Source organism: Sceloporus undulatus, chromosome 1 (assembly GCF_019175285.1).
Source record: "Sceloporus undulatus isolate JIND9_A2432 ecotype Alabama chromosome 1, SceUnd_v1.1, whole genome shotgun sequence".
Taxonomy (NCBI): Eukaryota; Metazoa; Chordata; class Lepidosauria; order Squamata; family Phrynosomatidae; genus Sceloporus; species Sceloporus undulatus.
This window is the reverse complement of record NC_056522.1, coordinates 57,992,072-58,136,250: the sequence shown is the minus strand read 5'-3', so window position 1 is coordinate 58,136,250 and position 144,179 is coordinate 57,992,072. Positions and strand designations below refer to the sequence as shown.

Below are 144,179 nucleotides of genomic sequence, written 5' to 3'. Positions count from 1 at the left end.
TAAAATATCTCTGCTGTTGTCTATTACAAACATACTACCAGTGCTATTTCCCACTACTGCTGCTGACCAGTAGCTTGCCTCTAAGTGTCTTGGCATTGAAACTGCTTTTTTCTGCTGATGTGGCTGTTACTCTCTGAAGAGGATGGATGCGTTTGTGTCTGATGTTTGTTTCATTTTGACCATTTGGCCTTACAGCTAAATAAGCTTAGGTGGCCTCTAGACACTGACAGTGTTGCTCTCAGCTTTGCTGACCTCCCCTCACCATCTTAAGGTGGGCATCCAAATGCAGTGGGAATTTTCTGGGTGTATTTCTTTACAGTACAGACCATTGTGCCTATAATTTAAACTGATTTTGCACACACACACACACACACACACACACACACACACAAAATTCAAAACTGATTTGTCAGGTGTGTAAAGCAACTGTTTGAGAAACACAGGCCAAATACATGTTTAGGTTGGAAAGAGCATGGAGTTAAAAAAAACAGCAACATATATCTATGGCTGGTACAACCTCCTCATTTAAGCTGTAGAAGTTGTTTTCACTTCAAAACATCCTTTACATATTTCATGCTAAAGTAGGTTGTTTTTTGAATGAATTAAAACAAGTAGAAGGAACAGTAAAAAGTTAGGTCATATTTAAGAGGCCAGACACATTCAAGCACCTTTCAGTAAAGTCATTAATCACCATAAACTCATTTAGTCTAAAAGCAGTTGTAATAGATTGCTCCATGTAAATCACTTTATTGTCCTGTCTGATGTCTGATCACCTAAATAGACATGCTAATAAATACTTGCTACAGGAACACTGTTTGCCATGAAGGTTAGTTAGAATAAATATGTTTTGTGCCCAATTGCTGGCAAGTGATGCATGCTAAGTTTAACTTCTGCAAAATTATACTTCCAAGTTTTATCAAGATGGGTGGCACACATCAGAGTCTGAGCAGCCAAAGTCACAACATCTGTCCTGGAACATGATGGTCTCAGAATAGGTCTTTATATTGGATCAAAATACTTTAAAATAAAATTAAAGGAAGCAATCCACTCAAAATGGCTCTTGTTCAAGTCCACTAAAAGAGTAGCTACAGCATCAAAGCTGTGCTTGTTTAATAAATTGCTGCTGCTTTTATCCATTTCAGATTTGCAACATGTTTGAATCACCTTGGGTGCAATTATATTTAGACAACACTTAAGATCTCAGAGAGATGTTATCCTGAGCCAAAACCAAGGACCATCCAAGTGCAGTCCAGAGATTACCTTTTGCTGCCTGAGACTATGAACAAGATGGTACCATTCTCATTCCATGCACCAAATGTAGTTGAACTTTGGCACTGTACAGGCCAGTTTAAGTGGTAAAGGACAGCATTTGCAGCACATACAGTATAATACTCTAAGAAAAGGAAAAACCCTAGGAGTAAATGGGGCCATATACATCTGTGTTTCATCAAAATGATGAAAGGTCTTGAAGCCATGCCGTATTAAAAGCAGCTTAGAGAGCTGGATATATTTAGCCTAGCGAAGAGAAGGTTAAGAGATGACATGATAGCCATGCTTAAATATTTGAAGGGAAGTCATACTAAAGATGGAGCAAACTTGTTTTCTGGGACATAGAGCCATGGATTCAAACTACAAAAAAAAAGATCCCACCTAAACATTAGGAAGAACTTCCTGATAGAGCTGTTTGAAAATGGAACATGCTGCCTCAGAATGTGTTGGAGTCTCCTTCTCTGGAGGTTTTTAAACAGAGGCAGGATAGTCATCTATGGGGAGTGATTTGATTGTGTATTCCTGTATGGCAAGATTGTCTATATGCATACAGTGTGTCCTTGTCTTACACGAGGGATCCGTTTCAGACCCCCCCTACGTAAGGCAAGTTTCACGTACGCCCTGACCCCATTGAAAATAATGGGGCTCATGCACACAGTGGCACATGCACCATTTCGTGTATTTTAGCATAAGCTGAAAGCTGCATATAGCATGCACACATGCATGTATGACGTGGGCACACTGTATATACAAAAGCATTAGACAAACGTGCCTGTATACAGGTATACATATCCCAAAGGAGGGCAAACCGCAGCTCCTAAGCCTGTTTTGTCATCTTTAAACAAAAAATAGTTTTCAGGATTAGTAAAGGAAGCATAGACCACTTTTCCTAGGAACCTCTAAGAATGGCACTTCCACTGCTACTGTTTAACATTTTAAAAAATAAAAATAAAAAATCCAAAGCTAGAAGTGGATTCCCAGTTGCTTTCAAGGTTTCTGGGGGGCATTTTTTACAATTGACATGCCCTCAGGGGGATCCCAGGGGTGGAAAATCACTGCAGTTGCCCACCTGATGTATATAGATGCATCTACTGTTTAGTTAGAATATTATACAGGGGAATCTGCCCCTGCCCACCCAACCCAAAATAATCTGCCACCTGATACAGGCTATTTCCAATTTATGGTGACCCTAAGGCGAACCTATCAAGGGCTTTCTTGGGAAGATTTGTTAAGGGGGGGGGGGTTGCCTTTGCCTTCCTTGGAGGCTGAGAAGACTTGTTGCCAGTAGGTTTCAGTGGCCAACCAGGGATTTGAACCCTGGTCTCCAGAGTCCAACACACAAATCACTAAACGACACACAACAGAAAAAGCTGGCAAGGTATTTCAGAACAAATAATCACAAGAACTGTATGAGATTTTCTTCTCATTTCTTCTTCATATTACAAACTGGAATTGAGAAATTCTCCATCCCATACCATTACCTAGTTACATGTAAGATATACTGTGTTAAAAGCACTGACGTTCAGCCAGGGAAAAACACACACACCTATTCTGGGACAAAACTGTATATCAGCACAGCATTTGCAATGAAATGCTGTTGAGAAGCTGGAGATAATTTAGGTAAGTATCTTTGCAAGAGAAAAAAATCAGTCTCCCCATGCAAGTTGTGTCCAGAAAGCTAAAAACACCAAGTCTATTTGCTTGATCAAAAGAAAAGATGAAAGGTGAACATGCTGAGAGATTTCAAACATCTGAAAATATCTCGGAAAGATGAGAGAAAAAAAGAGTACAAGTACTGGTGGGAGTCACTAAATATGGGACAAAAACAAACTATAGGCATATAGGCTGGCTCCACACTAACAAAAAAAATCTGTCTCTACCTTGATTCCAATGCTGTTGGAACACATGGCATAGAACCATTTTCGCAGTGAACGTGCTTTTTCCAGATTTTAATGCAATTTAGAAAAGCCCACTTTTTATTTTGCCATTTCCAGGGAAAAGGGGTTTTCCTGTTTTTGTTTTGTTTTTGCAGTATGTGTCCTGCTGGATAGGTGTGTGACATCAGGGATGGAGTAGTTGGGGCAGAGACAGGATAGATTGATGGGTGGCATCCTCTATCCGGCAAGTGTTTCACCACTTTTCGCTCTGTCATAGATGATGCATGTGCATGTGTACATGCATGTTAATAAAGCTGGCAGAAAGCAAAAGAAAGGAACTTTATTCAAGATTTATTTCAGTAGAAACATGACTACCATGGGTCCCTCCTATATAAAGTTTGGGGTTGGATCTGGGTTTGTTTTTTAAGGGTGTTTTGTTGTTATTGTTGTTTGTGTTTCTGACTTATGACAACCCTAAGGCGATCCTATCATGGGGTTTTCCTGGCAAGATTTGTTCAGAGGAAGTTTGCCATTGCCTTCCCCTGAGAGCATGTGACTTGCTCAAGGTCACCAGTGGCTTTCATGGCCAAGCAGGGAATTTGGTCTCCAGAGTCTTAGTCCAACACTCAAACCATTATGCCATACCGGCTTTCTTTTTAAGGGGGGCTGGAGGTCATTTACGAGATCTGAAAATGTTCAACATTTTCTCCTACAGGTATGGATTCAAACTGGAAAAAGAAGTGAGGGGAGAAACCTCCCCCCTCCTCCCTCTCCTTGGGGCTGCCTGTGTTGGGAAATATTTAAAGTTCCCTCAATTACTCATTGGGATGCTAAGAGGGGAAGGGGATTGGATGGAGGAGCCACTCAATGGTAGAATGGTTGATAGGTTTATGTGTGCTGAGAAGAGGGGGGAAAGGACATGGGAAGAAACTCCTTTTTGTACTAATTTGAATTCAGTGCCATGCTATTCAGTGTGTGCCCATCAATACAATTTGAGTCCAGATTTTTACAAGTCAGTGTAGTGAAAACAGGTAGGCAAAATATTGCACACTGGGTCTGGATTGTTTTGCTGGTGTGGATTCAGCCTAGGTTAAACATTGGAAGAAAGACGTTGTTGTATGAGACATTGTAAAGGAGTCAACTATCTGGGGAGAGAGGTTTTTTTTTTTTAAATCTTAGGTAGGCAATAATGATGGAAATAATTTGATAGAAGATAGGCCATCCTTCTATATGTTCACTTGGTAGTTTTCTGCATGACTTGCTACCAGAAGTCATTCATGTAGAATCATTTATATGTTCCACATTTTGAAATTTGCAAGTGTAAGAATTCTGCAATCCTATACCACTGCTTCTTAGTGTGGACCAGTTTGTCCTGCTTTTCAGTCTCCCTCAGTGTCATCCTGCTTTGGTCATTCCTTATGAAAACTTTGTTGTTAACTGCTATCACGCTGGCTTTGACTAAAGGCGACTCCATGAATGAGTGACCTCCAAGTGGCCCTGCCATCAACAGCACTGCTCAGGTCTTGCAGACTCAAGGCTGTGGTTTCCTTGGTTGAGTCTATCTATGGAATGCGGTCTTCCTCTTTTCCTACTGTCTTCTGTTTTACCAGACATTATTGTCTCTTCTAGTGAGTCATGACTTTTCATGACATGGCCAAAGTATGACAGTCTCAGCTCTAGGGAGAGTTCAGGCTTGATTTATTGGCCTTTTTAGCAGTCTGTGGTATCCATAGAACTCTTCTACAGCACCACATCTCAAATGGGTTTATTTTCTTCCTAACAGCTTTCTTTACCATCTTTATTACACAACCATGCATAGAAATGGGAAATACACTCATCCCTCCATATTTGCAGATTTGATATTTGAGGATTTGATTATTCACGGATTTGATTAATATATTCTCTCAAGGATGACCACTCGAAGAAATACTGTTACATTTAAGCAACCTGTCCATATATTCTCTCAAGGAATATCTAGGTCCTCCAGTACAACTCTATGGTTGCACTGAAAGACCTAGAGATTTCTGGAGAGAATACTCTACTAGGCCTTTGTAGCTCCTCCAGTGCACTTCTACAGTCAGTGTCTGACAGATGTTGCTCCCAGAGTTGCACTGGAGGACCTAGAGATTCCTAGAGAGGTGTCCTCTCAGGTAAAGACATGATGTTTTTGTTATCTGCATTTTTTCCATATTCATGGGGGCTGTGTGCCCCTAACCCTAGCAAATATAGAGGAACATAGCCTTGTACAGCACTATGGGCAATCCTGATTTTAGTATTCAGTTATATATCTTAACACTTCGGGGATCGTGTCTAGTTCCTTCATTACTGTCTTTCCATGTCCTAGTCTTCTTCTGATTTCTGGACTGCAGTCTCCATTCTGAGCCAAGCTATGAAAAATCTTGGCTATTTCACAGTCTTCATCATGTACTTTAAAGTCATGTAAATAATCTGTTGTCATAATTTTTATTTTCTTAACATTCAACTGTAAATCTGCCTTTGCATTTTCTTCTTTGACTTTCTTCAGTAATCATTCCAAGACTTTGCTATTTTCTGCTGGTATTATGATATCAGTTGCATATCTTAAATTGTTTATGTTTCTTCCTCCAATTTTCATGCCTCCTTCCTCCAAGTCTAATCCTGTGTTCCCCTGCTGCTCATAAAGTAACCCCACGACTGGTTTAAAATTCCTTTTGATTTCTCAGATCTTGTGGAAGAGGACTTGTTCTTCTTTTTCTGTTGCCACCTTCTATTTCTCTGCATTTGATTGTTACAGTAGTTCTTCTTTCCCCCGCGCACAAGTTGTTGGCACAGTTGCATTCATGTTCTGTCTCCTTTTATTTTTATTTCTTGACTGCCCTTAACTGCTTGAAGAGTTTTATGTATGACCCATTTGGGCTTCTCTTTCTTTTTGCATGCAGACAGTGTCTTTTTGCATTCCTCCCTGACAATGCCCCTGGCTTCTGTCCAGAGTTCTTCTGGCTCCCAGTCAATTAGGCTTATTAGTGCAAATCTATTTTTCACATTATCTTTAAATTCTTCAGGCTGTATTTTGGCATGATGGTTGGTTTAGTGTTCTTCTTTAGCTTTATTCTAATATTTTATTTTATGATAATAGTAGTTCATGGCCTGTGCCACAATGTCCTTTTATTCCTGGTCTTATATGAAAACTACATATAAGGAAATAAAGACCAGTTAGGAACACAGGCTGGAATCCAGTGTAGGCTTATCCTATCTAAACAGAAATAGAATTTAGCAGTTTTGCAGCATCCATATTCAACAAAGGGCTGCATTGACGTTACTATGTAGGGCAGCCAGCAAAGCTAATGTTATACATGAAGACCTATGCATTACAGGCTGGATACTCATCAGGCACTCCTCATGCACATCGGGACACTCTTGCCAATGCCCTGCTACACACCCTCACAAGTCACTATAAGGATGCTGTAGCTCTTTGCTACATAGTTTACTATGTAAAAATTTAAACAACACAGACCACAATATAGAATCGTAACCACAATTTTTATTCCAGGAAAGTGGGTGATTCCTCTGCCTGGGAATATGGGTACCAAGGGTGTGTTGTTGGCAACCTTTTTGCAAATTTGAGCAGAGAAAATGACTCTTTGACTTTTTGGAACGTACAAGGAAGCAGCCTTGGAGATCTGCAAGGATATATTGCTGCCTTTGGGAGATGTCTGTTGCTGGCTGGTTTCTTAATTCCTCTACCAATATGTTCATACATAAACTTACATTACAACTTTTAAAGTCTCCAGTATTATTTCTTCTCAAAAAAAATCTAGATGTAAGCACTTTCCCTGGAGATTTCAGTGGCAGTCAGAAGAGAGGAGAGTAAAAGACATCTGAAGATCCTCCTGAGTTTTGTTTCTAGTAGTTTTCTGGGAAACATTTTTTTTAGAAGAACTTCTGAGTTTTTTAGACAATGCCATTCTAATATAGGTTTCTTTCAAGGACGTTACTAATCTTTCTTCTCCAAGCATGTGATAAAACACTGCAATGTTAGCTAAGAAGGAAAGAGCACTAGCTTTATTTAAAGATCAATCTAATTTTACTCCCTCTTGTTCTGAAACCCATGCACAGATGTTTGGAATTTACTTACGCCTACAGAAATTATACAAGCTATTTGTGGAGGTATCTAAGGATTAATATTTGTAGGCACTGATCCTTTCTGCGTGTGTCAAGCTATTCTCCTCATACATTGCAGACAAGGAACCAATCTCTCTTTATTTGCAGCTGAAATGTAAGTATAATTAAAGTGGGAACATTCCAGAAGGTGGACATCTTATTCAAACAACTTTCAAACACTCTACCACTACTTAAAGTTCTGATAGTACTCAGCACGTTTGTTCTGACTTTGTCTTAATTGCCAAGGAAGATCCAGGATGTATGACAGAAAAAGCCTGTGCCTAGTTTCCTTTCCATTACAGTATTCATATTCTGATGGCAAGTGTGAGTTGCTTCAGGTACTGGAGCCAAATCCAGTTTTCCTGGTGTCCAAATCTAGTCTTCCTCCTGCCTTATCACACAATGACACTGTAGCGTCATAGTGATGCATTGGTACCGCTAAGGCCTCTGCCTTTTTGCATGACACCATTGGTGTCCTATTATTTTCCTATCCAAGACTGTCTTGAAAACCTTTCTTTTTATCCTCCCCCCCCCCCCAAAGTTGTTAATGACTTCCTTTCCTGCAGCTATCCTGTTTTGTTTTGCAGTGTGAAAGTTAAATTCTGCTTTTATGGAGATTTTTGAGCAGTGTTAGTGGGTGGGAAAACACAATCAGGGGAGAAGAAGGAGAAAGGGGTGGACATTACAGTTTGATTTCCTTTATAACAGCTAGAAATGTTTAAACTTTTTTTCTTTATAAAAAAAATCTTTACCAAATGACCATCCCACCCCCAGACTTGTCAAAAGCTGAAACATTGCTCATTACCCCACATACTTACTTTTCTAGCCCCGTTCTGTAGCTATAACACCATAATGCTATGGTGCACTAATGGTGCCCTCATTCTCTCTCTCTCTCTCTCTCTCTCACACACACACACACACACACACACACACAGCAAGAAAAAGCCAAAACAATTTAATAAAAGAATTTATCCTCATAGTGGTTTGAGTGTTGGAGTGTGACTCTGGAGACCAGGATTCAGTTCCCAACTGGGCCCTGTAAACCCTCTGGATGACCTTGGGCAAGTCACATTCTCTCAGCCTCAGGAAAAAGTAATGGCAAATTTCTTTCTTGCCAAGAAAACCCCATGATAGATTTGCCTTAGGGTCGCCATAAATCAGAATAACTTGAAGGTACACAACACACAAATGAACTATTCTGCTGACTTTCATCTCCCATTGATAAGTGAGGTATGATCTATCCCAATCTTAGGCGCGCGGGGGGGGGGGGGGGGACAGACAGACAGACAGACAGTGTCAAATCCAGCAGTTAACCAAATTCTGAAATTTAGTCTTTAGTAATTAAAACTCAGTAAACCTTTATTCAGTAACTATAGTTCCAAACTATAGATGTTCACTGTCATAATAAAACAGCAAGCGTTAGCAATGCCTAATTAAACAACACATAATTTCAAACTCTTGGCAGGCTGGTATTTCATTCATTACATGCTCAAAACAACTCTGGTTCTGTCCTTTTCCATACCGCACCCCCTTCCCTTTTGTTCTTTCCGCCAGCTTCTTGCAAGCCAAATGACCTTGGACGTCAAAGTCCATGCCTGCCTCCTCTGTTTTAATATCATATCACCTGTGTGATAACCATTCACTTACATTAATTGATACACTGCATATTCCATCACCGTACCTCACTCTGTCCTTAAATTCATGGCAGGTAAGATGCAAACACAGCACCCAATAAGCACAAATGGGAATATAAGGGGGAAAGGCCTTTTTAAAGGTAAGATTGCTTGTGATTTATATTTTTGGTGGGGGGGGGCAATCTGTGCATGTGTGCCAAATTAGAAAATGGGCAGTACTTGGTGGGCAGTTCCAAATACTGTATTGGACAGGTTTTTAGCATGAAAAAAGGCTGCAAAGCCATGGAGATTCCAAATGTGTCCCACTTCCATTATGCCATTGAAAACTGCTATTTAGTGAGAGGAGAGCCTAGTGCAATAAGGCTCCTGATGTCATCTGAGATTCCTCAGAAGCTAAATCCAGATCCTCATACAACCACTATAAGGTGGTTCGATACACTTTCCTGCTTTATTTCCTAGGCCAAATTTTCCCAAAATATTTGATTGAGTTCTTTTTCCTACTGGTGGCAGAGTGGTTAAATGCAGGTACTGCAGACATAAAGTTATGAGTTTGATCCCAGGGGCTCCTAGGTTCACTCAGCCTTCCATCCTTTTGTAGATAGGTAAAACGAGTACTCAGCTTGTTGGGGGCAATTAGCTTACAAATTGTAAACTTCTTAGACAGTGCCCAGTTCACTGATAAGAGGTATAGAAATGTACATGCTATTGCTACTGCTACTTTCATGCTCCATTCGCCTATAATTATCACTATGTCTTTTTTTGATGTGTGATCAATTTCCTCCTTTTCATTTCTTCCACTTTTCCCTCTGTTGTTGGAACATAAAATTTTCCAAGGAAAATTGGATTGTGGTTACATTGATGACCTTTCCTGAAGTCTTACTGATATTATTTTGTCAGACTTTACATTATATTCCCTGACTGCTTTTGCTACACCTCTCCTCACTATTAATGCCACCCCATTTCTTCTTAGATTTTTCATTTCCTAAGCAAAACACAGTGTAATTATCTGATTCAAAATGTCCCATTCCTGTCCCCCTTAGCTCACGCTCTCCAAGTAGTGCAATGTATATACATTCCTATTTCTTGTTTTACAATGTTTAGCTTCCTCTAGAGAGCCTGTGTAGTATAGCAGTTTCAGTGTTGGACACTGGGAGGCCAGGGTCTGAATCCCTCTCAGCCATGGGAAACCCACTGGATAACCTTGGGCAGGTAACACATTTCTGCCTCAGAAGAAATCAAGGGCAAGCCCCCTCTGAAAAAACTATCCCAAGAAAACACTGTGATATGTTCACCATAGGGTCTCCATAAATTAGAAATGGCTTGAAAGCACAAAACAGCATCAGAGCTTCTCCTGATTTATGATTCTCACGTTCCATGTTCCTATGATATGCATTGTGCAGTTCTGGACTTTCCTTTCACCTCTGAGCAAGTCAGCACCTGAATGTCCTTTTGACTTCAGTCCAGTTGCATCATTAGGCACAGTGCTACTTGTAGTTCTCATTTGCTCCTCCCCAGTACCTTGTTGGGTGCCTTCCAACCTGGATGTCTCATCTCCTGGGACTATCTCTTATTTCATTTTGGAATGTCTCCTCATAGAGTTTTCATGGTAAAAGATCTTGAAAAGGAGGTTTGCTGTGCCTCCTTCTGAACAGTACTAACATGTGTTGCTACTGCCATTGCCTCTGACAGATCTTCTGCCAATGTCACCTTGGCATGTTTAGTCTGGCTCCTCAGCAAAGGCAGGTCTAACATGGGAATCCCTACTAACAGGCTATCATTGGAGCATGTAATCCGACCACCACAGAAAAGTAGTGCCGTGGTAGGAATGGAGAGACATACAGAGACAGAGAGAGCACAGTGACACACTATTGCTACACAATTTAGATATCAAAGGTCTGTCTGAATAAAAAGATCTTCACATGACTGTAGAAAGAGAGGAGTGAGAGGACCAACTGGACCTCCCATGGAAGAGGGAGGCCATGGAAAAGGCTCTCTCCTGTGTCCTTCCCAAATGTTGCTATGAAGGTGAAGAGCCTGAGAAAAGGTTCTCTCATGCAGATCTTAAAGCTCAAACTGGCTTGTCGAGGGAGATAAGGTCTTTCAGATAGTCTGGACCCATGTCATGTAGGGCTTTAACGGTCAAAACCAGCACTCTGAAATTGTGCCAGGAAATGGACTGGCAGCCAGTGAAATTATTTCAACTGGGCGGGTGGGGTCTCACATGATCCTTATAACAAGCCCTGATAGGTACGCCTATCTACATGCTTTCGTTGCCCTCAGCAATCCAAGGATACCTTGCTTCCCAAATAAATATGCTGGTATGGAACTCCTTTCTGAAATGTCTGCTTTATTTCTTTCAAGAACCTTACCAAAAACCCTTCTTTTCCAGGACACTACTCATTCCCATTACCAGCTGTAATTTACCATATAATCCTTAACTAAACAGAAGAAAGTTGCACTCAGTTGAATGGGTCTCCAGGGTTCGTGTATAGAGGAAGGGAGCATTGTGCTGCCACTAAGAAGAAATTGTGATAGATTGTGGTGAACCAAGGATCCACATAAGGATTTCCTGTTCCTCCCTGCCTTTACTGTTTTCCCCTTTCTTGTTGTTTCCCAGACTGAGCAAAAATGAATGGGATGTAAATAAACGTTGTTATGGTTGTTTCCCCTATGCTGAATCTTCCATTACAACCTCATTGGGGAGGCATTGGACCTCTCAGAAAGAACCATACACATAGTGATGATGTAGTCATGGCAACTGCTGCTGCTGCTTTTGAATAAGTGAATGAATCAAATGTTTTTTTAAAGTTTATTTTTAATTGTTTTTGAAAAGAGGTTGTGCAAGAACCGTCAATACACTTCAGGTAGCTCCAATTTTCTTTATTTTGTATATTCCTGTCCTCCCCTTCTTCCATCAGAGATTCTCACCTACAGATGAGAAACACAAAGAAACTAAGAAACAAAGGCCCGAGACAGACAGGCCAAAAGTGGTGTGCCGCCACCGATACTATTGTTTCGGAGCGTGCAGCAACCGCATGCTCTGGAACCCTAGCATGTCACGGTGGCGGCCTAATGGTGGCCTCTCATCCATACAGGAGCCACCATCTTGACATAAGCAACGCACAGTGTATAGAAGTTGCTGCGCATCGCTTACATCACCAGCGCCCCAATGGCACTCTCCAGGAATGCTGCCAGCACACACTCACATGGCTGATAAGAGTCTGCTCGGCAAAAGGTAAGCATGCCAAGCTGCCAAGAAGCAGTTCCTCTAGCAACAATGCCAAACGACGTCCAATAGAATAAGCCACTAGCCAGTCCAAAGTTCAGGATTACAGAGAACAATACTCCCAGTCCAGTCCGAGGTCAGGAGTGCAAGAGGGTTGGTCAAAGTGTCCGGTCCGAGGTCAAGGATTCAAAGGCAGTCAAGGGTCTAGGAAGCCAGGAGTCAGATCAAGCAGCATTCATTAATGAGAACTAACAGTCTCTGGCAAGAGAGCTCAGAGTCTGCCAGGTGCCTTATATCTAGCTTCCTTATCACAGCTGCTGATTGCCTAATGAGCGTTTCTCAGCAAACCTCTTGGAACGCCGAAGGCACGCCCTTTCTGATCTCCTCTGGCTGAAGGTAGGAACCTCAATGCTTTGCTGCTCTATGTCTCCCAAGTCTGGCACTTCTACTGGGGCAAGAGTCTGGCTGAGCCAAATCCACTGGGGATGGGAGAGCAGAGCTGGGATCCAGCAGGGCAGAACTGGGGCCTGGCACAGCCTCAGGTTCCTCCCGCACCTGAGGAGCTGAGTCCTCCTTGTCGTCCTTCGAGTCCTCCTCATGGCTGGCCATGACAGGCGTTATTTGTGATGTGCGATGGGCACCTTAAAAAGAACCTGCTTTTTGCAGGTTCTTTTTACTCCAGAGGGATGCCGTGCAGTTTGGCTGCTGTGGGGTCCCTCTGGAGTTAAAACGGAAGCCTCCAGCCCACCATTTTCAGGTGGTCTGTTGAGCCCCAAAGAAACAAAGAGGTCTGACTCTTTGGCTACCGTCCACCAGCTTCATCCCAGACACATCCACCAGCTTCTGTCAGCAACTTCACTCCCTGTCCAAATAACCTCCATGGTCCAAATAACCTGCTTCCACCTGCCAACATTCACTGGCTTCAACCCATGAATATCCACCGGTTCATCACATACAGAGGTGTGTTTTGGAATGTAATGCTAATCCAGTGTTATATATTTATGTTAGCCAAATAGATTGTGGAGTCTATTTAGAAAGAAAGCCTTCACCCTCTGTCAGGAATCCAAGCCCTTGACAGCATTGTTTCCTGGAAATGAAATGGCTCCTTTCCAGATTTTACCTTGGCAGAGACTTGGGTGGTGCTTAGCCCTGTGAGAATGCTCCCTACACTGTGCTCTTTGATCAGTAAGTGCAATGATAATATAATTATTGTATTTAATGTCTGATATTTTAATGTGAAGTCGAAGACTTTCATGGCTGACATCCATGGTTTTTTGTGGGTTTTTCGGGCTATGTGGCCATGTTCAAAGACATTTTTCTTCCTGATGTTTCGTCAGCATCTGTGGCTGGCATCTTGATGTCAGCCACAGATGCTGGCGAAACGTCAGGGAAAAAAATTCTAGAACATGGCCACATAGCTCGAAAAACCCACAAAAAACCTCTGATATATTATAGTGCAATTTTCACAGATAGCTGATTACAGGTTTTATAGAGCTTTTGTAGTTCTATAGTACACAAAACATGCCTCTGGAATGACAAAGAACTGGATATTCAGCCAAAGACTTTAGTAGACATTAGTCCCAGTCTTGGGATTCTCACGTTTAGTGATATGGGATTTTAATTTCAAGCATGTTCAGGGAAACCTGAGGGAATGATCACATGGGTCACTTTTGGATCAAGCCAGTCACACCTTTCCCTGCCACTATGGGGTCACTGCTCATATATATAATCCTGGACAGAAGCACTACTGGACTATTATGCCCTGTCCCTGCCCATGTTTGAGGTGGAAAATACTGCCCTCACAAAGCCCAAATATTATTGTCCTTGTTATGTACATTGAAGTCATTTCCAACTTATGGCAACCCTAAGAAGAACCTATCACAGGCCCGTTCCGCATGGGTGGAAAGTACGTGCCGCGCGCGTACTAGGGTTAGAAAGGGGTGTCCTTTCCGGATGCCCCTAACCCTAGTACGCGCTTGGCGCATACAAAATGGTGGCGCCCATTCTACATGGGTGCCGCCATTTTGACGTCGCGGACGCCTAGCGTCCGCACATCACTTAGCAGAAATGACGCTGCGAATGCACCATTGGCGCTTTGCGATGCCATTTCCACACCGCAAAAAGAAGCTGATTTTTGCGGCTTCTTTTTGCTGTGCGCAGGAGCCGCATGGTTTGGCCGCTGGGGCTCCTCTATGCATCAAATGATGGCGTCAGCAGACCACCCTTTTTGGGCGGTCTGTAAAGCGCCACAGTTTTCTTGACAAAGATTGTTCAAGGGTGAAGGTGCCTTTCCTTCCTTCTGAGGCTAAGATAGTGTGACATGCCCAGTGGGTGAGCAGATAATTTGAATCCTGGTCTCCCAATTGGAGTCCAAGGCTCAAACCACTTCACCATGCTCCATTTTCCAAATATCATACTGGCCTAAGATCCCATTGTACATCCAATCCAAATGCCATTGTATATAATGAGACTTGAGCATCCACAGATTTTGATATCGAGGTGGGGGTTCTGGAACCAAACCCAAGTGGATACTAAGGGTGCATTGTAAGATAGTAATGTATTGTAGTGAGTGCATTGTAATATAGTACTGAGTGCATAGTTATTTCTACCTCAGGCCATGTCTGCATGGTCCAAATAAGCTGTCATCCCCACGTCCTCATGGTAGTCAGTCCAGACAATTCTAGTGTGAACTATCCTGATGACATACAGCCAGTTCAATGCCCAGCTCACATTATGCCACCCTCAAAAGTGATTTTAATAGCTCATCTTTTGCTCTGGATCTTCCCAGAAAATCCAGAGTCCTCCAGAGTGATGCTGGGTGGCTGTTCCCTGTGCCACCCACTGCCACTGTTGTGGGTTGCTCCCTCTAAAGACAGCATGAGGTGTCTAGCCATATGATTAATGCAGGGTGTCTGGCTCTAGCCTCAGAGGGAGTGAGCAGCACAGCAAGATGTATGTGTGAAGAGCTGCCCAGTGTCACTCTGGAGTGCCCAGGTAATGGGGAATTTGGGGCAGCTTTGGGGCCAGAGTAGTCCAGGTCGCTCCCAGAGTATTCTGGCTCATGTGGATGTGGCCTAGGTCTCTCTCTCTTTCTTCATTATACCATTCCAACACATTTGCTCATATGTACATATTACAATATTTACCCATGAAAAAGAGCTATAAAACTAGGGTTGCCATTCATCAGGACCTCCAAACTGGGACAAATGTAGGACAAAATGTTCAAATGTAGGACACATTTTTGTGTCCTACATTTGAATAGGAGCCTCCAAGGCTTTCCCTCTGGGCCTGGGCCCCGCCCTTGGTGGGGGCGGAGCCCAGGCAGAGAGGGACTCCTCCCCTTCAGGGAGGCTTTCCCTGCAGGCCTGGGCCCAAGCGGCAAGGGAAAGCCTCCCTCAGCTTGCTATATCTCGCCGGGGAGCAGGGGCAATCCCAGGGGCGGGGCCAAACCGGGCCGTGACCGTGCGGCCCCGCCCCAAACCAGGAAAGTCCCGCCCCCCCGGTGGGATATGGCAAGCCTATATAAAACCCAAAATGCATTCAGCCATTTTCTACAAATAAAACTAATTTCAGAGAACCACTTGGTATTTCCTTCTTTTTTTACCTGAATATGCTCTACCTGACTATAGCCATAAGTATTTGCCATAGGTTCAGAATATACCAACTGCCACTCATATAGCAGCTTTGGATACTCTGATGTTCTTTTTCAAAAGAACAGTATCAGTAATGCCATTACTCACAAAATAATATGTTACAATTAACATTCTTAGCTGTGAGATGTTAATTCCAAGCTCTGACACAGCTGTTCTTAAACAGAGATGCAAAACATTCCAAGCGATGTTATTCATATTTGCATTTGCTTTTAACTTGCATACAAACTTAAGGACATGATTTTACATAGTAAATATGCTCATATTGTTTTCATTTTTCCAGTCCCATTTTTAAAGTAATTATAAAACATTGTATTTATTTAAATTAAAAATTAAATATTTACATTAAAATATATACAATTATACAGTAGCATTGTATAATACTGTTAAATATAGAAAAATGGAGCTCACATATAGCAAAACCTGCTAAAGATTCTTTTTTATGGCAACTTTTGAAGGTAAGGAAATTGTGTAGTCTTTATGGCATTTAGGATAAGAATCTGCTAAGTGTTAGGGTCTAAATACCTTAAAGGCACCAGATCTTGTCTGACCTTGGAAGCTAAGCAGGGTCAACCCTGGTTAGTACTTGGATGAGAGACTGCCAATGAATACCAGGCGCTATAGGCTATTTTTCAGAAGAAGGAACTGAGAAAACCTCCTCTGAGTATTCCCTGCCTAAGAAAATCCTATGGAATTAAAAGGGTTCACCATATGCTGACAGGTGGGACTTGAAGGCACCTATACAAACATACAAGTGCCACTACTCTTGCGCAATTCTAATTTGCACAGAATCGGGAACCAGGAATCTGGCAAGCAGATGATAAAGTTGGACACTATAAAGGCACTGGACTTTATTAGGAATTTTGGTATTAGGAATTTTGAATAATCTTTGTACATTTGAATTAGTGCTTTATTTACAGCTGATTCAGAAGATTGTGAATGCAGGTTCTGAGGTAAGGAAAGCTACAGAAGTGATGTCTTGATTTATGGCAATTGTTTTAACAATTTCTGATAGCAATAAAACACAAATACGGTGTGCACACGATGAATAAATACACAGTATTTGTTGATAGCAGATAGCTTAGGTTTCAATGCAGCAAGGGGAATACACACACTTTGGAAGACTGGAACACTATGTTGTTAAAGTAAACAAGGGACACATTTAAAACTAAGTTCATTTGTCAAGTTGACAGGGCTTAGAAACTCCCTGCATGCAGAATGAAGGAGCATCTGGCTATCAAGAATATTTAAGTCCTTGCCTGGTTATCTCTTTCATCTCTTGAAATGAGTGAAAGATGCTAAGAAACTTCAAAATGCAGAAAACGTAACATTACAAAAGCCAGCCTCCAGAACAGACCTGACAAACACTGTTACTGGGTCCAACGATTTTGATGCAACATAATAAAAAACAAATACACTAATGGAGAAGATCTGGCCCGGTACCAAAGGATGAGCCATGCAAAGGAAAACAGGCATTTTTATGAGCTAGAACTTGCTATTCAGTTTTTATTACTTTCAGATAGGAGAAAAAAATACACAGATGATTTCCAAAGAGCTGAGTAAAGTAGGATGGGCACTTATTAATCAGCAAAGAAAAGGACAAAAGAGGGCATAGGTTGTCAAAAATGCATACACTAATATATATTTGTAGTTGTAAATATGGAAATACACTTGTCTCTCCACATTTGCGGCTTTGATTATTCATGGATTTTATTAATATGTTCTCTCTAAGAATATCTAGGTCCTCCAGTGCAACTCTATGGTTGACTTTAGCCAAAAGTCACACTGAAGGACCTGGAGAATCCTAGAGAGAACACTTCACTAGCCATTTGTAGCTCCTCCAGCACAATTCTATGGTCAGTGTCTGGCAGATGTTGACCGCACAGTTGCACTGGAGGACCTAGAGATTCTTAGGGAGGTGTTCTCTGAGGTAAAAACATAGTGTTTTTGTTATTTGTAGTTTTCCCACATTCATGGAGGTCTTGTGCCCCTAACCCCAGTGAATGTGGAGGGATGAGTGTAATTTGTATAATACAAATACAATGGCCAGAATCCTCTGTCACAGTGTTCATTATGTAACTTTACGTATGCTTAGCTATATGGGAGAGGTGCTAAGAAACACAGTGAATTGTGAAGATGCATAATGGGATACCGGCAAGAGTGTCCTAATGTGTATCAGTGCTTCCTAGTCAGTGTTTCAATTCACAACAGGACCAATACACAACAGGGCCAATGTAGTAGTAGTAGTAGTAAAAATTTATTTCTTTCCTGCCTCTTCCCAAGGCTCAAGGCAGGGAACACCATGTTACAATACAAATCACAATTAAGTAAGAAAAAGTGATTGATATGTTTAAATTGGCAGTTGAATCTTATGTTGAGCTAACAATGAAATTCATATGTTTACATTACATTAATATATTTTTAAGAGAAAAAAAAAATCCAGTATATATTTGCTATATGATCACTAGTACTGCCTCCTTTTGTAAACCTTGCTCTGATGTCTGGCTTTCTCACTCCAAATATGATAAAAGTCTTTGTTGGAAAATTCTGACTATCACTTTGCTTGAATGGGAGATTAAACAAATAGTTCAATGGTGATTGCAGTCCCTGGTGCCCTGTTTCTTGGGGACTCGAATGTATAATGAATGTTTTCTGTCTGTAGGCCATTGTTTTGTTTCCATATTTGTTGGTGCATTTTAGTCACAATTGAAGTGGATTCTATCTCTGCAGCTTGAAACAGCTCTATTGCTATGCCATCTACTCCTGGTGATTTATACCTGTATCCACAAAAGCTCATGCTAAAATATAAACCAATTAGTCGTAAAGGGGCTGCTAGAGTCCCCGCCCCCCCCTTTTCCCTGCTGGGGCACAGGGCTACCTCTCTGAGGACAAATGGTTTCATTTTCAAAGGGAAGAGCCATCTACTACCCCCCCCCCCACAATATCCCCCCATCTTTCTTCTTTACTCAAGGAAATGCCAAGAGAAGAGGGGAGAAAGGGAAGGAGATTGGCTTCATTTCAGGCAGATTGCTAGTGTTTCCTGGCCAGCTTGCATTCCTTCCAGCTGGTTCCTTTTTCCCTTTTCTGGTGCCTCTGTGAGGGAAGAGGAAGTGAGGAGCCACATTTGCACCCCCTTGTTTTTCTGCACCCATGGCAGAATGCCCCTCACACTCCACCTTTGGGCACCACTGGTACTAGCCCTTTCCACTTCACCACCTTCCAAACCTGCACAGAATTAGAAATTATGAAGGGAAATTCCCATTCGGTTACTGTCCGCAGTGTGATTAAGAGCCACAGTTTGGTGTCCTGTCACAGAGAAGATGTAGTAGCTTGAGTGGGGCATTAGTCTGACTTACAGCAGTCTCAGACAAGGATTTAGCACACCACTGCCCTGCCTCAGTCACAGAATTCTATGGAGGATTCACACAACTTTGTTCTCCATTCATAGTCTTCTTTTGCTTTATCACAGCTTCTAGCGTTTCATTTCTTAACATGGCAAATCTGTTAAGGAGAAAAACATAATATAGCTAAACAATGCATTTTGATTGCTAGTATGAGGAGCCATTCTTCTGGAAACGCTTTTGGTACAGAGACAGATAACTCTCTCTCAGTGGCAGCCCTAGGTTGGTGTCACCCGGTGTGGTAACTCCTGGTGTCACCCCCCATTGACCTCCTCCCATTTCACATCATACAGAACCCTTAGCAATGCCTTTTTGCACTGACGTTACTCATGAATTGTAATTCCCATATACTACTGAATGTAATGCTAACAGTTGTGACATAAACAACTAGTAAAATTAAAATTATACCTTCAAATTGCAATATTAAATGTATTTACAGTGGGCCCTTGTTATCCACTGGGGTTTGGTTCCAGGATCCCCCGTGGATAACAAAATCCGTGGATGCTCAAGTCCCATTAACTATAATGGCAGAGAAAAATGGTGTTCCTTATATAAAATGGAAAATCAAGCCTTGCTATTTGGAATTTGTACTTTTTTGGAATATTTTCAAGCTGAGACCTCTTGAATCGTGGGTAAAAAATCTGTGTATAAGGAGGGCCAACTGTACATATACGTAGTGAAGATTTGGTTAAAATGTGATGTTTTTAAAGAATTTAAAAATATTTGTTTAATTTCAAAAATATTTAACAATTACAATTTTGAAATTTGAAATTTTAATTTAGAAAAATTCTGGGGCCTCTCCTTTCCCCTCCAGTGAGCTTCACCCCACTCTCACCATCTCATAAAGCATTTTAAAGGAAAAGAGATGAATGCCACAGCCCATTTCTGCCCAAAGGAGGGTGTTTGAGGAGGAGTGGTGTCACCCCTCCCTTAGGATGTCACCTGGTGCAGTCTGTACCCCCTACTGATGCCAATGCTCTGAGTAGCTCCACAGGAGTTAAACATAAGTGACAGTGGGACATTTGGGTGGAAGCTTTGTTTCACTCATCAGGGAAGTTTGGCCTTAGACGAGGCTCTTGGTGATCCACCTGCCTGAACGTTCACCCTCAGACAAACTGAAACCTAACCTAGACAAGACAGAGGTGCTCCTAGTCAGTCATAGGGCAGATCAGGGAATAGGGACACTGCCTGTGCTGGACAGACTTATACTCCCACTGAAATCTCAGGCTTGCAGCTTGGGTGTGCTCCTGGACTCAACTCTGAGCCTTGATATCCAGGTCTCAGCAGTGGCCAGGAGTGCATTTGCACAGCTAGAACTAGTGTACCAGCTGCTCCCATTCCTTGAGATGTCTAAGCAGGCTTTGATGACATATGCTTTGAATGCATCTCATTTTGACTACTGTAATGCATTCTACGTGAGGCTGCCTTTGGAAATTGTTTGGAAACTTCAGTGGGTTCAAAATGTGGCAGCCAGAATGCTGACTGGGGCCAGTTATAGAGAGCATATAACTCCCTTTTTTGAAACAACTTTACTGGCTATCGGTTCATTTCTGGGCACAATTCAAAGTGCTGGTCATGACCTAAGGACTGGAGCGTGGCTTTGGTGCGGCTTCCACACTCTTAGGACACATGCATCATTTAAACAGCATACCTCCAAAGCGACCTGAAGCAGCTTTATTTTGGCCTGTCTGTACAGGCCTATAGTATTTTAATGTAGTGTTTTTTAAAAGTTGTCTTGAGCTTTTTGTAAATGTTTTTAATGTGCTATGGAAGTTGCCTTGGGTCCTGGCCTGGGAGAAAGGAGTATATAAATAAAGTAAATAATAGAAGTGACTAAAAGATCATTTACAAATTCAGGAGCTAAAGTTGGGAGATAAAACAAATTGCAAAGAGGTTGAGAGAGAGAGGGAGGGGGCTTGTTTGTTTGTTTTAAAGCTGCAACTCATGCTTTCTAGAATATTTTCTATTTTTAAGTTATGTGTCATGCAAGAGATTCTGGAGAGGTCCATGGGTCACAATTATATCTGGGTGGGGGCACACAAAATTTCCACATCTAGATACTACTGCCATGCCTTTAAACAGAGACAGTGATTTCATGGCCAGCCCAAAACATTTTGTTGTCTAAGGCAAAGTCAAAAATAGTAACCATCCCTATTTCCTATATACCGTATGTACTTGTCTATATGTCTAAAATTTATGCCTAAAAATTGACCCCCAAATCCCAGGTCGACTTATTTACAGATCAGTATGATAATGCGATAACAGCTCTTTCAGATTTCCCCCATATGGTGGAAGATAGGCCCAGTACACAACAGCACTTTGCACTGGCCTGGGGCCAAATTTAGGGTTTAGTAGGGCTGGGCGCCCACACGCATACAGCCCTACTATCAGCACGCGGGCACTATGATTGCATGCGCTCGTCCATCTGGGGCATGCAACAATCATGTCCACGCGGCACAGTGCCCAAACAACACCACACAATGCAGACATCATCGTTGCACACGAGGGTGCCAATGGCGCCCCACGCGTGACCTAAAAAGAACCTGGTTATTTTTAGGCCTCGTGGAAGCCACAGTGTTCGCTGTGTTCTCCAGCCGGGGAAGAAAAGGGTGGCGTCTCGCTGTACCTTTCTGCCGATCTGAATCCCCCCAGTTTCTTATTCTCTTGAGCTAAGCAGAAAGAGTCCTGAGTGATTAATTACTTTTAAATAAACAGAGACCCTCTCCCGCAGGCTTGAAACAAACGGCCTCAACTAGAGTCTCTCTTGCTGTACGCACACATATACACACTGAAGAAGCTGCCAAGTTTTACCCTCGACTTAATAATAATAATAATAATATTTATTTTTATTCCGCTTAATCTCTAGGAATCCAAGTGGATTACAACAGTAAAGCAAAATACAGAGAATACAGTACATTAAAATTTCAAGATTCCCATCCCTCCCCCCAATCATAAAAACATAATTAGCTAAAAGGAGATTAAACAAAGAAAAGAAATTAAAAACATTAATATACAATAACGATTAAAATGAAATAAGAGTTTCAAGTGGGGTCTGGGTAGAATAAAGATAAAGATGGGGGATAATGGGAGAAAAAGGAGGAGGAGGGAGGCAGGTCAGCAAGGATGTTCTAGTCTGGAAAGGCCTGCTGGAAGAGATCTGTCTTAATAGCCTTCTTAAAGGTTTCCAAGGTGGTAATCTGATGGATCTCGTCCGGCAGGTCGTTCCAGAATCTAGGAGTAGCTGCTGAAAAGGAACGCTGGGTCACTGCAGAGAGCTTAGTCTTCTTCAGTTGATGCAGATCCTTCCCAATGGAGAGGAGAATGCAGGGAGGATGATATGGGAAAAGGCGCTCCTACAAGACGTCAGGACCCAGGCCATGTAGGGTTTTAAGGGTTAAAACCAACACTTTGTATCTTGCCTGGAAGCTAATAGGCAGCCAGTGAAGGGATTTTAAAACTTGTGTGATGTGGGCAGATCTAGGTGTGCCAGTAACTTATCCACGGGTCATGGCAAAATCCATAATTTTGGCCCCAAAACCTGCCCTTGACTTATACATGAGGTTGATTTATAGTCGAGTATATATATGGTAGAAGCTGTATAGATTGGCAGTTGGATCTTGCTTAATGCTAGTGATGGAACAACAACTTCCATTATATGAGAGGACAAATGGCTTGCTTAGTGACTATCTTAAGGGACTCATGGAAAAGAGAAGAGTACTGGTGCTTCCCTCTAACATTTTCTGTTTGAGGCATCTGATTAATTCTACCCAATGGTAGGGCTGACCCTATTCATTTTGTCTTTGGAATACAGTGGTACCTCGGGATACGAATTACCCAGCTTACGAATTTTTCGGGATACGAATAAATCCCATAGGGATTTATTGTTTCGGGTTACGAACGTTTTTTCGGGTTATGAAAAAACGCCGGCGCTGTTTTAAATGGAGCCGCGGCAGAGCCGCGGCTTTTTTTCCCATTAGCGCCTATGGCAATTCGGGTTACGAAGGTTTTCGGGTTACGAAATTAGCCGCGGAACGAATTAATTTCGTAACCCGAGGGAGCACTGTACACCTAAGGTTGCCATAATTGAGGACCTCCAAACCGGGACAAATGTAGGACAAGGTTTGAAAATGTAGGACTTTTTTTTAAAATTTCCTAGCTAGGAAATTAAAAAAAAAGGTCCTACATTTTTAAACCTTGTCCTCCTCCTCCTCCTCCCGGTCTGGGAGGAAGCCTAGGCGTGCTCCCAGGCCGGGAAGGGGCGCGGGGCCGCTTGGAATCGCGGCGATTGCCGCGGTGCCATGCAGCCTCGTCCTCCTCTCGGTCTGGGAGGAAGCCTAGGCCTGCTCCCAGGTCGGGAAGGAAGCGAAGGCTGCTCCTCATCGTGGCGATCATCGCGGTGGGAAGCGTCCTCCTCCTCCTCCCAGTCTGGGAGGAAGCCTCGGCCGGCTTCCAGGCCGGGAAAGAGGCAGGGGCCAGTCCTCATAGCGGCGATCGCCGCGGTGGGAAGCGGCCTTCTCCTCCTCCCTGGCCTCGCAGAGGCCTGGGAGGACCCTGCGGCCGGAGCTCCGACCGCGGAGCCGCCTCCAAGGCCTCGCTGGGGCCCGGGAGGGAGCGTCTCCACGGCTGGAGCTCCAACCGCGGAGAGCCCTCCCAGGCCTCAGCAAGGCCTTGGAGCCGCCGCTGGGGCTGAGGTGGCCGCGGTGGGCGGGGCCGTCCCAGTTTGGGCGCCAAACCGGACTGGGACCGGATGGCACTGCCCAAACCGGGATTGTCCTGCCCCCCGGCGGGATATGGCAACCCTAAATACACCATCATTGCTCATTCCCATTGTCTATTTTTCACATTAACAAGTGTATTACATACTTCACTGGGAACAGGACTGAAATAGAAACAACCATTATTCTAACCATTAACAGCGAAGAGATGACATTATAGTAGAATCCATATTACTTGGGCTAGCACAAAAAATAAGTCAAGGACATCTCCAACACTGTGAGTTTCTGTTTTAATCTGGGGTCATTCATGTCAGGAAAATCATTGTGTTCTAAACTTGGCTACTGTACTTTTAAAGAAAATTATAATGCATAATTTGTCCAAATATGCAATCCACTAGTGTCTTGTGGACAAAACACCAATAATAATTAAGACTGAAATAACAAAGCATTACAGAGCTCTTTTTAAAAAAGAAAAGAAAAATAGATTCCAGCCAAGTCTCATCCCGACAAGGACATTCAGCTCTCTTCGTTTACCAAAGACCCTGGCAACCTTCATGAAGGGCTGTCTTGGAAAAGAGACAGAAACTCCTTTGTGTTCAAGATTCTTTCCTTCCCTCACCCCCCTATGAATATATGGCTCATTAGTCAATGTTATAAGACAGCCAACCTTGAGATGCAGTCATTTAATATGGAGTCATCCTCCCATCAACAGGAGGAGGCCCTTGACATCCTCCTGCCCTCCTTTGATCCATCAAAAAGGGCAAATAAAGATTTGGATTGATTGATGGGGATGGCTGAATGTCAACAGAGCTGGCTTTCTGCCAGTACTTGTAATTTGTAACCTTCACTCCTTAGACAACTGGTATTTCAGAGGAGAAGTTGGCAAAAAATACAGATCCTGATTCACACCAAACTATACAAACTACAAATGCACACTAAAAATCCATGTCTACTTATAAGTAACCTTCCCAAAGGGAACTTAGCTTTGGATCACTTTGGAGGTATGCTGTTTAAAGGATGCATGTGTCCTAAGAGGCCGGAAGCCGTGTCAAAGCCACGCTCCAGTTCTAAGGACTGGAGCTCAGCTGTGGCACAGCTTCTGGCCTCTTAAGATGTGTGTTTCATTTAAACAGCGTACCTCCAAAGTGATCCGAAGCAGCTTTATTTTGCCTGTCTGTTCAGGCCCTTAGTCTGAAGTTTGTGAGCACAGGAGTGCAACCTAATACTGGTGTTCTTGTTAGAAATTAAAGGCTGGATTGTTGTAAAGCAGGAGTAGGTGACTTCATAAGGTCTGCTGCTGCATTAATCTCTGGATCGCCAAATGATAATTGAGTCAGGACTTGTTCTTAAGTCAGAAATATTAAGAGTCCCTGCTAGGGATTATAAACTGTTAGAATCACAGAATCATAGAGTTGGAAGAGACCACTAGGGCCATCCAGTCCAACCCCCTGCCATGCAGGAGATCCAAATCAAAGCATCCCCAGCAGATGGCCATCTAGCCTCTGTTTAAAGACTTTTAAGGAAGGAGACTCCACTACACTCCGGGGGAGTCTGTTCCACTGTCGAACAGCCCTACTGTCAGGAAGTTCTTCCTAATGTTGAGGTGGAATCTCTTTTCCTGTAGCTTGCATCCATTGTTCTGGGTTATTTTCTCTGGAGCAGCAGAAAATAAGCTTGCTCCCTCCTCAATATGACATCCCTTCAAATATTTAAACAGGCCTATCATATCACCTCTTAACTTCTCTTCTCCAGGCTAAACATCCCTAGCTCCCGAAGTCGTTCCTCATAGGACATGGTTTCCAGACCCTTCCCCATTTTAGTCGTCCTCCTCTGGACACACTCCAGTTTCTCAATGTCCTTTCTGAATTGTGGCGCCCAGAACTGGACACAATATTCCAGGTGGGGTCTGACCAGAGCAGAATAGAGTGGCACTATTACTTCCCTTGATCTAGACACTATACTGTTGATGCAGAGTAGACACTGAAGGTACACAATAAGTGGTAATGCCTCAAAACAACAACAACAACATTGTGTTTTTAATAGATATTTTAATTGTAACATGTTTAATCCTGTTTTAAGGGAGGGAATTTGGGACATAATTTTGTAAATGTGGATTTTAATGTGTTGTGAGCTGCTTTGTCACAGAAAAGTGGGATACAAATAAAGTTTTATTATTATTATTATTATTTTAACAACCCATGTTCTTCAAGGATGTGAGAGCAGCTGCCGCAGCCACCTTGAAACAACTGGGAAAGGCACCAACCAAGAATTATAAAATTGCAGTAGAAAGCTATTCAGGAAAAAAAAGGCCATGTGTAGGGATCTAATGCTATCCAACCCAAGCCAGGTCTTTGACTAAATGCACAAAGACTTGAGAGATGAGTTAGAGAATGTAAGGCTACTTCCAGCTTTCTCAAGGAGCAATCTCATTTTGCAAGGCAGTACTTTTACCCTTGCCTTTTGGGGCAACAAATCCAATCCCCCCCCCCCCCCCCAAAAAAAACATGTTATTTTATTCTTTATTTTCTTGTGAAGATATCTTACAGTAACAGAATTATACTTGCCTACCTATGGCAGATCTGGCTTAAGACAGTTACAATTGTTCTTATGTTTAACACACACAAAATATACACAGTTTCAAATAAAACTGGCAGCTCATAAGCTTACATTCATTAACTTTTAGACTCTCAGCTTCTGAACATCCCTCTTTGATTCTTACTGTCAAGGCAACTCCTAGTCATTGAGAGACAGTGTGTTGCGTTGGAGGGGCCTGGCAGACGGACCCTGCAGCTGCCTCCATCTTTGCCAGATTGGGCCGCCCTGAGCTGGCCTTTCCAAAACGCGACTCCTTTTTGCCCCCTGGAAAGGGCTTCACTGCGTCATCTGAACACAGCCCCAGAGGGGCACCGTGATGCCATGCGCTGTGTGGCGTGGTGCGCAGTGTCATGGCGCCACGGGGGCAGAGTCGGGGCAGGAGTCGTGTGGACGCAGAGAGGACGCATTTTAAGTCCTGAACTAGCCCCAAGACCTGTCTCTTACTTAGGAAGCTGCTGCACCAATATAAGACTCAGCAAGCAAGCAAGATGATTCCAGCAGGAAGAGATCCTATGGGAACTAAGAGTATGTCCCAGGCCCTGGACTTGGTGCAACGTGGAGGAAGTGGAGGTGCCTTCCAGGTCACAGAGTTGCCCTTTGGGGGCTTTAAACAGAGGCTGGATAACCATCTGCCAAGGATGCTTTGACTGAGAGTTCCTGCATGGCAGAAGGGGGCTGGACTGGATCAGGGCCCTTGGGGTCTCTATTTCCCTCTTGTTAGCAGTACGGAGCACTAGCCTCATGCATCAGCTGGGCCTAGCCATGGAGGCTGACAGGGCCAAGGGGAGCAAGGGCTCCTGTGCCACACACTCTGCTCTCCGCTTCCCAAGCAGCTCTCTTGGATGTTCAGTGCCATGGACTAAGCTTGGACTGAATGTGGGAGCCAGCAGCCGCCTAACGGCACAAACGTCTGTGAATTGCAGTCTACTCTAATGCTTAAAATGAGAGCGCGCTGCCAAACCGTGTTGTTATTTCTGCGCTGAGGAGGCACTTCTTCCGCCAGCACAGCGACCACGGCGTCGACGGCGCGGATGCGCATGCGCGGGCCTTTCCTCCCGGCGTGCTCCGCGCGGCTGGTATGGCGGCGGCGGCTCCCAACACGTGTCTCTGGCGTTCCTTCCGCGTTTGACGCCGAGGGGGCGTGGCCTGCGCGGGTCCCTGAGTGATGGAGACGATGAGGGCCCTGGAGCGAGTGCTGCTGAGGGGCTTTCCTAGCGCAGCAGAGTCGCCGCGGTGGAAGCAGAACGGGGCGGAGGCGGCGGCAGGTAAGGCTCTCTGTCTCTGTCTCTCCTTTCCCCCATTAAGCACCCTGCAGAACCCCTTTAACTGCCCTGGCTCAAGGCGAGGGAACTCTGGGAATTGTAGTTCTGTGAGACATTGAGCCTTCTCTGTCAGAGAGAGCGCTCTGGTGCCACAAGAGACTACAGTTCGAGACTGCTTTAACTGCCCTGCTGCTGGCTCGGTGCTAGGGAACCCTGGGAGCTGTAGTTCTGCCTTCTCTGTCAGTGGTGCCACAATAAACTGCAGTTCCCAGGGTTCCCTAGCACTGAGCCAGGGAAGTTAAAGGCGGCCTCAGACTGGATTATTATTGCTGTAGTGTGTTCAGGACCTAATAAGGGTGCCTCCACACCTAAGGAATAATCTGGTCTGAGAACACTTTATACCATAGAATAACTGCCCTGGCTCCATGCTGTGGAATTCTGGGAGCTGTAGTTTTGTGAGACATTGAGCCTTCTCTGTCAAAGAGCTCTGGTGCCACAATAAACTACAATTTGAGACTGCTTGAACTGCCTTGGTTCAGTGCTAGGGAATCCTGGGAGCTGTAGTTGTGGCGCTAGAGCTCTTTCTGAACAGGGAATGTTGAAATGTAGGACATGTCCTGGAAAAGGAGGACATCTGGTTACCTTGATAATCATTTATTTATAGCCCCCTGATCACAAGGAATCCGGGTGAGTTACAGCAATAAAATACAGAGAATACAATAAAATAAAACACAATAAAACAAGATAAAAGATTATTGCCACTGCTTTCCCCTGAGGCTGAGAGAGTGTGACTTGCCCAGTGGGTTTCGTGGTCAAGCTGAGGATCGAACAATACCAGAATTCCCTAGCATTGACCCAGGGCAGTTAAGCCGTCTCAAACTGGATCTTAGTTGTGTAATGTTTTGTACTTACCTTCTCAGAAAGAGTGGTGTATTCTGTGATGGTGTATTTTGTACTTTCACTGAGAACTGCAGGCAAAGCATAGATACAAATGTTGTTTCCACATTTTTCTAATACGAAATAGATATTAGTTGGTGAAGCAGTTGCTGTGCTTGATGGTGTAAGTGACCTGTCAGTTTTATAGAAAGCTACAGCTTAAAATTGTGTATTGTGAAAGGTCTTCAGAGCAAATCAGACATAATGGGCCCAAACAGACAGGCCAAAATAAAGCTGCTTCGGTTCACTTTGGAGGTATGTTGTTTCAATGATGCATGCATCCTGAGAGGCCAGAAGCCATGCCAAAGCCATGCTTCAGTCCTAAGTAGTGGAGTGCAGCTTTGGCGCAGCTTCCAGCCTCTTAAGATACGTGTGTCATTTAAACAGCATATCTCCAAAGTGACCCGATTCAGCTTTATTTTGGTCTGTCTGTTCTGGCCCAATGTTTACTAGATTTCCGGTCGAATCCTTGAGAACATACAACGTTCCTTTTCTTTGGAATAAGAGGCTTTGCTGTTAAATTGCTATATAAAATGTAGGCTGTTTTTAAAGAATTTCGCTAAATATATTTTATTTCAGAAAGTGGATCTTTGTTGCAGTTGCTGCTTGAAGGGAACTATGAGGCTATTTTACTAAGCAAAGCAGCCCAGAATATCTTCACATCACCCGCAGGAGCAGAAGAAACTATTGACAGCTATTTAGAAAAGCAGATCCAAGCTTATCTAGACTGTACTTCTGAAGATGCTGATTCTATAGAAAGGTAAGAATAGCTTTATTGGGAAAAGAAAATATTATTTTATCTTGTACAGAAACTAGCAATGACATATTATTATTATTATTACTATATTACTATTTATTTCATTTTTTATATCCTGCCTTTCCCCTGGTATAGACATGATTTTTAGATAAAAGCATTTTTTTTCATTGGGGCACAGTTTATGGCTTGGATGTGCCTATTTCTACAGTAATTGATAACTTACGATGTGATTCGCATTAGCCTCAGTTTGCTGTATTGTCAACAGGCAATTCCTTTTTTAAATTATTATTTTTTTTTAAAAAAAGATTTTACTGAAACAAACGCAACCAACAAAACAGTGCATTTCAGATCCAGTACAATGAGGTGTATTGAATTGATGTTTCCTGATTAGCCATATATGAAATCTTCAGTTGACATGAGAACAATTATAATAGAGTATTTCCCCAAAAATCAACATGTGGTGAGCAAGGAGACTGGCGCATACATTGGCATGCCTGATAAAAGTTTACCAAGAAATTAGAGTGGTCATAACTGGCAATTCCTTTTAAAATAGCCCTTTCCACAACTAACCCTAAATGGAGCACAAACTCTGATCTGATCTAAACTCACAGATAGACATAACCAGTCGGTGTCTAGTATAATCAAAGGCATACATCAATGTGGTGATTATCTTTTGGAAGTAGATGGGAGAGTATATATATATATTATTATTATTAATTTGGAAATGAAGAGGGGCAAATAAAATAAAACAACAAATATACATAAACCATCCAATAATCAAGTTATGAATTCATCTGATTGCTATGACAATCCAGTCAAAATCTGACGTAAAATTTATATTTTATCTCAAATTGCAAGTAAAAGCAAAACTAACTGATTTCGCTTACAGCTGGCACACAAAACAGTATTACATTTCTTTTCCTGAATAAGTGAAGCCTGTTGTCTTTAAATGTTTACAGCTGTTCTAATTAAAGTAATTTCTATATATGGGAATATGGAATGTTTGGATATAAAACTGAAACCACATTGATTTGGTATGTTTTATTTCCTAATTAAATAATTTAGTTCAAATAAGAATCATGATTAGGATTAAAGGCCTGCATTATCTATTGTTGGCTTGAATACAGTTGCTGGTCTCAAATAAAGCAGACACACTGAATCAATAGAGTTTATTTAAGTGTTGACTTAACATTCAGTAGTTGATTCACTGAATCGATCAGGTTGGACTTGCAGTTGGATTTAAACCATTGTGTTCCCATAGTGGCCAACCAGATGCATTCATGCATTTTTATTCATTTTTCAATTTAGCAGAGGAAAGTTCCTTTCTTTTCTGCTAGATAAAGGTAAGGGCAGGGAACATCTTCTCTCACACTGAACTGAGAAAGTCAAGATATGCAGTTGCTTTCCCCAGGCTTTTTGAAAGTCTGTGCAATCACTGCAGACAATGTGCAATTTAACCTTAAACTGAAGTACCGCAGAAGTTTTCCTTGGAAAAAAGGTTGAACAAATTTTGGTCAGAAATGTATTTCCACGCCCAAACTTAATACAGTGGTACCTCGGGATACGAAATACCCAGGTTACGAAATTTTCGGGATACGAAAAAATCCCATAGGGAATTATTGTTTCGGGTTACGAATGTTTTTTCGGGTTACGAAAAAACTTTTGGTGCTTTTTTCGGCTTTTTTCGCACGGAATCGCGGCTTTTCCCCATTAGCGCCTATGGCAATTCGGCTTACGAAGGCTTTTCGGGTTACGAAAGCGGCCGCGTTACGAATTAATTTCGTAACCCGAGGCACCACTGTACTCAATCATTTGATGGGTTTTACATTTCTTGAATAAAATGTGTGTAAAAGGAGAACCTGTGGATTTCTCTCCAGTGTTCATTTGTTCCTGTTCTAACTGCATATTGTGTCTGACAGACAAAGTGTGGTGTTTCTGATTGGTGTGGGGAGCTTGCAGTTGTTCGTTCAGAGCAATTGGACTGGACCTCCTGTTGACTTACAACCTGAAGATTTCCTACCATCTGAATTGCTACAGCAGTGCAATGAGGTATACAACCAACCTTCCCCACTCTGGTCCCTCATAGTACAACTGGTGTGTTAAACATGCTCTCTGTCATATTAGAAATCTAGCAAGTCCCTTTATACATCATACAATGATTGCTCAGTGTCCCTCCTAGATGACCATTCAGTTGTACTGAGTACTGTAAAGCCATTTTTTATTTTTTATTGATTAAAAGTAACAAGACAAAAAAGACATTAAAAGACATTAAACATCAATACCACAACAAAAAGAAAACAATATTAAACATTTTAACACATCCAACAAATTCCTAACTACTAATACATATAACATTTGACAAACTTCCAACTAAATCATTGAACTTTGTTTTATTAATCTATATGTTTTTACCCCATTAAGGCAACATAAAGAGTTTAATATATGATACAGGGCTCCCCCGGGTTACGAAATTAATTCGTTCCGCGGCGCCATTCGTAACCCGAAAAGCATTCACAAGCCGAAGCCCCATAGGCGCTAATAGCGAAAGCCGCAATTTGGTGCGAAAAAGCGCCGAAAAGCACCAAAAAATTTTTCGTAACCCGAAATAACCTTCGTAACCCGGAACAGTTTTTTTTAATGGATTTTTTTCGTAACCCGGAAATTTCGTAACGCGGCGCATTCGTATCCCGGGGTACCAGTGTATGCAGTAATTTCTTCTGTTTAAGTGACTTTTGGTATTTAGATCAACCTTGTTATTGTTCTCTTTTGTAGTTGGATTCAGGCCCATTACCCAATTAGGCCCCCAATTTTATTTTAAGTATTTAATCAAAGGATGCCAATTTTTCCAGAATTTCTCTAATGGTCTTTTTTGTAAACTCATATGCCTTCCATAGCCAATCGTTTATTTCAGAGGTCATTTTACTCTTCCACTTAGCTGCATATACTATTCTGGACGCTGATGTTAAATAAAAGATTAATCTACCATATTTTGTTTCCAGTGTTTCTTCTGTGTTAATATGTAACATAACAAATATATTTTTGGGTCTAAAGATATATCCATTTCTAAAAAAAATTCAAATACTTCATGAACTTTTTTCTAATAATTATTTGCCAATTTACATTTCCACCACAGGTGAATAAAGGTACCTGATTCTGCTTCACATTTCCAACATCTATCATTATTATTTTTATAAATCTTTGCCAAGGCAGAAGAGAGTTCCAGTGTAGAGATCTATTTATTTATTTAATCTATATCCCACTTTTTCCCCATAAGGGACCCAAAGTGGCCTATACCCTACATTAGTTTAAACATTAGTTTAAAGCAATTACAGTGGACCCTTGATATCCACTAGTGTTTGGTTCTAGGACCCCCCTCCCCCGTCCATAGATACCAGAATATGTGAATGGTCAAGTCCTATTATATACAATGGCATTGTAAAATTGTGGTCCTTACATAAAATGGCAAAATCAAGATTTATTTTTTGGATTTAATTTTTGTTGGGGTGAATATATTGAATCCATGAATGCCAATTGTAAAAGTACATTAAAACCTACCCATTGCCTACCCCAAACAGTTAAAAATTGAAGTCCTGTTTAAATAGGAAGGTCTTTGTCATGTGACATCTCAAGGAATAGGTGCAGCTGTCACACTAGTTTTAACTGTGCAAATGCACTCCTAACCACTGGTGATATCTGGGCTTTCAGCCTTAGGGTTGAATCTTAGAGCACTCTCAAGCTATAAACCTGAGATTTCAAGGGGAATGAAACCTCCATCCAGCAGGGATGACTTCCTAATCTGCCTTCCAGTGATCTAGAGCACCTCTGTCATCTTCATCCAGTGCATTTGTTCACCCTCATAGAGTCCATTACTAACAACAGACACTAGTTTAGTACTGAAACACCTTTCTTGAAGTCAAATAGATAGAGTTGGGCATCATCAGCGTACTGGTGACATCGAACTCCAAATCTACAGACGATCTCTCCTAGCAGTTTCACATAGATATTAAACAGCATGAAGAGTAGAAATGAACCCTGGGGGAATACCACAGACCAATGGCCAGAGAGTCCTCTGGCACTACCTTGTGAGTGCGCCCTTCCATGAAGGAATGAAGCCACCATAAAACAGTTCCTCCTATTCCCATCCAAGGAAGGTGGCCCAGAAGGATACTATTGTTGATGGTATCAAACGTTGCTGAGATGTCCAGCAGAACCAACAGAGACACACTCCACCTGTCCAGTTCTTGTAGGTCATCCTCCAAGCCAACCAAAGCTGTCACTGTCCTATAATCAGGCTTGAAGCCAAATTGATTAGGCTGGAAGACAGATTGAGAGAGAGGGAGCACACATTAATATTTCTTCAAGATCAAGCTGCAGAAAGGACTGTGAAGTTAATTTCTTCAGAGGACCTGTAGACAGCTCCAAGTACTGTACTACTCTTTGCAGGGTCCTAAGCTCTTCAGATAATTAAGAGGGAAACACACATAGACAGAAAGTGATTCTACCTACTGTACTGTGATCCTGGAACAATGACAAGTGGGGAAACTGAGGTGGATAGAGGGAAAAACTAGCAAGAAATAAAGAGGGAGGGGGAAAAGAGTATTATGAAGAAAAAAAACAAAGTTTCTAACTCATACAAACATGGATACTTCTTGTAGTGTTCAATAAAAATATGTTTGCTGTAAGCCTTGGTTATAAATCTAATGCCGCTTAATATTGAAGATAGAAGTCATTGATGCAAATTCCACAAATTCAACTTTCTTCCTCACCTAAATTTCCTGCTCCTTTTTCCTGTTTGGATATTTTTCTGTGTTCTATGTAATATTAACAGTGGAATTTGTATTTCCTCTGATTTATTTATCGTGATTTTTCTGAAAGCATACAGTTGTACAGTATTCACTTATTAGCAGCGTAGAGTACAGAGGTATATGCAGTGCCATTAGTGTTTTATAAGGAGTTTTATCCAGCTAGTAGTATTTTGAAAGGAGGCAAATGGAAATTGCATTAATGGAAAGCAATGCAGGTTTTAGGTTTCCTTTTTAAATAATTTGAAATTGCCTAAGATGAGCTTCTTGCTTGGTCTTTCCAGCCTGGTGGACTGTCTGCAGCTGTCCTGAGCATGTTGGTTCTAGATGGTGAATCAGTCTACAGCCTGACTTCCCATTCAATTTTGTTGATGCTAGCCAGAGAAGTGCTTGTGAATTCAAGACATAAACTAGGAGCTATTCAGGTAATGAAACAAGTGATGAAATAATTGTGCTTGTTGCTTTCTTTCATTTGGCTTTTGTTATGCATATTATCACTTGCACCATGTTTCTTGATTCACCCTTTCTTGTTTTTTATCAATGCTTTATTTTCACATGATTGCAATATTGCTAGAATTTCTTGACAGTCTCAAGGAAGTGAGTGGAAACAGGACTCTTAACACAAAGGTCTGCAGGAGAACAGGGCCATAGCAGTAAAGGTGGAAGCCATGCTGTAACTAAAGAGAGGGAAGTCTAGGATCAGAGGGGTGAAAAGATGCTGAGCTGTAGGGGAGAAGTCAGGAGAGCACAGGGGCTCAGCAAGGCAAGGCAATGTCATTATGTCAAATTATGTCAAACAGGTTTATAGTGTGTGTGTATGTTTTGTTAATGAATCCCTTTTATACATAGGTACCATAACAGAAGATTCTCATCCTCTAGAAATATGGTCTGTATTGTTTACAAAGTGAATATTGTGAACAGGATTTAAACAGTTTGTAGAAAGTATATTGGCACCAAAATTTAATTCAGAAGTGCTTGAACCAAAACATAATGCTGATAGGAAGAGAATTACTAGTACTTAACACTTTCTTTAGAAAATTGCCCTTCCTTCATCTGCTTCTTCTTCCTTCTAATGGCACTCCTGCTTAGGCCTAATTCAGATGTTGTGTAATTCAGAGTTGGGAAGAGTAGACTAAAGTCTTGAATGTGTGCTCTCCTTTGCTTTGTTTTCCTTTCCTTCAGAATGGTAATGAAAGGTTTAAGCTTTTTGCAGTTTTTTAGTATGTCCAAATATGGAAAATGATGGTTTGTACAAACTGTACAGTTTTATTCCTGGATTCTTTATCCACAGATTCAAAATATATATATATAAAATGGAAAATCAAGGTTTGCTGTTTGGAAATATATATATATATATATATCCACAGATTATATATATATATATATATATATATATATATATATAGTGGTACCTCGGGATACGAAATACCCAGGTTACGAAATTTTCGGGATACGAAAAAATCCCATAGGAAAACATTGTTCCGGGTTACGAATGTTTTTTCGGGTTACGAAAAAACTTTTGGTGCTTTTTTCGGCTTTTTCGCACGGAATCGCGGCTTTTCCCCATTAGCGCCTATGGCAATTCGGCTTACGAAGGCTTTTCGGGTTACGAACGGTGCCACGGAACGAATTAATTTCGTAACCCGAGGCACCACTGTATATATATATATATTTCCAAACAGCAAACCTTGATTTTCCATTTTATATAAGGGACATCATTTAACTACAGTATCTCATTGTATATAATGGGACCTGAGCATCCATAGATTTTGGTATCCACAGGGGGTCCTGGAACCAATTCCTAGCAGATACCAAGTGCTCACTGTAGTTAGCTTTTTGAGATTGGCCTCATGGTTTGAGTGAACAATAGTATTAGCTTTTTGAGAATGGCTTCATGGTTTGAGCGAACAATAGTATTTAAATATACGGTTTTACTCTTAATCCCAAACAGAATCTTTTACCATCCCACATGCATAAAGAAGAGAGACCACATTACTTATCCAAGGCATATATCTGCTCAGCATTTAAACACTAAACTATAAGTTACTGTTATATCGGAATGATGGTTATGCTCACTTGTTCTCCTGTTAGCGTAATAGCATTTTAAACCTGGATAAATATCTGGCAAATAATAAATAAAACAATAAAAATAAATATCTGACAGTTTTCGAAATAAATACTAGTAACCCTAGCAATCCCTCAGTTGTGTTTATCACATTTGGTCTCGGCTGTGTTGGTTTATATGTTTTGTTGTTGTTTTTAATTATTGCATGCTTTGGATGACAAAATCCATAAAGACTATGTACAATGTCAGCTGCAGGGTGGCAAACCGTTTTGTCTTCTCAAATCTACTGAAGCTTTGTGAGTTCCTGAATGAAGTGTCAAATAGAAAACAAGGTCTCCTGTATATGTACCTTATTTTATTCAGCTTGATAGCATAAGTCATATTTCATTGTGTCCTGTGCAAGGCAGTACAATATCTAGCTTGACAGGTGTTTCTAGAACAGTTTTAATAAACTGCATGCAACTGTTCCCTGGGATATTTTTGCCCTCCGATCGTGCAGTTCCTTAGCCTTGATGCCTTCTACAGGGCATGTTATAATGTAATTGCTTTGCACTGAACAGACACAGCAAAGTCAGGACAGACGTAGAAGCCCATCAGCTAATTACCCATTAGGTGTCAAAAGAAGTGTCCCAGTACTTCTTAAGAACCTCTGTCTTTATTTCAGTGGCATATTTATTTATCATGTCACCTTTGCAGTAGGTTTGAAAACATTCTGTGGATTATACATGTCCATAGTCTTTTCCTAAATCCTGTCAGTTTTTATAGAACAGCCACATGTTTGTTGGTATAATTCCTTTAGCCATTGTTTCCATTCTTCGATTATGAAGATGCTGCAATGTATTACATCAGTCCATTTATCTCATTTTTGTGCATATTAAGTGGCAGTGTCTTCCCAAGGTTACAGACAGGTGTCTTTCCTAGCCCTACCTGGAAATGGTGAGGATTGAACCTGTTGTTTAAACCCAGTTTCTAGACTCACTGAATCAGTAGTATTTACATAAATGTTGAGTTAACATTGAATAATAAATACCATAGAGTCACCAGACCCCCATCTGATCTTGGCAACTAAACAGGCTTAGCTCTGGTTAGTACTTGGATGGGAGACTGTCAATGAATACTAGGTGCTGTAGGCTATATTTCAGAGGAAGGAACTGGAACCACCTCTTGGGTATTCATTGCCTAAGGAAACCTTATGAAATTCTTGGGATTACCATAGGTCCACAGGTGACTTGATGGCACATACACACATGATTGATCCATTGGATCTACACTGTTGGGACTAGCAGTTGGGTTTAAGCCTGAGTGTCCTGCATGCAAAGTACACAGTGTGTCGTTGAGCTAGACACTTTCTTTCACTGTAGGGTTTCCACTCTAGCTATCTGTAGTGCCTGCAGTGTTTGTAGATTATGTTCTTTTGGTTAATTGTAGAGAGACCTTTTGGTTTTCAGTATCAGGAAGGTTGTTTGTGTTATAATGAGTTAGAGCTAACCTGTTAATATAACCATGTGAATGTGTTACAGTCCAAAGAAGTTTTGAAAACAAATGGATTTAATTCATCCAAATACCTTTCATTCTTGTTCACAGACATTGCCCTGGTGGACTTTGCGATGTGTGACCATCCATCAGCAATTATTAGAAGAAAGATCACCTGAACTTTTTGCTGTTGCCCAGGCCTGTGTACAGCAAGGTATATTAAAACAGACATTAGATATTAGCAAGTGAACCGTCTTATTAAAAATAATAATTGTAAGCCGCTCTGAGAGCCATTAGGGCTGAAGGGCGGGGTATAAATAACGTAAGTAAGTAAATAAATAAATAAAGTGATCAGATATTGCATTCTGTTCAGATCATCATTCCTGTCTTAAATTTTGGATTACTTGTGTACTTCAGTGCTTAAACAGGAAGCCACTTCATAAAATATGACTTGGTTTTATGACTTCTTTTAAATCTGAGAATTCTGAAAAAATGGATTTCAGTGCATAATGGTCAAGTGATCACTAGCCTTTTTGTATTCATAATGATTGCATATTGTTTTGCTAGAGATAAGCGCCTTGTCATCTTGTAAAACACAAAACAAAACACCATTGGATTGATCTCAATGTCCCCATAACAGAATGTTCAATAGCTTTGTGTGAAGAAGATGAAACCCATCCTGCTGGATTGTGTAGGCTTCTGGTATTCAATAAAAATTGCATTTGAAAATCCTACTTTTAAATGATCCAGTTAATGCACTAAGTACCAGTGTATTATAGTAATTGGAAAGTTACTTTCAGTAAGCAGTATAAAACAGTCTTCTCACTTATCATTATAATAGCCAGCTGAAGAAAAGCATCAGTAACCTCTTAATTGGAAGAATAGAAAGGTAACAAATTATTTAAAGTTAAAGTTGAACAATTAGGGTCCATTCAAATACAGTTAACATCATTGAAACAGTCTATAGTAATTATCACATTTTTTACTGATAGCCCAATCTGCCCCCATTTTCTGGGAATTTGTTTCTACATTTTCAGTGGGATCCAGCTAAGTAAGATTTAGATGGGTGGGGTAGTATTTTGAAAAGCCAAAATAGCATTATCTTTCTAGGAGCCATAACCCCTTTAGAAACTAAGGGCCCATGCAGACAGGCCAAAATAAAGCTGCTTCGGGTCACTTTGGAGGTATGCTGTTTAAATGATGCGTATGGCTGGAGCATGGCTTTGGTGTGGCTTCTGGCCTCCTAGGATGCATGCATCATTTAAACAGAATACATCCAAAGTGGCCCGAAGCAGCTTTATTTTGGCCTGTCTGTACGGGCCCTCAGATACAGTCAGCCCTCCATATCCATGGATTTATTATCCACTGATTCAAGCATCAATGGCTTGAAATATATTTTAAAAATATATAAATTCCAAAAAGCAAACCTTGATTTTTCCCATGTTATATAAGGGACACCATTTTACTAAGTCATTATATTTAATGGGACTTGAGTTTCCATGGATTTTGTTATCCATGGGACGTCCTGGAACCAAATCCCAGTGAATATCAAGGGCCCACTGTATTACCATTTTAATTTAGATGTTCAGTCTGGATTTTTAATCTTTCTGATTCACATGGATGCAGATTAGATATAAATACTTTACAAAATGAAATAAAGCCAATAGAATAAAATTTCATTAAACTTAAGAACAGGCCTCCATGATCAGCCTAAACTTCTGTCCCACCAGAAAATACTTAAACGTGGTATGATGCCAGAAACTAAAGTAATCCCATTCTGGCTTGTCCTTAACTGGTTTAAAATACAAACAGCCAGAAGAAGAAGTGGTGTATGCAAGATTGAATTTTACTGAGTTTCCAAATACAAAGGACTCTGGACATCTCTTAAGAACTAGTGTGTAACCACTGGGTGTGTCTGGGTGTATTTTCCCTCACTGTTCTGCCTGAAGGGGTTCTGTAACCCTTAAAGACTTGCATACACTTCCACCAACAAGACAGAATCCCATAAATATGTCAACTTACCTACTCATTTGTTCTTCACAAAAAGGTAATAACATTAAGACAGCTGGTAACTTCAGCATCCCAGTAGTACTAGTATCATTTGTTTTATACCAAATTAACAGCAACATATTTGTCAAAAGCCGAACTTGTACTGTCTGGGAATGTGATGTCTGCTAATTCAACGAGGTGTAAAGAATATTTGGAAATGTTGTTAGCCTTGTAAGTTTCTATACATATATATGGGATATATAGTGTAACAAACAACACTACATTTCTTTTTAATGAGTCTGTCCCTGCTTTCTGGACAGCAACCAAGCAGTATGATCTCAACTACTGCCACAGGTGGGGAAGGAAATGGTACAGGTTCACTACTGAGTCTATAGTAGACATTTTTGTTAATATCTTTTCTAAACTTGAAAGTGGTTAATGCTGACTGTAAAGACAAAGGCAAATTAACTTGATATGATGACACATTCTAATTTGACTATCTCATACTTTTGTACTTGAAAGCAGTGCCTTGAAATAAATTATACTTGGCAGGTATGCTAAGCATCTTTTTATAGAAATTACATCACTCAGCTATTACTAATACCTTGTAATGTTCATTTTTAAAACGGACCATGGAGCCCAGCCAGTTTCTTAAATAGAAAACCTTTAGTAGAACTATCATTCAGTTTGAGTGCAGAGTGGTAATTTTTTATACATAGATATCTCAGGCTTTTGATGCCAAATGTATAAATATCCAAATTGCCTTTGTATTTGAAAAAGGTATAAAGGTAGAGCATTTTTGCATGCTTACTATTCTGTGGCTGCAGTAGGATTATATTACTGCTTTATCTTGTCTGTGACCTTGGCCAGCTGCTTATGAGAGCTCAAAGCTTTTAAAAGTGAACAGCATTAGTTCTGGGAAAGCAGGATTTTTTTGGGGTGTGTGTGTTGGGTGAAGATGTCTCTATATGCCTAAGATTAATCCACTGTTCCAAAGAGTTGATGAGCTTCGTCAGAAAATGAAGCAGTTATTATTCAGAAATGTGAATAATAATGGGTTTCTTGACTGCATGTTTAGTATTTTAAAGGATTTCCTTTCATGTGATACATAATTTAGAAAATCACTGTCCAAATATAATTGCTTGCAGTCTAGTATAAAGTCTGAAATCCATTACTAAGAAAGGGAATACAGTATATTAAAATACTTTATTTTAAAGGGTGACATGGATTTGGATTAGTGCAGGCATAATGTTTGCAATCTTTTCAGTTAAGATTCAGATTGAAAACGTGCCATTGACTTAAGTAATCCCTTCTCCCCCTTCTTTTCAGCTCCTTGCCTGTTCAAGTTTAGTTATGATGTATTACTATTGCCAATATTTTTATTTATCTCCTAATCTTCTGCTCCTAGACCAGTGAGAGCAGCTTACCTCACTTAAAATTCAATTCATTACACTGCATTATATATTCCTAGAAAATAATACTATTAACCATTAACCTTGCTGTTAGAAAGTCAACTTCTGACCCTGTTCTTCAACTCTAGGTAACAGTCTGTTCAAGGCTAAATAGTCTGGAAACATTGTGTATGGATTGTGTTCGATCAATTTCAGCTTATAAAGAATCTACAAAATAACGGCAGTCCATGTGTGGTTTCACTGTTAGAAGTGAAAACAGAACACAAATGGCTGCTGCCTTTTCTTTACCCTTTTTGATTTAATTAGGATGTCTGTTTACCATAAAATAAGATGATTAAATAGATTCTCTAAAACAGGAATAGGGAAAGTGTGGCCTTCCAGATTATGATGGACTGCAGTCCTCATCTTAGCACTCTGTTAACATCTGGGGAGTGCACACATTCCCTGGCTTTTCCTAAAGTCTATTTGAAAACCAGGAAGGTAGTAGGTTTAAACATTTGTGTTGGTTGTTTTGTGGCCCAAGTGACAAATCCAAAGTGTCTTCCTTTACTTCTCATTATATGTCCTTCATATTCTGATTCTCAATGTCTTCTCCTTTTGTTTCTTTGATTTTTGCAGTGTTTGAAATTGAGACTTTGTTCACGGATGATGAATGTTGGCATCTTGCTGTTCAATTCCATCTAGAGTGCGCTTACACATTTTTGAATTATTATGAGTATAAAAAAGCCAAAGAACACTTCCATGCAGCTAAAGACATAACCAAGTTACAAATTGATTTGACAGGTATGTTTCTTTTCCATATTCTTGAGCATTAATGTTTAACACTTAAGTAGCATAGACCACTTGAGGTTTTTAAAAAGAATGCAATAGTGAATATGCTAAAGACTATTTAAACTGTGAAGTTGAAGACTTTCATGGCCTGCATCCATAGTTTTTTGTGGGTTTTTCGGGGTATATTGCCATGTTCTAGAAGAGTTTATTCCTGACGTTTCACCAGCATCTGTGGCTGGCATTTTCTCCAGTGGCAGCTGGAATGGAGGGAGGGTCTTTCCTCTGCTTCCGGAGTCTAGGCATGATGGAAGTGTGCCTCTTCTTCTCCCCCTCTGTGGTCAGAGTAGTGGCACTTGGGATAGCTTTAGATTACATATGTTTCTTTGAATTGTTGTTGGTTAGTAAGTTATATTGTGATCGAGTCTTTGTCCAGGACAATAGGCTTGAAGTGGATAAACTTGGATCCAATGGCCATTATTTGTTTGTTAAATTTGTATTTCACTTTTCCGCCCAGTAGTGCTAATGTGGCTGCTAATAACATAATTATTTTAAAAACCAGTAAAATAGCAAGAAAACACAGAACAAAAGAAGAAAAAAGGCACACACACACACACACACACACACACACACACACACACAAAAAACTATTTAAAAGATTGCTGAAATCAATAAAAGCAACCAATAAAAACCAAATAGTAGTATTCGAGAGAGCCAGCATAGTGTAGTGGTTTGAACATTGGACTATGTGTCTGGAGACCAGGGTTTGAGTCCTCACCTGGCCATGGAAACCCACTGGGCAATCTTGAGCAAGTCACATTCTCTCAGCCTTGGGAGAATGCAAAGACAAACCTCCTCTGAACTAATTTTGCCAAGAAAACCTGATTATAGGTTTGCCTTAGGGTCATCATAAGTCAGGAAAAAAATGAAGGCACACAACAACAGCTGTGTTCGTCTTTTTTCCTATGAGAGGTTAATTAAGAAAAAGAAATTTCTAGCACTAGTCCACTTCAGCAGATGCACATGGCCTAGAGTCCACAAAAGCTTATGGTAAAATCTTTTTCCTGTTTAGTCTCAGAAATGCTACAGGATTCCCTTATATATTTTTTACAGTTCAAGCAAGTACAACCTATTTTCAAGTCAGCTTGTGGTATTGTCTAAATTAAAATGTCTTTATTGTTAGTGGAAGGCCATTAAATAGATTTCCTGGGCCTCTTTTAGCAAGGAATTTCGTGCTAAAAGACCTTCTCTCAAGTATCCACCAAGTATACCTCAGGTGTTCATAGGAAAGATGGGAGATCCTCTCCCAAAGTTCTCAAGATCCAGGCAAAAACATATGGGATTTCCTTGAAAAGAATTCTACTCATGGAAACACTGTCCTCGGTGATCTCTGAGCTGCCAAAATACTGACTTCAGATGTTGGGTAATCCTCTGAAAGAGTGTGTTTTCTGAAAGTCACTTCTGCCACCTCCCTTAAAAAATCATTTGGGCACTAAAAGCTGCAATCTTCCCAGAAATTTTATTAAATAGGAGCCTCTTGTTTTCCCAGAGGCTTGATTATTTTGGCAGCAGTTTGTTTTAAAAAAATCTGAGGGGTCCCAGGAGCTATGCAAAAGGCCTTGATGGACTGTACAATTCCCGCCTCTGCTCTAGGGTTTGGGTTAGACAGGATCCTCACAAGAATTAATGGAACAAAATGTGACAGTCCATTCCAGTAAGGCACATTGAGGGAAAGGGACTGTTTCAGATCTTTCTTTTTGGTGATCCACTACAATAGTTCTGGATTGCTATTTTTCCCCCCATTTTAGAGCCCCTACTAGGAATTTGTTGACATTTTAGGGAGCTTATTTGATACATACATTCAGGCTATATGTGAGTAATGTTGCTTTAATTTCATCACAGCTTCCAGAATTTTGAAATTTTAAACTTTAAAATTTCAATGTCTGTTCATCGTAGATCATAGGCCTATATTAACTCATAGAAGAGTACTATTTCTTATTTCTGTGACTCAATAGTATGAGTTAAATTTTAGGACAGAATGTTTAATTTGCTGATGAACATATTTTTCAGTAGTTTGTTGACAAATTTCGGTTTGGGAACAGAGTATGCGTAGAATATTTAACACTAGAAAGTAAATTTAAACATGATATAGTAGGCATTGTTGCACAGATACCTGCTTCTCCTCCCTTGAGGATGATGATACCTGATAGAGATTCATCTCATTGGGAAAGTGTAAATCCTGGCATTCTGGCTGGCTTCTTCAGAAACAGAACTGCTTTGTGAGAAACTTGTCCTATCCTGGGGAGCCATGCATCTGAACAGACAGAGATTGAGAAAAAAGAGCAATAATTGCGGTGGGTGAAAATTAATATGGTGAAGTGATGTAAGATTTTCCATGCTACAGAGATACTGAAAACTAGGAAGGAAAAAGAGTGATTACCTCTGGCAATAATTTCTTCCTTTTGTTAAGAGCTACTCTTCATAGGAATGAGAAAGCAGCAGATATCCTCTCTCACTTCACTGGGAGCATAGGGAAGGAGGGGGGAAGTGAGTCTCTTAAGATTTTGACGTGTGAACTAGTTTGGCTTCTCAAGCTATCTGATATGGTGGACCAGCAAACCTTTTCCCAGTGTGCCAGGTAACAGTGCCATATTTGTGCCATATTAGTGTCATATTCAGATAGCTTCCTGAAAACTCATCCTAGGCCAGGAGTCAATGGCTCAGAGACCAGCAGGGGTCAGTGGACCATGACTTTAAGTAGTGTTGTTCTAGACAGCCTTCCCTAACTGATTCTCTTCCAGTGTGTTGAACTATTACTCCCACCATCTCCAGCCAGCATGACCGTTGTCTAACACATCTGGAGGGCAGCACCATGGGGCAAGGTTGTCCTAAAGTGTTCAGCATCTCATAATCTTCAGTGCTAATTAATGCTTGGTAGTTCTGTCCTTTTCACCTAATTATTTTAGTACCAGTACTATTTATAGCCTGCATGCCCTTCTCCTCCATGCTCCTGCATCTTTTTTCTTATTTTTGTCTTTTCACTAGCATGCTCTGTAAAGTTACATGGTGTGGAGGAATTGCTAACATTGTGAGATAATTTTATGACTTGCAGCTGGTAAGCTTGGGTGAACTTGAAGAACCTAAACAGAAGCACTTAACAGAAGCATTTGCACAACAAAATACAGTGTTTTTATTTTAAATTAACATTAATTGGCTTGGTATTTGTGATTTTAATCAAATTGGGTCTGAGCTGGAGGAAAAAAAGGTACTGTCATTTATAATTCTTAAACAGAACAGAAATGCTCATTTGCAAATGACAGATGCTTAATGCAAAGTTATAATTGCAGACTTGTTCCTTTAGGATCTGCAATGGACAATTAAATATCAGTAGTTTGCCAAAGAAATGATAATTCATCATTCATGCCTTCTGAATCCAAGCTTGAGATAAACTTCAGTTACCAATTTTACCTGCTTTACAGTGTATAAAGTAATGAATAGAAATTGGCTGCCCTGACATACCTATTAAGGCAGCACCACTGGGAACACCAACAAATGCACCATTGCAGAGAGATATTATGGCCCTGTAAGAGAACACATGGTTTGCATGATGACTTAATTATCTGTTTCTCCAGTTAAAATGGGATTACTGTCTTTGGCCTGGTCTGCACGCCCTGCAACCCTAGTATGTGGCATCATTGTCATGGCGGCCTCCCATCTACATGGGAGCCACCGTGATGCCAATGCTGCCACTGAGCACCCAAACATGGCGCACACAAAGTGGCATCATGACAGCATCAGTTCCTGGTTGCGGCGTTCCTGTGTGGCAACCAGATGGCCGCAGGAACAAAACCATGGGAGAAAGGGGCCGAGTGGCCCCTTTCTCCCATGGCTGCGCCTGTCGGGGTGTCCTGGGGCATGAAGCCCCAAGGACACTCCTTTTCAGGACCACAGAGAAGTGGCATTTTGCTGCTTCTCCATGGTCCTGAAAAGCACTGGATTGGATTCTCTGGGCTGCCGGCGAGACTGCCCTGCCTCCAATCCAGCAAGAAAAGGGTCAGGTGCAGGCCGCCCCTTTGTTTCCTTTCTTGTAATGTTCTTCTTTCTAATTAGAGCTTCATTTTCTCCTCGGTTAGACAGTGTTAAAAGACATGTGTGTGCCCCACTGTTGCCTACTTAATACAGCTATGTTGTTGATTTGTTCTGTGCTTTGCTACAAAGCTCATAACTCATTAAATGAAAGGTTTGCATCTATAGCTAAACTTATATGTAATTCTCCTTTCTACTTTCTAGTTCAAGTTTCTACTTTCAATTCAGGTTCTTTTTGATTCTACATACCATCTAGATTGGGTGACATAAGTGTTTTCCTTTAAGACATTAACATGTACAATAAAACATTTTATCTGTCGTTATAAGGGATAAGCCTGAGAGATTAGTGAGCAAGCAGTTATACAGGAAAATCGTAACACTCATGTTATGGGTCATTCAATAAAATTAAAATAATGTTTTCAAGATGTATGTGTGTGTTTTCTCATTATTTTTTTTAATGTGCAGGCCCATGTGGACCATGAATCAGGGTTAAAAAAAAGTCTGTATAGATTTTTTTGTTTGTTTGTTTAAAGTTTTTCTTGAGTGCTCAAGCTACAAGGGCATTGATCTTAATATAATTGTCCTCACGAAAGTAACCTGTGAATTCATGCCAGAAAAGAAAGAAGCAAAAATTGTACAACTTAATTTTAAAGAACACATAGCACCTGCTGTATTTTAATTATTTAGTATGTTGTTGTCAAATGGTGAGTTATGCACAACTTCCTAAGAGCTTCATAAACTAAGTTAACACTTTCCAGCTCTTCACTGTCTTAAACTGATTTACTCTGTAACATCTTAGAGCCTTAATAAAGAGACCTTGAAAGCCAGCACTAGCTATCTTAGGAGCACATCTTCATTACTTCCAAAACTCGGGTCTGTTCATATAGGTTAGCAGGCAAGCAAGAGATAGGGCCAAACTAGACATGATATTAAATGCTTATTTGTAAATAGTATCTTGTGCTAATGGATTTTCCTCCCTCCCAATGAAATAATGTATGAGGAGGGATTTTTTTCCTGGATCAAAGTTTGAGAGAGAGATGTTACATTTCTCCTTTTGGCTGCCATGATCATGATTACTAATTAATGCTGTTGCATTTTTAATTTTAAAAAAATGTATTTGACTTCTTTCTCTCCTTTTTTTCAAGAGCAGGACTTAAAATGGGTTGAAACAAGATTAAAGCAGGCACACATAAAAGCACACTATATTCCCAGGGTGTTGACCTTCCATTTATGGTCCAGACACTTGTGGGCACATACAGCTTCAGTTATTATTCTTGTTTAGAGATACTTCACTGTAATGAATTGCTGCCCAAATCTTGTACCTATATTAACGAGATGGCCGTAGATCAAATCTTTGCATTGCTACTGTTGTCTATTTTTTCTTTGGTTTGTGATTTGTGCAACTGATGATGCATGGACTCTTCTTGCTTCATAAACATGCCAGTGTTGACCTTCTTGGTAGCTTACATGAATGACATATGCCAGCCTGTTCAACCACAAACTTAATTAGTGGTGAATGAAATCCTCTTGTATAGTGTAGGAACTACTGTAGTATCCCTTCTTTGTGCACCAACAAGACAGCATTAAATCTTCTGGATTACATAAAAAACCCCAAACATTGGTATTGCCAAGCTCAGTCAGTATTTTTGAACATATTCCTAAAAACACTTGGGTATTCCCCATATAATTTAAAAATATAATATTACAGAGCAGCCCTTGTAAGTAATGCTTAGAAGATGTATGTTTTAAATCAGAAACCAAGTTAGCAAAGACCCAAAATGTGTGGGTTTATTTATGGTTAGAATGAAGGAACAGGGAAGTTATTTTGATGGCAGCATGCTGATTAGTGAGGTTAAATGGATTTGCCAGTGTCAGAAACAAGATTTGTTACTGTAGCCTCAGTGTGAGCTAATGAAGGTCTTTGTGGAAGCTTTATAGTTCTGTGGGTGGAGGAGAGAAACCATATTTTGTTGTGATAATGCTTTACAAACTTAAAAAAATAAGTAAACCAAGGCCAAGAAAGACCAACATTCATGTCAGCTGGTTTGGTTTGGACCTGATCGTTAAAGAGAATAGTGGTGTCCAAACTTCACAGCAGCAGCAGGAGTCATGGCAAGATGTTAAAAGTTGATGGATCTCATTTTAATGACACTTTCTCTCTAGATTTCATACAGCAAATGAACCATAGAAAGGGTTTTGGGTTTTTTTTTGGGTTATGTCCATAGCAAATGGAAGAAGAAGAAAATAGTAGGGCCGTTGTATGGAGGAGGGACAGGGGACAGAGAAAAGCAGAAATACTCAATACATGCTTTGCCTCGGTCTTCTGACAAAAGGAATACAGTGCTCAAACTGAGGAAAATAGAGCACATGATGCAGTAGTAGAAATATAGCATAGAATAGGTAAAGAGGTAGTACAGGAATACTTGAATTTTAGTGACCAGGGCCAGGTAAACTACTTACAATGGTATTAAAAGAACTGGCAAATGTAATCTCAGAACCACTGTCAATAATCTTTGAGAATTCTTGGAAAATAGGAGAAGTCCCAGCAGACTGGAGGAGGATAAATGTCCCCATTTTCAAAAAAGGAAAAAAAGAGGATCTGAACAATTACTGCCCAGTCAGCCTGACATCAATACCAGAAACGATTCTAGAGCAGATTGTTAAAAAGAAGGTATATAAGCATCTAGAAAGGAATGCCATGATCACTAAAAGTCAGCATAGGTTCCTCAAAACTAATCTTATCTCTCTTTTTTTTTGATAAATTACCAGCTTGGTAGATAAAGGGGATATTGTAGATGTAGCATATCTTGATTTCAGTAAGGACTTCAACAAAATTCACCATTATACTCTTGCAAACAAGCTAGTAAAATGAGGACTACTGTTAGGTAGATTTGTAATTGGTTGACTAGCTGAACCCAAAGGGTACTGACCAATGGCTCTTTTTCATCTTGGAGGGAAGTGACCAGTGGGGTGCCACAGGGTTCTGTCCTAGGCCCAGTGCTGTTCAACACCTTTATCAATGACTTGGATGATGGAATAGAGGGCATGCTTGTCAAATTTGTAGAAGTTATGAAATTAGGACGTGTAGCTAATACCCCAGAAAAAAGGATCAGAATTCAAAATGAGTGTTGCTAGAGACAGGGTGTTACTGAAGGCATCCCATCTTGACTTATGAGTTCCTATGGCTTCATTGCAGAACATGTTATTGGGGAAGCTCTGGCAGCTGATTATTTAGGCAGGTACAAATTTGATTTACAAGTCTTAGAAGAGGAATTAGTTCAAGCTTTATCCACCTTGACAAATGGCCTTCACAAGTGTCAATTCAAGCATATCAAAAAAATAGCTGTCTGCTTGAAGGCTTAAGGTACCTCCCTGTGTTGGGTACATAATCCTCAAGTAAAACTCAAGTCCAGGGCAAGACCTTGTTCCCCTAGAAATCCAAATTTCTTTTTATTACTCTATTTTTAAAAATGTCAAAATGATAACTTCTGGCAACAATATTCTAATTACATCTTGTTCTGTATCCTCTAAAATATGGGTACAATTGGTTTTATTTAGGCTACCTTTAACATTCAAGACAAATCATGATTTGAAAATAGAGGCTGATGTAGAAGATGACGGTTGAACCCATGGAACAAGACAGATGACATGATCACAGTGATAGGGTAGAGAGATGGTTTTCAATAGAAATGTTTAAAAAAATATATCTCAAAGTAACTTAAAAAAATAAAATAGATAAAAGCTGTAACACTATGCTGATTAAATCCACATAGTTTTTAAACTATGAAAGTTTAGCCGTAGAAATGCATTAAATCAATCAAATACCTAAGCAAATTAGAAACAGCCTGGTTCCAATTGCTGGTCAGTCATGAAACAAGGCAGCACTGCAAAGATGCTGCTGCAACATGTATTACCATCCAAGGAGGCTTTCTCCAAACACCACCTGTCTTATTCTGAAAGCAAGAACATTAGGAAGACTATCTCAATGCAGAGGCAGCTTTGCGTAGGAGGAAGTGGCCCTTCAGGTATCTAGATCCTAAGCCATATAGATAAACTGTTGGAATAAACGGAGTGTTCATTTGCAACTTCTTCTCTGACTGAAGTTTATAAAATGTGGCCACATTTGTTGTTTTACTTACTGAACCATGCTGTTTACATTGTGAAACACAAGGGCATTGTTCCAAATTTTACATCTTACTGTATTTATTTCTTAAGATATTTTTGTCCTTCTTCTGATATTGAACTGATAATGGCATACATGATGTTTCCAGACCATTTTCCATCTAGGTACTGACCAAACTCATGTCTGTTTCATGTCAGCAGAAAATACTGTGCCTTCAAAGCAGTGGCATCAATAGTGGATGCAGTAGTATGGTCCACACTAGGTGATACCCTGGAAGAGGGCTGACACTCAATTGGGCCATCCTCTCACGGGGGGGAAGGGGAAAGCATTCCTGGTCCTGCGTCCCTGCGGTGATAGTGAGACTGCCACCACCTCATGGAAGGCCAAGGCCAAGCATGCCCAGCCTTGCTTCACTGTGGTGGCAATTCCTCATGAGGTGACTGCTGCCACGTGAGGAAAGACAAGGCCAAGCACGCCCAGCCCTGCTTCCTCAAGGTGGCAGTGAATGCCTCGTGAGGAGGCTGCAGCAATGAAGGAGAAGGGGTGAGCACAGCCCTGCACTGGGTGACCCCATGAGTGGTCACCATTGCTTCAAAGTATGAACTTTTGGCCCTCAGTTGTTTTGGAGTGCTACTCCATAATCCCTTGGAATTGAAATCCAAAATATTTCAGGGCAAAAGGCTCCCCACTTTTGCTTTTAACTACAAATGCACTACTGTATTTCTGATTTCTTCTTAACAATTAATTTCCTGCAGGTGCTCTCGGTAAAAGGACACGATTTCAGGAAAAATATGTAGCACAACTAATATTAGATGTTCAGAGAAAAGATAATGTTCTCCTTCCACACCGTGAACTGAGTCCAGCACCTACTCCACTAGAAGATTTAACTAAGGTAAAGAACTGAAAGGGTTTTAAACCATTTTTGGCATGCAGAATGCTCCTGAACTAGTTGCTATGTTGGCTTCTTTGTCAGACTGTACAATTATTTGTTCTCTTGCATAAAAGGATTTGTGTTTTTTCTAAGGATGATAGAGGGTATGTTTACATGGGCCAATTAAATCAGTTTTCTTCTGCCTTCACTGCAACCTGTCTACATGACATAGGGTCAAATTCTCAATTCGAGTATAAGCTGTCTTCACAATGTGAAGCCAGTTACGCAGTAAATCTGCTCAGTCCCTCTCTTAAACTAGTGCAAAACCCTTCACCTTTTGCCCCAGATTTTGCAGGAAAATCTGGAACACTGTAGTGATGCTAGGTGGTTGTCTACACATATGTCCCGTTGTGCCAGTCAGCATCTGCCGGGAGCCACTCTCTTTGAAATCACAACAAGGCACCCAGCCATGCATTTGTTGTTGGTCGCTTCATTTCTTGACTTCAGAGAGAGTAGCTTGCACCAGCGGCTGTGGCACCAAGTGGCACAATGGGACAGATATGCAAACAGTTTCCTCATGTTGTTACACAGTGTGGAGGTGATGGAGGGAATCCAAGGCTGCTCCAGAGCCAGAATACCTTGAGAACAAAAGACAAGATGGGAACAGCCCAGAGTATTTTGGCCAGTAGATGAGCCCTGAATGATGACTTCATAATGCATGTTTAAGTTACAATTATATTAATGTATAGTATATTTTTTGTATTAACTGGGCAGTGAAAAATGCTAATGACCTAAAGTAAAGGCATGTTTTATCTATGGATATATCAATATGTTTTAACCTTAACTATGAAGAATCAAGTCACAAGACTTCAGATACCTACTTGGATCCTAATGATACATGAAATTATAATTTCCATGCTACCTTTTAGTTTCAAATATTTATACAGGTATACCTCAGTTAGCAAAGCCTCTGAAAAAGAAGCACCTTTTTACAAAGTTTTTTTTACACGAACCCCATCCCTTGTCTTTTATCTAGCTGGAAGGTGAGTTTTTGTTTGTTTGTTTGTTTGCTTGCTTGGTTGCTTGCAGCATTGGCTTTGAGAGGATGGTGAAAGAGAGCTGGAGAAAGACAGACTTTCAGAGTTGGGTTGCAGCAGTATATCTGTAGTAAACAGTGCAATAAAACTTGACCTGGGGAAGAATGAGATTCTCCTCCAGGTGATCCTACTTATGTGCTTACCAACAACAGGCAAGGTAAACAGTTGTCTCCAAAATTATGTACTGAGCATGTGGGAAGAGCAAAACAGAAATAAAGGGGGAAAGTGGGTTGGTTTCCTTTACAACATACTGTAGCACACAGGCAAAGCAAAGATCTATACATTTTGCCACCAAAATGGAAATCATAAGAAAAGAAAATACAGGCTGTTGAAGGGAGAAAATAATCCCAGGATGCATTTGGATGAAGCTTTCAGGTGATTTCTAGAAGATTAAAAATGTTTTAGTTCACTTGATTGAGACATACCTGATTTGGTTGTTTCATTTCATATGTGCATAGTGCTTGTTTTGAATAAAAAGTTTCCTAAAACATGTTGAGCTGCTTTGTTTTTGTTTTGTTTTGTTTGCAGTGTAGGAAACTATCCTTATTCTTTCCATGTTTATTTTTACCTCTTGTAGCAAAGTTTCTGTTGATAATCAAAGTCAAGGAACTAAGTCGATTGTTAACTGAAGTAGAACTAGAACTGTATACAGTGGACCCTTCCTGTGGGTGGGCTGGTGATCCATGGATTTGACTACCTGCAGATGACCATGCTCCCCTATTACTCAGTGGTGGTGCATGCAGATGGACACACTGATGAGTTCACATGCATGTCGCTTGCATTTAATAATATGGAGTGTGGCTGTCTGCATTTTTTGCCATAACCCCCCCCCCCCCCAAAAAAAAAGCAAATCCCTGGAAAGAGTCCAGTGTATTGGTTCATCACCCAGAGATCCATTAGAGATTGCTGCTACCTTGCAATAGAAGGGCTTCTGGAGTCACGTCAGAAATGTGTCTCCTGGTTCAACTTGTTTATGTTAATAGAAGTGATTTGCATGTATATTGTTTTGTTACTAATGGCAGGCCTCAGGGTGGGAGGGTCTGCAATCACTCCTGCTTTTCCAGGTCACACAATATATATACCGAAGTCCTTTCCAGGCAAACATTCTCTGAAGATGCCAGCCACAGATGCTGGCGAAACGTCAGGATGGAATTATTCTAGAACATGGCCACATAGCTCGAAAAACCCACAAAAAACTATGGATGCCAGCCATGAAAGCCTTCGACTTCACAACTTCTATATAGACTTTTGAACACTGGATGGTTTATTATTTGACTTGCAGATTAGACAATAATTTTTATTTGGGGGGGGGGGGGCGTGTTGCTGGCAAATTTCCTCGGGGGCGCGGGGGGGGGGGGGGGGGAGTGCCACATTTCTGGCCACCTTGGTCCAATTTAGACCTGGTAGAGATTTATTTTTCCAAACAGGAATTGGACCAGGCAGTTACTTCCTCCCACTTCTTATTGTTGTTTTTTTTAAACTCTCCTGGGCCTAAAATTATCCCAGGGGTTTGAAATATGATGAAAATGCCCCCTTTGCCTCCTAAAAGGCCTTTGGGGGCAAAAAGTAAGGGATAGAGGGATGTTAGGAAGATAGAGCTTACATATTTGCTCAGATCCTGTGCTCAATTTGGATATACTTGTAGTGAAAACAAATACTTACTATAGTGCTGCAGTCTTTTTTTTACCACTATTGATTTTTTTCTGAAAGAACCTGAGGATTAACTGGAGTACAATTTGAAAATCACTTAGTTCAAAGATTAGAAAGATAAATGCAAAATTTATTTCTAAATGGTTCTGTTATTTTACATACCATAACTTCTATTTTGAATTCACACTTTGGTCAACTGCCCTACTTTTTTTTTTAATCATTTTCAGGACAGTTGCTGTTCTGCTAGCCAAGAAAATCTTACCAGGTTGTCAAGTTCAGGATTGACATTCCTGGAAATGTTAAAACTGCTGCTACTGTCCAAAGTATTTTATTAATGTTGTTGCTGTTGTTGTTACTATTACTATTACTACTACTGCAACTTCCAAACAGATGAATGATTTCTGATGCACTTCATCACTTGTCTGTATTTCCTAACAGAATTATGCTTTAAATGATGATACTGTGCTAAATGAAATAAAGTTTGCGGAGTCTCATCAGAACCAGATGCCTGACCTATGTGCTGAAGAGCTTGCTGTTATCCTTGGAATTTGGTAAGAGGATACTTGGTTCCATCCATCATCATCTCAAATGCCTGACTCCAGAAAAATAATAAAGTGTTTTGTAAAACTTTGCCTGTGGAAAAAAATGTTTCAAAGAAGGACGACTCCATACATGTAGCAATATACAAAGCCATTTGGGGAGGCTGGAACAGAGTTTGGAAAAGTACTTTTTTGAATGGGATCTTTCTAAATCCATAGTTTTTTGTGGGTTTTTCGGGCTGTGTGGCCATGTTCTAGCAGAGTTTCTTTCTCTGAAGATGCTAGCCACAGATGCTGGCGAAATGTCAGGAAGAAACTCTGCTAGAACCTGGCCACATAGCCCGAAAAACCCACGAAAAACTATGGATGCCGGCCATGACAGCCTTCGACTTCACTTTCTAAATCCCTCAGCCATCATGGCCACTGGAAATTGTAATTCAAAATTTGAATCTTTCTGTACTCTGTGGCAGATGCTGTAGATACTTGTTGTGCTGGAAACATTTACAAGTTTAGATGTTTCTACTCCACCCAGAACAGCGGATTGTGTGATAATTATTTTGATTTCACATAGCTATCATTTTAATTTGTTTAAGATTATTTTTTAACAATTTCAGTTTTCTATCCAAATATATCCTCAAGTTAAACAGAGTTATTGAAAATTAACAATAAAAATATTGTTATTGTTTCCAGCATAGATTTTCAGAAGAACAACCCAGTCCATAAGCTTACAGAAGAGGAGGTGCTTGCTTTTACATCAGTAAGCAATTTATCTTTTTATTTGGATTGCCTGGAACTTTATTTAATCTGTTATATATATTGAATGGAGGAGGAGCCTTTTCCTACCCTTTTCTTGTTCCGTATAAGGTCTGAAATGGACATCTGGAAATCTTTTCACACAATTGGGAATCCTACATAATTAACATCCACAACTGTGTGAAAGATTTGGAAAACACATATGTTAGAGCCATTGTATCCACTGTCCATAAGAGAACTCCCAATGTGAAGTTCTGTGTAGGCTTCTCTAGCCATCATGGCAGGATGAAAGCAATATTCATCATTTTCCTGCTTCACCTTTTTCCAGATTCCAGCACCAGTTTCAACAATGTTGTAGAGAATCCCACAATTGACTGGAGAAGATTTGGGGTGGGGGAAAGAGGCATAAAAGGAAGATCCATGAAGATCACTTGCACCTATTCCGCTTCCAGTGGGAGAGATGCTCTGCTGGATTGGAAGCTTTTAATAGAACAGGGAATAATAGGATTTATTTATATACCGCCCAATCACTGGGAATCCGAGTGGAATGTAATATATATATAAATATTTGGCACACAACAACAACATTTATTGAAAACACTTCTTGCTTGTACCATGAACAGTTCTGTACTATTTGAATGACATGTCCTCCTCTGTTTGTGTGTGACAAGAAATTACAATTCTGATAATTGTTTGGCAGCCTTCCTCAACCCAGGGGTTATACACCAGGTCCCATCATCTCCAGCCTCTACTATTTGATCCCATAGGCCAGCCAGCAGAGCCAATATCCATTGCTAATTAGGGATGGTGGGAGCTGGAGTCCCCATGTCAATGTTACCTTAGTAACTACATGTCCTGTAAAATCAGTTGACATGTTTTTTCTCAGCAGCACTTACCTATTTCTTGGAATATAATTGTAATCTTAATAAACACATTACCAAAATATTACTCTTCTGGTGGCTGAAGTGCAGAAACTATTCAGGCGATTCTGTAAACAGTTCCTTTGTATCAGTCAGAACACCCATCTATGTTCAGATCTGCTCTCTGTACTCCCAAGTATCTTTTCGCAAGAGAAAATAGAACATTAATCCTCCCACTGTGAGCTTAATGAGTAAACCCTCTTTTCATTCATTTCTATCTGGCCATTTTCAAAATTATGATATCTGGAAGGCTTGGTTAATAGACACACTTTATTAATTGCTGTACTGCAGTTTTAACTGACTATTGCTGTGGGGATGTAACCAGGGAAGAAATTAATTACAGTCACCACATGCACATTCTGGCAGAAGCATATATTTGTATGGTGCTTCTCATACAGTTTTATTTGTCTCTTGAAGTAATGTAGCCTTATCTGTTGGGCAAATTCTTCATAAAAGGAATATACAGTATATGCCATCTAGTGGTTCATTATTTGAAAATTAGTGCTCCAGTGCATCTGCTGTTGGCCAGCGAAGATGTCCACCACTTAATTTGCTAATTTCAAGAACACTAATTTACACCACATGTGGGCAATCCATGATATTTTGTGCTGGTTTCAGTATCTTTTGGTAAGGTTATAAATTCTTAATATATTTTGCAGTAGAATTTGGCGTAAGAAAGAATCTTTTCAAAGCATCTTTCTTCTGTGTGAACTCTATAATGCTTACAACAGATAAAGAAATCAAACCTCTGTCACAGCTAGAAAACAACATTAAATAATGATGTCAGGGACTTCCATGATTTCTCTGAACACTAGTTATCTCAAATGCTTATTATCAAAGGTTGGTTGATAAAATTAAGCACAATATCCTACCTTAGCTGTTCTAACATCATATACACTGTTACGTGTATGTGTGAGCAGGCATCTTCTCAGCCTACATGTGGATTCCTAAATCTGCAGGCTGGTTAGATGGTTGTCATACATTCATCTGATGTCTGCTTAATATAATTATCCTGAAGAAGGGAGTCTTTTCAAGATACCCTGAAGCATGAGAATCTATTCAGATCCTTTTAGAGTGAATAAGTCACCACTTCAGCATTTGCATTGTAGGTCGAAGTTCTAACAGCCATGTTGATGTCTCAACAAAAACATTACAAATCACGAGACATAGTTGATTCTTTATTGGATCTACAGATTATTAAGGTTTTGTATTGAACACCTATACATGAGAAAAGGCCTATATGTCTCAAACTAGTGTTGTATCCTGTATTTTGCCTCTCCTGTTGTTCTAGCTGACGTTCAGCAACTACAAATGGCTAACAATTGAGCACTGACCAGGGGATTGAACTCGAAGGCAAACAAGGTCCCTTCCAATTCTATGATCCTAATAACTGCAAAATTTACAAATAATTAAAGCAGCTTCTTGAAAAATAAAAGTGGAACTTTAACATTCTCAGTTATCTCTTATCTTTTATGTACGTCTGTTTTATCTAAATAGTCTAAGGCATATGCTAGGGCTACTTGATGGAAACTCTTTCAAATTAGAATTCACTCTCAAGAGATGATACAGATAGTAACTTCTAAGAATAAAAATAATTTCTTCATTCAAAAATGCCTGCTATGTGATATGGAAGGCTGTTTAAGAAACACAAGTCCGGACCTCCAGAAGAGGATTCTGTATTGTAGCTGTGTGTGCTTGCCTATATAGAATACTTATGAAATGCAAAGGAAAACAGTTGCCTATGTCTAGGCAATCTAGAAAGTGAATGTTACAAAATATAGTTAAAATATATTGCAGATGCACTAACGAAATATCAGGATTTTGTAAACAGTGGTTCATTTGTTTGTTGTTATTATTTTTGGGGTGTTACTTTCTCATTTAGACTTCATAGCCCGCCCACCCCCACCCTGCCCCAAGAGTAACTGCTGGAAACATACTGTATGGTGGGGAAATCTTGTATGTGAGAGAGGACTTTGCAGTAGAGGAATACACACCCAAAATTTAAAATAAGATGCATTGGAAGTCTAGATATGCTAAGGAGGTGCTGCATTCCCGATTCTGCTTTGAAAGGCTGAAGTCTGCATAAAAGGGAAGCAGTATGTGCCTACATGTGATAATTTAGTATGAATGTTACAGACTGGGGTAAAGCATTATGGAGAAGGGTTAATGAGCCAGTGTATATCAACTTAGGAATACCCTCCCACATGAGGTTTGCCTTATTTTATTCACTGCTAGGTTTAAACTTTTATTTTTGTATGTGCATTAAAAAAATTAAACACATATTTTTATATATTGGCCAATATTACCAAACCTTTTAATTTTGCTTTTTATGTTTATATAAGGTCAGGCGGTGGACGGCATTGGCCTCTGCATGACCTTGGCTGAACCTGCCCTTTGCCCCCTCCACTCTCCTGCTGAAATTTTAAAAGCATTTTCATTGAAAAAAGGGTTTACTGAAAATAAAGGAATCAGGTGGCACTTTCACCACATGGTTCAGTCTCCCTGAGCTAATTTATACTGAGGAGAAACCTTTATTGAACAAGAAAGCAAAGTGAAAGTTGACTTTTCCCTTGTTTTAAAAAGACATCTGCTAGGTTTAAGGAAGGGAGTATGGGAACAGAGGAAATATTTAGTAAAACAAAATTTCAGAACCCCCCCCCCCCTAAAATTTCTTTGGGACCCTAAGTTCTCGGGGACTCAACATCAACTTTAGGAATTGCACAATGTAGGCTAGAGTCTGCACTTTGCTCACCCTTGCCTTAAAAGTGAATCAAGTTGGTGTTTAATGGAGAGTCAAATTACATTAAGTTCTTTTGTATTGGATCCATTTTTAAACAAATAAATCTGCCCTTATGCATTTTTATTATATATTTTTAAATGAATCAGCCACCTTAATATGCTTTGACTAATGTTTTTAGAAAACTTCAAGAGTAGATTTCAAGAAAATAATTTATAAATAATAATGAAAATGGTTGAAATGTTAACCTTGTTCCATTTTAAGTTGTCAGTTTAAATAGCAGTGAGCTAAAACCAGTGTCTCCAGCTTCTTTCTAGTGTTTACCTCTGATTGAAGATGCAGAAATGAAAACATTTCTGCTTTTGATAAACTCTGAGTTTTGATTTCTTAAGAATATATTAGAACAGCTCATTGTTTCCTCCGTAATGCATAAAATTGGGCTGTGTTCATTCTTGTCTTTGTCCATTCTTCAAATATTTCCAGCTTGTATAAGGAAATTTTAATTATCTTATCGTTTAAATGTTCTGTCTTGTTCAGGGTTTGCTGCTAGTCTTCACTTGCTTGATGCAATATAGGAAAACATTAGAAAAATCAGATAACAGAATTAAGAAGGAGATGATTGAAAGGAAGGAGAATTGTGAGGACTGATGGAATACTTTCTGGTGTGAAGGTGATCCAGATGCTGAAGCCACTTTTATCAAATATTATTTTTCATTAATAATAATAATAATAATAATAATACTGTTTATTTCTAGTCCGCTTTTCCAAAGATCAAAGCAGGTTACAACATGAATACATCAAACAGTATACAATATAAAACATACCAAGTTAAAAACATCATAAAAAGCATCCCAATAAAACATATACAATTTCCAAAAATAAAACCAGAGAAACAAACTAGCCGAATAGCAACTGTATAACGGGGGAGAAAACAGATGTCAAGACACATGGGGGAAAGCTTGTTGGAAGAGATAGGTCTTAAGTTCCTTCCTGAACTGGTCAAGGGAGGTGACAGAGCGGAGGTTATCGGGGCCGAGACAGAAAATGCCCTTTGAGAAGACGAGATATATCTCATCTTGGGAACCCTTAGCAATTGCTTCCCGGCCGATCTGAGAGTGCGGGGCGGATTATATGGGGAGAAGCGGTCCTCCAAGTACCCTGGGCCCAAGCCATTTAGGGCTTTATAGGTAATAACCAACACCTTGTATTGTGCCCAGAAGCGAATGGACAGCCAATGTAGATCTTGCAAAATAGGTGTTATATGGCTGGTCCTGGAGCTACCAGTGACCAGCCTTGCTGCCATATTCTGCATTAATTGAAGCTTCCGGGTTTGGTACAAGGGTTGCCCCATGTAGAGCGCATTACAGAAATCCAACCGAGAGGTTACCAGAGCATGTACCACCGTTTCAAGGTCCCCCGGCCCAGGTAGGGTCGCAGCTGGCGTATCAGCCGAAGCTGATAACAAGTGTTCCTTACCGTCGCATCCACCTGAGATGTAAGGTGGAGCGACGAGTCCAGAAGCACCCCCAGACTGCGAACTGAGTCCTTCAAGGGGAGCGTAACCCCATTCAGGACAGGTGGACAAATAACCTTTTATTATCCATATTAGTGTTCAATATGGGAAGGAAAATAGTCTGTACATTTATTTACTTGTTCTAATCTAATACATATCATATTTTCCCCTGGGAATCAATTTTTAACCCACCCACCCCATTCACTATTGTCTCATAAGTGACTTGATGGGTATGCTGCTAATGAAAAATAAAATATTTTGGGTGGAATCCAAAGAACCATAAACAGGAGAATAATGGTTACGGTAATTCTTTTAACTTGGGCAACAGCCTACACAAGTGTTTACTTAGTTTTACTATATGTAGACTCTAGTAATTTTCATGTTTGTAATAGATTATACATATGAAAGACATCTTGTAGTTCATTTCACTTTTTTCATGTAAAGTTCTAGCATGAGGTTTAAAACAGCTTTTCTACAGCCAGACAATAATTTATGTATATAGCAGCTTTGACTCCCGTCCTTTCACTATTGTAAAATGACTAAATCTCACATCTAAATGTGTCTGCTTTCTATGGAAGAGCAAAAGCATCTCATGGTGTTTGTGTCAACCAGTTATTACAGCTTTCCTCAATCCTGTGCTCTCCAGATGATATGTCGTACAACTCACAGCTGTTGTACAACTCACAGCACTTTAACCAGTGGCTCTTACCCTGTAGTCTAGGGACCCCCCCTCCCAGGAGTCCACAGTATCCTCACAGGAGATCTGCAAAGACTTGAAGGCTGCTCAGACCACCTCCTCCCCACAGTGAAACAGCAACGTAACAGGAGCCAACTGGGCTTGCACATTACTTTTCAATCCGCTGCAGCTGCAAACTGAAGAAGCAAGAGAAAAGTCTTCCCTCCCTTTCTGATGTCTCTGAGCAAAGGTTTAATGGTTGTGTAATTGTTAATGGTTCAGTGTTTAGGTATTATTATTATTATTAGTGTTAGTGTTTTAAATCTTGAGTTAAGTCTTGGTGGTTTGTGGCAACAGATATGTTTAAAGGGGGTCCCTGATAAAGAAAATGTTAAGAACCACTGCTCTAGACCAGGGGTAGGTAACCTGCGGCCCTTGGGACCGGCCCCAGCCCGGTGCTGCCACCGATTGCCGTGGGGGCCTTTGGCCTCTCACGCGCAGGGGCAAGGGGAGCAATTGTCTATAGATGCCTCAGAAACATGCATTTATATTAACATTTTTTAAAAAATCAGCAAATTTTTTTGCGTGTCCTCCACTTTTTTAAAAAAAAGTGTCCACCATTTGAAAATGTTGTCCTACATTTGTCCCAGTTTATTTATTTATTTAAAATTTTAAAATATTATTTAATTATTTATTTTTTGGCTTCGGCCCCCCAGTTGTCTGAGGGACAGCAACCCGGCCCCCGGCTCAAAAAGATTGCCTACCCCTGCTCTAGACACTTAGCTGTGTTGGTTGGATTTGATGGCAGCTATTGATATGAGCTGTAAAAAAGAGAAGGCTGAATTGTAAGAAGGCAGGAGAAGGGGTGTTCAGCCTATATGCTTTTAGTATTACAGTATCAAGAGAGCCCATTCACATTTGTCAGTCTGTTAGCAATGTGGTAGCAAACCAACTAGCTGAGTTCAATGCCCCTTCTTCTTGACTCTTGTCCTGCGCAATAGAACTGTGACATTGTTTCAGAAGAGTATCTTAATCAAATGATTTGCTTTTGTGAGGTGAGGTCTGAGCAAATTAATTCACCCCCACTGTTATCCCTTGCCTTGTGATTGCCAAATGTGTCTTTCCTATTGCAACGCAGCTGGCTCTTGTACAGCTGGTAAGGATAAACTATATGTCAGAATTCATTTTGTCATGCAGTTTACACTCAAGTCAAGAGAAACTGAATGTAAAATCTGTTACAAAATTTATAGTGAAACAGTGTTATGCAGAAAAACAGCAATATAACAGCAATATAAAACAGTTGCTCTCCAATAACAATATAATAGAGATAATTAATGCCAAGTGTTCCCATATGACAAGTTGACTTGCAAACCTTGGCCATTCATTCTATGTTCAGTTGGATTACATTTTTTCCTTCCCCTAGCTAAAATGCTGTGTGTTATATATGAGTAAACAAGCAGCAATCCTGTAGTCCCTTAGTGATATAAAATTTTGATATGTGAAATCAGGTTTGTGGTCTCTGTGACTCACTTAAATGGATTATCTTGCGCCTCCACAGTACAGTTAGGAACTTTGTCACTATTTTCTCTAACAGCATTGTAGATAACCTGGTGGTATTTGTGCTCAGAGATCTTCTTACTTGGCTTTGCTGTATCTTCTGTGAGTCATTTTCCTAGGTTTCATCTTAGTTTACCGAGTCGTTGGTATAACCATAAAAAGTGCTCACCATATGTGTTGTGTCTTAAAACTTACATTTCATATGGATTGTTGGGACTGATTCAAACAAATGTTCTGTTGCTAAATTGTAATTGGTGGTCCATTTGTACTGGGGAGCTGAGTGGGAAGCTTTGGTTCTAAAGCATGTCTATAACAGTGGTCTTTGAACTTCCATTTTTATACATTTTGTTGGTCAAAGCATAATATATACTAGGAAAATGTTTTTGGTCATACTCAACATTTCTGCTCACCTTGGTGAGTGCTCAGCCTGAGAGACAGTTTAGAAACCTCATCTTTTTGCCTAATACTGAAGCTGCCTGTCATCCGTGATGCCAATGATAAGTAGGAGCCTGGGGTTAGTTTGGCTCTGTTCTTTCCAGATGCTCATCAAGCAAATACTAAATCAAGCTGATACACAATTTCCAGATAGATAGCTGTGTTAATTTGAGGCAGCAGAAACAACACAAATTAGGTTGGGATGTTTAAAACTAACAGATTTATTATCATCAGATGCATAAAGTGTTATGTTGAACTTTTGGCATTTATAGGGAACGTGGGATTAGTGGGAGGTAGAATTGTAAGCATTGAAGTCAGAGGGTAATTAAATGCAGCAACAATACATAATTAACAGTTACTGTTCACAAAATGATTTTGCTGAGACAGGTTGAGTATCCCTTATCCAAAAATTCAAAATCCTCCAGAATCCAAAACATTTTTCATGGCTGGTTGAGATAGTGATACCTTTACTTTTTGATGGTTCAGCATGTACAGACTTTGTTTCATGCACAAAATTATTAAAACATTATGTATAAAATTACCTTCAAGCTATGTGTATAAGGTGTGTATGAAATAAATGAATTTCATGTGGAGACTTGGGTCCCATCTCCAGGATATCTCATTATGTATATGCAAATAATCACAAATCCAAAATAATCTGAAATTGAAAACACTTCTGGTCCCAGATAGTTCGGTTAAGGGATACTCAATCTGCAATACAAATATCAGTTTGCAGGAGAATAATATGGCACATGGGCTTCTCCATTGGTAATCTGTGCATCTGGAGTCCCAGAAGATGGAGAGCCAAAGCAAGCCTGCTTTTTCTTTAGCTCAAAAGAAGGGTATCTGAGGCTTGGTTTTTGCATGGCAATTTTGGTGTCAATGGAATTGTCTTTGGCTTTTTACTTTGTCTTCAAAACACAGTGTAAAAGGACAAGTCACCACTCCGTGGGGAATGGGCACGATTCTGGCAACCACAGATTTCAGGGTGGCCATCAAGACTAACCAAAATTGTAATTGCTTCCTCTTATTTCTATACTTGAAAGATTTCCATATGTTTGAGATGTCAAATATTTCTCACGTATACAGCCTTTTCACTTTTTTTGTACATCTGTAACACCTGGTTCCAGGTGAGATATATATTACTGCAGATGAAGGCTAAGCTGCAGTAGCAGAGTTTTTCAAGCAATACAAAAACAACAAAAAACAAACAGCTTCATTTATATACCACTTCATACTGAACTAACAGTTTACAACTGTAAGCTAATTGCCCCCTACAATCTGGGTACTCATTTAGCAACTTCAGAAGTATGCAGGCCAGAGTCAAGCTTGAGCTCTTTTGCTGGTACTGTATTGAACTCGCAACCTTATGGTTTTGAGTGAGTGGCTGCAGTACAGGCATTAAGCCACTGCGCCATCATTTTCTTTGAGTTGATGGTGTAGAAGGTGCATCCCCTAACAACTGCTGTTGTTGGGCCACATTTTCCTACAGGTCCAATTTGTTGATATGACAGTGAGGAATATCAAAAGGAATCCCCAAAGGTCAGCTTGGGGATTGTGGCTTACATAAATCTGCTTTGTATTTCGTGCAGTATTTTAACTGTGCCTGGAAAGAAAATGCTAACTCAGTTATGCTATAATGACTGATACTCATTCCATTTCTGTAATTAAATTGGTGGCCCCCTGGAACACCAAATAGATTGTAGCTTGGTTGTATAGCTTGAAGGTTACCAAGGCATGTACCAGTGGCCAGGTTAACTTTCAGTGAGGTAAGCCACAGTTTGCAAATGTAAAGTTATTTTTGTTGTCCTTATTTTCTAATTTGGTTTACTTGTCATTGAATGGCCAGGGATTGAAACACATGGGCCAAATAAGGCAGCTTCCAGACCCTCTGGGGGTGTGGTATTCAAATGTCGCATGCTCCCAAAGCCACTCCAGCACCACGATCTGGTCATCCTGGCAGCACCAGTTTGGGATTGCTGTGGCAGCCTGCTTTGGGAGTGGGCTGTGTGGTCACTGCAGTCCCTGCAAAATTGCAGCCAAAGTGAACTTCAGCTGCTCTTTACCAGCCATATGCTTCAGCCCCAGATAATGTAATCTGGAGATGCTAATGGATCCAGAACTGATTCTGGACTCTTAGGTTGTGATCATGGCAAGGAATGCTTTCTTTGACCAACTTTGTCAACTGTTTAATGTAGGTGTCCCCCTCCCTATGGAAATTTATTCTTATCCTTAACTATGACAAAACTGTAGAGTCCTGTTGAGGGTCTGATGTGGGTTTCTTGAGGGAATGATGGCGGGGAGAATGTAGTGGCAAAATAAATATATCAAGTAGGCTTCTATTGAAACTTTACATGGGCTGACTGCAGATATGAAGCATAATTAACTTTTTTTTTGAAATAAGCCAATTAATACATTGTTTGTATTCATGATCTACACCACATAAAATGAGAACCTTCTAGCTTACCTTAAGAAAATGTCAGCTAAAGACTCAGCTTCACTGAAAGTGAAGCTGATTTGAACATTTTTATTCTACATAACTTGCTCAAAATATCTTGGTTCTCAACTGTGTACTCTCAAGGGTATAGGTAGCATGCTGATGCACACACAGCATTTAGTCGGGAATTATTATTCTGCTGTCAGCTATCATCTATGAAATTCCTTGAACTCTGGCACTGAAAAGTTAAATCCTTTCATAGAATTCCAAATTCCTGATTTATTGGTGTTGAGATTGGGCCTTTGGAAATACAAACTGATGTACTGTACTATGATGTGGTATGGAAGGCTATATTTCCATGGTTTCAGGAGCTAGTCCAATCTAAACACCTAGTTGGGGTGGAAGGACAGTGTTGTACTCAAACCTAATTGAAGTGGTTTTCAGCATGAATGATATGTTTGGAATGGGGTACATGTTAGTAATATGGCTCAGCTCCATTTGAAGTGAAAATGGAAGCCTTGCGTTATGCAGTTTTATGCTTCATTCATTAATGAAAATAAATTCCATAAAGAAAATAATGAAGGTATCCATTTTCCTCATGTAAAAAGTTTAATTGGAAGGCTCTTTTGATGAAAAACATACTCCATAACTGAAATGTGCATCGAAATAATTTCAAAAAAGAGCTGTAGGAATTTGAAGAAATTTGCTTGAACAGCATTGGGCACACTTCAGATACCGTATTTTCCTGCATACAAGACGACTTTTTAGCCCAGGAAAATCTTCCCCAAAGTGGGGGGTCGTCTTGTGCACAGGAAAAAAAAAGCCAAGCCTGCCGGTGGGTCCTAAAGAGAGCCTGCAGCGGCAAGCCTTCTCCTGAAGGCAAAGGAGCCCCACGGTGCGTCCCTTCCCTTCCTCCCCTTTCTTCTTTCATCTCCTTCTTTCCTTCCTTCACCCTTTCCTTTCCTTCCTACCTTTCCTTTCCTCCCTTCTTCCTTTCCCTTCCTAGGTTTCTCTCTCTTTCTCCACCATTTCCTTCCTTCCCTCCCTTTCCCTTTTCCCTCCTTCCTTCTCTCCCAGACTCCCTCCCTCCTTCCTTCCCTTTTCCTCCTTTTCTTCTCTTCCCTTCCTTCCTTGCTCCCTCCCCTCCCTCCCCCCTCCTGTCCTCCTTTTCCCGGGCGGTGGCATTCCTCTGGGGAGGGATGGCATGAGGTCTTTCTACCTTCCCTCCTGACTTGGCTCAGTCCTTCCCACGAGAAGGAGCAGAGGATTTCCCGCGCTCTGCCTCTGCCTCTCCTTCTCCTCTTCCCTTCCCTTGCATAGGATGGAGCCTTGTTGGGTGAAAGAAAGAGCTCCGGAGTCATTTGGGAAGCAAGGACCCACTTTTTATTGCCAGGCAAAAACACACTGCAGCAATAATCCAATCTGAGACTGCTTTAACTGCTCTGGCTCATTGCTAGGGAATTCTGGGAAATGTAGTTTTGTGAGAGATTGAGCCTTCTCTGTCAGAGAGCTCTGGTGCCACAATAAACTCCAGTTCCCAGGATTCCCTAGCACTGGGCCAGGGTAGTTAAAGTCCTCTCAAACTGGACTATTGCTGCTCTGTGTTTTGGACCATTGTTTCTTTTCTTTGGCTAAAAAAAAGAAAAACAACAACTCTTGGCACACAGAAACCAGCCAGTTTGCTCCTTAGGAGTCTAGCTGGAGGCTTTCTTTCTTTCTTTCTTTCTTTCTTTCTTTCTCAGATGCCTCTCATGCTGTATCTACACCGTAGAAGTAGAATGCTCCATCCACACAGAAGCATAGGATTTGTAGTTTTTATAACGCCTATATAATTTATAAAACTACAAATCCTAGGATTCCAATAGGAGCCACTTGAACTGCCACGGCTCCATCCATACAGAATCTCTGGGATTTGTAGTTTGGAGCAGCCCCCCCCCCCAATTCTTTGGGCAGAGAAGGCAAAAGACCTTATAAAACTACAAATCCTATGGTTCCAATAGGATGGAGCAGCGGCACTTAAAGTGGCGTCAAACTGCATTAATTCTACATTGTAGATGCACCAAGAGGAAGGGCGGGAGGAATTGTCGAGGCGGGTGAAATAATGTTGTGTATGCTGTTATTTCAAAAGTGGAACACACTCCTTCCTCGGAGTGTACTGGAGTCTCCTTCTTTGGAGGTCTTTAAGCAGAGGCTGGATGGCCATCTGTCAGGATGCTTTGACTGTGATTTCCTGCATGGCAGAAGAAGAGGGTTGGACTGGATGGCCCTTGGGGTCTCTTCCAACTCTAGGGATATTATCAGAAGGCCAAGCCAGTTGGTTGAGTCCTAAAGAGAGCTTGCAGCTCCCCTGACTCGGGAAAAGGCAGCCAGCTAGCTGGGGCCTTCTTCTTTCTCCTCCTTTTCCCCTTCTTCTTTTTCTTCCCCTCTTCCTCTTCTTCTTTCTCCTCCTCCTCCTCCTCTTCTCCTCTTCTTTTTCTCCTCCTCTACTTTTTCTTCCCCTCTTACTCTTATTCTTTCTCCACCTCCTCCTCTTCTTCCCCTCTTCCTCTTCCGCTTCTTCTTTCCCTCTTCCTCCTCTTTTTAATCCTCTTTTTCCTATTCTTCTTCTTTCTCCTCCTTTTCTTCTTTCTCCTTCTCCTCTTTTCTCCTCCCCCCCCTCTTTCTCCTCTGCCGCTGCTGCTACTGTTATTGTGTGCCTTCAGCTCCTTTCTGACTTATCGTGGAAGAGAGGGGTGGTCTTATATAGTGAGTATATCCCAAACACTCTATTTTAAGTTGTAAAGTTGTGGGTCGTCTTATACGCCTGGTCGTCTTATATGCCGGAATATACGGTAGTTATTACTAATGTAATAAATGAATGGTCACTGACAGTACTTTCTGTATTTAAATTTGCTCTAACTATTGTCTATGGGGGCACCTTCAACTGCTGCATCTGTTAATAATGTGCTGTTCTACATGAAAGTTTATGGCATGATACATTTATTACCCCTCAGGATGCCAACAGAGCTTTGTCATTGGAGATTTTGCTGCCACAGACCAAGACAGCTGAAAATAGAATCTGTATGCAACAAAGAGTAGTTTATATATCATTACTTGAAATAACTAAGGAACATCTATGAAAGAATCCTGATATAGGACCGATGCACTTGGAAACATGCATGATTCACTGTTTGTCACTTGCCTAGAAAGCTTCACTTCATAGATAGCACTTCATTTATTGAGGGAGGGGAAATAGGGGGACTGCAATAAAATCTGCAAGTTCTTCTTCCTTATTCCCCCCAATTATAGCCAAATCATGACTCTGTTGTAACTTCCTGAAAACAATAGGTAAAGGGAGCCAGGCTGCCTTGTTCCCAATTCACACCTTCCTTAATAAAACATATACTATAGGAGGGCAGATTTCATATGAGTTAAATTTCAGCAGCCATGTGCCACAATTTCATATGGATCCAGTCACTAAAATGCTTTTAAGTATCTTCCCTTGTTTGGAAATAGTATTTGGGTAAAACTGTTTTTATTTAGATAATTTTACATGATGTAAATGGGGTTATTAGTTGAAAAATTCACATTTTTAAATTGGTCTGTAATCTAAAAAATGTTAAATACATAAGTTTGTGTGTGTAACATAAGATTTTTTTAAAGTACATCTTGTACTTTTTGTGCAGGATGCTGGACTAAATGCCTTCTGGTCTAATCTAGGGAGGCCATTCTTACAATTTATTTTTAATGATGTAATGCTGAAAGTCTGGCTACAAGACTAGATAAAGCAAAGTTTAAAAATACTGTTTCTAATTAAGCTCTTCCTTTGTGATGATAATGCTGGAGTCTTGACCTTGTGTTTGCATTTAAACATGGAGCAAAATGGATTGTAGCAATTGTGGTTAAAAGCTTTAAGCCTTTCCCGGCTGGTGATTGGCAAACACCTGTTGTACTGAAAAGCTGTTTTCAGTTGTGCAGTCCTAGGATTAGTTTTATAGATAGAAATAAAATCTAGTTGCCTGCTAAAATGAATGGCATTGATCTCTTGGGAATGGCCAATGTCCCATTCTGAATGCATAGTGTTATCCAAGTTAAATGAATTAGGAAGTATATGCCCTGAGCAATGTAAATCAGTGATTTTCAGTTGTAAATATCTAGAGCCAAGATCCTAGTTATGTGTATGTTAAAGGAATCTACAGCTATTCTACATGACCATATTTATTAGACATTAGGTCTGGGATAGTCACTTAACAATTAAATCAATGTATTTGATGTCTGTGTTTTAAATTTTCATCATGTGCCAGGTGTCTGTATGATGGTTTCTCTACCTCATTCTGAAAATAAGGGAAACTTCATGCAAATTGGGGCATTGAAACAAGATGGAAAAGGTTATCAATGTATATTTTTTAGTCAAGATCATGTGAGCATTGAAGTATTCCTCAGAAGACTGATTTGGATCCAAAGAAGGATGAATAGATCACTATTTGCACACTGAGCATTTCCTACCCCACATTTAGTGCACTCCTTGAGCTGAAATGTGAGATTTAGTAGAATGAAGATTGCCCTTTGGAATTTTTTTTAATTAGATTTTATTATTTATAAAAAAAACATATCAAACAGGGAAAGGGGATTTGGATAAACAAATAACCACCAAAAACAAATACTGTATACAAATATACATTACATACATACCAAAAAAGAAACATAAAATGACTTCCTATCTCTTATTCTGAATATTTTTTCTTTAACTATTTTTAATTCAAACTTTCCATGCTTATAAAACCCTTTTAGTTCATATTCCAATGTCATGTTCTCTACAACCTCCTATTATATCTGTACCTCCTTTCTATTAACCATCACCCTTGTTGATTACATATATTGCTATTAAATTGTTATATTTTTTACCAGTAACTTTTCCTTTTTTGATCATTCTCCTTATCTGTGTTCATTACCATTTATAATCTGTTACTCTTTATTCCCTCGCACCGTTATTTTTATAAGACAGGGGTAGGCAATCTTTTTGAGCCGGGGGCCAGGTTGCTGTCCCTCAGACAACTGGGGGGCCGAAGCCAAAAAATAAATAATTAAATAATTTTTTAAAAAATTAAATATATAAATAAACCAGGACAAATGTAGGACAAAATTTTCAAATGGAAGACACTTTTTTAAAAAAAATGGAGGACACGTGAAAAAATTTGCTGATTTTTTTAAAAAATGTTAATATAAATGCATGTTTCTGAGGCTTCTATAGACAATTGCTCCCCAAAGGCCCCGGCGGCAGGACTGGGCTGGGGCCGGTCCCAAGGCCTTGCCGGGCCGCATCCGGCCCGCGGGCCGCAGGTTGCCTACCCCTGTTATAAGATATATTATACATACTATTCCAATCACTTTATTCTAAGATATTTTTCTAGTGGATTCCATTCTTCTAAAAACCTTTTATTGCTTTGATCCCTGAGCAGATATGTGAGTTTGTCAGCCATCATCATATCAAAGATCTTTTCTTTCCAATCGTTTAGAGTTGGGCTTTCTTTATTCTTCCATTTTTTCGCAAATATCATTCTTGCAGCCACAATTAAGTAGAACAGGAGCTTCCCTTATCTTTTTTCTATTTCACTGTCCTCTATTTTATTCAACAGATAAAAAGTTGGTTCCATTCTTATTTTCATCTCCAAAATCTTTTCCAATTCTTGATTAATCATTTTCCAAAATTTCCTGGCTCTTTCACATTCCCACCACATGTGATAAAAAGTCCCAAGTTTTGAGGATCAGTGCCAACATTCCTGGTTTGTGTTTTTGTAAATCTTGGATAATTTCATTGGTGAGAGGTACCACCTAAATTGAAGTTTGTAATAATTTTCTTTTATATCGTAACTCAAAGTGTATTTTAATCTTGTTTTCCAATTTTTTTCCCATTGGGCTAACATTATTGGTTTTTTAACATCCTGGGCCCAGTTAATCATGTATTGTTTTATAGTTTCTTCTTCCATCACGTATTTTAATAGCAGTTTGTACAATTTGGAGATTAAGTGATCTGTATTATGTTTAATCAATTTGCTGAATTCAGTTTCTTCTTTTTCAGTCCTTTGTAATTTCATATCTATCATATCTTTCGAATATTTGACGGTACAAGTACCAATTGCAGGCATAACCTTGATCTTTTAATTCTTCCATACACTTCATTCTTGCTGAACCTTTTTTGTAGACTATTAATTCCTCATATGTTATCCAGTCCTTGGCTTTCATTCTTTCTCTCCTGAAAAAAGCTTCATTAGTCGACGTCCAATTTGGAATTTCTCCTACCACAAATCTTCTGTATTTTTGCCAAATTTGTAAAAGAGATTTTCTTATATAGTGATTCTGAAATTCTTTATTTGTTTTAACTTTGTCATATATCAGGTAACCGCGCCAGCCATATACATTGTCAAATCCTTCTAATTGCAGCAATTTTTCATCCTTTAGTTGTATCCATTCTTTGATAGTGGCCAGGCCAAACGCGTGATAATATAGTTTAAAATTGAGTAGTGCCAATCCTCCATTTTCTTTACTGTTTTGTAATATTTTTAATATGACTCTTGCTTTCTTTTTCTTCCATATAAAAGTATTGATTTCTTTTTCACAGATTTTGAATGGTTTATCATTGGTGATTATTGGAAGTGGTTGAAATAAGAATAACAGTTTAGGGGTAACATTCATTTTAAATGTTGATATTCTCCCAAGCCAGGATAGATTTAACTTATTCCATTTGTCTAGGTCTCTTTTTATTTCTTGCCACGTTTTTCCATAATTGTTTTTGTACAATTTTCTGAATTTTTGCTTGTAATTTGTACATCCAAATATCTTACCTTTTCTTCTATTTTATATCCTGGTATTTGTGTCAGTTTCTGATTGTCTTGTTTGTCCAAATTCAGTGTTATCATTTTAGTCTTGTCTTTGTTGATTTTTAACCCTGTGAATTTTCCATATTCTCTCATTTGTTCATTCAAGATATCTATACATTCCGTTGGATTAGACAACATTACAGTGCGCCCGCGCCATACGGGGCCTTGAGCATATGCGCTCAAGCCGTGGGGCGCGCGTGGGGCGGAAGGGGCAGCACGTCCCATTCAATTGAATGGGCGCACGCACCCGTTGCGCCCCACGCGCCGCTGCGCCGCTGCGCACGAGCCCCATTGTTTCCAATGGGGCTTGAGCATAGGCGGAATTCACCTTACGCGGAGGGATCCGGAACGGATCCCCCGCGTAAGGCGAGGACGGACTGTAGTACCATCTCATTGGCATAAGATTTGAGTTTGTATTCCCAATCTCTCATTTTGATTCCTGTGATTGATTTATCTTCTCTAATCTTGATGTTAAGAAACTCCATTGCCGTTATAAATAAGAGCGGTGACAGTGGGCACCCTTGCCTTGTACCTTTTTGTATTTGAAATTCTTTTGTAGTTTCGTTGTTGACAAATATTTTTGCTCTTTGTTCCTTATAAATCGCTCGAATCCAATTTGTGAAATTGTTACCGGAATTCATTTTTTCCAACACACTGAATAAAAACTCCCAGTTCAAATTATCGAAAGCCTTCTCCGCGTCGAGAAATATCAAGGCTGCGTGTCTATGAGGTCTTTTTGTATGATATTCGATAACATCTAACACATATCTTATATTTTCTTTCATTTGTCTATTTGGTAAGAAGCTACATTGATCTGTGTTTATCCATTCATTCAGAATTTTTTTGAATCTATCGGCCAATATAGATGTAAATATTTTGTAATCTTGTTACAGGAGTTTTTGGGGTCTTCCAATTCTTTATCTTCTTTTGGGATCAGAGTTATAAAGGCCGAATTCCATGAGGTATTTTGGAGTCTAATATGTTGTTTATTACTGTTTGGAGTGGTTTGATTATGATGTCCCACATTTTTTATAATACATGGCTGAGAGATCGTCTGGACCTGGAGTTTTTCCTGTTTTTAATTTGTTGATTGTCGAGTGGCAAATTTATTCAATTCTTTTTGTTGTTCCTCACTTATCTTTTGAATTTTTCCAGATTTTAAATATTGATCCAATTCCTTCTCATTGACATTGTTTTTCTCATACAGTTTCTTATAAAATTTGTAGAACACTTTTTTTATTTGGCTTTGTTCTGTATAATCCTTGATTCGTCTCTTATTCTCCATATAGTCTTTTTCTCTTTGTTCTTCTTAAGTTTCCATGCAAGCCATCTACTTGGCTTATTCACGAATTCAAATTGCCTCTGTCTTGTATATCTTAGGTGGGTTACAAACCGCCGCTTTGCGGCGGTCTGCCGCCGCCGCCGCCTGCTCCATGCGGGAGCCGCAGCAGCCACACCGCGCGGCTCCCGCACGGACCGAAAAAGAAGCTCCAAAATGGAGCTTCTTTAAGTGGCGCCTCTATGACGTCGCGAGGCGCCAGGGGTGGACTCACGACGTCATAGACGCCGCGACACGTGCGGACGCACAGCGTCTGATACGTAAATATGGCGGCCACCATGTGGAACGGCCACCACCATATTGTACGTACAGAATACGTACTAAGGTTAGGGGGGTGCGGAAGCACCGCCCCTTCCTAACCCTAGTACGTATTCATTACATACTAAATGGCGGTGTATAACCTGCCTTAGTTTCTTTTCCATTTCTTCTGTCATGTTCATTGTAAGTTGTTTCTGCAGTAACTTTATTTCCTCTATTAATTTTTTTTTGATTTGCATCTTTTTTTAACTGTGTTTCTCTTGCTCTTATTTCTTTTAGTAATTCCTCCGTCCTTCTTCCTCTTTTCTTTTTGTCTTCTGCCTTTTTCATGATGAAGAATCCTCACATTACTGCCTTGGAGGTGTTCCAGACAATATGTGGTTTGACTCCTTTGTCCGGATTTTCTTCAAAAAAATACTGTAACTGTTTGCGTGCTTGTTTAATTGTCTCTTCATTTTTCAATAGATTGAATGGGCAGGTCAATCAGCCAGAACAGGAATGAGGAGAATTATATTATTTGTTTTATTTGATTTCTCATGTTCTCAATCTGTTGCCTCCTTATTTTATCTAATTTTGTATTACTATCTATTGTTTTATATGTATTTTGTAGAATTTACGCGATTGGCAGGTTTCATTTTTTTTTATCAATTTTTTGTCTGTATGTACAGCACTGTTTAAATCTACCGCGCTATATAAATAAAGTATAATAATAATAATAATAATAATAAGAAGAAGAAGAAGAAGAAGAAGAAGAGAATTATTTCAGTTTGTGGTATTGGCTCCAAATTGTTGTGATTTTGAAACAAACTGCTTAACTTTTGATATGTCCATCAGTGGTGGAATTATTCTTTTAATAATTTATTATAATTAATAATAATCAGTAGAAGGCAAGAAATCATTTGCATGGTACCCACCCTTTCCATCTTATTTTGGGATGTGTTCGTAGACTTGGCTTCACTACACAATAAATAATCTTCAGCACCCAAGTGTAGTTTTGCTATGAATTAAAACTGGCTTTGGTGACATTGGTACAGGTGGTAGAAATGATGCAGTTTGACACTACTTTAACTGCCATGACTCAATGCTATGGAATATATGCCTCAGGTCCAAACTATTTGTATTGTGTGAGCCAGTTTGGGCTCTGAGATCATCAAGAGAACCTTTCTCTCAGTCCCAACACCATCACAAGCACAGTTGGTCAGGACGCTAGAGAGGACCTTCTTGGTGGCTGCCCCCAGACGCTGGAACTCTCTTTCCAGGGAGCCCAGAATGGCCTCCTCCTTGCTGTCCTTCCATCAGCAGGCTTTGGTCCAAAACACACTGAAGAAATAAGCCAGTTTGAGACCACTTTAACTTCCCTGGCTCAGTCCTAGAGAGTCCTGGAAACTGTAGTTTGTTGCGGCACCAGAGCTCTGACAGAGAAGACTAAATGTCTCACCAAACTACAGTTCTGAGAATTCCCTAACGTTGAGCTAGGGCAGTTAAAGCAGTCTCAAACTGGATTATTTCTGCAGTACGTTTTGGACCTAAAACTTTTTTATTTAGGCAGGCTTTTAAAACAGATTTTTTAAAGGAATGTTCTGGGAGTGTTGTACTGTCTTAAAGTATATAGTCTTTAACTGCTTTTATCATTTTAAATTGTGTTCTGCTTTTTTAACAAGTGATCTGTTTTACTATTGTAATAGTTTGATTATATTTTAATAGTCAGTTTTGTATGTTTTTAATTATACTGTGCTTTACAATTGTGTAAACCATTTGGAGTCCCATTTTTTTTTGGGGGAAGTGAGATGTTGTTGTTGTTGTTGTTGTGGGATATATCATTTGTTTTAGCACCAGAGCTCTTTGACAGAGAAGGCTAAATAACTCACCAAAGTACAAATCCCAGAATTCCACAGCATTAAGCCATGGCAGTTAAAGTGGTGTCAAACTGCATTATTTTTGCAGTGCAGATGCAGCCATACTTGCCTAATATAATTCAGATACATTGAGGAAATACATATCAAAATGTCCCATTTTCCAAATTTTAAAAATAAACAACTTCATTACCTTTCTTTCTTTCTTTCTTTCTTTCTCCTCTTAGTATCTACTATCACAACCAAAGTTCTGGGCAATTCAAACTTCTGCTCTGCTTCTGCGGACAAAGCTTGAGAGAGGAAGCATCCGTCGAATGGAACGTGCAATGAAACAAACTCAGGTAAGAATATTCTTGGCATTTTTATTAAGAGGGTTAGAGTTTTTTTATGTCTTTGATACTGTTAGCCTTGAAATTTGAAATGCCTTTTTCTTCCTTTATTGTTTACATTTTCTCATGTTTTTAAAGAAGGAAAACTAGAAATCTTGTTTCCTTGTATTTTGTTTGTTACCTTGAAATTTTGTTACCTTGAAATCAAATGAGAGTTTAAATCCAATGTTGAGCTAGTGAAAGTCAACTACCATGATAGGACATTCTTCTCCTGTAGCCCTTGGTGCTTCTCAAAAACCTGCTTTGGAGGGTTTCTTGGAGAAAGTATGTCTGTGGACTTCAGAAAGAAGGGTGATCCCCCACACATGGATTTTTCTTATGGAAGAAGTTTTTTTCAGCAGTATGACAGCACTGCATCCAACCCATTTTTTCCCCAACCAACATATTTAAACATCAATGGAAAATGTAACATTCCAAAAGAAAAAAAAGGTACAAAAAAGCTGAAAGTAGTGGTCTGCTAGACAATACTAAAGAAAATTCTTTATTTTTCTGTATTTTACCAGTGATCAGAAGTAAAGGATGTAGGTTGTCTATTTGCATTCCTTCCAGTACTACATATTACCAATGTCTAATTCTGTTCTTGACTTTGAAACCTAAGTATTGTGGATTTGTGTTTCAGTTCATGAAAAATAACTTTTAAAATAGGCAAAATAGACTAACGTTCTAGCCTTTTGCACTCCTGATGAATGATACCAAGGAATAGAAAACAGCCTCTGTTTTTACCATTGTCAACAAATTGTAACCAGGGCACTTTACTGCCGGCGCCTCTGTTTCCGCCACGGAGAAGCCTCAGCCTCCAAACGGCGAGGCTTCCCGGCGGCGGAAAAAGAAGCCGCAAAAAGGGGCTTCTTTTTGGGGCACACTTATGACGCCACAAAGCACCAATGGCGCACTTGCGGCATCGTAAGTGAGCCACAACGTGCAGACACCAAGCATCCGCAACATCAAAATGGCGGTGTCCATGTGTATAGGGCGACGCCATTTTGTATGTGCTTGGCACATACTAGGGTTAGGGCATCCGGAAGGGACGCCCTTTTCTACTTTCCACCCGTGCGGAACTGGCCAAAGTATGTTCCATCACAGCAGGAGCAAAAAGAACAAAAATAGTAAAAAGAAGAATTGTTTAGGGTAATCAAAAAGTATTAGAAGATATGTGGAGAAGAAAGTAAAATGTAATTCTTTTTCACAGATTAAGGCTGTAGTTTTAGCAATACTGTAGTTACTTAGAAGTTCTGTCTGGTTCTTTGAGGCTTGAGTGTGACTATAGGGAGTAGATATATAAAGTCTTGTGCATGCTTTTAGACAGGATTCTGCAGTGCTTAAGCTTAAAGGGGGTTCATGATATGCATACAGGGGGTCCACAAAGGCTTTAAGAAATGTTGTTAGCATTTGCACTTAAAACAGCCCCAGTTAAAATGTTAACTGAATTCACTGGGGCTTACTCCCAAGTAAATGTATACAATTGCAGCCATGGTGTGATTACTTCAGAAGTCTGTCTTGAGTGTTTCAAGCTGGTGCTTGACAGAGAAGTAAACCCTGTTATTTGGTGCACTACAAGTTTCCAAAAGTGTGGAGCACATTCTGAAGCTTTGCAGATTCCACTGTGGAGAGCAACTATTTCCGAATTTACTGATTGGCAGTGCTTAACTTTTTATTTGTTCATTAAGTAAAGGTGACAGCTCTGCCTTGAATGTCTGTTTAATATGCAGACCTTAGTCTTTGGACAATACTGAATGTCCATGAGGTTCACCAAACCAAATCCCCAAATATTGTTGGACTGCAAGTCCCATAATCAGTGGTCATTGGCCATGCTGAGTTGGGCTTCTGGGAATTGAAGTCCAACAGCAGGTGGGCATTCACATTTGGAAATCATTGGCATACCTTTACCTGTTTGTTTGATGCAGATGAAGCTTCTGTCCTTGATGAGCAACTTTGAATAACTATTTGATGCACTTAGGGATTTTTAATCTTACATCTTGGTGATCTGTGGCAACAAAATATATTTAAAGGGGACCGTGGTGAAGTAAAGGTTAAGATCCACTGGACTAGCCCACATACAAGTATAATAGAGTATGACTAAAAACTATGGTTAAAGTATGGATGCATTTGATCTTTGGATACCCACAATTAGGCTAAGGATTTTAAATCGGCCCTGTAATATAGTCAGCCCTCAATATCCACAAATTTTTTATCCATGGATTCAAGCATCCATGGTTTGAAAATACTTTCAAAATTCATAAATTCCAAAAAACAAACCTTGATTTTTCCATTTTGTATAAAAGATACCATTTTGCTGTCATTGTAATTAATGGGACTTCAGCATCCACTGATTTTGGTATCCACAGAGGGTTCTGGAACCAAACCCCATGGATACCAAGGGCCCAGTGTAATAGTGTTCTGTTGTAAGCCATTTTAGGGATATGTTCATTTCTTCTTTCCCTGGTTCCTTACTATAAGTTATTCTAAATCTTCCATTACAGATCTTTCTATGATTCCCACCCAGTGTATGTTTTGATTTGTATTGTGCTGAAATCTCATGCAATTAAAGCAGGCATCAGATACTCATAGTTTTCCTTTTATAATGGCAAGTGTGTTACGTCTGTCTACATCTGGCAGTTGCACATGTGCTGATCTGCTGAATCATGGGAATTCTCCTGTTTAGGATTCTCTTTTTGGTGTTCTTTTCATTCACAAATACACAGTTTGCTTGCTAAGGAGGCAAAAGTAGGTGCAGTATAAAAGGTGACTTTTAAAAATTATTTAGCAAGCAAACTGGTAATTTGATGAGTACTAAGCTCACTCAAGACTGCTATATTTCCTTTGTTAAACACAGATATGTATGTGGTTGGCAATGTTGTATCATATATCACATAATTTTTCAAAAAACCAGCATTTTTAGTGTTACGTTTTGGAATAATTATCACTTTTCTACATTATAGGAGACAACTGGCAAGGCAGTGGTTTGTCACTTACTGAAAATGTGTTTGTGGTTTAGAGCCAACTTGGTTGTCCAATCATTATTATTATAATGATTATTATTATATTATTATAGTACTGAACTTGGTTTCTAAGATCCTACTCAGTTATGAATGTACTAGCTGAGTCACTTTCTAAATCTCTGTTCTCTTTCTCTACAGTGGGGATACTAGTGGTATGCCTTCCAAGACTAAGATGATTCAGCTGCTGTTCTGAGTCTGAATGAGACTAGATTTCAAAGCATGTTGCTTTCTCAGGGACTGTCTGCAGAATTAGCAAACTTCAGCACATATTAGATCTACTGACAAAATAGTCTTCCCTTAGCAAATCATCCCTTCCCCAACACACTTCAGTCTAGTTTGGTGAAACCATGAAATTAAAAACAGAACACAAGAAGAACCTTGTTGATTCAGTTTAAAAGCCTGTTTGGTACAGAATCCTGTTTTATAGAGCTGATTGCCTCTTCTCAACTTGGAGATTACAGTGAACCATCATAGTGTCTGGCTGCAATTTTAGGCTCATTTACCTGCAAGTAAGTCTCACTGAAGCCAGTGAAACAAATCCTGAGTAAACATGCATTTATATGTAAGTGGGAAATTGCAAAACAAATCCAGTGGAGTCAATGGCTTTCATGGCTGGCATCCATGGTTTTTTGTGGGTTTTTCGGGCTATGTGGCCATGTTCTAGAAGATTTTCTTCCTTCAGAGATGCCAGCCACGGATGCTGGCGAAACGTCAGGAAGAAAATATTCTAGAACATGGCCACATAGCCCAAAAAAACCACAAAAAATCCAGTGGAGTTCCATTTGACTTCAGAAGAGGGAAATTTTAAAGAATGAAGGGACTGGTAAAAAGGAAGTTAGCCTGAAAAGTTAAAGGGTATTATTTCTCTATAATGTTTGGAGGATGTTATCCAAAATTACAGTAATAGAAATCCAACCTGAAAGTATATGCCAAGTCAAGAAAGATCCCACTAAGTCCAAGAGGTTATCAGTGATGTTCACAAACAATGTCAAGGAAGTTGTTAGGAAGAGAGAGAAGGCTTCCTTCAGAAAATGGAAATTTTGCCAAAACGTAGACAGGAAGAATGATTACACACTTGTATAAAATTGGAGACAGACAGTATATGATGCCAAAAAGATCTCCTGATTTTTGTTACTGCTACAGCCATTTCTGAAATGTAAACCAGATTGGTCCTTGCATAAGCTTGTCTCTGAAGTGGTCCTTAAATAGCAGAGGCTGTCATGCAGATTGGGGAGAGAGTTTTTCTGTGTTGCTTTAGAGGGTGAGACTAGAGCAAGTGGGTGGAAACAGCAGATTTCATTTACAGATAAGGAGGAAATTCCAAATGATGAGCAGCAGTGGAACAGACTGTTTTGGGAGATAGTGGTCTGTCCTTTGGTAGTGATGTTTGTATGTTTGTGTTGTGTGCCTTCAAGTTGTATCTGACTTACCCTATCATGGTAATTTTTTTGGCAAGATTTCTTTCAGCACAGACTAAATAGTCATCTGCTGGAAATACAGTGCTGTATCACACAAGATAGTCGTTCAACTAAATCTTTGTAAAATCATTGCCTTAAAATTCCTTTGCCACAAGATGTTTCCTCTGTTTTCAGAGAACATAACATTTCCCAAAAATCTGATCTAGCAAAAAATTTAGCTACAAACATTTTGTAGCATGTTCTGAAGTTAGGGTGGCTTATTGCTAAATGCTCACTTATACGTTGTTTCTGATATCTTAAGATAAAGTTTTTTGAGAAATAAAGAACAAGCTTATTTTGACTTCCCAAATACAACAACATGCTGCTGTGTTTGGGACCCTGACATCAGTGGCCTTGGGATTCAGTGTCCAGAGAGTTCAGCTTTTAAAGCAAGCAGTAGGATTTCTTTATTAGTTTTCTTTCTTTGTCCCTTCCAAATAATTTCCAGTTTATGGTGATTCTAAGGCAACTCTATTAACAGAACTTTCTTGTCAAGATTTGTCCAGAGGGAATTTGCCTTTGACTTCCTCTGAGATAGAGTGACCTGCCCAGTGGTATTCCATGACTAAGCAGGGATTTGAACTCTGCTCTCCAGAGTCACAGTCTAACACTCCTACCACTACACCATGCTGGCACTCAAAAGAGACTGGGTAAGCCAGGCAGGAGGGGCCAGTGGCGTCTGACTATGATCAGGCTTTTACCCACTGTTTAGAATCATAGAATCGTAGAGTTGGAAGAGACCACTAGGGCCATCCAGTCCAACCCCCTGCCATGCAGGAAATCCAAATCAAAGCATCCCTGACAAATGGCCATCCAGCCTCTGTTTAAAGACCTCCAAGGAAGGAGACTCTATCACCCTCCGAGGGAGTGCATTCCACTGTCGAACAGCCCTCACTGTCAGGAAGTTCCTCCTAATGTTCAGGTGGAAGCTCTTTTCCTATAGCTTGCATCCATTGTTCCGGGTCCTGTTCTCTGGAGCAGCAGAAAACAAGCTTGCTTCCTCTTCAATATGACATCCTTTCAAATATTTAAACAGGGCTATCATATCACCTCTTAACCTTCTTTTCTCCAGGCTAAACATCCCCAGCTCCCTAAGTCGTTCCTCATAGGGCATGGTTTCCAGACCCTTCACCATTTTTGTCGCCCTCCTTTGGACACGCTCCAGTTTCTCAATGTAATGTTTATCTGTAAGGATATTTTAAAAAAACTTGCAGTTCTCTTTCATACGCTCAGCTACTACAGTGGAGCCTCCTTATCTGTGGACTTGCCATCCACAGATTTTAGCATCTGCAGATGGCAAGTCCCCGATTGTCGCCAGTGGTGACTTGAACACATGGCCATGTCATCATTAGAAACAGCCTCCATTGTCCCTAATAGCAGCGTGGCCACTTGAAGTCCCATTGTCCCTAATGGTGGCACGGCCATTAAGGACAATGAGATTTGAGGTCCTATGGGTTTTTTTTATCTGGGGGTGGGGTCCGGAGCAGATCCCCTGTGGATATCAAGATCCCACTCTACTGAAACTGGGGGGGCACTAAAGTAGCATCTCAAATTTCTGTCAGAATGGGAGAGTGAGAAAGATCAAGTGCTTGAATTTGCACTAAACTTACAGATATTTCCCTTGTGTTTTTCTCCAGCATTATAAAACTATTTGTTGTTGTTTTGTGCCTTCAAATCTGACTTATGGTGACTCTAAAACAACCCTATAATGGAGTTTTCTTTCTAAGATTTGTTCAGAGGAGGTTTGCTGTTATCTTTCCCTGAGGCTGAGAAAGTGTGATTTGCCCAAGGTCACCCAGTGGGTTTCATAACTGAGCAGGGAATCAGACTCCAGAGTTGTAGTGCAACATTCAAATCACTGTGCCTTACAAATTCAGAATTCCTTTACTGAGAAATACTTTTGCAATATTCTGATCCCTATTACCAAATCAAAAACTGGTCTGAATGGCTTTAATGGAATTCTAGTGGCTAGAATCTGTAATAGGGGCTACTAAGTTTTTTTTTTTTTAATCAGCTGCAGCTGTTTCTTTCTTGTGGTTTCTTCAGAAGAGAAGTCCTGTTGCCAGTCAAAATGAGTTATGGTATAATGTATCTTCAGCACAAGGTTCTAAAGAATTATATGACCGAATGTAAACCTTTTCTGTCCTCTGTTTTTAAGTTGATTATATTGCTAACAAAAAATGGTCTAATTTAAACAGAAGAACCTAAATGTTATAAACTCTCTTGTGCTTTATGTGATAATTTTCCTATTGCTAAGCTAGCGTGGAATGGTTCATTTTAAAATACACTGAATATTTTAAAACATTCTTCTTTATTAAATCAGTTCCCACTGCAATATGCATGGATACCTAATAAAGATTCCTTTCAGACATGTGTTTAAGCATTCAGTTCAAGAATTTAGGGAAACAAAATGAGCAAAACACCTAAATATTGTCTGCAGAAGATTTCAACATTAGCTGGTATGATTTTAAACAGGTCAGTGACCTCCAACTTTTAAAGTTCATTTTCTTGACCCCGCTCCTGCTGTGCAGAATGAATTAGAGAAGGAAAGCAGGAGAATGAGGTTAAATTAAAGGCACAGATAGGGCACAGCTTGGAAAACTAACTTTCTTGGATTGTGTAGGCTGTAGTCCAAAAAATTTCTTTTTGAACCTGTGAGTCAGAATAAATGACTCATTATCTGTTGAGAAAAATGATTACTAGACAGTGGGAAAAGACAGATGGAAGAGAAATTTAAAAAGAGCAGGTAAAGCAGTTGGTGGTTGGGCTAGTTGGTAGAAAGCACAGTCAGATATCATGAGTCAGTAGATTAGGCAGAAACTTTGTTTTCTACAGTACAGTATGTTCCCCATGTAGTTAAAATTGTTCTTCCAAATACTGAGGTATTCAGGTTTGGATGAAACTTACCCCATGTCCAAAAACAGAGATATATAAAGGACAGTTGTAGTGATCTCTGGTTCAGTGGGTGATGGATTCAGTAGACAGGGTTATGTGGCATCTAGATCCAGTGGACAGTCTGAGCTAGTAAATACTCAGGGTGCATCTAAAATGTAGAAATAATTCCATTTGGTTCCATTTCCAGTACTATAGCTCTGTCCTATGGAATCCTGGGAATTGTAGTTTTACAGCTTTCTCAGCCAAAGATTACAAGTGACTCACAATACTACAAATCCCAGGATACTGTAGGAAGGAGCCATGGCACTTATAGTGGTGTCAGACTGCATTTTTTTCTTCAGTGTTAATGCATCCCAAGTTACTTTGGCTTAATCAATGACCTCCTGAAGCCAGAACCTCAAGTGTGACCCTGGGAATGTCACCTTGTCTATTTCATGAACTGTGTAAAGCTGCCAGTGGAGTTTTACAGGAGCCCTGGCGGCGCAGTGGTTAAATGCCAGTTCTGAAGCCATTCACAACCTTAAGGTTGTGAGTTCAATACCAGGGTGGACTCAGCCTTGCATCCTTCTGTAGATTGCTAAAATGAGTACCCATCCTGTTGGGGGGCGGTTGGCTTATACATTGTAAACCACTTAGGGAGTGCTTAAGTGCACTGATAAGCAGTATAGATATGTACTTGCTGTTGCTATTGCTACAGACTCAATTGATAGTGAATAGTTTTCTTTTTTTCCCATCTCTTGGGTAGGTTCACAAGAACTTGTTTATATTAACTGGTTATATAGAATAATGTCACCCGCCATTCCTGGACCTTTTTAGATGATAAAATGGAATGCATTCCCAGTTTCATCTAACAATAAACTCATCTGACAAGTGCAAAGATTGCAGACATAACAGGGCCTCTGAGAAGCAAAACTGAAGTATTTAAAAATAAGGGGATAAAAACACAGATGAACAAGAACTAAAATTGCTCAGAGACCATAAATACTAAACGTCTGTTGTAGAAAAATAAAACAGAGTATCTGGCAAGAAAGTTTGGCTGATTGGTTAGGGAACTTAAGAGAAGCACTTAAAACACTGAAACACTTAAATACAGTTCTATTAGTTCTCATATGTAGTAGCCAGTGTTCGTAGCACAATAACCTTCTGTCCCCAACTCCCTTGTATTCAGTATAAAGGCTGCATTATTATGCTACAGCAAGACTATAGTCTTGTTCCTTTTCTTAGAATGTATATGGTTTACTACAGTACTATGTAGATGGGATGCACAATAGCCTGCAATAAATTAGGAGAAAAGAAGGTCACAAAATGACATTACAGTGCTTTAACGTGGGGAAGATGTTCAGAATTCCGCTCTATTAAATATAAGAAGCTACATAAGATCTTTCTTGCAGGAAGTTCTGAAAATGATGTGGAAAGAGTGTCATGAGCACTAGTCAATGCAAGATGTGTGCAACCATGATGATGAATATTGCACTGGGTGGGCTGCCTGGATATGTATTTCCAAAACAACAGAATATTTTTGTTGGCTGTTGGTAAGGAAGTGGAGCTGTAGACTGTTTGTAGGAAAATGCCCACCTATTCCAGCTATAGACAAGGAACAACTGTGTAGTTCTTTTATTAATATAATACAAGGTTTCTTACATCAAGGGAGTTGTAAGCAACAAAAGGGGTGTGCAGCTATATCCTTCTACTGACAGGAGACATCCATCAAGCAGAATAGGTAGAGGGATGATTTTCTATAATTCCCTTTCTTTCTGTAGCTATGAAAGAACTAGACAAGATCTTAAAGTCCAGGGATATCAAACTGAAGACCAAAGTTAGGATCCTCGAAGCCATCATATTTCCCATCACCATGTATGGATATGCGGGCTGAATAGTGAAGAGAACTGATAGAAAGAAAATAAACTTATTTGAAATGTGTTGTTGGAGAAGAGTGCTAAGGATAAAACAGATAGCCAAAAAGATAAACAAATGGGTCAAAGAACAGAACTCTTCCTAACTAATGACTAAACTGAGGTTGTCATACTTTGGCCACATCATGAGAAGAGATGACTCACTAGAAAAGACAATAACGCTAGGAAAGGCTGAGGGCAGTAGAAAGATAGGAAACCACATACCAAATGGATAAACTGAGTCAAGGAGGCCACAGCCATGAACCTGCAGGACCTGAGTGGGGTAGTTAAGGACAAGGAGTCTGGGAGGTGTCCTATTGATGGAGTTGGCATGAGTCAAGGCCGACTCAAGGGCAGTTAACAACAACAACAGTTTAGTTATTCAATTGAAGTAGAAAGTGGCTCTTAAGTTATTTCCAATCGGAGTACATGTGCTTGAAGTAGAGTTTATAAACTGCCAAGAATTTTGTAGAAGGCCTCTATTTGGATAATCCAGAGGCTCCACCTGGTTCCAGTATATGTGTTTCTTGTAGTTTACATGATTACGATTGTCTCTTCAAGCATTATATATAGTTTGCATAACCCATTCAGTGTTCCTTCACACTTACATTGGCTAATAAGTGTCTGAACAAGACTTGCTCATGGAATCCAAAGGAATCTTCACCAACTCACCCTATAGCTTATCCTGTTACAGTTACTGAATTGCTGTGAGAGAAGCAGGACACTTATTAGAAGTCTGAAAGATAAAACAAATTAAGTGCTAGTTAATTGCACCATAATTTTTCAGTTCCTTCTCTGTGGTTTCCTTTTAGCTAGTTTGAGTCAATATGTGCAGGGTTGCATTTGACAGGAATGATGGATATCATGTGGGTTTATTCTTGTACCATAATTGCATAGATAATTATTGTAGTTGGAAATAATTAAAAAGGGTTTTTTAAAACATACTTCCTATATTTTGGTTTTGATGGACATTGGTTTTCATTCTGAATGTAGCTAGAAACATGGTTGAGGTGTAAGATTGAGTTTGTTTTGCTCCATACATCAGTTTCTTTTTTTTAAAAGTTTGATATGAAATCTCCATGTAATCAAGCAAATATTTTTAATTGTATACCTCTGATCTCCAAAACTGAATCATATTCATCAATCAAATAAATAGAGTTCATGTCATTACTCTATACATAAGGAAATCCATGAGGGAAATGATGTAACCTCTGAAGTAAAGCACTAGAAATAACTTCTGTCCTATTCTTATTACTACAGTATTAGCAACTGGACTCGGGGATTAGTATCTTTTCACAGATGCTAGGATCCAAAAGATGTCATTCTGTATATAATTGGTATTGTCCATGAAGCTGAAGGGGTCTTCAGGTGTGATATTTATTTATATATATTTAAAATTTGTGACATGAAATAACAGAAAATCACTAAAATCAAAAAAGAAGAATAACAAACAAAAAGCAACAGCACAAGGATGATTTGAAAACCTAGTTTATGTTCTCCAAATACCTGAAATCAGTAGTGCTTTTAGCTTTCAGTTTGTTGAAATTGATGAAGCTTCAAAGCAAACAACTTGGTGGACATATACTTTTCGTCTTACTAAAAATCACTAGAATCATAGAATCAATTTTAAGTTTTTCATCGAAAGCATTTTTACATTGCTTTAGATCATCAAACAAAACAGGTCCAAAATAGTCTACAAATGATTTTTTTAAACTACTAGTTCATTCTTCTGGAAAACTCTCAGTGCTTGTTAAAGTCCAATACTAGTCATTTTTATTTAGAAGTCATGTTTATTGTGTATATGGGTACACCACCTGAAAATTCTAGCTAGGGTTTCTTCCAATATTATGTAAGTAGATTTCAACCTGCACAATGTCCTTCCCTTCCCGTATGACTCCACACTAGGAATGGATTGGCAATTTTCCTAGTTGAGATTGAATTTGGAATTCTGCAACCTTCAAGAAACCCAAACGGGAAGAAAAACAGCATGTTGAAAGTACCTGCAGTTTTATTCTTGACACAATATAAATTGTGCAGTTTTTGAGAACAGCAGGCACATGTGGCGTTTTTTGCATAAGATTCCAGTTTTGTACGTGGAAAAATAGCAGTCTTGTACAACAAAATGCTTACACAATAAGCAGCACCCTTGAACCAAAAATTTGTGCAAAATCCAGCAATATTGCACAGATAGTAGACTTGTGGTTTTGTTGTGCATTTTTGCTGTTTTTGTGCAAAAAAACAGCAATCTTGCACAACTAATGTCTTAGAAAATCTTTTGTGAGCAGAAAACAACAATCTTGTACAAAAAGCCACAGGTCTATTTTTTTTTAGCAAAGTTGCTGGCTATTGAACAAGATTTTTGTTGTGCAAGATTGCTGTTTTCTGCATTTAAAAAAAACCAGCAATCTTGAACAAAATGCACACATATCTACCTGGAAATAATGTGCTTTGCACAAACCCCACAATTTGAATGTTGTTCAAGTTCTATTACATGCTGAAAGCTGTTCAGTTTCCAGGAAAGACTGCACAGTTCTTGGGGGAAAGTAGTGTGGTTTCTAGGAAATTGTGGAGTTTTCTGGGCAAGTTGTACAGCTTTTTTGGAAAAGCTACACAATTTGCTGTCATTACGGGAGAAGGAATTCCCATATGTCCCAAAGGTGAAATTCCCAGGCATTCCGTGATGAAAAACTGTTTTGTATTTCTTGACATCCATCAGCACTTGGGAAAATCAAGCTTTACCCTCACAATCCACTCCTCCACATAACACAGGTGGAGGTACGCAGAAGGCTACAAGCTAAAGTAAGAATCAGTTTCACCCACATTGTTTGTTCTACTAGCAGACAGACAAACTTGGACACAACCTCCTGTTCTCTTAAGAATCATTGTTCCACAATGTTCAACCGAGTAGGTTGAGTATCCAATTTTATTTTATTTTTTAAAAAATATGGATTTACAAAAGCTAAATAACAGCAAGCTAATGTTTTTATTCTTTATAAAGACCAGGTAGAATGCCCCCCTCCCCCGATAATATATGAACTTCAGACTTATTTAAATGAATTTCTCAGTAAGTATTAAATCATCATGTCTTACTGGTGATTTAAACCATTATTTAAATTACTGTGATTTAAACTGCTCCACCCTGATCTTGTATTGGCACTCAGCAAATTGCAGTTCCTGACATGATATAAAGATTAAGGCCCAAAGTCATAAAGTGTTGTCTGGCATAATATCAAGCAGACTTACAGTACAGACTGTTTTGTCTGTTCTGTTTAAAATGCAGAGAAAAGTCACATCAGTTTTGTTTATTTCCATATTTATTTGAAAGCCAAAACATATATAGGTATTTGTTGTTGTTGTTGTTGTGTGCCTTCAAGTCATTTCTGACTTATGGTGACCCTAAGACAAACCTATCATGGGGTCGTCATGGCAAGATGGTTTGCCATTGCCTTCCACAAGGCTGAAAGGAACATTTCCATTTTATCTTTAAAATATTGCATTCTTTGGCAGTTGAGTATATATTGTGCATATATGTCATTCTAAGTGCAAAACTGGTTGTGCTTAAATGGTCTGAGAAAAGCTAATTGAAATGCTACATTCAAAAAAATCTTCCCTACCACACCTTAGTATGCAGCGTTTTGAACCGTTTTCTGGCTTCCTCTTGTATCACAGTTTTCCTAGTAGGTGGTCTGTGCCATTCCACTTTGTAGTCAGCTGTCTTCCTTTCATCAAACATTATTGTGAAAGCAGCAAATGCCATTAGTTCATCTGATTTATGGGATAGCACTCAGGACCTTGGAAAGATGGTCCCTGCTAATTCACATACTAAATGCCATAGCTTTAATGGTGAGGACATATGCAGGGGATCTCCTTGAAAACTGAAAACAAGACGTTTCAACAGCGATGCTCTTAGGGACTTTAGTTTTTTTGCTCTCTGCAGACAATATACATATTGATGGGCAGTTGTATTTAAGATGGCCACTTGCCTTGTTGCAAAATTTTGGCACTTAAATCTTAAACTATTTCATTAAAATGTGGACTTTTAGTTGGGAATGGAAAGAGCAGACAAGATCATCTTTGAAGGGGGTTTCTAAATGAAGCTGAACCAAAGCTGGAGATTACTTGTGATATAAATGGGAAAGTAATGTTATTTTTTCCCCCTCTATAATAAACACATATGCTCTGCCTAGTAAGGATTATTTCCATGAGATAAGATGATAGCTTTCATGAAGATGATAGCTTTCATGAAGAAATGTGTGATCTATTCTAGGCATTTTTCATAATATTTCCTATTGTATTCATTTTATCAGCCAGGAAATGGATCCCACCCATTAACAAAATAACATTGTGAAATCATGTCCTCCCTCTTATCACACTGTTGTTCCTTTTCAGTGAAGGGATTGCCAGAACATGCCATTATTTTGGCCCCTGGTGAATTTTTGAAAGTTTAGTTATCTTTTCCCCCAGACTGGTTTGGTTAAAGGACCACTGGGGTTTACAGTTCAGTGAAATGCTTCCTTATGGGTTCAGGAATCTGTTGGTTTTGTTGTTGTTGTTATTTTGTTTTTGTTTTTAAAAGCATGAATGGCTTTAAGTAATGTTTAAGTCAGTGTAACATCAGTAGACAAGATAGCAAATAGCATACTGTATGTAGCATTTTCTGTAGTTTTTCAAACTAAAATATTAAGGTATATTTTCATGTTGCAAAAAGATTTCCCTTAAAATTCTGTTACATCTTTCTGAAAGAAGAATGATTTGATTTATTGATGTGCTCTCACAAATGTCAAAATTCCAAACATATATCTTGGGGCATAATTTAGCCTCCTATTGACAAGAAGACCTGAGTACAGAACTGAATCCAATTTTATCCTCTTTCCCACCAGTGTAGTAGGGATATAAAGCTGATGTGACTGCAGCTTATATGATGAAAATTTCTGTTTCCATGTTGGCATCTGAAGCTACTTTAAGCTATGAAACCAGACTGAACTTTCCTGTGGGTGGGGAACTGGATAAAGTTACTTGCAATACTTTTTCCTATCTTTTATATTGTATCAGAGTATAGCATGTCATAATTCCCCTGTGAGATGTACAAGCATTAATATATTCCATTAAAAAAACCCTACTGATTTAACTATACATTGAGGCAGCTGTTGCTTTACAGTTTAATATTCATCAGTCCTCTTAATATGTCCAACACATTTTGGATTTCTCTTTCACTGTCTAGCCAAAAAGATAACTTTTGTAAAATAGGGCTGCAAGCATTAATTTCTATGCATTGCTCACTGGGCTTTGTCTAGTTTTCATGCTTCAAAGGCCATACTTTGTCCACCTCTGCTTTAGCTCTTCAGCAGAGTACTAAGGGTGATCATCTCTCCCTCTTCCCTCCTCTTTGGGGCATTATTTTTTATTTTTGTCTTTGCTTATTTGAGTATAATTTTAAGTTGGATCATTTTTGATTTGTTGTCAGCTTCCCAAAAACCTTTAACATACAGGTGAGAACCTTTGATCCTCCCAAAGTTGTTGACCCTCCCAGCTGCCATCAGCCCAACCATCAAGGCTAAGGTTGATGACATTTATAATCAACATATTTGAAAGGCCATGGGTTCCCATCCTTGCTATGAAATAATGCCATCTGAAAGTATCCTAGATCTCTTTTGAAATTAATTTAATCTATAAAAGGAATGTCTTATTCTGTTTTTCTGGTAAGGCATCTATAATAGATTACAGGCTTAGGTAGACTGCTGGTCTGATCTATGTTGTTTTATTAAGGTGAAATAAATTTATAATAGTCTGTATCCAAACTACAAGTGGGGGACAGGAGAGCATACATCCTCAAACGCTCTATATCATTTTCCATCTTTGGCAAGCACTACATAGAATGAAAGTTTTTGAATGAGTGACCATGGAGATAAAATACAGTCAGTGTAACATCAGTAGACACTACAGCAAATAACATATTGTATGTAGCATTTTCCATAGTTTTTCAAAGATATACTTTCCAGAGTAGAGATAGACTTTCTAGAGTAGAGTTAATTTGTCTTACTTATGGCCATGAAAAGAAGGTTGCTCTTAGTTGGCATGATGTATGCATGGTGTAATGGTTGGACTGTGACTTTGGAGACCAGGTTTTAAATTCCAGTTCAACCAGGTAAACTAACTGGGTGACCATTGGCAAGTCACACTCTCTCACCCTCAGAGGATGACAATGGCAACCCCTCTCTGAAGAAACTTACCAAGAAAAACCCATGATAGGGTCACCATAAGTTGGAAATGACTTGAAGGCACACCACCACCACCACTATCACAACAACAACATGGTGTATGCAGGACTTCGTTCTCTATATTGGTCAGTCTAGCACATTTGATATTTGGTAATTTACAGTTTGAAATTCCTCATTTATCTATGGAACCTGGATAGTATATAATCTAAATCCATAGCAAGTTCTTTGAGTCAATCAATTAAATAAAACCATCCCTCCCAGCACACTTACACATCTCTGTAGTCTTAATTTGCAGTCATTACCAGCCATCTACAGAGGAGTGTTATTTTGGCATTGCTGACAAATTTATCTGTAATAGAACCAGTGCTCCCAGGACACCCTTGAAAGTATTTCATTTATAAGTTGCAGGGACAACTCTGGTTGATTACATTCGTTTATATCAAGGGAGACTTTAATCTTCTTTTGCTTGCATGTATCATAATTTAAATTTCAGATGAAGTGAATACAGTTGCGGCTTAGTTTTGGTAAATTGCTTTTGGTTTGTAATAGCTCATCCTTTGGTACAGTATTATTTTTCCAAAGCTGTCCCTAGTTATCTAGACTAAAATCTTATCTGAGGAGCCAGATAATGTAGGTATTAAGCTGACTGAATCCAAGCAAATCCCTTATGCCTCTAAATAGCATTACTATAGTCAAACATACAGTAGTATTGTAACCTATATAAAACGGTTGGACAGCTGGCAATTGCTTATACCATTTTAGATACAATCTCTTGCTTTATAGCCTAAAACTTGAGAGAATGTTTTCCTTAGTATCTGTCTGTCTTGTCTGTCTGTCTGTCTGTCTATTTGCATAACAGTTGCACCTGACGAGTAGCATAGGCATGAAAGAGCAAATTATTTCTTTCAGTCAAGAAATTCAGTATAAAATGCAGGGACCTGCTTAAGACCGGGTAGGGAGGAATCTATACACTGTTAGAAAATTATCTGAACCAACTGTCAAGTTGGATCCAAGAAAAGATGACATGAGGCCTTCTTGAACACGTGTGTCAGAACTCTCACCATGTAGACATCCCAGAAGGACACGATATCCCTCTTAGTCAACCTCTTCCTACAAATATTCCAGAATTCATATTATCTCTTTGACCTCTTAAACAAACCATTTTGAAAGATGCAACATCCTTGGTCTATTGTACTAAAAGTTTATCAAACATGAGTCGCTGCAGTGGGTTGTTTCTTTTTTTGGATAATTTTCACATACATAGGTTTGATGTTCTTTTACAAGACAACTTTATCACGCACATCAAGGAAAAAGTTGACATCTTGTAGCCTTGCATGAAAGGGCCATTCTTGCTGCACCACTTTGATTCTTGATCCTCAGCTTGCAATGGAATGACATAAGGCCAGAGCAGATGAGCACGAAAGAGTGGCCTGAGTCTACTCCAGCTGGAAGCAGGTTGGAGCCCTGCTGTCTGCACAGCCCACTTCAAAGGTGGGCCATGCATGCAGAGGCCAACCGGTATCACCACAGGTCAGATTATCCCAGCTCCTGTTTGCTTTGGTCCTAAGAACTGAAGTACGGCTTCAGCATGGCTTCCAGACACTTTGGAGGCGTGTGTTGTTTAATCGACAGGCCTCCAAAACAGCTGGAAGCTTCTTCAATTGGCCTGTCTGTTTCACCCCTCCTTTAACACAGTTCTGTTCTTATAATTTTGTTTCATGACTAGGTAGATTCTTAAATATTGTTAAGTAGAGATTTCTTTTTATATACTGTAGAATGTTTTATATTTCCAGGCTCTTGCAGACCAGTTTGAAGACAAGAAAACACCAATTTGTGAACGCATGAAGCTTTTTTACAGCTGTCAAGTTCCTACCCACTGGGCTGTACAGGTACAAATAATTGACACATGGCTTTTCAGATAGAATTCTCATTGAATTTGATTTTTGGTATCTGTGATGTCCTGCCAGGACTGATTGAATTTCCCCCTGCATTTTCTTTCGTGTTGGTTCAGGCCTTAGATTATTTTAGTGTAGAAAAGTTCATTGTATCAGTTTGTGGGAGGAGCTGTAGGTTTCCCCTGCATTATTTCCAGGTTTGGTTTGCCCTTTCCCAGCATGCTCTACTGTAGCTAGAGGTTTTTAGTTGGGAGCAGTCTTTGCTGTGAGCAGGCAGAGGGCTGTCTTTTTGGTGGCAAACAGGCCCAGACAGCCGGAAAGGGCATTTCTTACACCTCAGCCGAATTAGTTACCATCAACAAGAAGTGAATAAAGGAATTCAGGAGCTGAAAGATCCTGCACCAGCTCCATTGAGAGAGGAGAGCAAACTAACATCAGAACCAGAAAGATGACATCCGGAAGATTGCTGAAACTGTAAAGTACCTTTTGTTTAGAGCTGGGGAGGAGAAAACTCTTTATTTTGTCCTTTAAATTAAATTCCCCCCTTTTGAACTTTACATTCAGCTTCAGAGCCTTTTTTGGGTAAAGAGTTTGATCTCACCAGGGTACCGGCGTTGCACACCCAAACCTGCCACCACCTTTAGTTGGGTGTGTCTTCACAGTATCTCATTTGAGGCATTGCAGTGAGGACATTATTTCTTCTTTGGTTAGCATTAAGGCCATTAGCTACTCCTTTCAATGTTATGATTTCTCCACCTTTTCCAATTTTCCTTAAAAAAGAACTATGTATTCAGTTTATAGCATAAGACAAATATTTTGTATTCTTTTCTTTCAATATGTGTTGAAGAAGTCATGATCCAGAATTATTTTTTTATTATTATTGCAAAACAATTGATTACAAAAAATACAAGTTTTTTTTTTTAAACTTAAACAAATTCTATTTATGCAATCTTTTCTTCTCTATTTTTACTTCCTTGGGCTATAATCTAAAGTACTTTAATATGACTCTATTATTTATTTACTAACTCTCAATGTATTACTTCTCAGTGCCCATTAGATCATATACTAGATGATAACAGTGCCTAGATTAAATACTTTACATTGAATAAAAAAATCTCTATCTATTCAGTTGCTAATTGTTCTTTATAACCATATTTCTTCTCTTTCTCTTTCAAAGTTCAAATGAATTGCATTCTTTTTTCTCTCTTTGTATATATTTCTTCCATGGGTTCCAAACATCATAGTATTTGTCTAATGTACTTTCATTTAGAAATGTCGTTAATTTTTGCATTTCACAGATCTCCATCACTTTGAGTCTCCATTCGTCCAATGAGGGAATTTCTTTATTCTTCCACAGTTTCGCAAACACCAACCTTGCCGCAGTTATAAGAAAGAATATAAGTTTATCTTGATTTTTATCCAAATTTAAATTATCTGAGATGTTTAAAAGATACAGTCTAGGGTCCAGTCCTCCTCTAAAGTCTATTATCTTCTTAATTTCCTTGTGTATATTTTTCCAGTAATCTTGTACTTTTTTACAGTTCCACCAACAGTGTAAGTATGTGCCAATATTGCTTTTACATTTCCAACATATATGATTTTTATTCTTAAACATCTTGGCTAATTTGTATGGCGTTAAATGCCACCTATACATCATTTTATATAGATTCTCTTTTATAAGCACACAAGGTGAATATTTAATCCTGATTTGCCATAATTTTTCCCATGAGTCTAATTGTATCTGGGTACCTAAATCTTTAGCCCATTTTATCATATAATCCTTAATATTTTCTTTTTCCAAATCAAATCTCCTAATTAGATTATAGAATTTTGATATTTGCTTTCTAGGATCTTTCAAGATTTTTTCCCAATCCAATTCCATAGGGCCAATTCCCTTTTCCTTTAGATCTGCTATAAATCTTCCCTTCAATTGCATGTAGATGAACCAATTACATGTATAATCCAGAATTATTTTTAAAAGAGTGTTAATGATGACAAATATAGCCACAGAGGCTTAAAATCTAGGTTACTATGAAGAAATGGTTACCAATGTTTTTGTGGGTTTTTCGGGCTATGTGGCCATGTTGTAGAAGAGTTTATTCCATATGTTTCGCCAGCATCTGTGGCTGACATCATCAGAGAATGCTGACCTGGAAGAGAGTGGGTATATATATACTCTTCCAGGTCAGCATTCTCTGAAGATGCCAGCCACAGATGCTGGCGAAACATCCAGAATAAACTCTTCTACAACATGGCCACATAGCCCAAAAAACCCACAAAAAACTATGGATGCTGGCCATGAAAGCCTTCGACTTCACATTGGTTAGCAATGTGTTTTTCCTTCTCTAAACTATATTTACTGATTACTTGCTCCCCCCCCTTTCCTTTTAAAAACAATTCTAGTTCACAAAACCTAATATGTTTTTCATTTCTTGTAGGCTAGTTCCCACCCCCCACCCCCCGGCCAAACCAGTCTTCTTAGTAAATTGTGATTTATTTAATGGCAGTAGTTGCAATATTATCTTGTGTAGTACAGTATCTCATAATTTCTGTCATACTTAATGTAAAACTATTACAAATAAATAATATGGGTGATTAGTTACTGTCAGGAATCATACCTCCTTAGCCCTGCCCTGCTCTGCCCTTTTTCGGTATTCAGGCTCTCCTGAGGCCACATGTGTCTCTCTTCACTTTCACTGTGGTCCCCCAGAAAACCCTGTAAATGTAAATGGGGAAAAACCTAGCTATAAGGTTTTGAGTTGCTTGGCTCTGCTCCAGACTTACTCATTCTTTTGTTTATTCTGTCTCCCTGAATCCTACTTTTGTCAGCCAGCCTGTTTCCTGCTGGTTTGCCCTTAACTCTTCCCTGGTCTTGGTTAAGTCTTAGATCAACTGCATTGCTTCTAGGTGTCATGCATGCAGTAAGACAGGTCAGCTGGAGATAATTTAGGTGAGAGTAGCTGACCTACTTAGGAGCACCATGTTGATATAATTCCCAGCTGTCAATTTTAACAGTCAGCATTTTAACCCATAATGCCTAGGCTAAATGGATAGTGTTTCAAACTGTGCAAAGTTTATTTTTGAATTTGTAAATCTTTATTCCTGGGCAAATAATTTCACAGATTCCATTATATTATGTGTAAGATAACAAATATATTATTACTACCATTCCCTTCTCCTTTTGTGTCTTGTCTCTTTGGATTGCAAGCCTGAGGGCAGGGAAATGTCTAATTAACAATTTGTAAGCCACTCTGATAGCCTTGGCTGAAGAGCAGGGTATAAGTGTGTGTGTATATATATATATATTGCAAATGTCAATATTATTAGTTAGTAAGTGGCATTGCAATTAATTTGTGGTTGCTAGATTACTTCATTTCATTATTATGTGCATACAATTCAGGACAATATTGTCCTTTTGTGTAAGATTTAGTTTATGTATGCATATTCATAATCTGACTTGCATTACTGTAGTTGTGACATGAGTATGTTCATGAGTCATCACATATGGAAAGTATCCAGATAGAACATCCAGCATCCTCTTATCCTTAAGTCTTGGGATTGTGTTTGACATCAGCTAGTGAATCTCCCTGTACCATAGCTCACCCCATTCCACAGAATTTACCATCCTACTATACAATATTTTCAAGGGGTTGGAGAGGTTGCCATTGGGAAGAGTGGGCGGGACATCCCCTTCTGCTAATCCACTTGTACATATATAAATCCAGTTCCAACCTATAATGCCTTCCAGTCAAGTCAGCTTACTCATTTAGCTGCAAGTTGTCATACAAAAGATGTCCATGCCAGTAAAACCTGGTTCATCAAAGACTATTGTGTGTAGTTACTGTATATTATGCTGCTAAATAGGTGAATAGAACAATTAAGGAGTTTCTTAAATAAAAAATAGTGTTTCTAGAATTTAGTTAGAGATAAGTACAGTATTCAACTGCAGTCTGCAGCCCCAAATTTTCTCCTTAATATACTGGCCCTGTCAGTCACAGGATCTGGTATTTTATAACTCTGTATTCATAATCCACTTATAGGCTACTAAAATTAAGTATTCATCTTAAAGATTTCATTTTCTTCAGTTTCATTATCCCAACATTTGACCCAATTTCATCATGAAAGTGTTTGATTTCTTTGTTTCACATACCAGAATAAAACTACCAGGCCATTTAGTATAGCTGGACATTTTTTTTTCTCCATTCTCTTTACAATTGTTTCTTCCAGATGAGACATATGATATATACAGCAGGTGCTCTTGTAATTTATCTTCTGACAATAGCTAGAACTTAAACCTGCTCTCCTTCATCAATTACCCCTCTGTTATTTGTGCTGATAGAAACAGCATTGGAAAGCAGGACACCATGCTTGCTTTGGTCTTATAATTTCAATCACATAAGGTAAGCTACTTTTCCAAATTCAGAGAATAAGCCTTCCAGGAACACAAATGCCCTTCTGGTTACAATGCGAAAACATGACAGATAGATATGTCATAGCGGCTGGATCACTTACAGCCACATCCTGCAGTTATATTTTAAGACAGTATGGAACCTTTTGAAGACAAGCATCTCTGGAAGAACACACCAAATAATAAAGAAAACTTCTTTCTAGCTAAAAGCAAATTATAACAATTATTCACTTTTTATAAGCACCACTAGCTCATGTCTTGCTTCTCCCTTTTGCCTTAGGTTTGCTTGTCCTTAAGCATTGCTTTCCTCCCCCTTTCATTCCACCTAGCTATGGGGCTGGGCAAGGAATGGATATCTACACGGCAATGTGTTACTCAAGGTCTCATTTTGAAATACTTGGTTGTTGTACAGTTGGTTTATGTTACACAGAGTGGTCCCTATTCTCCCCCTATCCACCAGTGATCCTACCTGAGTATCTGTGAATACAGAGCTTCATATAGGAATGTCAGTTCAATGCATATTCTAGGCCACTAAAGTTAGTGGAGGTCAGTAGCAACCTCAGACATGGGAACTGCTGTATCGGGAATGGTCCAAGTGCAGATTGTGGGCCTTCCGTGGATCCATTTTCTTTCTAAAACCTTTTTAAAGTTATTTTATTTTATTTTTGCCTTCAAATGCTTTTTAGGGAGCATGGCGGGTATTTTCACCATGTTGGGTGGGGGAACTGGGCTATTTCAGCATATGGACCATTTTTGCTACATTTTAAGGGCACACGGGCTTTTTTTGGTCCAGAAGAGACAAATGTGGCAAAAAATATCCTCCATGCCTGTAAATGGTGTCTAAAGGCATTTGAGGCCAAGTTTTCCTTCTGTGTGTGTGTAGGAGTGTGGCAGGGCATTGTGGCCTTCTAAGGGAGGAGGTCAGTGTGGTAACCTAACCCTCATCAGTTGCCCACCCTAATTTGTAACCTGGTTCACATAGACATTTTCTTCTTCCTATTCTATAATCTAAACATAGTCTAGGCAAATTTTGTGAGTAAGACAAAATATTTTAAGTTCCTAAAATCCATTTCCACTCTGTTTGTTGCAATATTGAAAGATACCAGTGCTAATTCAGTAGATGTTGATGCTCAGTTTTACTATACATTAATTGAAACAAAAACTTGCTTGCATTTCAAAGCTGATCTTAAGATGACTTATTTTCCATCTAATGTTCTCATCAGCACTTTGGAAAGTTTTTCCAGAAGGAAAATGGATACAGTATTCTGATTCCCCCCCCCCCCCCAATATTTTCCTTTGCAGCGTCAGCTTGCAAGCTTACTTTTTGACCTCGGATGTACCAATTCAGCTCTGCAGATCTATGAGAAGCTTGAAATGTGGGAGGATGTAGTTATCTGCTATGAGAGAGCAGGACAGCATGGGAAGGTAGAGTACTTCTCCTGTTACTTTATTTGTACATCATGTACCCCAGAGTTTTTAGAGAGAGAAACATGAAAAAAAATAGAGAGTAAGAGGGTGGGGAGAATGAGAGATGCAAGGAAAGGGAGAGGCTGCCTGGGTGTTATGGTGTAATATTTAGAAGTCTTTTGTGGAATTGTTCAGTAAATGGTTTCCAGATTTAATCATGGATCTCTAAGACATTGCATCTGTTGAATGTTGTGTTTTCCCTGACATGTAATTCCCACATTCTCCACTCAGAATCCAGTTTTGGGGTCATATCCTAATTTCCAGCAGTAAAAAGCAGTATTTTGGACAATTGCAGCAACCTTCATGCCCAGCAATTTGCATGTTCTGGCATTACTCAAAGTCTGTTATAAGCAGAGTTAAAATGATTATACGGTTAAAAGAAGTGCTAACACAGATTCTCAGTTCTCCAAATTCATGGGATCCCCAAACATTTCCCAAAATTGACTGACTTCACTGCAGTGTCACTACACACACACACACACACACACACACACACACACACACACTAGAATTTTACCTGATGTGCCAAATTTTAAAAACTGGGCAAGTTAATAATGTGAGTAACTATAGATCTAACTGTGAATTTAATTACTTTGGCTGGCATAAGCGTGTCCTGCCACCCTGGTTTGCTCCGCGAGGGAGCCACAGCGGCCAAACTGCGCGGCTCCATCGCAGAACAAAAAGAACCCACAAAAAGCAGGTTCTTCTTGCGGTGCGCTTGTGATGCCGCAATGCACCAATGGCGCACTTGCGGCGTCACAAGCGCGCCAGGACGTGCAGACACTAGGTGTCCATCACGTCAAAATGGCGGTGCCCATGTAGATAGGGTGCCGCCATTTTTCGCTCCCAGTATGTACTAGGGTTAGCCTAGTATCCCGCCATAGACTGTCAAATAAGGACTCATTTCTTAGTTTCTTATGAGGAATAAGGAATAAAGTTATCTTTATATTGTTTTCAAAGTTAATGATATAATTGCAAACTGGGATTTATAAGGGAATCTTTGGTTTCAAATGCCAGGGTCCAGCAGCATGTGGGATACATGATTCAGATTTAGTTTCTAGACAGCTTTGGTTGGAAGGGTAGCCAAGATTAGTATATATGTTGATAGTTTTCACAGGTATTCAGTCTGGCAGTTAGACCATCATCGCCAGAAGTAGTCTTTAAAACAGCTTTTCCAGAAACCTCAAGTGTACTGTGTGGTTTGTTAGGTTACTAAATACACTGGGTATACAGTATTTCCTCCAGTGCCACTTTCAGGATAGGTAGAGATACTACCAGAACATTTTGGAAGTGTTTCTCAAAGTTGTGAGGGTCGTGAAGGACAAACTAAATAGGACAAACGTAGGATCTACAATTCCAAATCTTTTAATTCTTTGGAAGCAAATAAACCCATAAAGGAAGACCTTAAAGAATCAATTTAGAATAATTAATGCTCTATGCATTTGAATCTACCACTTGCTCCCCATCCTCATAAGAATGAGAGACAGAAACAGAGATGCTATTACAGCAGCCTGAGTGTTTTGCTCACACTCTTGGATCCCTAAAACATCACAGAAAAAGGGTTATTAGCGAGAATTTGAAACATCTGTGAGGTGTAGCCATCATAGAAACCAGACAGGATAGTTTCTGGGGAAGCAATTCAGTGTCTACAACTATTAATTGCCATCTGTAGCCACATATTTGCTCCCCAAATAACAAATGGATATAGTGGTGTGTATTTTAACTTTTTAAACATTTGGTGATTCTTCCTGGTTCCAAGAGTCTGTTTCTTGTTGCTTCTAGGAGTCATGTCAGTCTATCCCTTTCACTGTTTGCAATACTATGTGTTTTAGACTTTAGAGAGAACAGAGCAGAATGTTCTTTTCTCAGTTTCATTATTTTTTTAAAAAACTTGTCAAAGAAATTACAGACATTCTATAAAATACGTTTTACCATCATTAGTAGACAGCTTGTATCATAAAAGCCAGTGTCATTCTGTGAAACATCTTTTACATTCATTTGTAAAGACCTGCATAATTAGATTCCATGGTAATGTCCATTTTTTAGAAATGCATTTTCCACTTTGGTGCTTTTTTCCTTGTTTTCCTGTGTTCACAGAAAGTGCAGATACAGTGGTACCTCGGGTTACGAAATTAATTCGTTCCGCGGCTAATTTCGTAACCCGAAAAACCTTCGTAACCTGAATTGCCATAGGCGCTAATGGAAAAAAAGCCGCGGCTCTGCCGCGGCTCCATTGAAAATAGCGCCGAGGTTTTTTCGTAACCCGAAAAAACCTTCGTAAGCCGAAACAATAAATCCCTATGGGATTTTTTCGTATCCCGAAAAATTCGTAAGCTGGGTAATTCGTATCCCGGGGTACCACTGTACTAAAAACAAAGTTTTAAGTTCCATGTGAAACACAAATTAGAGCATTTTATTGATAAGGTGAAGGAGAATTTAATGTCTGTTGAATCAGAAGTGCTTTACAGAATGAAGAGCTTCTGTTTTAGATTTTTTTTTCAAAGTTATCTATCATTGTTTGAAAAAAAATGGTGGTTCTACAAACCATTGTTCAGTGGTCAGAGTATGGCTTTAAGAAATACAGCTGTGCTACCTGGGACTAAGTAACAAAAGCAGGAGTGAAGAATGTGTCACCTTCTGGATATTGTTGAGCCAGTATTCATGTGCTGAAGTACTATGGGAATTGCAGTCAAACAATATCTATAGGGTCACATATATGCTATTCCAGAGTCAAAGTGAGAAGGTTAGGAATAGTTGATAAAACAAATGCTTTGAGTATAAGTTTCTAGTTTTGTTCTTCGTTTAAATATTTAGATGACCAGAAAATTACAACAACAAAGTGTGTAAAGCAGATATAGTAGAATGAATGCATGTGCCACTGCTATTATACAGCTACTTTAAAAATCAGAAGAGTGCTACAATGTAGATGCCCAATTATCTTTGTATTTTTAGATTTCAGATTTCTCAAGTGCTTCAAAAGGTATCCTGCACATTAAAATACAATATATTGTTTATAATCGAGAGGGTAACAGTTTGCATACCATAACTGTTTTTTTTTCCTAATCACTTTTATGTCAGTAGAGTGCGCCCACGCTATAGGCGGGCGCCCCATGCGTGGCTTCCAGCTTGCGTGGGAGCTGCACGACGGAAGTATGGATGGTGCACGCACTCTCCCACACCGCGAGCATGAGCCCCATTCAAGTGAATGGGACTTGAGCTTACGTGCTATTCAATTTATGCGGGAGGGTCCGGAATGGATCCTCCCGCGTAAGCCAAGGGCACACTTCCAGCAAATTCTCAGGCATTGATTTCTGCAGATTTAGTGTGAAGATTATTTGAACAAAAAATGGGATGGGAAAAAAAGAGGGAATATAGTCACCCCTCCAAGTCCACGGACTTGGAAATCCGTGGAGGGGCGACTGCTATTAATCTTAATGGGATGTGTGCCCACAGCCTCCGCCCCTTATGCATACACCCCATTCAAGCCTATGACCTTAAATAAGCGGAAGATTTCAAACTTGCAGGGGGGGTCCAGAACGGATCCCCGTGAGTTCAAAGGGACAACTGTATAGTTCATGTACACGAGCAATAAATTCCATCTGTTATGCCAGATAAGCAAACTACATATTGAAAATAATTTAAGAAACAAATCCAAATGTTTCCTAGTAGATCATGAGATGAAAGGAAACAGAAGCCTAAATCCACCAGTTAGTTCCAAATAGAATAGACCCGTTGAATCAATATTTATTTAAACTGCATTGATCCATTGGATCTGTTGTAGATGGGGCTAAAGCCAGCTGGCTTTAGACTGGAGCATATAAAGTACATATGGACATGTACCACGGAGCTTTTGGTCACATCTACCTAATAGTGTTGAAAATAAAAGTATTTTGGAACTTTAAGAAATAGTCTTACCATATTTAAGAATGCTGACTTGTCTACATATTTTATTTTTGTGTTACATATTTTTGTCTAATGCTGTAAAAAATGTTTTGTGAAGTAAAGTTGAGAGTATGAGTATGAGGTCACCCAAATGATTTCCATGGTTGAACGGGGATTCCAACCCTGGTCTCCCAGTCCTGATCTAACACTCAAACCACAGACACCATTCTGGCTCTTGTATACATCATACCACCAAACTATCAGCCCAGCATCAACTGTTTTCTGAGCCTGATCTTGTATTGGCACTCAGCAAACTGCAGTTCCTGACATGATACAACGATTAAGACACAAGACATAAAGTGTTGTCTGGCATAATATTGCCTTGTCCAACATCCCCAGTATGTGACACTTTTGGGGGCCCTGGGCAGCACTGCTGCTGCATCCACAATCCAACCTTTCTCTTGTATGTCGTTTCTTGTTTGTGGGCTCACTCAGCAGTGGTGATGGTTGTAGCCCATTAAACTGTCTACCCAGTTCTCCATCTTTCACTCTCAGAAGTGAGCTTACCCAGTGGTAAGGAAGCAGCTGAGAGCTGGGTGGGCATATAGTGTTGTTACTGTGTAAGCCTGTGAAGAATGAGGGTGAGGTTGCAACACATCATCATTTGGGGAAAGGGGGGGGGGGGGAGTAGCAGTGAATGTTCTTGATGGAAGAGTTTGTACAAAGGATCTAGCGAGGGCAGCCTCTCTAAAGAGCTTCCAAAATGTGGAAGCCAGGCCAGACAGAAAGATGCAGCTGTGACATTTCCAACCCCATAATGTCTTAGTGAGAAAGAAGACACGTTAGCTCCACAACCAATATAATTTTAACTGTTTCTTGACTCCTAGATTCACTACTTCCACCACCATGTGTGTGAGAACTACCTATGTATTTGATGATGAAAGCCATGGATTATCTGTTGACTAACTGATCCTGACTCAGAAAGTTGTCTAAATAGTGAAAAGTTTTGCACTGAAATTGGTTCTACCTAAATTAAGAGATCATTTCCTTGTTTCCGTTCTATAGGCAGAAGAAATATTGAGGCGGGAAATAGAGAAAAAAAGAAACACCAGGACTGTATTGTTTGCTTGGAGATGTTCTTAAGGACCATTTTTACTATGACAAAGCCTGGGAACTGTCAAATCACCGCAGCGCCAGGGCTCAGCGGTCGAAGGGCCTTCTCTATCTTCGCAACAGGAATTTTAAGGAATGTATAGAGTGCTTTGAACGCTCAGTGCAGATTAACCCAATGCAGGTAAAATTGCTAAAACTTTTTAGGAATATTTTTGTGGTGACTTTACAAGGCAGGAATGCTCAAACTTTGATGCTCAGTCTTTGACAACTTATGTAGACCATGAAGCCAGTGGAATCCCAACCTCTGATTGGTTTCCCACTCGTTTTCCCATTGCTAGTAATGATGGAGAAATTGTAATCTCAGCAATGATCACACAGGTAGGAAAGGCTTTCATTTTTACTTCTGCCAACCCCCAGCAGTCTCTAGATTTCAGTAGGTTGTGGCATGATATTTGAATCTCATTATTGTTTGCTGAGATAGGCAAGGCATTTTTAAAGAAATTGTTACTAGGTGTCCATTTTCTAATTCAATAGCTTTGTAAGTGGAAGGTTTTTTGCTACATATAATCCTTGGATTGAGGTGAAAGTGTGTTTAAAAAAAACACAACAACACCAGGAAGTTAAAAAAAAAAGTTGTACGTACATTTGCACATATTATATCCTAACATTAACCCATGTAATTTCCCATCTGAATCTCCTTTGTTGGTTCCTTGATTAAACTGTGTCCATTTGTCTCCTGGGTGTCCACAAACTAGGAGTTAAGTGTCATTTGGACACATAACTGTTACTTAAAATGCCTTGGAGGTAGGGATGTAATTGTAAACTGGGCTAAGAAAAGTGTATGGTGGTAGAGTGGAGTTGGGAAGCATGTGTTTTGTGTGTGTGCATGTGCACACATCCACAAGATCCCGGCTAATACTTGATGCAGCCTGTAGAATTGAAAAAGTTGTGTGCTTATATTTTAGAAATATATATCCCATCTTGTACAATCATATATTATGAAACTCAGCAAGACTTGGCTTCAGCCTTCAGGGTACACACATACATATTTTTTTAAAAAAACATAATGTCCAATATTAGCACTCATTTTAAGCACCCCAAGCCTCTGTTTTTGCTGCTGGAAAGTCTCATCTACTCTAATCTCTTTACCACAAGAAGTTGCGAAGAAAAAGAATTAAACCCATAATTTATTAATCAAGGACACAAAAATTTGAACCATTTATTTCATAACCAGAAACCTGTTTCACATGAGTATATTTATTTGAAATACTTTTCACACCACATCCCTTCATGTTTACAGTTGAGATACAGGAAAATAGCTTTCTGTCAGAAACATCCCTCTGCATTTAGTGATTATGCAAGTACTTCTGATATATTGCAGTTGTGAATGATTTGCCAGATTGCATTCCAGTCGGCCTAATTGCTACGGAAGTCATGGTTTTTCTCACTCCAGTTTTTCTTTGCAATTATTTTACTGCTGGGCCTTCTAAAGCCCTCCCTTTGAAAAGTACAAAAATGACTTAAACACACATCCTGCAGTTCTGTAGTAGCATATGTTTTATGGAAACAAAAAGCTTGTGTGTTCATGGAATCATCTTAGTCTGCCCCTTCTAACTAGATGGAGGTGCAAACACTCTTTCTAGCAAGAAAACAATATAATTACCAGTTCTTTATTTTACAATTGATATCAGTGAGTCACAGCTCTCTCATGTGGCTGCCTTGTCTATGCCAGGCTTTGTTGCAAAATATGTCTTGAAAAATATAGGCAGAAAGCAAAACAGAATCTTTTTCCTACAATGCAGTGTGACTAGTGCCACTTTCAGTGGCATTGTTTAGAATAGGGATAAGGGATTTATAGCCCTTCAGATTATGTTGTATCACAGACCTCATTGTTCTTAACAGTTAACCATTCTGAAGGGAGTTGGAATCCAACACCTGCATCTGAAGAAGTAGTTTTATATCCACAAGAGCTCATGTGCAAATAAAAACTAGATAGTATTAAAGATGCTGCTATGTTTCTTTTTTCACTCTCCATTCCTCCTTTTTATGGAGGTTGACCAGTTCTTCATCCTATTTAGAGAGTAACCCTTTGTGAATGGCTGAACAGTTCCCAAGGCCTCATAATATTACTATACAGTTCACAATTCTATATTTTTCCAAAGGTGTAACTTTATACACCTGTAGAGATGTACCTTTCTAATAAAGAGAACTCCACATGAAAAGGTGAGAACATACATACCAGCTGATTTAGGCAACCATCACTTTAGGCCACTAGAAAATTCCATTTTCAGTTAATTCCATTTAGGAATTAACCATATTTTTGAACTCTCGAGCTCCAGAGTTTCATTTCCTTGTTTGACTGGATCGCATAAGCTTGCTTTACATTCAAGAGTCACGGGAAAGTGTGATTATAAACCAGGAGAACTAGCCTGAGTAGAGGCAAAAAAGAGATGAGGAGGCAGTAGGTTAATATGTATCTGGTTCCTGGGTTATAAATTATATTTACAGGACCTGAAATGTTTTGTCTCAACCAGGACATTCTGAAGGCAGAATGTAATTTTTCCCTTAAAGAATTTGAGATAGGATTTGTATGTGGTTATTGGTCCTTAGGGACACCCAGCTCTCAGTTTAGAAATCAATGTTCCAAATAATTGTATTATTTCTATGTGACAAATAGTATTAAATCAGGAATGAGGAATGAGGCTGTGGGGGACTTGTTTTTACTGGGCCAAGTTTTGTGTGTTTTTCATGTGTATTTTACCTTGAATTCATAGCCAGTGAGGCTACACATTCCTTTAAATGGAATATGTCATTAAATATTTATAAGATTAGTGTATCTCTATTTTTGTTAATGCTAGTTCACAGGCAGTTTGCCATTACACTTTGGTCCCTGAGTTTCCCCAGGAGCTGCAGTTGCAGGAACAACGGCTCATTCAAATTAGGATCTCTGCAGATACAGCTGATGCTTCTCAGTGACCATTGCCATGGTCATAGCAGCATGATAAATAACTTCCATGACCAGGGGAATCACCCCCCCTGCACTAGTCACTGCAGCCAAGATAAAATGAGACTTTATAATCCCTTTTTGCAGTGTACTTTGGAGACACTCTTTTGAAGTCCCATCATGTAGTGGTGTGTATGTGTGTTTCCTTTTCAGTTGGGTGTGTGGTTTTCCCTGGGCTGTGCCTACTTATCTTTGGAAAATTATGAAGGGACTGCTAGAGCATTCCAGCGCTGTGTGATATTGGAACCCGATGTAAGTACAGTGCGTATGAGGTAACCCTCTGTTGTCTGTTGACAAAACATTATTATTTATTATCGTTTTGTCTCTCTTATAGAACAAATGAAATTTGGTAATTCAAAAGGTTTGGTTAATCAAAGCAGTAACAACCATTCTCATATCTTTGAGAGGGTGCAGCAGTTGCGTCATGTCTTAGGGTTCTGTAGGGTTCTTTTCTTCAATGCTTTCTTTTATCCTACTGCTCCCTGAAGTGTGTGTGTGTATTATTATTATTATTATTATTATTATTATTATTATTATTATTACAAAATACAGTCATTCCCAAAATATAGTCATATCTTTGGGAAGGTGCAGCAGTTTCAACATGTCATAGGATTCAATAGAGTTCTATTCTTCATTTCTTTCTCTTATCCTACTGCTCCCTGAAGTGTGTGTGTACTACATGATACAGTCATTCCTCAAAAGAGGAGGTCTGCAGATGTATTCGTATCTCCATTTATTACACCCATGTATTGTACAAACTTATTTATAATTTCATAAATCTTGGGTGCCACCTAGATACTTTGGTTCTAAATGATAGATTCTATTAAAATAACCTTGCTAATTTCCTAATGATGTAAATTTACTTGCCTTTCTAAGTAGAGAATTCAAAATTGAACCATTGTCCCACAGAATAATACCATCCTTTTGAAGGAGATTGCCAGTGAGTACTTCAGATTCCCAAAATGTTATGTTAACAGTTGTTGTTTAGTGTCCTGTCAGCATACTGCTACTTGATTTGCTGTAACTCTTGCCTTTGCACTGGTTTCATACCAGTACCAAAAAAAACAAAACCACAATGTGGCATATTCAAATAGGTATGATCTGGCCAAAGTTAAGGTCATTTAGTAGCATGTTCATGAGACATTCCAATTCTGACCAGCAGGATCTACAAATGTCGACCTATGAAGTATTCCTGTTGATTGGTTCTGTAACTACAACAGCTGACTTTTTACAAACTTCAAAACCATTGAGATACAAGTCACTGTTTGAGGATGAAAATGTAAAAAAAAATATCTCTCTACTACCATTAAGTTAACCCTCCTTTTTGTGTTTGTTTTGACTGCAGAATGCTGAGGCCTGGAACAATCTATCAACTGCATATATCAGATTAAAACAGAAGTAAGTACATCAAAGGGATTAGTGACCGCTGTTTCCAGAATAAATAGTGCTGATTTCCCCTCTCTTCATCATTCCCCCAATAGCCTGCAACTCCTAGACATGCTGCCTTCATGATTCACTTTATAATCACCTCTAGTTCAAGCCTTCCTATTCAATTTAATTATAAGTATCCTTAGCGATACTATCAGTACAGTATATAGTTTTTGGAACAGAAGAGCAACGGGGGTGCTCTTCTTTTTATCCTTAACAGAAGTTATTTTTGCAGGACAGTGGGGCAAAACTTTCCTCTGCAGCAGCATCAACTCTATGGAGTGGTGTCTCTTAGTGGGATGCATACCACCCACATCCAACTGTTCCAGGAACTTTTTCTGTATTGTTCTTAATGAAAGCACTGTTAATCTTATAATTTTTAGCAATCTGTTTTATTTATGTTCTATATCGATGTTTTTGAAATTTGAAGTTCTGTTCTGAGCTAATTCTGTTGATGAGCAAATAATTATTTATTAAAAATATTTTTAATCATTTTCTGCCCACTGATGCTCTGAAGAATGATATATAATGTGTTTATATGTATCTTTGTTTGTTTATATGTATGTATAATTTTAAAGCATGTTAAAACATTTTAAAATCAGTTATTAAAAACCAAAATCCCCAGTGGAATAATACAGTTGTAACTGCCAAGAGAAAGTCCATCAAGGATGGAGTCTATCTGCCCTCCCTTGGCACAGGCAACAGTGAAGATGCTGGTACAGAGAAAGCTCTGACTTATATTCTCAACCAGCCTAGGTGTTCAGAATGGTGGGGGATGGAGCAGGGCCTCTGTTGAATACCTCAGAATTACAGAAAGGCTCACATGGGAGAATGCAATATTTCTGATGTCCCAAAGATACCCTATATTATGTTGTTCATATTAGAAAGGAAGTTCAAATCTAAATTTGAATGCATTCCCTTTTAAACAGGCCACATGACTATATGATTCATTAAATACTTCAGCTGTTGAAGTGGAAATTCAGTATTTGGTTCATGGGAACAGATGAGTATCAACCTGTATATTAAACCATTTACTCTCTTCCTCCTAAAAGGCGCCATTAATAAAACTTATATAGGGGGATGATATCTTAGTTCTGTATGTTTGTTCAGTTTATGTAACAATGTGTGGGATGGATGCTTTCTTCATAAACCAGTTCTTTGAGAGGTCTGGTACCATAAGTAAGTTATCAAGATAATTTTTGCTTGCTTGGACGATGTCCCATTAGTCTGCTGCCAAAAAATGCAACAATAAAAAACAAGAGAGAAAAATGATTTTTTTAAAAAAAAAACAATTGTTTGATTTTTTTCCTTACATCACTATTGAAAGATTTATCTGCTTTCTGGAAAGAAACTGAAAATAAAGAGTTCACAAAGCTGTTGACACAGGAAACTAATTGTTAACAAAGTGCATTCAACCAAAAGCCATAAATAATTCCAAGAGACTCTTAGACATATTTATGAAACATGCAGCTTGAAAGATGCAGTTGCTACAGAGACTGCAGTGCTTGGACAATAATTGCAAAGAGAGACTAGCTTGCTTGTTCAAGTATCATTTTCAACAACTCACATTATCTATATAGAAGCTCTTCAGTTACATACCTCTCTGGGTATGAGCATTGAAATCCTCGAATTGACACCTTCAGCTCTCTGAACTGGTGCCTTGATCTGCCCAGTCCAGCCGTAGTGCTACTGTAATATGTTCTCATGGTATGTCAAGTGTCTTATCAGACATGTGATGTCTGGCCCAGGTACTAAGCCTCTTTGGGTCCCATGTCAGGAGAAAGATGGGAAATAAAATAAAATAAAACAAATAAAATATAAACAATACTAGCATAAATTATGCATAAAGTATTCTGGACTGTTGTGTTTCTGTCTTTGCTCCATCTGTCTTTGTTGCCATATTAGTTTTGACCATCCCTCATTGACCATTTGACCCAAAGGTCTGTTGGTTTCAGCTTTGGTTTGTAGATCATCCTGTCCTGAGCATTCATCTCTGTCAGTTTTGTGAATATTGAAAAGTAGTTAATGGTTGTGTTTTGGTTTTACAGAATGTTTTGTTAATAGGCTTGCAACCACTCACATATAGGAGATGCTAATCCTATATGTGAGAACACAGAAATCACAAGAAGGACAAGTTGCTACTCTGTAAATGTGGTTCTTTGATTCATTTAGTTATAGGGCACACACCCTTTCTCTGCTGCAGGCCTACCTTTTCGCTTGGATATGTTGGAGTGTCTGAATGACAGTGTATAGAGAGCTCTTTCTGGCACAGGGGCAAGGGCTGCTGGCTCTTCTTCTTCTGTTGAGCTACATCCGTATTTGAAATGTTGTTCTGATACACAAATCTCATGTGTATGCAAAAATGCCACTCAAAGAACCATTGTTCCAGGCCAGCAATCTGTTTTCCCTCATTTATTTTATTTATTTCAAGTATTTATTTATCTTCTCTCAGCTTGCCAAGCAATTTATGGCAGATGAAATGTATTATTTAAAACATAAACTATAAACAAATAAATTGAATAAGAACATCATTTAAAAGCAGGCTAAAAACATTTTAGAAAATAATTTGAATTACAGATGAATAAAACAACCACTCTTTGTTTAAAAAACCAAAGGCCATACAAAATAATGAGACTTAGCTGTCCACTAGAAGTTCAAGAAGGTTGGAACTAGCCTGACTTGGGAGACAGTTTCCAAAACTGAGGAGTTCCACAGCTTTCTTTCACTTCAAAGAAGTGTCACATGTACTGACAAAGAAAGATTGATCGATTGATGGATGGACTGACTGATTCATGGATTGATTTGTTTCTATCCCACCCTATATCTGAGGTTCTGAGGGCAACATACAATAAAATCAGTTTAGGATAATAAATAGCAATAACAAAAATTCCGAAGCAACTAAATCATGTATCACTTAAAACCAAACAATTTAAAACCATTTAAAATAATGCCAATGATAGCACATGTATGAATTGGATGAAATCAATCAGGCCTCAAAGGCACATCATCATCATCATCATCATCATCATCATCATCATTTATGATTTGACAGCAGACCAGAGGAGTATTGGCAGCCAGTGCAGTTCCTTCAAAACCAGTTTTTCTGTAAGGTGTTCCAATCAGGAGCCTTGCTTCAGTTTCTGAGTCATCTTCAAGGGCGGCCTCATGTAGAATACATTGCAGGAGTCTAATTGGGAAGTTATCAGTTCCTGAACTACTGTGGCTTGGTTATCCATGTCCAAGAGAGGCTGTGGCTGTCAGATCAGTCAAAGCTGCTCCTGAATACTGTGGAGCACTTTCAACATAATGCAGTGTGCTGTATGTGAATGATGCCATTGTGTGGATCTTTTACAGTATATTTATTCAGCACCCTTTCTCTCAACTTGATGTCAGGAGGAGGGAATTTTATTCACATACTGCATTCAATATGGGATTGCACTCCAGGGCAGCATCTCACATTTCTGTGATTATGTGTGGAATTGAATTCTGTCAATACGGAAGAAATGAACAGAGGTCCATGGCAGCCTTTTCCTGATATCTTTTGCCTTCCAGACACCAACAGCACCATTTTGAGAATTGTTGTCTCATCAGATCTGGAGGTCATTAGGCGGGATAAGGCTGTCTTGTGGTTTGAAATACCCTGGCGTTAAACAGAAGGGAGTCATCAATCTCTTGCCAAATGAGATAAGAGTATGAAATATTAAGATTGTGTCTTGTATTTTCTAAAGTGGTATTGTTATCGTAAACAAACTCATGGGAAACTCTATTGGGAAAACAGAATGCTTCTATGTTTTACTTTATTTCCTTCCCTCTTGCCTACCACAGAATCAAAGCATTCCGGACCCTTCAGGAAGCTCTCAAATGTAATTATGAGCACTGGCAGATTTGGGAAAATTACATTCTTACCAGTACAGATGTTGGAGAATTTTCAGAAGCAATTAAAGCTTATCACAGGCTTATGGATTTGCGAGAAAAATATAAAGATGTCCAGGTGAGTTGTTTCTCTCTTTTTCTCTTTATCTCCTTCCTTTTTCTAATCCAAGTGTCCATCTATTAAAATGTTAATAAAAACAAGTCTATTTAAGCCATATCTCCCATTTTACAAAGAGATTATAAGATACCTCTAGTTACACTGTAAAAAATGTCAAGTAATTTTTAAAAGTAATTTTTAAAAAAAACCTAGTTATAATTGGACATATAGTCCATCTTTTACTGAAAAGAGCCAAGTTTTTGTTTTCCCTTCTACTCTTGAGTACAATACAGTGAAACCTCGCCATACGCGGGGATCCGTTCCGGATCCCGCCGCGTATGGCGATTTCCGCCTATGCTCGAGCCCCATTGTAAACAATGGGGCTTGTGCACGGCGGTGCAGAGGTGTGCGGGGCGCAACGGGCGCGAGTGCGGCGCAACAGGCATGCGCGCCCATTCAACTGAATGGGACGCGCCGCCCCTTCCGCCCCACGTGCGCCCAGCGGCTTGAGTGCATACACTCAAAGCCGCTTAAAAAAAGGACACGTATGCGGAGGCCCCACTGTACTTCTCATGTCCACTTGGTAAAATGTGAGAGCTGGAAAAAAAATTCCATCCTTGCTCATACTATTGTTGAAGGAAATAGCTTTTACCTCATCCACAATGATATATCAGGCCTAGTGGAACATCCGTGATAGACTAGATTTTGGAGCAGGGAACAAAATTGTGTTGGAACCTGATGCTTCCCATGATTTACCAGCTGGTGTTTTATGTGTTAGAATAATGATCTAATCAACATTAGCCTAGGCAGATGTTCTGCACTTAGAAAAATTATCTGTCTTGAGTGCAAAATTTAAATATCCATCCTTGTTTTCCTTCTTTATCTTCATTTAAAAATAGTGCAAAGTCAGTTCAGGGAGAAACCTAAATCTGGTTTGCGGTTTCCAGAAGCTGGCAGGCTTGTAGATGACCTAAACCAGTTTGGATTGCTGATTTTCTTCTTTCCTCTGCTTCTGTTCCTCTACCTCAGACTCCTTGCTGATAGTTTTTTAAATACAGTACTGTTTTATAAAGTGTCACATATATATTGGACATAGTATTTTAGGCTGTACTTAATTGTTTTAAGCAGCATGTTCCTCTTTATTGCATTATTGTATACCTAGCGAATGCCGTTGGGTATGTAAAGGTCTGCATATTTGCACAAGTGTTCTTGCATATAAGAAAGGTGCAGTAAACTCTCCTTGTGGCCCATGTCAAATATGTGTTCAGAATGCATAGAACAAAGCAAAACTTAGGCTTTTTCTCAGTTTTGTGATTTTATTTGATGCATTTCATTCTGTCTATCATCTTGAGGATTTATACTGTGTATGGAAAGTCACAATTCAAATTCATTATCTTTGACCAAGAGGAAAAGAATGTTGTTAATTGCTATCAAGCTGATTTTGACTTATGGTGACCTTGTGGATGAGAAACCTCCGAGGCACCCTGTTATCAACAGTCCTGTTCAGAAACTCAGGTCTGTGCTTTCTTGATGGAGTCTTTCCTTCTGTAATGAAGTCTTCTTCTTTTCCAACTGCCTTCCATATTACCAAGCATTAGTGCCTTTTCTGTTGAATCCTGTCTTCTCTTGTTATGTCCAAAGTACAACAGTCTCAGATTAGTCATCTTGGCTTCTAGGAAAAGTTCAGGCTTGATTTGTTCTTGGTCCCATTTATTTTTCTTTTTGGCAGACCATAGTATCTGTAGAACTCCTCAAACACCACATTTCAAATGAGTTGATTCTCTTCCTATCAGCTTTCTGACAAAAATGCCCAGGAGCTAATTTAAATACATCAAGTTGCCCTACATCTCATTGAACTATAGGCTGCTGAAAAAGGCAAGTTGTCATTGATTCATTGTTAATATCCTGAGAATTGCAAAAGCTTCAAATTTATGTTATTTATTTATTTCCAAGATTTATATCCTGCCTTTCTCCTGCAGTGGGATTCAAGGCTGGTTACAATATATTAAAAAAAAAATACAAGGTTAAAGCATTGAATACAAAAGTTAAACATGTTCTGTTAGGTTTGAACCATTCTCTTTCACTATCATTTCTGGCAGGCTTTTCTAGCTGGGAGCTGTGTTGGACTATAACTCTCAGAATCCTCATCCAATGAGGATTCTGTTTGGGGATATTGGTGTTCATAGTCTAGTATATGTTCAAGGAATTAGGTTGAGAAAGGCTGCTCTGGTTTTCATTTTCAGAACAGCTGTGAATGAATGTCTCTGTTCAATGTAGGATTTAATGGAACTCAGACTGGAACAGAGGAAACACTAAACTGTAATTTTTCCCTATAATATGTCTGGAAGGTTTTGTAATGGAAAAGCAAAAGATTTTTTTCCTTTCAAATATCAGAAGGGGTATTTCAGAAGAGGAAGCAGAATTAATAGGTTCAGGAGACACCTGTGCTTGCTAATGACCATTTCCTTGTTTTTGAGTCTTAACGTGAGGAATCTGTTTACATCATGATAGAGTGGTGGCATACCATGGGAAAACCAATCTCTAAATTTCCCCTTCATAAATTCTGTCACCTTTGCTGAGCATCAAGGCAGCTTGGTGGCATTTATCAATAAGTTGCATTTTGAAAAGAAGCTTTTGAGCTGTACAGTGGTAACTACTAACAGCTCAGATCCTGGAAAGTATATTTTTGCTTTAGGTAAAATCAGTACGAGGTACAAAAACAGAAAAGTTCTACTGACAGGATGGTTGCTGACAACCAGCTGGAAAATTTTAGTGGAGAGTAGATCTAGTAGTATACTGTTTGTAGTGAACATCTAACCTTGAGGATACATTCTGAAAAAGTAAAAGACTATTCATATGAATTTACACAACTCCTGCTTTCTTTTATTGCAGTTAATGATAGTTTATTTGAAATAACATAACATAACCTAAACTCACCTTGTCATCTAATAATGATAAATCCAGCAGCAAAGAAACAAGGCACCTATTTCTCAGTGCTAGGGTTTATCACCAGTAGGCTATAAATTCATTTAGATCAGATTATTTTTATACATATATTTAAATGTATTTATATTACATTCTTCCAGGAAATCTACTTATCAGCTACATTCAAAGAAAACTATTTGCTGTTGTCCTTAAACACACAGTGTCTCTTAGGGTATGGGTATGTTAGGTGTTTTATGAAATAAATATTTTAACTCATGCACATTCAATCCATGTGCTGTAGGCATGTAGTAGAATTTGCTGAGCCTTATGATTATTTTCTGATTATACTAAAAAAATATTCTTCTTTCTAAGGTGCTTAAGATTCTGGTAAAGGCAGTGATGGATGGATTGGCTGATCGTAATGGAGAAACAGCAAGTGGGTTAAAGGGAAAACTGCAAGCACTATTTGGCAGAGTGACGTCCAGAATGACAGGTGATGGAGAAATTTGGAGGCTATATGCAAGACTTTATGACAACGGACAAAGTGATAGCCAAGATGATATAGAAAAGGTAATGATGGGATGTTTTTTGAATCAGCAACTATATATTCTGATCTGGCTGTCACCTATATACTTGAAGTTTAGTACTGAATTTGTAATGCTTTGTGAAAACTTGATTTCTCCTGTGCATGAAAAAAATTTTTTTGCATGATTAAAGTTAACCCAGTTTCATTTTCAGTGTCTGTTTTGGTCTTTAGTAAACTGTTTTAATAGGTATCAATGGAAAGTGTGGGGGGGGGCACAAAAGACAGTGGGAAGGAGGAAAAGTGCAGGCTGCCTGATTGTATTGTTCCTGCAAATGAAAAATACTGAGATCCAGGTAAAGGCAAAATGTAGTTTCTTATTGTGAGGCCATTCTTAAGGAATTGCTTAAGGCAGCAGGTATTCATTGAAGAGTGCAATTCATAGAAGATAAGAACTGTTTAATAAAATCCTAGGTGCATAAAACTTCCTGAATTGCATTCTGTATTTTTAATGTGCACAGTAGAAATTCTGTACTGAGGTGCTGTCCTAAAGCTTTCTTTTATAAATTGATTGTGCATTTCAGTTTTTCTCTGGAACTCCAGAGGCTAAAGCATTCTCTTAATACAGCAGCTGTGTTGAATGTGAAAGAGTGTTTTCAGTCCTCAGACTATTACAGTCCAGTGCAACATAACTGGGGATCACAATATTAAAATGTTCCACAAGGTCAATCTATTTCTTGAGCAGAGATATTGCACTACAAATTCATTGTTAATTGGTAGGAGGTATTCACCTCCATGTGCATGCAGAGGCTGGTTTCAAACAGATAGCTGGATTATGAAGGAGAGAGCTAGGGAAGAATTGTCAGGCACAAAGGAAATGGGTGAAATAAGGAGAAGGTGGTAGTGAGTATAAGAGAGAGAGAGAGAGAGAGAGAGAGAGAAGCTTGGCAGTATGCAAGACATGAAAAGGGAACATATGTGAAATTAGAAAAAAATAGATAGGCATGGGAGAAATGTCAGAGAGAAGCAAAGGAATTTGTGAATTTCTTACTATGTTGTTCTTTGCTTACATATTCTGCAGAGTGTTAGCGATAGCATATACATTTCTATATCGCTTATGTGTGAACTCAGCACTCTCTAAGCAGTTTACGATCTGTAAGCTAATTAATAATAATAATAAACAAGCTGTGTAGTCATTTTACCAATTTATGAAAGGATGATTCAATCTTGGAGCCCTTGGGATTGGACTCACAACCTTATGGCTGCAGTACTGGCATTTAACCTCTGCACCACCAGGGCATGGTGAATTTACATGATGAACTCAGGCTAACTTTGTGGTGGTGGTGGTTTTGTGCATTTTTGTTCATTTTTAAGGATATTTCTCACCTTAACACAAAATAACACACACACACAAATACAGACAAAAATCTTGTTTTATTTGATATATCTAACCTTTCTACCAGACAAGGAAAGTTGGGAATTTTTATAGTTTAGAGTCCAGCACCTCCAGCCCATTAGTAGAGGCTGTTTTTGCTCCTCACTGCTCAGGTTCTCACAATCTGAGAGATGCAAAATGGCTAGTATGATATTCTCCTTGGATGAGAGGCTTCCCTCTCAAAACCCAGTGGGGAAAGGATAGATAAAAATTATGAATATATTTAATATTTTTAAGTATTCCGTTTTAAATTTTATATGTATCAGTAACTAATACTCTTTTCACATCCTTCCTAGCCAATTCATTCCCTAAATCTGGAACTGTCATCTTGTCACAACTATTGGCCTTATTTTATAGACAGTGATTTTGCATTTAGCAATATTCTTGAAATTCTACCTGTGTTTATTGATCAAACTGACAGACTGCGTTGAACCTGAGAATATAAGGACAAAGTCATTTCAGTGTCCAAAATGACAACTTAATTAGATCAACAAGAAGGACAACAAATATTTGATTTGCAGAAATATATATTAGAAGAATTAATTTGACAGTTATGTAACAACACGACATTCTGTGGGGTTAGAAGATGTTGCAGGCTTCACATCTTCTTTTCGTGCAGCAGAAAGTGAAGTCCTATAGTACGAAGTTAACATTCTGAAAATTTGTTGAGGTTGAAATAGAGCACTTGCTATAACTAGGTAGAAATTCAATGCATTGCCTATTTTGGCTGTACTTTGTGAATAAAATCTATTCTACTTTCCTTATCTGCTTTGCCATCTTTTCCCAACTTTTGTCAACTTTGCTTCCACCTGATTTAAGAACTGAAGACAGATAATCTCAACTGTGCCTTATGCAGTATTAATACTGCAGCACAGTATGTTGATGGTTAGCTCCAATCAGCATGCTGTGCTGCTCTGCAGCAACACAAAGATCTTCTGTCCTTGATCCTGGTGGAAAGATTTTCTCCCATCCAAAGTGACCTTTCACAGAAGTTGCATTGTTTAACAGCATTCTGTCGGATGACCTCTGTATCCTCATTCCCAGAAACTGGAATGTTTGTGAATATTCATTCAGTGATGGCATAACTTTTCTATATCCATGGCAATGTGACTTTTCATCTTTTAATGTTCCTGTAGAGCTGAACATTAAGTTCTGTCTCTAGTTTTAGATGCATCAGCAGAAACACTGCAATATGATTATCTCCAAATTTAATTCCTTTTTGCCATACAAAAAGAAAAAAAGGACTGAACATATAATTACAAAAAACAAGGATATAAATATACATTTTCATTGAGGAACTGAATTAGACATACTACTCCCCCTCCAGCATCTGTAAAAAAAATATAGCATAAATTCAAATTAACGGTTAAGGATTTTAATCATTTAAAATGCTTTATCCCTATTTCTTTCCATCTATGAGATCCTGAAGGCAATTAATAATCAAAGAGTTGGATCTTAACTTTGATGAGCAGAATTCCATTCATGGAATATGGTTTCTTTTATCTTCTTCTTGCTGCAGCTAACACACTACACAGGAAAAGTACTCCTAAAGATTAGGAAGTTCTCTGAAACAACATTGGACAGGGCACAGAAAGACTCTGGTAGGCAGGGAAGAGATCAGAAATTGGAAATATTTTCTTCCATGTATATCACCATACTTTGGGATCAAACACACAGTAAAACAAAACAAAAGAAATTGCTTATAAGTTTGAACAACTGAAAATGTTTATTTCTTGAATACATATCCCCCACAAAGCAGCTAACAACAAAATAGGAGTAAAATCATTCTTATAGTCAGAACATTAGTACATCTTAAATGAGGAGAAATATGAATAAAAATTATATAGAGTGAGGAAGAGTTTAATAATCTAGCAAGTTAAAAGTATTTTATTTTTTATTTGTTTGTTTCATTTTATTTATGTCCCTCCTTTCTCCTGGGACCCAAGAAGGCTCACATCAGATTAAAAAACAAAGTACAAAGATTTCGTGAATAACCCCTCCCCCCAGTTTCAAAGTGACAGGGAGGGGTTAGAGAAGAGCACACATACGCTTGCCTCTCTTCCCTCCTCCAATGCCTCCGAGAGCTTGCCTGAGCTCTCTGAGGCATCAGAAGGAAGGTGGGGGATTCACTCTCCCTTCCTTTGGCTGCTGCCTCCCTGGAAAGCCTTGGGAGAAGCTTCCCCCAAGCCCTTCCAAGTCGACAGGGATTTGGGGGAAGGGAGTCTTCTCTTCCTCCAGACCCTGCTTCCCTGCAAAGTCTTGGGAGAAGCCTCCTCAAGCCTTTCCAAGGTGCCAGGGGCTTGGAAAGGGAGTGCTCCTTTCCTCTGGCCCCTGTCGCCCTGGAAAGCCTCTTTCCTCTCACTGTCTCCGTATAGCTGGCTCAGCTGGGCTAGCTGCAGAGCGGCAAGTAGAGGATGGAGAGGAGGGAGTGTGCATGTGCACATGGCATCCTTGACCTCGTGAATAATCAAAAGTGAGTTCCAAAGCCGTGAATATGAAGGGACGACTGTAAAGCCTATTTGATCCAATTAATATTTGAAAAATATTAATAATGGTTTTATGCCAAAATGAAGTTTGTGTGAGCTTGTCCAGTGTTCCCTAATCTGGTGCGTTTCAGAGATATGTTGACCATAATTCCCATGATCTCCAAACAATATGACAGAATTTTGGCTGATCTGTAGATGTGATACCTTGAAAAAGCAATAAGAACAAAACCTGCATTACACTTCCACTTAAAATATTATAGAAGCTAGGAAATAGAACATGAATTGCAAAATCCAGACCTTTCCAAGGGCTGCACTATAACCTCCTTCTGTGCATGCATAGTTAAGGTATTATAGCATATTCACTTTCTAGAAAAGGAACAACGAATGGAGCAAAACAATGCAGCATGGCACCGCCATGTGCCAGCAGCTCATATGAACCCCGAGACACAACCATAGCTTGCTCTACTTTTAAAAGTAGCCACTGATAAAGTCACCTCTACTGTAAGGCTGAGACTATCTTCTTCTAGCCGCATGGCTTCTAATTAGTTTCATTCCACAATAGATGAATATCCAAGTACCTCATTTTGAGTCAGGTAATGGTTGACTTGATTTGAGTCATATGAACAGTTGACCTGCCCATAGTCATTCTGATTTCCCAATCTGGAACTGCTGAGCTCTGGTTTTCCTGGCCAAAAAAATGTTGATTCATGGTGACTCACAAAGAGGCTTGTAAAGGTTCAAATGGGGAAAGCTCCACATGCCTATTAAGTATTAGAGCATCTGGAGAAAACTTTAAAATGCACTGTATATAACAAAACCTTGGAAGGTCCTTGGAAGTCCTGGAGAAAAATTTAACACTGACACTGCATACCTGGCTGAATAACAAAAAATAGCATTATTCAAAGACATAGTGGTGTTAAAGGCTGTACAAACTGGCAATAAACACCAGCATCGGGGCGGAGTGGGGGCGTGGTGACCACATGCTGCATGCCCCAACACCGTCCCTTGCCAGCATGATGCTGTACACCCCACTGCACAGCAGGAGGTGTAACGGCACTCCCTTGGCACAGCATGTACACGTGCTGCACCAAAGGAGCGCTGAAAAGCTGCAGCACTGGAGGCTATGCCACCCTTTCTGCAGTGCAAAAAAGAGCTGCTTTTTGCAGTTCCTTTTTACACCGCAGAAAGGCCAGACCAGAGCCGTGGTGTGCAGTTGCCATGGCTGCGATCCAGCTAGAAAAGGGGCGCCATCCTGCCACCCCCTTGGTCTGTATCAGTATATGAAGGGAGATTGAGAGAAAGAAGTTTGTAGGCAAGCTTTCATGAACTGAGTCTACAAAAGTTTATTCTACAAACTTCTTTCTCAGTTAGTTTTAATGGTGCTACAATATCCCTTTACAGTATACAGAAATCCTGTATGACAGTTACAAATGTGTGACCTAGTTTTAAGTATTGTTAAGTATTAAGACTGTTAGGTATTCATGGTCTCTATATAGTCCCTAGTTTCTGTTAGTCACAACGGGGATTGCTCATGGGAGGGGTTGGAAATGGCAGCCAGCTGCTTCCCAAGTATCTGGTGAACAGACCCTATCGGTTGCAGTGGCTGTTTCTCAATATGTGGGGTTGCAGTGGGGAATCAAGCTTGAATTGATAAAGACCACACAAGATTCCAGCCCTCATTTTTGAGGCCACATGCACATGTAGTTTAACAGCAGGATGCATTAGGAATGTGGGCTTTGCAGGTGTACAAAAAAGTACAGAAACACAGAGTTGATAAACAGTATTCAACAACATTAAAAAGTCACTACTTCCCAATGGTCAGTTAATTGTAAATGCTTGCCCATCCCAGTATAAATTACATTACAACCTGATAGGGGATAACTTCATTCTTGTAACAGCATAACTGTAATTTTGAAATGTTATTTTTCTAGTTATAGAGATGGGGATTCATTAAATTACAAGAGACAGAATATCACATGATTCAAGTGCTGGCTTGTGCTCTGTCTTGTGTTCTGTTGTGGGTAATGAGACAATGATTAAGTGCACGGGAGAGAGTTTTGTACCATCCACTAGCATGTCACATTCAGACTTTTCAAAAGTGCTTGCTCCTGTGATTGTTGAAAGACAGAGTGAAAAAGAGTTTTGAAACTGCAGCTATAAATGTAGCTAGCTATACTTAGTTATGTTTAAAAGTAACATCCCAACCTCTAATATTAATAATCCCTCACCCAGACCTAAAAAAATGACTTTAGAATGGCTCTGTTTGCAGTTACTATTAGAAGGAGAATTGCTTCTGATTTACATACTCTAATTTTTGTTCTTTTGTTTTTAACTAGAATCTCCTTGGTTAAACATTGTTTGCTAAATGTATAAAAGAAGAGTGAATATTTGTGGGCTCTTAACCCTTAAGGCATGACTCATTTGCATCAAGTCATACTAAATACATACTCTTGCTTAATAGAATAATTAATACCTTGATGGGTTAAATTATGTCCAATATTTCCTTTGAAGATATTGAATTGGCCAGTAGTCCTCCAATCTACTTTCTCCCCACCCTGTTATCATGCCTTAACAATAGTTGAAATTGTTGATGATACACACATTTTAACGAAGCCAGCAGGACTATCTATGTCACAGGAAAGGCATTAGGGTTTGTTGGGATCCTGCCCCCCAAATAGTACAACAGAATACAAAATACAGATTTTGAGTATAGTTCTTAATGCTTTGCAGGATTTTTTGTGGAAATTTGGAAAGGCTACAAGCAAATTTTTCATCTTTCTGGTGCAGCCAAGGTTATCTGATGTATTCTTTAGCTATTAACTTAAAGCTAGTTCAGTGTGGCAGCTTTTCAAAAAGAACATTGTGTGGAAAGAAACATCAGACTCAACATAGCTTTGGTGCTTTCAAACATTATATAATATGGTGATGGAAAAGATTTGTTAGATCATCTTTCTCCCTTTAGAATAGGAGTAAGGAAATGTGGTGCTCTGCAAGTCCCGGCATCAAAGACTATTGCCCATACTGGCTTAAGATGAGGAGAGCTGAGTCCAACATCTGGAGGGGTGCAGTTTACCCAGCCCTGCCTTAAAATATTTTCAGAATTTACTTTCAGAATACCAACCTATAATTTTTAATTCTTTTTTATAACTTCATGACCATCACTACTGTTTCAGTACCCTAAATCAAAGATGGTCAAATACCCAAGGTGTAGGGACCACACAGACATTCTGCCAAACTTACAATGGTAATAACTCCCAAACACTCTTCCCACCCACAAAAAAAGTTTTCCTGAACCTTCCCCAATATTCCCTGTGTTCCAGCAACCAGAGGAATGTGTCAGTGCTGTTTTGGAAGGCATTGTCACAAGAGTGAGACTTATCTTCTGTTTCTAATATTTCTGAGTTTTTTCCCCTCTACTATTAAAACCAGGCATATTCCCACTGACAGAAGCACTTCCTTCAGTGAAAGGACATGAAGAATGATCCCACCCTTTCATTCCTTCAGTGGAATTTCTTCAGTTTTCTTCTTTCTTCTCCTCTGCAGCCATCTGCACTAACTGAAAATCTGCCCCAGAGTGTTTTCCAGCCTCTGGGAGAGATCTTGTGAGAAAGCAGAGGGAAAGAAGAATCACTGCTCCTTGGTTTGTTGCCTCTGTCGGCAGCAGTACATGGTTGGGCCATCACAGAAATACGCAGAATAAGTAGCAACATCATAAAAACTGTCAACCAACTTGCGCTCAGTTTGTATTCAAGTCATTAACAAAACACGATGAATCTATAAGCAGGATTAACAAATGCAACATATCTGAGAGATACATAGGCCCTCTACATACTGACTTAAAGAGCTTGCATGCCAGCTGCCCCCACTCCACCCGTCTGACCAGACGGTGGGCGACATCATGCCACATCTTCAGGGCAGCATTTATACACACTACGCTGAAGAAGTGCAGAACAGCCACTGCAGCTAGGGCACCCTTTCCGTGGTGGAAAAAGGAGCGGAAAGGCCAGATTGGGGCCGCGGCATGTAGTTGTGGTGGCCCCAATCTGGCGAGGAAAGGGCCTCACCACTATAGGCCACTCCAAAGGGGTGGTCTGTTGAGCCCCTAACTTCCTAAAATCCAAAAGTAAAGTTGTTTCACTGGACAAGTATCTATATAACGGTGGAGCTGTAACAGATAATGAGATGGTAGGCACAGCAGAGCCCTTTCTGCACATCTTAATTTGTTGAATGGGAATTTTTTTTGGGGGGGGGGAGATAAAGAGGATACAACTTGGAAACAACTTGAAGGCACACAACACATACAAATAGGGCACACTTGAATTGCTGTCTGAGAGAAAGTTGAAAAAGCACCAAATGCTGCAGAACAAGAAACTAACTGGTGATATTGATTTGAGAAGGTACAGGTATCTTGTGACTTCTGTCTAATTCCTGGCGATAAACAAAACCCCACCTCATAGATAAAATTAAAGTTGAACAAATTTAAGCCTTATTTTGGGGAGAAACAAGCATATTTATCTACTTTGTTTTCATCAATTGTATTGGAACATTGGTGTTTAAGCTTCCTATAAAGAACTTTTAGGAAAATAAAATTTGGATTCAGGAAAGTATAGAGTGCATGGTGTTTGGGGAGGTTATTTGTTTGTTTTGCTTTGCTTTGGTTCACTTTGTTTGCTTTTGTTTAGGCTTTGTGCAATTGCCTTTGATTTTCTCCATTTCTCAATAGCCATGCCTGTTTTTCCTCCCATACAGAGGAACGATACAGAATAAAACTGGCATCTTATTTCTTCTGTAAACAGATGTTTGTCAAAGTTTGCGTTCCTTAAATGCATAATGGCTCAAAATATTACAGTACAAGTGTTTTTCATGCTTTCGTATGCATTTAATCACTGTGACCTAGCAAAATGTGGGTCACATCCATCAGTCTAGACAGATTTTTTAAAAGGTAAAAAGAATTGTCTCTTAAACACGTGTTACTTATATGTCTGTCATAGTTGAGAGGCAGTAACAACGAAAAACATCTGTGCTACAGCTGTTGGGAAGGAAACCATCATAGGACTGAGGAACTAACATTTACCAAAGTACCTTTTCTAGATTCATTTTTTATTACTTCTTTGTAGGCACTTCAATATCTCACCAAGGCACACAAATGTGAAGTCCAATCAGGGGACTGGGACAAAGATATTTCCTCTTTTAAGGAAGTAGCAAAAGGTGCTCTAGAGCTAGCACAAGGTATGTTCTCGATGAAAATTTTAAATAAATCATTGTTGATTCCTTATTTTAGAGTATCGTTTACCAAAAAAATAACCCTGGAGATAACTTAAAAAGTATGGGAAGAGAGGTAGGGCTTGGTAAATGTGGGCTAAATCAAATTTCTGCTTGGCACTAGCTCAGATCATTTGAATCAGTGAGATTTACAGTAAATATTGATTTGACAACTCCCATTGATTGAATGGATTTAGTCTCAATGACAGCTGTGTCATTTTGGCATGTCCTTCTGAAATTTCAAAAGAGGTGTGCTTCTAGTAAGCAGATGTTGTTGGACTTCAAAGTACCAGCAGCCCTAGCCAGCATAGCCATTTATGGGATTTGCAATCCAGTATCATTTGAAGAAACACACTTTTCTCACCTCTTTCTACATGTTCTGATCTTGAGAAACACAACATTCACAAAGATGTTTTGAAGGACTTTTGCTGGTATTAAAAATGGAAATGTTTGAACTCCCACCTCACAATGCCTTACAAGGCCAAGCTGGCATATTGAATGTAGATAAGCTCATCAAGGTTTCCTCTACTGTACTCTGCTTTGCTTCGTGATTCAACGTTGTAAAGTTTTCAATATGTCTATTGTGGTGATTTTCGTGATGTCTAATGGTGGATTACATGCCAATGCCCCACCACGATGGGCGTACCACTGTTTTTAAATAATCAAGATGCCCCCTGGAGTAGTTTGCTGAGACCTGTCTAAAAATCTGGTCTGCACATGTCTCATATGTCTTGTCAAGAAATAGATGACTGAGTTGTTCATCCAAGAAAAAGCTGTGTTGTTAAGGGAACTACTGATGATGAAAATGAATTGCAGTTTGTTAGGGTCTCTTCCAGCTCTATGATTCTATGGTTCTATGGCTCTGCCCCTTCCACCAATTTAGCTGAGTAGAATCTAAGCTTGTGTTGTGAAACATTTTCACATTTCTCTACTGCTGGAAGTCAGTAATACATATTCATTAATGTGATAAAGGATGCTTCTGAAAGCTAGTATGCAATGCTCCTGGAATGGAACTTTCGTAATTTGCCACCTACAGTTTTCAACATTGCCAGAAATCTGGCTTGGGAGGGTTTTACAGCCCTCTGGAGCAAATTTAGAACTCACAAGGAGCTGCAATGGGGAGTGGAGATTCTCCCCTCCCACTTGCGCTAATGAAAGCAAAGGTACTCTGTTAGATCCCAACCAGAATGTCATGATGGCACAACATGATTTAAGTAGTGCCTAATGTTGGGGAACAGAAGAGGGAGGCTGCACACATAATTATGTTTTGGCATGTTATCCTTATGTTTGAAGAGCAGGCTGCGAATAAATCCTTTAAGTATTTAATTCTATCTTTAGAGGGACAAATTGTAACAGAAAAATCCTGCACATGTAAATGAGGTTCGTTCTCAAGTAACTCAGCCCGGTACATACCTCCGGGAAAGGGTGGGTTCTTTTTGCTACAGTGCTGGCATGTCACGAGTGCGCCATTGGCGCAGCAATGTGGATACATCAAAATGGCAGTGGATGGGACATCGCCATGGTGCCGGCACCGATACACCATAGGGTTCGGGAGCGTGTGGTTAATGCGCACCCCCGAACCCTAGTATCGGCACCGCTATGTGCCTTTTGGCCCATCTGTAGTGGGCCTCAGATAGAATTGCAGTCTGAGATAGTGGGGGAAAAGCAAAACAGTCTAATGAAGGCCAAATGCATTTGGTGGCCACAGAATACTGCCATACTGATGGGGGGTGGGATAAGAGGTAGGGATGGGAGTAGAATAGACTGCGGTATGGGTGGAGGTGTGGCTTACTGATGTGAACTTCAACATTTTGTTGCAGGTTGTGTCTGTCTTCTGAACTAATATAGGACCTGGATTTTATGTAGCTATGTTTACATAAAGAGAAAGTATTTGCAGTATTTGGGAGAAAGACAGGATTAAAATAAAATAAAATAAAATGATTAACATAGAATGGTACTGTTCCATTTTAACTAAAAAATTTCATGATGTCAGTAACTCTGCAATCAAAAATATCTGGTCAACACCATGTTTTCCAACAGTTATATAGGTTCTCTTTTTACTGCAATTTAATAAAAGAGAATTTGACAGAAAGCCAGGTAATCATTTACCACCACCACCACCATCATGCTATAACAGGAATGGTCACAAATATTAGTTTCACCTTTTTAAACTTCAACTTTCAGTGGCAATGAAGTGCAGCAAAACCAAGTCTAATTACCAAGAAGCACTGCAGATACTCTCTTCAGCTCGACTCAACTTGCGTGGTTTGGCATCCAAAGCAAAGGTGAGAATGAGATGAGCATCATTAAAGAGATTATGGTGGTCCTTACGTCCTTGCTAATGTTCTTAAGAACTATGACTGTAAGTCTTCTATTCTCTGACCCATAGTGAAATTATAATGTAAAGGAGTGCATGCCTTTTATAACTACTTCTGTTTTTTTTAAATTGTTCATTTGTGAAAACTTCGCAGATTCAGTGACTTTAACTACACTTCACTTCTCTCTCTCAAAGACAAGAGGGGCTGCTGCTGTTAGAACCTGCAAAAGTGGACATGATTTCTGTGACTTAACAAAAACATACAATTTACTGGGCTGTTTCTTTACAGCTGCCAGAGATAAGTGAGAACCTAAAGGCACCAGATCCTGTCCAATCCTGGAAGCTAAGCAGGGTCAGGCCTGCTTAGTACTTGAATGGGAAACTGCCAAGGAATGCCAGGGGCTGCAGGCTATATTTCAGAGGAAGGGACTGGCAAAACCATGTCTGAGTATCCCTTGCCTAAGAAAACTCTATGAAATGCATGGAAATTCATAAGTTGACAGGTGACACATACAGACAATTCAGGCTAAAGCCTATTTCAGTATCTAGGCCCTGAGATACATCTTTGAGGTCATATTCTGAGGCTTGTCTGGTCTTTATGTGACAGTGTTTTTTTTTCTCAACAAGCAATTTTTTTTATGAAATGAAATGAAATTTTATTTATATACCGCCGTTCCTATGATCACGGCGGTTTACAACAAGTAAAATACAATACAATACAATTTACAAGCAGCATAAAAAGCAAGTACTACAATACAACAATAAATCCATCCTATACAATCAAATAATAAAGCAATCTAAAAATACATTAAATAGTATACAGCAACGAGAAGAAGACAGAACATGTCCCAACCGATCCCTAATAAGAAAAAAAGTAATTAAGCCCCTCTCTATCTCCCTCCCTCTAAAGAGTCCCCAACAACAAGACCAGGCAACAGTCCTTGGCACTCCGCCCTGGTGGTATAAGCGGCGGACAGAGTCCCCTGGGCCGCTCTTGCCCAGGTGGAAAAGGGTGACGGCAGCGTCTTCTTCGGGGGGAGCCGGCAGGCCGGCTTTTGTAGGGGCCGCTCCCACCGGCCCCGCCCCCCTGGAGAAACGCCGCGGCGGCGGCGAGCCGAGTCCCTTGGGCCGCTCCTGCCCAGATGGAAAGGGCTGTTAGCTTTTCCTAGTTCTTACACATACACACACACACACACTTGTTCTGTTGTATCCTCTGTTGTTTTCACATTGCTTTTTCAGTGTATTTTATTATACTAGTGCATCGTATAGTCTTTAATTTTTAATTTGTCAGAGTGTTTGGCTTTTGGGCAGTAGGGAAATTCAGTACGTTAATACAAAAACATGCAAACCTAAGCCATGGCATTTTGGACCCCTGGAGACTTAGGTAATTCTAGGTCTCTGCCTGAAATGGCTCCAGAAGACTCTACCCCACCGTTGACACTGAAGTTCTATAATAGTAGATACTGGCTCTGACACTGCTTTGCCCCGACCTGTTCCTCCTCCACACCCTGTTCATAAGGACTTTGCATTCAGACAGTATGTATTTCTTGTACTTCCTTCGGTTTGCAAATGGGAAGAGTGTCCTGCCATGACACAAAGTTCTCTCCTAAATAGACTGACAGTATCACTCACAGAAATGTCATTCATTTGCTGTCCACAGAGTGACACTAGCATGTCATCTTTGGTAAAGATACTATCCAGGATAAGTACTACGAAGCAGTAAGATCAGTGATCTTTTGAAAATAATGACAATAGCAAGGTTCCCCCTGCCCCCGATCAGTATTTAGGGTGGTTTTCTTGTTTAGAATGGTTTCTGCAATAAAGTATTTTTAATTTTTTTGTGCAGCAGCTATTTACAGATCCAGTGAGTGGTGAGGTTTCCAGTGACCTAGCTGAAGAAATGACAGCTATGGAGAACTTGATAATAGAACTGCAAGAACTTAGCAACCAGCTAAGGAATCAGATCTGAGAAAAAGAAGACACGGTTTCCTGGAAGGGAAGGGAAGCCTGGTACAGTTCAGTGGCTACAGTTTGTGCTAATGAGCTTTCAGTAAATCAAAACACCCCAAGGCCCAATTCTAATAAATTCTTTTTTACACAATGCAGCTCTTAAGTGTGATCATCATTGCTAAGATTGTAAAGTGTGTTTAAGGTCATGTCTGTTCATTTTCAATTTGGGTGTTTGTGTGATTTCTGCTGGCCTGGGTTTTGTAAAATATAACTGACTGGTTTTTATTTAGAAGGCTTTTATTTAGGATTAGTTCTGCTCAAGTGCACAAGATAATTGGCTCCTGTCCATAGCTGTGTACTTTACAGATAGGCAAGATTAAGGAGTCCTGTTGATGTTGGAAGGGGGATGTTGCTTTTGTTTTAATAGAATGTGAGGAAGGTTAGAAGGATGGAGAAAATCAAACAACAATGGAAATGACTCCCCTCTGTGCCACTTAAAACAAATGTTATGCCGCAATAGGTCCCAATTGTGATTTTCTTTCACTTTGTGGTTTTCAAAAGTGTTCACACAGAAAATGAGCAGCTCTTTCCTATAAAATGTAGCAACAGTGGTACCAGATCAGAAGTTTCCCTGCCTGTAGCATCCTAATGCCATCAGATCTTTTGCTTTCTGATAAACCTTATGCAGAGCTTCAGTAGTTTCCCTGACTTTTCAGGTTTATGTGCACCATGGTCATCTGAGTGCCAGTTCCCATATGCTTTTCATAAAATAACATAACAATACCAATAGCAGCCTCTGCACCTAAACTGAAAATAAGTTGTATCCAATAACCCTGGGATCTTCTGATATAAAATGCGCTAGAAATGTTTTAATAAATAAATAAATTGCCAGTTCTGAAGGTCAGCTTATCGATATGACAATCTTCTTTCCAACTTAAAGACTTGAGGGACTGGGCCATGCACATGTTTATAGGAAGCTCTAAAACCAGACTACTGATTTAATATAACTCAGCATTATTTACTCTGACTGACAGTGGGTCCCCAGTGTTACATAGTGGAGGCTTTTCACCTGTTCTTTGAGTTGTCAGCTGTCAGGCATTGAGTCTAGGAAGCAGAAGCAGATCTTTCTACCATTAAACTACATTCTCTGATTTCTTGCAGAATTTTCTTGCAGAAAAACAAAGCAGAATTACAATTTGGTCCTTGATTGTTATTTCCCCCAGATTTCTTACTACAAACCATTGAAAATTGCTGTTCTTTTTAACATAATTTTGAAATTAAAAGATAGTGAGGGGGGAAAGAAAATAAAGAAACTGGTATACTATTTGACGGAACTGTGTTTCAATTTGCACTGAGAATCTTACACACTAGGTAGCTGGATACTCTCCATGCAAATGAATAAATACATCAAGATGTAATGGGCTTCACTTTAGAATAAAGTGAACTCTTCAGAATTCTGGTGTCTAATATGTATAGTTTGGTACCAACTGACTGTTTAAATTTGGAGACTCCTGGAAAGCATTCAGCAACATTGGGATGGTGCCTCTCTCTGAAGCATGAAAGCATAGCCAGATGAATACTTATATAGAGAAAATAGAGAAAAGCTGCCAAGAGTTCAGGGCAACTCTGGTCACATGCAAACTTTGGGATCAGGTGGGAGCCAAACCTGGCCTACAGAAAGCTGCATTTAGGAAGGCAGGCAGGCCAGCAAGCGGGTAATAGCAGTTGTTGGTCTTTCCAGCCTAAATGCATCCAGAGGAGTCTTCCAGAGGCACAGCAAGGAGTGTGTCCTGATATGTCCCCAGCTCAGTCAGAAACCGGGCTCTGTTAAGCGAGGCAACTGCCCAATAACACGATGGTGGAAAGGTGCTCCAGCAATCTTAAGTATCAGAATGCAGCAAAGAGGACAATGCTGAGAAACCTTGGAGGCTTCACACATTTTGGCACCAACTCCAGAGTGCTGTGAACTGCTGGAAGCAGCTGAGTTCTGGGGAGAGCACTCTTAGGTCCCTTTCTGATATTTCTGGAAAGGGGGCCTTCTGCTATCATTTAAGATGGATGAAGAATTTGTTGTTCAAGAAGTCCAGGAAGTTTGGAGACTTCCACAAAGCATTTAAACTGGCCTCTTGTATCCCTCACAAAAAAAGGGAAGCAGACGGGAAGAAAGATTCGAATCTAGAACATGTCTGAAGAACATTGGATTGTCTGTTCTTTCTGTGATCCACCCCTTTTCAGGTTTGGCACAATCACCTTGGTGGCCCTGACCAACGATCTGCTCTTGGGGGCTAAAAGGGGGGCTGCCACTTGTAGATCTTCCTGGATCTTTCAGGAGCTTTAGATATCATTGACTATGGTATCCCATTGGAACATTGTTGTGAGATGGGAGTAGTAAGTACAGTACTGTGTTAGAGTGGCTCCACTCCTACCTGCAGAAATGGTTCCAGAGAGTGACACTTCTATTTTTAGCTCCATAGCTATTAAACGCTGGAGTGCCACAAGATTCTTTTCTATCCTCATGATATTTAATATCTATATGCAGCCAAATCTATATGCTGATATCACTCAGCTCTAATTCTTTTTCTTGGAGTCAGCTGGGGCTGTGCAGTGCTGGACCAGTGCCTGGACACTGTAATGGACTGGATGGGAGCCAGTAAGCTGAAGCTGAATTCCCAGAAGACAGACTCTGTAAATTGATGGTTCTCAGGTCTGAAAATGGACTGCTCTGCCCAGGGTTGAACTTCCATTTATAAAACAGGTGTGTAACTTGGGAGTACTACTAGATCCATCTTTGTCACTGGAGGCCCAACTAGATTCTGTGGCTCCAAGTCCCTGGACCCACCAGCTACAAGTTTTTTCCCCAGACAAGGGTAATGTTGTAACTTTCTGGTTTTCTGACTTAAAAGTGCACAACAACAACAAATGTGTTAATGAGGCGGGCCATGAAGATGATATAGATGCTGCAGCCAATGCTATATGTGGCAGCTAGATTGCCAACAGAAACACTTTTCAGAAACGATAACATTAGTTTGAAAGGAATGTCATCAGTTGCCAATAGCCTTCCAATATGAATTTAAGGTGCTTGGGATGACTTAAATCACTAAATAGTCTGGGACCTCAGTATTTGAGGGAGTGCATCTCCCACATACTTCTCCATGTTTGAAGGGAGCACCTCTTCCTATATATTCCCACCTCAGATTTTGAGCCCCAGGTCAAAGATCTGAAAGCAAGTGGTAGAATATGCTTCCCCATAGGGCCAGATTTGCCTCTGTTTATATAAAAATTATCACATACAAAACGTGTGTGAATTGGTCAGTGCCCTGAAACTGACCTACCTACCTACCTTCCTTCCTTCCTTCCAGCAAAATATAATAGAAAGTTAAAAATGTTAAACAAACAATCCAATAAACAGTTTTAAAGCATAGTAAAGATAAAAATACAGCACATCCCATTAAAAGATCCTGCTTCAGCCACCATTGAAAAGCTAGAGCCTTGTCTTTGCCTCCCAGAAAAGAGACAGTAGAGAGGGGCCCAACTAAACCTCTTGTGGAAAGGAATTCCATAACCCACAACAGAGTAGCCACATAAGGATCTCTCCCATCATTTCCTCATCAGATGGATCTGTAGTAGTGGGACCAAGTAAAAGCCCTACACAAAGATGGTAAGACTTGGGTAGGGTTATCACCTAATGCTGTTCTGTGAGATGCCCATCAATCCCACAGCTTCATAACTTGTCAGTGTGATCCCCAGCCTCAGTTTGATACCCTTCAAGACTCCCAGAGGAAGGAAATTCATAATCATATCACTTGTAGCAATCTGCTCCTTAAGGATTATCAAAATTGAACATTTTTTAAAGTATTTAAAAATAAACTGGAGTGGGTCTAGGAAAAAATTAAACTAAACCAGGGAAATTGCTAACAAATCTATTGAATTGTTGTCAGTAAGATTACTCAGATTGGCTGCAGTATGTTCCAAAAAACATTTTAGAATACTCATAGTGATAGGAAAAATGGTGCTTTTAAACAGCATAGTTTTATGTTTGTCAGAGGAAGGATTAGTATAGAGAGGACACTTGATACTTTAAGTAAGAAAGAAATCAGGTCTTCCATTACATTATCTTATGACTATGGTAAGATGTCTACAAATGTTTTGACAAAAACTGGGGTTTTACCACTCATTTGGGAATCTAACCAATGGTATTTATGCACCCTGTTGAATTCTGTCAGTAAAATTGGCTATAAAATCTGTTGTGCTCATGGACTGAACGTTCTAGAGGCTTCAGGATCCTCATTTATTCTTTAAAATACTAAATTAATGAAAGTTGAATTCATTTATTACTTTTCTGAGCAGTAGAGAATCACCACTCCAGGGCCCTATAAAATCCTTATGGATTAGTTCTTTGTTCCATTTCTATTCCAGCTTTCATCCAACAAGCTGAAGGTAACAAATATGGATCTCTCACCCCCATCTTATCCTCACAACATCAAACCTGAGAAGAAGATTAGTCTTGGGCCAAATGTACCTAGCAAGTGACATAGGTCACTGGGGAATAGAATTTAGAGAATAGAAAATCTGAGCCCACCACTCTTAACAACTATGCCATTTGAAAGGATAATGGTTATGTTTCCCCTCCACCATTGTTGCTGATGCTCATGCAGTTCAGAAGAACAGCCTAGTTGCTGATATTTTAATTCTAAATGAATTTAGGAATGGGTATTAATCAGATTTTGATATCTTTGTCCCTGCCATCCCTTCTTTAGTTCCCACTGAGCTTCCCTTCCACCATTCCTGCTGATGCTCATGCAGCCCAGAAGAGCATCCTGGTTGCAAAGACAAGGCCACTGCCAACATTATAGGCTTGTCATGTTAAGGAAAAAGCAACATGGGATATACAGTGAATGAAATAAAACTTGTATGTGAGAGTCAGGATGACTCAGCAAAAGCAATTAGGAGCCACACAGGTGTAAAAGGTAATGCAATTAGCAAGTCCTAAATGCCAAGGACAGAAATGCAAAGTGGATAATTGGACACACCTGAGAATTGTTAAAGTGGACAAGGTGAAATGATGAAATCATTAATTATGGGTGACAACCACGAGAACCACTGAGAATGGTTGTACACGCCCACTGGGTGGAAACTGACAAGAGTGGGTGGTATTTTCCAATGACTATAATAATGGCTATGATCCCAATGTATTTTGTGAGTAGTAGTAGTGGAGGAGGAGTATTGGAGTAGTGTGAGTGTAGATAGTAGAATAAAGTAGATCTTTTATATAAGACTACTGAGTTGTCTGGTGTCTTGGGTGAAGATACAAGAGCCAGCTGGATCCTGAAGAAGGGTGAAGACTTCTGTGGAAGCAAGAGTGAGAAGGCTTGGAGAGTTTGTCAGGGTCTTCAGCCTATTCTCTGTAACTCTGCTGCTTTAGAGCAAAGCTTTATCCACTGGCCAAAACTGGTCAGTGCCGGTGCGTAACAAGGTGGTGAGTTTGAGCCAGAGGTGAAGAGCTACAACTCCCATCATCCCTGACATGTCATGCCAGTTACAACTTCCTGCTTTGCTTTCTCTATTTTGCCATTTAAGGCAGGGCAGGGAGCAGGGAAAAGCTGGCAGCTAGTTCCCTGGCGTTTTCCCCTTGGCAAAACCTCAGAAACACAAAGAGAATAAAGATGCCTCTAAGTACATATTTTTTCAGGAAAAGGCTTGCACTGGTTACTTCATGACAGCTATGACACTGGTGCGAGCCAGTGTGACATAGTTGGACTTTGACTCTGGAGACCAGGGTTGGATTCCTGCTCATCCATTAAACTCACTGGGTGACCTTGGGCAAGTCATACATTCTCATCCACAGAGGATAGCAAGGACAACCCCCCTCTGAGAAACTTGCCAAGAAAACCCCACAATAGGTCTTAGGATCGCCATAAGTCAGAAGCAATATGAAGACACACAACAACACCACACCATAACATCTGTAGTACCAGAAGCAATATGCTCCTGCACACCAGTTCCTGGGAAATACTTTGCACTCAATTAGCTCAGCAGGATGGAGCATGCCCTCCTGCTCTGGGAAGTAGAGGAGTAGTGTCTGACCCACAGGGACAGCAGTTAAAAGCTTCAGTGAGCATAGCCATGGCCATGGCCAGTTCTGTTGATAAGATGATACCTACCCCTTCCTGGAGGAGATACAAATCCAAGGTTTGCCACTCGCTCCCTTTCCCCTTTGATCATGTACTTCAGGGGACTATATGGCCCAAAACAGACAAGCAAATCTCCATCTGAGGGATATGGATTATTGGTACAAGGATCCAAGACATTAAAGACTACCAAGACTCAACAAGCCAATTGACCATTATCCCTTCCTTCTGACCCACATGGCAACAAATTTACTTCCAGGCCACCATTTAATGTATTGCAAGGGACTATAAAGCTCTGGGTAGGTCAGTGAAGTAAATTGGGGTAATTTCATTCTTCCTTCAGATTGAAGATCATGGCCCAGGAATTGAGAGAAGAATATTCCAAATGAACAGATAGTATTTCAAATAGAAGTCTTGTCAAACTAATTGTATATCTTTTTAAAAGCTTGCATCTTAATTTCTTTTGAAAAGGTCCCCGTGACATTGTTGCAAACAAGCTAGTAAAACATGGATTAGATAATGCTAGTGATAACTGGATTTGTAGCTGATTGCATGTTGAGCCAAAAGTTCTGTGTCTTCCTGGATTGAAGTGACAAGTAGGGTGCTGCAAGGTCCTGGACCAAGTGTTGTTCAACATCTTTATAAATGACTTGGCTGAAGAAATAGAGGGAATGCTTATCAAATTTAATGATGACATCAAACTGGGAGGGGTAGCTAATACTTAAGAAGACAGATTTGATATGACCTCAGCAGACTGGAGAACTGGGCCAAAATGAATTGCACCAGGGATAAATATAAATATACTATATAAAAGAGGGAACATTCAAATGTACAAAAGTAGTATAAATAACACCTGGCTTGGTGGCACTATATGTGAAAGTGATCTAAAAGGCTACAAAGCATGACCAAATGCCAAAAAAGAAAAGAAAAGTAATTGCAGTTCTAGGCTGCTTCAATAGAAATATGGTGTTCAGATCAGGGGAAATAACAATATTAATTGGTTCTGTTTTGTTCAAACATAATCTGGAATATATTTATTTATTTATTTAGGTATTTATATCCCTAAATATAAATATCCATTTGGACACAAGTGTTTAAGAAATAGGTTGACAACCTAGACCAGGAGTAGGCAACCTGCAGCCCGTGGGCCGGATGCGGCCCGGCAAGGCCTTGGGACCGGTCCCAACCCAGTCCTGCTGCCGATTGCCGCCTGAGCCTTTGGCCTATCAGGAGGAGGCGGGCAAGGCGGGCAAGCGGCAGGGAAGGGGAGCAAGCGGCAGGCAAGGGGGGGGCAATTGTCTATAGAAGCCTCCGAAACATACATTTATACTGTATTAACATTTTTTTAAAAATCTGCAAATTTTTAGCGTGTCCTCCATATTTTTAAAAAGAGTGTCCTCCATTTGAATTTTTTGTCCTACATTTGTCCTGGTTTATTTATTTATTTAATTTTTAAAAAATTTATTTAATTATTTATTTTTTGGCTTCGCCCCCCCAGTTGTCTGAGGGACAGCAATCTGGCCCCCGGCTCAAAAATGTTGCCTACCCCTGACCTAGACTGTGTCCAGAGGAGGGCAGCCAATATGGTAGGGTCTGGCAACTGACCCCTATGAAGAATGGGGGCAGGAGTTAGGCAAGTTTAGCCTAAGAAAGAGAGGTGATAAGCTAACTATCTTCAAATATCTAAATATAGAAGATGGAACAAGCTTGTTTTCTCTTTTGCCAGAGGTCCCAAACCAATGGATTGAAATTACAAGACAGGAGATTTTCTCAAAATATTAGGAAGAATTTCCTAGCAGTAAAAGCTGTTCAACAGTGGAACGGTCTACTTCAGAAGGTGGACTCTTTTTTGATAGAGGTTTTTAAAAAGTTTGGTTGGTTATCTGTTGAAGATTCCTGCATTTGCAGAGGATTGAATCACATGACTCCTTGGATTGCTTCCCATTCTGTGATTTTATGGTTGATGGAATATGAAGATTTTGAAGAGAAGTTTGAAGAAAAATAAAAGCAGTGGCACCATGCAAGTGTTGTGTTTCAGGGTAAGAGTGATGCTGTTAGTAATAAAGAACAAGCAGAGAGATTTTAAGAGACACTAGATTATTGTTGTACATGTAACTACTAACTGTGAGGATAGTGTTACCAATCCCTTGATTCCCAATATGTGGTAAATTGCTCAGTATATTGTCTATAACTGGCATGAAATTAGTTAAAGAATATGTAAGTTAAGAAAACCTCTAAGAGATATTGTATGACACATAATTCAACATTCAAATCTAGCAGCCCCAGTAACAGTGCAATACAACACAGGTTGTTGGGTTTAAAAAATAAAAAATAAAAATCCAGAAGCACTTATATATAGGCAGGTTTCAGTCAACAAGGAGCTCATTCAGGCATGCGCTCAGATATAGTAACACACTCTTCATTAGACAAAAATGCCTGCTAATCCCTTGAATGTGCTAATAAAAGAGTGATCCTGTTCACCAGAGATAGTGCTAGTTTTCTTTGAGCTATTCTTTAAGGCCAATAATATCTGTAGTGTAAATATGGATTTCAAGTAAGTATTCCTAAAATTTGAAATATAAAGTAGTTTATATTTATTGTAATATAATTTGATATTTTATATTGTTGTTGCTGCTGTGTGTCTTCATTTCCAACGTATGGTGACCCTAAATTGAATTTATCACTGGGTTGTCTGGGGCTGAGAATGTGTGACTTGCCCAAGGTGAGTTTTCATGGCTGAGCAGAGAACCGAACCCTGATCTCCAGAGTTGTAGCCCAGTGCTCAAACCACTACACAATACTGGTTCTAATTTATATAGTATGCATTATATAAATATATAATTTAATAAAATATTAATTTATCTTACTAATTTGTATGTTAATATTGATAACTTACAGGCCTACATGCAATTGTTAGTTCCAAACTAAGTACACTCAAATCAAAAGGAACTTACACCAGTATTGACTTAACAAGTTCCACTTGTACTGCAGTTGGAATTAACAGATGTAGGTCACAGGTGTGAATTGTGTACCCTTCAAGGTGTTTTTGAACTGCAACTCCTAACATATCACACTAACACAGTGATGAATAATGCTGGGAGCCACCGTGCAACATCTGCAGGGCCACATTTCCACTCTGATTTGGGTTATTGTGTTTTTCTTGGTGTTAGGTATGTAACAGAACCAGCAGCATGTAGTTATTTGAGCATTTGAGTACAACCATGAAAAACTGCTGGTTACATACCTACATAGAAAACTGCTGGTTGATCTTGGGGAATTCTCTCAGCCTCAGAGGAAGGTAAAGGGAAACCCCTCTGAACAATTTTTGCCAACCCCCCCCCCCCCACACACACACAGGATAAGGTTGCCATAGGAAACAAGTTAAGACGCGCAACAACAGGTATTTAACTATGTTGTAAGCCACTTTGGATCCCAGTTCTGGGAGCATGGTGGGATACAATTAATTAAATAAATATTTAGTAAATATATTGTATTTGTGACAACTTAATTACCATAGTTGCAGGTCAACAGCAGAGTGTCCTGTTATTTGTTATATTGGTGACTGCTATATTGGTGACTTTATAAAAATAGAAAAGGTTCTAGAACAAATCATTTAACAGCTGGTGAGCTCTTAAAAAGGAATGCTGTGATTACTAAGAGTCAGCATGAGTTTCTCAAAAACAAGTCATGCCAAACTAATCTTATATTTTTTGTTGGTAGAATTACAAGCTTAGTAGATGCTTACAGTGCTGTGGATGTATTATACCTTGATAACAGTAGGGCTGTTGGCAAGATCTTTCATTACATTCTTTTGGACAACCTGGGAAAATGTGGGCTAAGTGGTAGTATTGCTTGGTGGATTTGTAACTATAGTAGTTGATGGTCTGAACCCAAAGAGTTCAGTACTGATTTCTTTTCATCCTGGAAAGAAGTAACTAATGAAGTGCCACTAGGTTTTGTCCTGGGCCCAGCATTGTTCAACATCTTTATAAATGGATTGGATGATGAAATAGGTGGCTTAATTTACAAATCGCAGATGACACCAAATTGGGAGGCATATGATCTGCATTCAGAATGACTTTGACAGATTGGATTTATGGGTCACAACTAACAAAATTAATTTCAACAAAGATAAATGTAAGATGCTACACTTAGCAGGAAAAACAAAATGTAGAAATGTAGAGTAGGTGACACCTGGCTTAAGAGTAATACATATGAAGAAGGTCTGGAGGTCTTATCTTAATAGCAATTTAGACAACTGCTGGATTTGAGAACCATAGGCAGGGTACAGACTGCCCAAAAAGGGCGGCCTGCTGGCGCCTTGTTTTGCTGTGTGAGGAAGCTGCAGCAAACAAACCGCGCGGTTTCCTCGTGCAGCAAAAAGAACCTGCAAAAAGCGGGTTCTTTTTGCGATGCCATAATGACACCACAGTGCACCAATGGCACACTCGAGACGTCATTATGGGGGTATGACATGCGGACACTAAGCGTCCGTCGCGTCAAAATGGTGGCGCCCATCTCTACTGGGCACCGCCAATTTGCCGCCCTCATCACGTGCTAGGGTTGAGGCACGTGTGGGCGGTGCGCCCTCAGCCAACCCCTAACATGTGACGAGGGCGCCCTATAGGCCCATCTGGACTGGGCCATAGTTATCCCTCTTCCAGTTAATGGTCAGACTTAGAACTTCATGATAACATTTGCGGATCGAGGAAAATAGCTTGGGTGGCAGATGTGTGGGAGGGGAGAGCATGGCAAATTCCATGGCTGCGTCATCACAGAATATGTTATCCATGGCTGCTGTCAGCCCACCCATTTCATTCCCTGATTTCTGACTTGCTGTAAACTCCAGTGACCTGAAAATATGAATCATTGACACCATCCCTTGGCCAAATTCTATTACAATGATCTCTGCAAAAGAATAGAAGCCAAGATATGTGACAGCCAGTGCAGTGTTACTGATGCTGAAGCATTTGCTTGTATAACAAGGAGTTGGAATATTGTGGCACAATAATAAAACAAAAACAAAAAACAACAACTCTGAGATAGCTGCTATTTTACTGTTAATCTGAATACCATATTTGTTCAGGCTTAATTACAGGGATGCATCTAAATCTATATTCTGTTTGCTGATGGCTCCCTCTATTCAATATTCCTGTACTTTCTGCCATGGTCATTCTGACTTTTATCTCCCCCCCCCCCATTATCTTTCTCTTTGATGGCAAAGTCCTTAGGGCTGGAACGTAGCTTTGGTGTGACTTCTGGACTCTTAGGACGCATGCATCATTGAAACACCAAACCTCCACTGTGACTCGAAGCAGCTTTATTTTGGCTGTCTGTAACAGGCCTTAGTCTAAGAAAACCCTATGAAATCTATGGGGTCATTGTATGTCAATAGATAACTTGAAAACTTGAAAACACACACACATACACACAATTACAAAGAATACTGATTATAAGTCATAAAGCAAAGATGAAAGGAAAAGAAAAACAAAACATAAAATGCAAATCACCAAAAAGAAGGGATACAAAACACATTTGGATCTCAAGATTTTATTGAGAAAGCAAGAACAGATAAAATTATTCCCTGAGAAACAGTCACTTATCTTCAGATTAGAGACACTGACATCTTCCAATAAATCATTGTGAGAGGAAGGGGTGGGTGGGGAGAGGTTTGTTTTGCCTTGAAACTACATTAAGCCACTGTTAGGTTATATATGAACAATCTACCATCCTCACCATCCTAGTTTAAAATCAACAGTAAGAATATAATTGACTTATTTCTGTAAATATTCCCAGGTCCAGGTTTCTTAACTGTTGTCTTTTGTGTGAGAGAGGAAGAGAGGCTAATCCAGCCAATGAGAAAATAAAAGTGGTGTTTCCAACCAATTTTACTATTTCCACTTGGCAGATCATGCATTTGACAACAATATGGCTTTTTAATTTCCTGCCTTGCCCATGGTTGTTACCTTCCTCAATGATCTCAGTCCAGCTCTGGGTGTTGGGTTTTACTGCCAAAGAGTGAGGACAGGGTCGTTGTGGATTAAGTTTCTCCTAAATGTTGTTCTCAGTTAACACATCCCAGCAATGAAGTAGCAGTTTGCGTACATGGCCTGGAAAACCTGTCAACATATACCACTGCTTGTGTAAGAAAAGACATCGCCAGATCAGTTCTGGTCTGAATATTTTATATTCTTTTTCCAGAGTGAATTGGTTTTCATCAATATTTATGTTTCATGTTGGTTTTGAAGACTGTGTCTCTGTATATACTTCTAAGAGGCGGTTTGAAATGGCTGCATGCTAGTGAAATAGTTCACACTTTCCAACTTTCATTCTTGAACCCAAACATTAAACAGCATGTAGATTGTCTTCAAAATCTTACGTTTCTTAACTTTGCATTGTCAACAGCACAAAGAAAATGTATACACTTTAAAACTGAACACCAAATGTATGTTTTTAAAAGTATATGACTTGTTTTATTTATTAAAAAGTTAATTTAAAATGTATATATTTGAAAAACAAAAAGTGCACGCAAAAAAATTATACAAAATTGAGATTTCCAAAAAGAAATAGATAGGGACATTTGTGTAGGCAGAAAGCAAATCAACCAATCTATCTATCAGTCCAATGCAGAACTGGGAGAGAATGGATTTTCTGTTTGAAAAATGAGAATCTGACATTGGGAAAATGAGAATCTACAACACCAGAACAAAATAACCCCTTTTTTGCTCCAGTTCAAGCTGGAAAGTGTGAACTATTTCACTAGCATGCAGACTGCATGCTGATGTGGAGAAGGGAGAAAGTATCTGCCAGCACCATTACTGTCCATATTTTTTTTTGGTTGACTACCCATTAATTGATTGTACATGCGCATGATTGGTTAGCTGCACCATTGACCCATAGCACACCCTGTGAAGCGTAATAACAACCAACAGAACACATTGCCAACAAAGTCATAGATTTAATAATAACATTAACAAACTGGTCAATCCAGTAGGGGCCCTTGGCGGAAGGTGGGGAAGGGGATATGCATGGTGGGCCTCCATGTTTGTGCTGTGCCAATGTGTCATCAGGTGCATTAATGCACCCTATGGGCATTAATAACCTTATGATCAATGGTGCAATCGGGTGGCTGGTCATCCAAATGGATGGACAGTGTGTCAAAGGGTAAGCTAGCTTTTCTCTTCTGTCTGCTCAATGCCTAAGTTATCATGAATACAAAACAGTTACCTAGATTTATTCATCTGTAACTGTTTCTCAAGGCAGGAGGGGCTATTTAGTTGAGAATACTTAACTAAGCAGCTGATATGGGATTGCAGCCTATGTGGATATCCATGAAATAGGGGCTGCAGGTAGAGTAGGGACTGGGTGGAAATTTGGGACTATTCTTGTGCCTTCCATTTACACAAAAGTCTCCACCCTTCACCCCATCCAGGGGTATGAGTTGAGGTTGCCCACATCTAAATCCAAAATTAGTGACTAGAGCATTTCTCTCATAAAAAGGCTGATTAATGTCTATGTGAGCTGGGTGAAGGTTTAACATCAGATAGCAGGGAGGTATTAAAACCACATGTATTTAAGTGCTTTGCATGTGTAAAGATAGCCATGGTTGGAATGGTGATTAGCCAAGCTGTTCGCTACCCCTCTCCAGGCTACAGAGTGTTCTGTTGGATGTCTGTATATAGAAAACAACTGGCTTGGTTAAATATAAGGTGGGCTATGGCTACACTATTTATCATAACCTGTTAAAAATACTTGCGCCCAACTGGCAGGGCATAGTCTGACATAAACAGACCCTAGCCAGGTGCAACATGTTCAAATTAAGATGTTTTATTTACATACTATTTGGAGGGAGAGGCACATAGAATGAAGGTTAATTGGAGGCCCTGGGATCAAATAACTGCTTATGAAAACTAAACCTAACCTCCATGGGTCTGTGCTACTAGGAATATTTGACTGGCCTTTTTTTTTTTAACTTACACACATTATTAGCTTAGGATAGTATTCACTTAAATATAAAGAGTGTGTCCTGTTTCCTGGTTGCTGTTTTTTATTGTCCAGAAAAATATCACTTCCAGGTTTTAGTTGTAAACCAGGTACAATATTTCATAACAGCATATTAATATTCATGTCTGATGATCTTTATGGTTCATGACTGCCTGGCTAGCTGTGGAATACGTAAGAGATGAGTGTGGGCTTGTTTGAAAGGAACATTTTCAACATGGATTAGGCAGGCATGAGGAATGAAGAGTTAATAATATCAACATGTTAGCAACTACAACAATAAAAAAGAGATGGCTCAGTATGTTCTTTTGTGTTCCAAGGACTGGACTGCAGCGCTGGATGCCACCTGAAAAAGATTTTATCGATGAAACCATTTTGAGGGATTTTATTTATCAGATGGTTTTTAAGATCTTACACATGCTGACTGCACAGAAGAACTCCACACAAACAGAACAAAGGGATG

The 144,179-nt window shown here is 39.5% G+C and overlaps 1 protein-coding gene across 1 annotated transcript; it reads left to right on the top strand.

Moving 5' to 3' along the window:
- The first annotated feature begins 27,617 nt into the window (after positions 1-27,617).
- Positions 27,618-129,742, top strand: TTC27 (tetratricopeptide repeat domain 27). The gene is given in 21 exon segments (XM_042462876.1): positions 27,618-27,772; positions 29,285-29,465; positions 31,382-31,511; positions 34,549-34,689; positions 37,914-38,016; positions 41,822-41,986; positions 50,936-51,072; positions 54,237-54,349; positions 55,028-55,094; positions 75,900-76,013; positions 93,316-93,411; positions 99,128-99,250; positions 104,240-104,269; positions 104,271-104,468; positions 107,445-107,543; positions 108,637-108,689; positions 112,545-112,710; positions 115,987-116,184; positions 125,176-125,287; positions 127,505-127,605; positions 129,484-129,742. Coding segments are annotated over 21 exon segments (2,550 nt in total). The 5' UTR covers positions 27,618-27,672; the 3' UTR covers positions 129,607-129,742.
- The last annotated feature ends 14,437 nt before the right edge of the window (positions 129,743-144,179 follow it).